This window comes from Perognathus longimembris, chromosome 12 (genome assembly GCF_023159225.1).
Source record: "Perognathus longimembris pacificus isolate PPM17 chromosome 12, ASM2315922v1, whole genome shotgun sequence".
In the NCBI taxonomy this organism is placed as follows: domain Eukaryota; kingdom Metazoa; phylum Chordata; class Mammalia; order Rodentia; family Heteromyidae; genus Perognathus; species Perognathus longimembris.
Genome location: NC_063172.1, coordinates 7,596,316 through 7,740,494, shown reverse-complemented (window position 1 = coordinate 7,740,494; position 144,179 = coordinate 7,596,316). Strand labels below are relative to the sequence as shown.

At 41.2% G+C, this 144,179-nt stretch overlaps 2 protein-coding genes across 3 annotated transcripts; one reads left to right on the top strand and one right to left on the bottom strand.

The window, feature by feature from the left end:
* The first annotated feature begins 45,675 nt into the window (after positions 1 to 45,675).
* Positions 45,676 to 121,683, top strand: Efr3a (EFR3 homolog A). 2 transcript variants are annotated; one of them, XM_048358355.1, is made up of 23 exons: positions 45,676 to 45,856; positions 76,923 to 76,999; positions 80,072 to 80,199; positions 81,274 to 81,424; positions 85,602 to 85,723; positions 89,633 to 89,782; positions 91,366 to 91,503; positions 93,190 to 93,268; positions 96,738 to 96,873; positions 99,121 to 99,282; positions 100,013 to 100,127; positions 101,534 to 101,585; positions 103,342 to 103,514; positions 103,933 to 104,008; positions 105,707 to 105,868; positions 106,555 to 106,686; positions 107,517 to 107,584; positions 108,570 to 108,697; positions 113,283 to 113,374; positions 117,099 to 117,147; positions 117,704 to 117,807; positions 118,212 to 118,261; positions 119,000 to 121,683. In XM_048358355.1, the coding sequence occupies exons 1-23, from the start codon at positions 45,847 to 45,849 to the stop codon at positions 119,103 to 119,105; spliced, it is 2,460 nt and encodes an 819-aa protein (XP_048214312.1). In that variant the 5' UTR covers positions 45,676 to 45,846; the 3' UTR covers positions 119,106 to 121,683. The 2 variants fall into 2 exon arrangements, with proteins under 2 accessions (XP_048214312.1, XP_048214313.1); XM_048358356.1 differs by having other exon boundaries at positions 76,923 to 77,067.
* A 1,276-nt stretch (positions 121,684 to 122,959) lies between these two features.
* Oc90 (otoconin 90) lies at positions 122,960 to 143,544 on the bottom strand. The gene is made up of 14 exons (XM_048358636.1): positions 143,499 to 143,544; positions 138,854 to 138,919; positions 137,584 to 137,640; positions 135,065 to 135,239; positions 132,835 to 132,947; positions 131,387 to 131,515; positions 131,192 to 131,233; positions 130,924 to 130,974; positions 129,668 to 129,715; positions 129,324 to 129,374; positions 128,130 to 128,243; positions 127,167 to 127,338; positions 124,845 to 124,951; positions 122,960 to 123,880 (listed from the first exon to the last, which is right to left on the bottom strand). The coding sequence occupies exons 1-14, from the start codon at positions 143,542 to 143,544 to the stop codon at positions 123,579 to 123,581; spliced, it is 1,473 nt and encodes a 490-aa protein (XP_048214593.1). The 3' UTR covers positions 122,960 to 123,578.
* Between the last annotated feature and the right edge of the window lie 635 nt (positions 143,545 to 144,179).

Genomic DNA, 144,179 nt, shown 5'->3' with positions numbered 1-144,179 from the left:
GCTTCTGAACCAAAATAACTTCTTCATTGCTACAAATTTACATTCTCATATCTTCTTGCCTACCCTCACCCCTGTGTAATTCACCTTTCAGTGCTAGATGAGGAGGCCAACTGGGAGCACTTTGGCTTTGAGGGTGTGCTTGTCTTGCACAAGGCATCCTAGGCTGCAGCAAGTGTTTACATTACTCAGGAAGTTCCTGATCCTTGAAATATACCCCTTCCCATTGGGCCCTGCAGAAGCTTGGCTAAATTTATATATATATATATATATATATATATATATATATATATATATATATATATATATATATTACACATACACACACATATTTCATTTTGTTTCTCTTAGACATAGCCTTGCCAACTTTTGGTTGTCTAACTTTCATGTAGCCAGTCTTTGTTAATGTGTATTTTTTCCTCTTCTGAGTTTACAAATATTATTCTACTAAAAACTCTAATTTAACATTCGTAAGTATGCTTCCTAGAATTAATCTTAATTCTGGTGAAATAATCTTTCATGCATTTCTTTAGTAACACAATGGAAGTGACATTTTACAACCTAATAGCTATATACACACAGACTATTTTAAGTACTATTAAAATCTCATGTATAATTTACCTAAAGACAGTTATTTTATGAGCCAGCAAGTATTCTTGGGTCTATGGTCACACACCCACTCAGTTGTGAAATTCAATACTTATCCTACAAACTTAAGAAATTTGAGGAATCCGGAAGATGGCGCCGCCACAGTAGGGAGGCACCCCAACTCGCTCCAACTGAATAGCAAGCTGGGAACTCCAGTACCCAACACCCCATCAAGAACCCAGCAAAACCAGCAGCCAGAAGCAGTGGAGAAACGCAGGAAAACAAAAAGGAGCAAAAAAGAAGAGCCAAAAACCTACACGGAGCCGGAGAATCTACAGGGCACCCTCCCCCCACCAGCCGACCCTGGCCGGAACAGGGCCAGGCTGGGAAAGGGGACCCGGCGATCGGCAGACAGACTTCCGGGAGCGCAGAGTCCAGACAGCGGAACTCCACGGACACCAGGGAGAGTGCGGACCAAGACACACGGCGACAGCGGCGACGGGAAGTTCAGGTCCACACCGGGAACGGACTTAAGCGGCTGGGGAACCCAGTGGTGCAGAAGGGGAGAGCCGGGACGCCACCACAACCTTTCACCACACCCGAAGGACCAACGGCCCTGCGGGACACACACACAATCCAGGACCAGTGAGTCCTCCATTGCCCCCTCCCCCAATGGGAGACCAGCTATCAGAGACCCAAACCCTACAAAGAAGCTAGGTCTCCCTCCCTCCCCCACCCCACCCCAAGGGAACAAAGAACCCCCAAATCAAGCGGGAAGGTCCCATCAGGCTCTGGGAAGTCACAGGAGTTTAGCAGGGGAGGGGCGGAGCAGCACCAAGGCCGCCCAGGAGCCGGAACCGAACCAGCCCTGCCTCCTTCCCAACAGGGGCCGGGGGCCAGCCGGCAGTGCAAGCCCCACCCGAGGCGGCTGGACCTCGCGGACTCTTATAACTAAAATCACAGGCACTGGTGGGCAATACCAGCACAGCAGGGACACCTGGGCCTGATCACGACCCCCCCCCCACCTCACAGCAGAGGCACAGTCTGAGGGCGCTAACCCGCACCTGGACAGTTTAACCCACTGGGCCCCACACATACCGCCCCCCACAGCGGACTCACGGTAGGGCACAAGCACAACCCAACAACCCGAGGGAGGTGGACAGGGCCACAGCGGCAGCGCCCATTGTAGTGGGTGCACAGCGCACAGGTGGGCAGAGCCCCCGGCGACAGCGCCCACTCTGGTAGGCGTACCCCGCTCAGGTGGGCGGGGCCACAGCAGCAGTGCCCGCTCTGGTAGGCGCGTCTACACAGGAGGGCAGAGCTCTCCATCGGCCCGTGCCCACTCAGTTTGGTGCATTTAGCCAACACCTCAACAACACCGGCCCCGGAGCAGTCCACACAGGAAGACAAACTGCCTGAGTGGTGAGCTCCTCTGACCAAGATACAGAGTGGAAAAAAGAACCAAAGAAAAGATAAGCCTCCACACCACGCTGAATCAGCGACCAGCAAACCCCCACCAGGGACACGCTAGGGTCAGCACAACACAGCGGCAGGACACTACCCCGCAGAGAAAGACACAGAACCTACCCACCCCCAAGTGCAGGGAGAGTGACCACCTCAGCAACAACCGAGAAGGTCATGCTCACCCATTGGGAAGCAAGGTTCAAAGCCAAACCCAAACCCAGAGCCAGGACACCAAGGCACAAGGCTACCACTGATGGACCAGCGGGAACCAGCACAAAACCAAACCAGGGAAGCCACCCACATATCTCCAGATGCGCAAATCACAAAGAAATATAACAGTTCATCAAAGGGCAAGCCAACTCGCCAGCTCCAAAAAGCAGCACAACTGAAGAGGAGATGGAGAATAAAAAAGCAAATGAGGCCATGTTAACAGAAATGATTGATAGCATCAGAAACGAAATCAGAAAACAATTCCAGGAGTTTAGAGTGGAAGTCTTAAAGGACATCCAGGAAGCCAGAAAGAAATGAAAGCAAAAATGGATACAATGCAAATCTCCGTTAAAGAAGACCTTAACATCCTGAGAAGTGAAATGCATGAAAAAATAGATTTAAAATACAACTCTTTAAAGGAAGAAATTTCCACGATCAGAGCTGATCTGACAACTATAAATAGCTCTCTGACATCCATAAACTCCGCAATTGAATCCACAGCACAAAGAATTGACCATATGGAATCCAGAATCTCTCTCTTGGACGATGAAGCAGCCAACAACAACCAGAAAATTACCACACTCCAAGAAACGGTGAAGCTTCAGGGCAGACTAATCCAAGAACTAATGGACAAAGACAAGAGATATAATCTGCACATAATTGGAATAGAAGAAGGAGCCGAGTACCAGAGCAGAGGGCTTCATCATATTTTCAATAAGGTTATTGCAGAAAACTTCCCCAATCTCATAAGGGACCCCAGGTAACCGAAGCCTATAGGACACCTGGCAGGCCAGACCCCAGAAAAGCCACCCCAAGGCGCATAATATTCAAGACTTCAGATCTCAAGAATAAAGAGCAAATTCTGAATGCAGCCAAAACAAAGAAAGAAATTTTCTACAATGGGAAGAGGATCCGAATAACAGCAGACCTCTCCACACAAACCTACCAAGTTCTACAGGCCAACAATACGCAACCTAGGATTAAATATCCAGCGAAATTGGAGTTCACATTCGAAGGGAAAACCAGATCTTTCCATAGCAAAGAGAATCTAAAGGAGTATGTGAATATAAAACCAGCCCTACAGCGAATTCTAAGAGGGGAATCCCACCCAACAGAGATCGTACAGGACACACAGACAGAAACAGAAATAGAAAGAGCAGCACACTAAAGACAAGGAAAAAAAAAAAGAGGAAAAAACAGCCCAACAAGAAAATGTAAGGAGAAAAAAGACTCTTATCCTTGATCTCTTTGAATACAAATGGTATAAACTCTCCAATAAAGAGGACCAGACTGGCAGAATGGATCCGCAAACAAAAAGTTGGCATATGTTGTCTACAAGAGACCCACCTTACAGCAAGGGACAAAAAAAAGGCTCCGAATGAAAGGATGGAGCAAGATCTTCCAAGCAAACGCACCTACCAAAACGGCAGGTGTAGCCAACCTGATCTCAGACATGCTGGACTTTTCATTAAAAGCAACTCAAAAAGACAAAGAAGGACACTACATTTTAATACAAGGAAAAATCCAGAATCAAGACATCACGGTGATAAATGTATACTCACCGAACAAAAGAGGCCCCACATATGTCAAGCAAATTCTCACAGAATTACAGAACAAGATAGACTCAAACACAATCATAGTGGGAGACTTTAATACCCCACTCTTTCCAAGAGACAGCTCCAACACCCAGAGGATCAGCAAGGGAGCTGAGGACCTAAGTAACACCATATCCCAAATGGATCTGACAGATCATACAGAATCTTCCACCCTACAGAGACCCAATACACCTTCTTCTCAGCAGCACATACTCCAAAATAGACCATGTCATAGCCCACACAAAGAACCTCAGCAAATACAAAAGTATTGACGTCCTCCGATGTATTATATCTGATCACAGTGGATTAAAGGTAACCCTCAATAACAACGGTTACTACAGAGGCTATACACATTCTTGGAGGCTAAACCCCACACTGTTATCCAACACATGGGCCACAGACCAAATTAAAGATGAAATCAACGAATTCATAAGCCACAATGACAATGAAAATACATCACAAAGAAACCTATGGGACACAAATAAGGCAGTACTGAGGGGCGAGATTATTGCCCTCAGCACTCACATTAAAAGAATGGAAGCAGAGCAGGTGAATAACCTCCCGATGAAACTAAAACAACTGGAGAAACAAGAAATGACTGAACCTAAAATGACTAGGAAGAGAGAGATCACAAAGATTTAAGAAGAGATAAATCTGATTGAAAATAGAAAGACCATTCAACAAATAAATAAGAATAAAAGCTGGTTCTTTGAGAAAATAAATAAAATTGACAGACCCCTCGCAAGACTTACAAAAAAATAAAGAGAAGAGACTCATATACGTAAAATCAGGGACTCCACCGGAAAAATTACAAGTACACACGATATTCAAACAATCATAAGGAGCTATTTCCAGAACCTCTATTCAGTAAAAAACAATAATTTTACAGAAATGGATCAATTCTTAGAGAAGTACAAACTGCCCAAACTGAACCAAGAAGAAATAAATAAACTAAATAAACCAACAACTTACAGTGAGATACAGGAGGTAATTGAGAACCTCCCAACAAAGAAAAGCCCACGCCCAGATGGATTCACCAACGAATTCTACAAAACCTTTAGTGAGGAGCTAATACCAATACTCCTCAAATTCTTCCGTGAAAGAGAAACAGAGGGAGAAATCCCAAACTCATTCTATGAAGCTAATATCATACTCATTCCCAAACCAGGCAAAGACCCAACAAAAAAAAGAGAACTATAGACCAATATCACTAATGAACACAGACGCAAAGCTCCTCAATAAAATATTAGCTAACAGGATCCAGAAACTGATCAAGAAAATTATACATCATGACCAAGTAGGCTTCATCCCCCAGTCACAAGGATGGTTCAACATCCGTAAATTAATCAACATAATTCACCACATAAAACTAAAATCAAGAATCACATTGTTATCTCAGTCAATGCCCAAAAAGCCTTTGACAAAATACAACATCCTCAAAACTATAAAAGGCATATACAACAGACCAACTGCTAACATCATATTAAATGGAGAGAAACTTAAATCATTCCCCCTAAACTCAGGAACAAGACAAGGATGCCCACTCTCCCCACTTCTTTTCAACATAGTGCTGGAATCCCTAGCCATAGCAATAAGGCAAGAGGAAGACATCAAAGGGATCCACATCGGCAAGGAAGAAATCAAGTTATCCCTATTCGCAGACGACATGATCTTATATCTGAAGGACCCAAAAACTCAGTCCCCAAACTCCTACACCTAATAAACCATTTTGGCAAAGTAGCAGGATACAAAATCAATCCACAAAAGTCAGCAGCTTTTCTGTACACCAGCAATAGACAAACAGAAAAGGAAATTATGGAAACAATTCCATTTACAGTAGCCAAAAAAAGAATAAAGTACCTAGGGATCAACTTAACCAAGGACGTGACGGACCTAGTTAATGAAAACTACAAAAATCTAATAAGGGAAATCAAAGAAGACACAAGGAGATGGAAAGACCTCCCATGCTCATGGGTAGGCAGAATCAATATACTGAAAATGGCCCTATTGCCCAAATTGTTATACAAATTCAATGCAATCCCTATCAAAATCCCAGTCACATTCTTCACTGAAACAGAGAAACCAATCCACAAATTCATATGGAACAGCAAAAGACCTAGAATAGCCAAAGCAATTCTAGGCAAAAAAAAAAAAAAAAAGCAGTGCAGGAGGTATCACAATAACAGACTTCAAGCTCTACTACAGGGCCATCATAACAAAAACAGCCTGGTATTGGTATAAAAACAGACCGGAAGACCAATGGATTAGAATTGAAGATCCAGAAATAAAACCGCACTCTTACAGTCAGCTGATATTTGACAAAGGAGCTAAAGACATACAATGGAATAAACATAGCCTCTTCAACTACTGGTGCTGGGAGAACTGGGCAGCCATATGCAGAAAACTCAAAGTAGACCCAAGCCTATCACCATGAACCAAGATCAACTCAAAATGGATCAAGGACCTCAATATCAGACCTGAATCCTTGAAACTACTGAAGGACAGAGTAGGAAAGACGCTAGAACTTATAGGCACAGGAAGGAACTTCCTGAATATAGTCCCAGGGGCACAACAAATAGGGGAGAGACTCGACAGATGGGACTACTACAAATTAAAAAGTTTCTGCACAGCTAAGGACATAGCCACCAAAACAGAAAGACAGCCAACCATATGGGAAAGGATCTTTACCAGCACAGCAACAGACAAAGGCCTAATATCTGTCATCTACAGAGAACTCAAAAAACTAAGCCCCTCCAAGCCCAATAAACCAATTAGGAAATGGGCAAAAGAGCTAAAGAGAGACTTCACAAGAGAAGAAATAAAAATGGCAAAGAAACATATGAGGAAATTTTCAACATCCCTGGTAGTAAAGGAAATGCAAATAAAAACAACCCTGAGATACCACCTCACCCCAGTTAGAATGGCCTATACTCTGAACTCAGGCAACAACAAATGCTGGAGGGGGTGCGGGGAAAAGAGGAACCCTTCTCCATTGTTGGTGGGAGTGCAAATTAGTACAACCACTTTGGAGAACAGTATGGAGGTTTCTCAAAAAGCTCAATATAGACCTACCCTATGACCCGGCCATACCACTCCTAGGCATCTATCCTAAACAACAGGTCTCAAGATATCAAAAAGACATTTGTACTTCCATGTTTATTGCTGCACAATTCACAATAGCCAAAATATGGAAACAACTCAGATGCCCCTCCACAGATGAATGGATCCAAAAAATATGGTACTTATACACAATGGAATACTACATAGCGATTAGGAATGGTGAAATATTGTTATTCGCAGGGAAATGGTCAGAACTCGAACAAATAATGTTGAGCAAGACAAGCCTAGAACACAGAAAACAAAGGGGCATGATCTCCCTGATATATGACTGTTAAGAAAGGGAGACAGAGAGACAGTAGAGACCAGGTTTGTGAAACCAAAAACTGCTTGTCAAATGGTATTTCCCACAGGATTGGGGCAGCGACCCAACATTATGTAACTAAAACCAAACAACTACTCAACATATAAAGGTCAAAAATCGACCTCTCAGTGGAATACAATAGCTCAAAAGCTATGTATGTACGTTCATATAAGACTACTGTCAACATATTGTCTAATATCGACATTACATTTAAAGCCCTAGGTGAATTTTCTTGGGCTTGGCCACATGGCTACTGTATATGTTCTTGATACATTGTATATTGTATCTATGTCTACCTGACCTAGAGAAGGGAAAGAAAAACAGGGCATAAGATATCACAAGAAATGTACACACTGCCCTACTATGTAACTGTACCCTTTTTGCACAACACCTTGCCAAAAAAATTTGTGTTCAATTAATAAATAAATTAAACTTAAAAAAAAAAAAGAAAATTGAGGAGAGAGGTAGGGTTGGGAGGGATGGGAGAGAATGATAAAAGGAGTGATATCAAGATGCCAATGTGTTCATAAACTAATCTGTTGAGTGGTAACTCCTTCGTACAAACATAAAGTATATAAACATAAAAGTATTATTTAAAAAGGGAAATAGAGAAAAGTGGAAAATATAATAAAATGATAATGGTAACTCATCATTTATTTTTTAAATAGCTTAAAAGATTTAAACTGAGTTTCTGTGTAGGAGTGTGCTGGTTGTATACTCTAAGAAGCAATCTTAGGACAAAGTTAAAGATGGCAGCAGTTGATTGAAAGTAGTACCTGAAACATATTAAAGCAATAAGAGACATAATTGACCAGGAAAAACCTAAAACTCATGGTGTAGATCTGATAGTCTGAGCCTATCCAATGGGACGGTTTAGAACAAAGATTGCCCTCTACTAGTGTCTCACGATAGGCAGGAAGGTGGTGGTACTAGTGCCTCCACTCCCTGCCTTGATCAGTCATTGGCTTGGGCCACTGAGAACAATATAGTGAGCTGTCTATCCTGATGGTGTAGGCAGTTGTAACATAAGAGAACACAGAAGTATGTATGTTTTACAAATACAGTCTGATTCCATACCTGCAGACAGAACCAGATTCAAAACAAATATACTCCCCAAAGAAAAGTTAATCCTGAACTATGCATGCCTTTTTTTTTAATCACGATTCCCTTAGCAATTCAGTATTATAACTGGAACCTGGGGCTTAGCAGGGAGAAGCTCTCCTGTGGTTTCTTAAGCACATACGCGGAGTCAAATCCCCAGGTACTGCTTTCTATCCAAATGAATTCTGGAAGCCAGAGAGAGGGAAATAAACTCCCCTTTCCATGCCTGGGGCATAAGAGTTCCTCTGCAAACAGAAGGCTGCGCAGACCTTAGTATCATGTTGACCACGCTGTAGTGCTTGAAGTGCAGGAAGGATCCACCAGTCTGCATTTGACGAATAGGCGACAGACCCCTAGAGTAAGAGGGACTGTGCCTTTCCTCCAAAACCACGGAAAAACAACCCCTTGGCAAGAACCACAGGAAAGCTTATCACTGTCGAAAATATTTTTCCTTTTCAAATGCTGAGTGAAAATTAAAAAAATAAGACCTTGCATTCCGTTGCCTGTTTTATGTGTGAGAACCAAAAAGTTCTGGGAAGATTCAATTTTTTAAAGCCCATAAAATTTCTGGAAGAATTAGTGCAATCTGAGGTTTCCCAGGAATGAGTCACAGTTTGAGGGGGACGGGTAGCACAGAAGGTTTGCAGAATTACTAATTAAATAAGTCAACTCAAGTAGGATGGTAGTTCCCTGAAGTACTCTAAATCATCAAGTCTAGGGGCTGGAGAAGGTGTCTGAAAGACCACATGTCATCTCCCAGTTCAAGCCCTCAACCAGAAAAAAATTCATATGGTTCCAAAAGCTTCCAGAAAAACAAAAGAATTTCCATAGACATTGCCTTGCTAGTAAATCCAGTCAGGGAATCAGTGAGTCGGTATTCATTGAGCATTTGTTTAGTATGCAGTTCGATATTAATTCAAGACAAAACAATGGTTGGCCTAACGTAGTACATCAGCCAAGAAGGTTCTCGGAGCTCAGTCTTTGTACCTTTCTTTTATTTTTATTTTCCATGTGGCCTTAGTCAGAATTTAGTCCTTAGCTTTTCCCTTTTGTTCACCATGTGAGGCTGTCAAATCTCTTAATGCTACTCAGATCCCTTTCTTCAATGGGGAAAATGAGAGACCAAAAAAATACCACAGTGAGCTTTTGGGGAAATCAGACTGAACGTACACAAGTCATTTATACAACAAATAAATAAGTGGCTGCTATTCTGAAACTGTCTCATGTTCTGTATAAGCTGTAGGAATTCCTTACTCGGTCAAAGTCTCTATTGGAATCCCATGTAAGTGGCATATTGAGCTGTGTATTGGTTAAGTTGGGTATAAGCATAAACGACCTTTATTGTTGTCTTGCTACTGAGTTTCCCTATATTCTTCTCCCTCCCCCATGAGGCTGCCTCTCACAACCTCTTAAGCATGGTGTCTTCCTGCATGGCTGCTCAAGCCTGGCCGGAATGTAGGACGCTCCCATAGTTTTGGAGGTCAGGCCACTCACGGAACCACTTACCCATTCCTTGGCTCCTTTTTCCTCCTCTTAACACCTGCCCAGGTAGGCTCAGACATTATCAGTAGATAGTGGTACTAAGAAAAATCAAACCAAGGCAACGTGGCATGGGGCGGTGACATTCACACCATCGTTGAAGCTGATGAGGATGCCAAGGATTCCTTCTTCTCGCTGTCTTCATGGAGTGGGAAGGCAATGGAGGTCACAAGAATGGTTGTGGGAGCATATCCAGGTGACCTACAACTTAGTAAGTCTGAGAAATCTGTCTGACCCAGTTTCCCTTGGCTCTGTAGTGTGTTCCATCTTTGTACTTTCCTTTGTCCTCATTTGGATCTTCGCTGACAATCTACTCCACATCCTGTGATATTCAACCCATGATTAATGCTCTCAAGAAGTGTTATATACGGTGTTGCATAGACTGCGGTCCTGCTGTGATATTCCACTTTGTAAATGGACCATGGAAGGATAGGGAGTGGAATTCATCTAAAGATTCTTATAATAACATACTGATTATGAGGCAGGAATTACAAAGCAGTTTTCTTTGCTTCCAGCCAGGTAATACATTCAGGGATAACATATATTTGGCCCTAAGCCCATTCAGATACTCCGTTATTATCTATTCTATCTTCGATCAGGTTTGATTTATGTTGAGAAACTAATTCTTGTTACCAGTGAATGTGCTACATGGTTTTTCAAATATTAGTTCACTTTCTCCTCACAACCACTCTGTGATGTAATCATTATAGTCCCATTCTTACGAGTGACAATGCAAAGCTTCTGGGAGATTCTGTAGAGCTTTTCTGATTCCGTTTTTTATGCTCCTTCCACTTCCTGATAAACGACTGCCTTACGTATGCATCTAGATTATTCTCAGAAGCTGCTTTCTTGAAACAACAAAGGACAGGGCAAACATCTAAGAACTGCCTCTGGGGGCGGGAAAATGTCCTGCAGCAAATATCGTCTGTACCACTCACCAACCAAGCCACAGGAAGCCATTGATCTGTCTGACTCTATTTCTTCAATTTAAAAAGAATCAGGATGATGCCTGGTTTGAAAGCTGTAAATATTAAATAACATACCACAGCTAAAAAGTGCTATGTGACCAGCAAAGCACTCTAAGGAAGGTCGCTACTGAATATCACCTCCCTGTGATATCTCGTTGGTTGTTCCTACTTGCTGTCTGCTCCACAGTGCCCCTCTTCTTTGAGCTTAGTTCCCATCCTGCTCATTAACTTCATGTCTGTCTGTTTTTCCTGTGAGCTATAATACCCTTGAAAGCAGAAGCCATGATTTCTTTTCCTTTCTACTCCCATAGGAGCCCCGGGATCATCACAGAGAATAAGCTTGCAACAAAGGTGTAACAAAGGAAGAAAGGAATGAGCCACTCATGTACTACTCTGGTGACTATAAATTGTACAGCCACGGGACAAGACAGTTTAACAATATCTGTTGAAATCAAATGTCATATATGTATATATATATATATATATATATATATATATAATAACAAAAATTCCATTTCTAAGCGTACATGCCACATAATTGTCTATGTGTGTTCAGCAAAAATGTGGTCTGGGAACAGATAGGCTATAAACTAGACATGAATCATATACAGCTACCTATAGTGTAATGAATAGGTAAACTACAGAATGTGTAGGTAAAGGAAGATCATACCACAGTGGGGAACAAATGAACTGTGGATATACACAACCATATAGAAAAGGAACCAGACACACAGGAGCACACAGTATACAATGCCACTTATGTGACGTTCATGAGCAGAGGTGAGAGCATTGCCATTTGGTCATGCTCTGTTTCTTTGTTGGGGTACCGTTTCCATGGGTCAATTCATCCTACAAACATTCACCCTTTTTTCACATGCATGCTTTTATTACCAAAAATAGCTAAGAAGAAATAGATAATGAATGAAAGAGAAAAATAATGCAAATAAGTTCTGATAGAGGAGTGTGTAAAGACCCCTGAACAAGCTGGGTGCTAGTGGCTCATGCCTCTATTCCTACCTACTCAGAGGGTGAAATCTGAGGATCATGATTCAAAGCCAGCCCAGGCAGGAAAGTCCATGAGAATCTAGTCTCCAATTAACCATCAGAAAACCAGGAGTGGTGCTGTGGCTCAAAGTGGTAGAGTACTAGTCTTGAGCAAAAGAGCTCAGGGACAGCTCCCAGGCCCTGAGTTCAAGCCCCATGACCACCACCAACAACAACAACAAAAGAGCCAGAACAATGTATATAAAGCCTTCTATAACCTGGTGTTTCCTCTTTTCTAGCCTCATTTCTGTCCTTCCCCCTTCACACAGATCCTAGCTATGCATAATTACTCGGGGAGAGTTGAACAGAATTATTCTTTTAGCATTTGGAAGTTTACTACAAATTCCTTGATCACCTTGCATTTCCTGACCCCTTAGCACATAGGGGTCCATCTACCCAACATAGTCTTGCTAAGGCATTAGGTCTAAATCTTAGTTTTAACCTATTTTTATCCTTTCAGACTATTTGGATTTACTTCTCTAATGAGTGAATCAATAAAACAGAAAAACACAACTAATACTCAGTCTAAAGAAGCTCCGTATTTAAACTAAAAAGCTACATATATACAACAAAAATACTACACACACAGCAGAGATAGATATATCCCCACTTGTCATGGGTATTGATGCCTTGACTACAGAACCATGCTCAGGGAATAACAGCTATTATTTTCATCATCTATTCCTCAAAATGCACTATGGGAAGGAAACATGGAGCCAAGCTGTGAGGGCAGGATGTTTTCTTTCGTGTTCTCTGCGGTCATCATCCCCAGCTAATATCTTCATCTACATTTTTTTTGCATTATTTCTACAAACAAGATGGGCGTCATACAAAGTTGCCCCTGGCCATTTGTGCCTTGATCCACCGACACATGTGATTACATTTCCTCTCACTTGCTAGCCAGTGAGGACAGTATCATTTATCAGACAGCAGGAAAGAAAAAGGGTTGTTTTGGCATCTACCCTCTACGGAGTTGACAGACTTGTTACGAGGGTTTGTAAGACTCTAATAGATAATGAAGTTGACGGAAATGTGTGTTTCTTTGTTTTGTCTTTTTCTAACTATCCACATTTCATTTTCTTGGGCTGAGAACTATAGCCAGGTGTCTAGATTTAAAAGCCAACTTACCAGGCCCTGGAAGAAAATGGCAACAATATCCAAGGAACTCCTGGCAGCTGTTACATGTTCTCCTATGAGTGGTAAATCCTAGAGACGCATGCTCTTCTCTTAACCCCCAAGTCTGCATCTCATGCTCTCTAATCAGACCCTCCAGCTATTACTGAAGCTTTTCATTATTTAAGGAGGCATTCTCTGGCCGCGTCAAAGACTTCTAGGAGCTTTAGATTCATTCTGCTTTGAAGCCTTAAAGATAATATTTGGAGGAAATTCTATTTGCTCTGATTTTTAGTTACCCACCCACGTGACTTCCCGTTCTCATGAGACTCTCCACAGATGGAGAATAGTATCACCATTTGCCTGTCTGCACACACACACACACACACACACACACACACACACACACACACGCGCGGATTTCCCAAACTATCTGGTGAATTATCCTCTTCCTCAAAGAGAAATTCTCATTGAGGAAAATCGTAATCCTTTGCAAAGTCAAAACCTACTTTGTGTTTCAATTTTTCTATCACTCTGCCACAGCAAACAAACAGACTGGGTTGATGCTATTGATTCTTCACAAAGCCCTGCTGTTTATCTCCACAAACCCTGTGCTCTCATGGCTGCTTAGACATTGATTTCTGGAGAGATATTTTGTTTGTTTTTGTTTGTTTGTTTCACAGTATGAGGCACTGAGGAATCTATGACGGGCCACTCTATCCTTTCTCTCTTAGATGAAAATGAACCTCAAATTGCTTCTTCCCTGCACTTGACCACCCCTCTAAGCATCATGAATTGTTCACAATCTCCACTCATGATTATAATATCCCAGTCTGCCTGAGTAAGTTCAACCATGGCAATTAAAAATGCATTCGGCTTGATTAAAATGCAACCAAGACTGCCTCAAGTTCCATTCACATAAGAGTTAAGAATAGAATTTTCTCACCTTCATAAAATAGTATATTCGTGAGTTCTCTTCATAATCTGTTACAAAATTTTCAACTAATTCCAATTCTTCCCCACAGAGAATTCTTGGATGGGTATGGGAAGTTGGTCAGTGAGTCGGACTCGGGAATCTACAACCAGACCCTCTGGGCACGCCAGTGTTTCTCCTCTCCCATCCTTTGCTTTGCTTTTTTTGTTTCATGAGCCCATTATGGCTATGTCTTTTTGTCCCTGTGGGTCTGCTAATAGCCATCACAGAGTTACATCTGCTACCTCTTTATCACTTGAGAGAGAAGCTCATGTCTCTGGTTCCCAGGTAGCTGCGAATTCTCAGCACCACATATGTAGAAAATGGCCAGAAGTGGCGCTGTGGCTCAAGTGGCAGAGTGCTAGCCTTGAGCAAAAAGAAGCCAGGGACAGTGCTCAGGCCCTGAGTCCAAGGCCCAGGACTGCCAAAAAAAAAAAAAATCCACTGGATATCACCTGTTCCCTCAGACAATCCCTCATTGGCTACTGTTGCAAGGGAATCAAATTAACTTTGGGGGAAAAATAAGTGTTCCTTTTCATTATACAGGAATAAATATTTACCTAATAATAAGGCCCATGTAACATTTACACATCGATCTAAAGCATTAGCATTTGGGAAGGAATGGGAAAGGTTATTTTTTACATGAGGTTCATGCAACGCTTCACAGACTTGTGAGCTAATTTACTTTCGGTTGAAATTTGAGGCCCTTTACCACAATGGTTAGCCATGAACTCACTAGCCAGCCTAGCCTGGCCTTGAACTCACGTGCCTCTTGCCTCATTTTTTTTGGATTGAAAGGATCATAGGTGCACTGATTTACATTTTTAGGTTTATCATTTCAGGTAGGTCCTGAGAGCTCTAATAATTAGAACCCGTCAAAATAATTAAACTCGGGGCTGGGAATGTGGCTTGGCAGTAGAGTGCTTGCCTAGCATGCATGAAGCCCTGGGTTCAATTCCTCAGCACCACATAAACAAGAAAAGCTGGAAGTGGCACTGTGGCTCAAGAGGTAGAGTGCTAATCTGGAACAAAAAGAAGCCAGATACAGTGCCCAGGCCCTGAGTCCAAGCCCCAGGATTGGCAAATAATAATAATAATAATAATAATAATAATAATACTCATTAGAAACATGCTTTCAATACATGTTTTACCACATTTTAAATATTCCAAGGGAATGTAAAGCAAGTAGCTTGCAGAAAAGCATTGTATCTCCCGAAATGCCTTTATAATCCTTGTCTGGAAGTGTTATTAAAACTCATCTTAACTATACTTGTGCTTTTATGCGGGAACTTTGAGGACTCAATGTTCTTTTACTTTCTAGGTTCCTCTTTTGAAATGATAGATCTTGATAGCCATTGATATCTGAATATTTATCATTTATAAATTGGATATTAATAGCCATTAGAGTTTTGACAATGAGGATAACTTGAATTATTTCCCTATATTGTTAGCATGGTTCTCAAAATATGACTACCATTGAAATAAAGAAATGTTGCAGTGTAGTTACCCCAGAGGCAATTCTCCTCTGATCTGAATGCAACCCTGAATGGCAGCGTCTTCCTCTGGGATAGCATTCAGCTATCTGTTAGGACTCTGATTAATACAGATTAGCTTAATGATGAACAGAATGTACTAGCTTTCAAAAGAAAGTCTGTGATAGTAGACTTCAAGGAAAGCTACATTGAGGTGCTCAAAATACTCTCTGTCTCTGTCTCTGTCTCTGTCTCTGTCTCTCTCTCTCTCCCCCAGTAGGAAAGAAAGACGACCAAGTCTCATCTTACGTCATCACATCTTCTAACTGTCCCAACAAGCGGTCCCTCTCCATCAGAGTTCCCCAGAAAGAACTTGTATTGGTCCTTCTGGATGCCTCACTGTGTCCTAGGGGAAGGTGAATATTTGATTACCCAGCCTTAGTCATAGTCCTATTCATCCCTGTGAGCTGGAGACCCCAGGCTGGCATTCCTAACAGAATTCCATAGCCCAACACAGGGACAGCTTTCTAAAGGAATGAGCAGGCAGGCTCTAAGCAGCATACCTGTACCTCTTACTAAACTTTCAACTGTGAGCTCTTGAGGAAAAGATATTACGACTTTGCATCTTAGTAATGAGCACGTTCTCTTTCAGGTAAGAAATATTAGTGAAATAAAATGATGCCTCATCTCATCCTTGACTAAACATTTTTAGTACTCTTAATCAGGAAGACAGTTTCCTAAACAGGAAATGTGTTGTCGGTATTCAATATTAGGTATTGAATCTGGATACTGATATGGTCTGAGAATAATTGCAGAATCTTCTAGTTACTTCAGTGGCGTAGAGAAAGTTAAGGGGGGAAAATGAGAAGTTTACAGTTTAGATTGGGAGACACAAAATCCTACTACATCCAGCAGCTCTGTTTAACTTCCAAATCTAGTGTGCAATGCTAGTGTGCAAATGACACCTCCAGGCCAAAGCCACTTGAGTTGGTCTGATTTGAGGAAGGACACAGAAAGAAAATTTAGGAAATCTCTCGTTAGATGGAAATGAGCAATTCTAAAGAAAGCTGAGGACAGAATGTATATAACAAAACTTACATTTTAGGAGTAAAATGAGAGTAGTAGAGAAACATAGGTAGACCATGAGATTGAGGTAGGTATAATTTAAAATAAAAAGAAATTAATGAGAACAAAATCCAGTAAGAGGAGAGACCCATGGCCATTTCATTCTTCATGTACTAATGGAGCAATTCTAAATGTCCAGCAGGAGAGAGGCATCATTTAGCACATGAGTAGACAGACACCTATGTTTCTCATATGCTTCTTGTCATAGCCTGTAACCAGCTTATATTAATAACGTTGTATGATTCATGGGTGATTTTATACATTTTAAATGGACTTCAGTATGGGAGTTATACCTCAATAAAGCTGTTGTATTAAATGTTTAAAAATAAAAGTGTCTTGTCATTTTTATTAGCTCAAATAAAATTGAAAAGCATCACCAAATTATAAAAGAAAATTATCTTTCTGATCCTGGCTCAGACAACATATTTTCCTTTTATTTATATTTGGTCAGATAGTTTAGTCAATACCCCAACCATCAGGGTTTGAAATATGAAGAAATCTCCAAATATCTTAGTGTGTGTGCCTCTTTTGTAAATGCTCATTAATCTGTCACTATGCTTTGTGTTCCACACTGCTTGGACAGGTCATTTTCTACTACTTGAGACTGGATGTGTGGACTCATTCTTCATTTCAAGGATAAGGTCTTACCGTGATGGCGTAATGTACTTTATGGCTCCCCAAATCACGAGCTGTGTCTCTGGTTTCTGCTGTTTGTGTTATTACGGTGTGCCCTACAAAGTCTTTATTATTCCAGAGCTATTTCTGCCAGGCGTATTATCACAAAAGAATAAAGAACCCAACTTCTAGGCTGGAGGCTTGCTTAGGAAAGCACTGATTCGCCCCTTGCTCTATAGATACTCCCTCTTACGACCGTGCTCTGAGAAGAACAGGTCACACCCCAGGGGCCCTGTGTAGGTGTCCAGCTGACAGGCCCGGCTGGACACAGCTGTTGAGTCACACTGGTATGAAGACACCTCCAGATGATTCATACCTTGGCTAACTGAGTCACTCCAGTCGAGGCCCCAGATGGAATGAAGAAACCATGTTCCCTGCCTAAATTTTTAACCACAGGTCGCCAGTGTGCGTAATCAAAAGGTTATCCTTCTCCCTCCCTGAGTCCCAGGTGGCGTGCGTTCATGGGGAAAGGCACGGGGGGACAGCCTCCATCCTCCAAGGTCACAGGAGCACCTGAGGAGTGGGATGTGTATGTGGTTGCATGAGTCAGTTCATGGCACACAGTAAGGACAACATACAGAAGGTGAAACTCCGATTTCCTGGAAGATCGACTCCTGGAAGAAAGCTAAGAAGCTGAAATGATCGAGAAGAATACAGGTCTTTTATGTTCTTCCCCAACAGTAGCATAGTTTGAACAACTGCTTACCTTCCCCAGAGCGATTCTGACTCTTCCAGCATCCCAGCAGTGGGTTGGGAGAAAATGCACAAGACACCAATCTCAGGTGTCTCCCAGGTTCTCTGGAGAAAAGGAAATAGGATAAGACAGGAGAGTTCTTCCACCGATGGAATCAAGATGACTGGAAAGGAAGTCATAATATCGTCATTAGCAGAGTACATGCTGCTCCTCCCTACCCTACCTTCTTGACACCACAGTGTAATATCGTATGTCCTTTTCGCTTCTGTTTACTACCTGCTGTCTCTCCCTCCTGTCACTAAAGTGTACTACAAGCCTCCCAGGACTCAGAATTTGATGAAAAATTGATGGTTCTTAAAAACGTGGCAAGAGCTCACTACACTTAGAACTCGTGAAAGTTATGCAGGTTCTTGACTTTGCAAGGCTAAGCCTAACAAGTGTTTTAGAAGAAGAAGGAAAGCCACAGAAGAAAAGAAAATAGCCTCTGTTTGTGCCACAAGGCCCAGTTGGACACCAACTGGTCCACCGGGCAGCATCTTCCCTCCGGGCCTCCAATTCCCTCCACACCTGGCTTGTCTCTATTGCTGCTCTTGGTACAGCTGGCCACTGGCATCCACGAGTGTGACTTGGAAAAAAAAAAAACAGACTGTAAGAATGATGGAAGATGAGAGACTCCTGGAAAACCAATGGGGCCACAAGATAGAGGTAGAAACACAGCATGGGGCATTTCCAAGGGTTCTCTGACAAAGGTAGGAGTCCTGGGGAAAGGGGGGAATGGAGATGTCAGTGAGGAGGAAAGAGTGATAAATGTGGCCCATACCTCATGAAATCAGAAAACTCTTATGAAATGGGGAGGTAGTGAAGACGGACAGCTAGCTCCAAGGATATCAGATCTTCCTGGAAAGGCTCACCCATGCATTGCATCCAGGCATTGGAGGGGGTACCCAGGTATCTGTGAACATCAGCAGACATGCCCGTTCACACAAGGGGAACAAATGGGTGAAGATGCTGGTGGAAGATCTCAGGATTGAGCCCAGGGCCTCAGGACCCACAGCTCAATGCCATCTCTAAAGGAACAGTGCCACCTAGTGGCTGGAACTTGCAGCTGTCCGACTTACAGCAGTTGGGGTGAAACTCAAGGACTTCTTTCTACCGAGCTATACTGTGGGAAGTACAATCAATTGGTTCATAGGCAAGCAAGAATGATGTGCTCATCCCTGTTATGCCTTTGGAGAGGGAGGATAGGCTAAGAAAGAAATAAAAGAGGATCGTGGGGAAATGCCGCTTATACATCAAGACACCACCCTCAAGTGAGGGCTTCTCATTCTGCAGAAAGCTGTCGCTCAACTGAAAAGGATAAACAGAAGGTATAGAGTAGACAATCCATTATGGTAAAGCATATGGATCTATGTAACCAACCACCGGAGAGGGGGACAAGGGGGTGTAGGTCAGGGTCTGTGCGATCAGTTGGACATATATATATAATAAAAAGTACAAGCAGTGGGACAACCAGCCTCCTACTCCCAGCTCCGCTATTTTCCCAGTGTGGTTCCCAAGGGAAACTACCCTCCATCTGCATTTGTCACTTAAACAACTGAAAAGGAAGGACTGATTTGGGCTCGCGGTCCCAAAGGTCTCTGTGCACAGTGTGCTGGGCCCAGTGTTCCTAACCACAAGGATGTAGACTTTGTGGTGGAAGGGCGTGGCAGAGCAAAACTGTTCATCTTATGGCATCCAAGGGGGCAGAGGGGAGGAGGAAAGGGTTTGGGGGATAATGTAGATCCTTCAAACACAAGCTCCTGGGGGCCCGCCTCCTCCAACCAGGTTTTTCCACTGATGGAGTCCATGATTCCCTCGTGAGCTGATCACTTCCACCTAGCACCACCAGCTGGGGCCAAGCCATCGGTGCTTGGTGATTTCTCTCTGGCTCTCTCGCTCTCTCTCTCTCTCTCTCTCTCTCTCTCTCTCTCTCTCTCTCTCTCTCTCTCTCTCTCTCTCCCCCTGCTTCTCAGTACTTAGTACTGAACGAGAGAAAGCACTGATGTTTAAACAGTACTTAGGTTTGAATTCAGGGCCTCAGGTTTGCACACCTCTGGGTCTGTTATTCACCTGTTATTTTGAGGCTAGGGTCATAACTTCCTGCCTGGGAAGACAGCTGAACTTCAATCGGCCAACTTCAGGCTTCCCAGAGTTGCTGCGAGGGATTGCGAGGGCGAGAGCATGGAGTGGAGAGGGGGCCTCCTGGACGTTTCTGCCCAAGCTGACCTGGAAGCATGATCCTTCCGGTCTTGGCCTTCCATGTGGTGTGGGATGGCAGGCTCACTGCGCTGCCCAGCTAGGGCTTGGGGTCTTACAAACTTTCCTAACCAGGCAGGCTTTGAACCACAATCTTCCTGATCTTAGCTTTCCAAGTAGCTAGGGTTACCTGGCTTTGGGAGGATGTGACATAGCCAACCCATGGTACTCTCTGAGCTTTAACTTCTTCCATGAAAATAGGAGGATGAAAGTGATTATACCATTGGGGGGGGCAGTGCAGAAGAAAGAACTTTATTCAGTCAAACTGCTGGCCTGCTGCTAACTCCAAGGTACATGTGGTAGGCTAGAGAGTAACTCCCCGGAGATGCCTTATTTAGGGCAGGGGGTGGGAGGTGTGTCCAGGTGGATTAGTGTGTGATCTCAGAGAAGGGGGGGGGCTAACGGCCTCCAGGTGTGCCAGTTACCTAGGTTACTGGACAGAGAGAATTAAACAGGTGGGGGCATCTGTGTGGAGCCCTCCCTGGGGTGGGACCTTACACTATCCTTGAGCAAAAGAAGCTCAGGGACAGTGCTCAGGCCCTGCATTCAAGCCCCAGGACTGGCAAAAAGCGGGGGGGGGGGGGGGGGGAGGTGGGGGGGAGGTTAAGCAACTTGCTCAAGCCCCACAGTTAATAAATGGTAGAGATGGTAGAGTTGGTATTTGAATCAGGACAGCCTATCTTCAGGTCTTATTTTCTTTTTGCCAGTCCTGGGACTTGAACTCAGGGCCTGAACACTGTCCCTGGGCCTCTTTTGCTCAAGGCTAGCACTCTACCACAAAAAAAGAAGAAGAAAAGAAAATGTTTATACCATAAATCACTTCCTATCTTATCCCTAAAGAGCCTAATCCAGGGCCTAGAGTCTGCAAAAATTCACTAGCTGTGGATTTCTGTTATCAACGACATTTCAGAGAACGTTTCATTGGGAGAGTGACTTTCGAGCTAAAGCACAAGACTTTCTGATTTCTATGAGGGTATAGTTCAGGATGTGACTGGACCAGAACAGACAGAGGCAGTTTCCCACGAAAGCACTCAGGTCAAACGGCACATTGACAGGGCTAGGGACTGATGGCCCGGTCCCTCAGACATCCCAAAGAACACCCAGGTGACTGACTACCTGTGAAGAAAAGATGGAGAAAGGTTTCCTATTCCCTAATGCCCTGCTCTGCAGAGCTGCGTTCAGGGACCAACGTCTCCATTCAGGGGCCATTTTGTGGTAGACTCATGAATTGTGCTTGAAAATAGCAGGTCTGGTAGATACCCGCGAATGGCAGCAAGAAGGGCGAATGTGGGTCACTTGTGAGGCTGATGTTACTGGAGAAGATGGGGCTTGTGCCCTTCGGCAAATACTGATTCTCACAAATGCCTGTTTGCTTAGCTGGTGAGCAACACACATTTAAATGTTTCTCGGGACTAACCCTGGAATTTGCAGGTTCTTTTAAGCCCTGATCAACAATCAATCACAGCACCACCTCAGAGAAGAGGAACCAAATACCTATGGGGAAGATGAAAAGGCATCTTTCCCTCCTTCCCACAGTGCTGAGGAAGGACATGCTTCTGCCATCTTTACACTTTGCCTGCAGCGCCACCTCGTGCTGATAAGCAGGCACTTCACTACGTGAACTAATTTCCCTTAAACCAACAGAAATAGAAAACAGCCCAGGAGAGGACATTAGAATATATAAAAAGATGCAGAAGGGCCCCATACGATCTAAGGTAGTTTCAATCCTACTAGAAGAGCAAGGAGAGACATCAGAGTATTGGAATACATTTGTGGCATGTCAAAATTAAAAGTAATTTAATACAAAAATAATTAAGCAAGGTGCTGGTGGCCCAAACCTATAATTCTCGCTACTCAGGAGGCTAAGATCCTGAGAATCACAGTCCAAAGCCAGTATGGGTAGAAAAGTCTAGTAGACCTGCAATAACTAGGGCTACAGGCATGGCTCAAGTAGTAGAGTACTAACCACAGAAACAAGCTCAGCAAGTATAAGGATCGGAGTTGAAACTCTAGTACTGACAAAAAAAAAAAAAAAAAAGAATAACTGAGCACCTACAATAAACTGAGAATTTCAAAGAGCTTGTGAAACTATAGTGTTGAAGAGGGGATAATTTTTGCCTTCAAAGAGCTCACTTCAAAACTAGAAATTAAAATGCAGAGAGGCTAAGTAGAGAAGCAAATTATAAGGAACATAAGACAGCTATGCCTTTGAGGGCCTGAGAATCAGGTCAAGGGACCTGAGGTGAGATGAGTCTTTAAAATGCCGGCCAAGCAGAGGACAGAAAGAGGAAAAGGCAGAATTGTCCCCATGTTGAGGTTCAGTAGATATAAAGCGCCGGAAACATCTGGGGTCATTCAGAAGCTTCCTATTGACTGGTCTCCAGTACCACTGCATTCTACCACATTCTACCAGTCCATCTGCACTGGCAGATTGGCCTCAGAGTCACGGCCTTACCCAGCCCGTGCTGGGAATTCACAGGTGAGTTCAGGCCATCTCTGCATGGGAAGGGACTTGTAAAACCCACCTTGGTGTAAGGCAGCCACAAAGGGCTGTGTGGATACAGACCTGGAGCGCTAATGTTTGCAGCAGGCAAAGGTCACACCCCAACCTTCATCACCTGCCCACCACATCTGTCCCCTGGACCCATGGCAGGTCTTCCTAGGAGGGGGGCCCCTGCTGTTGTCCTGTTCCTCTCAAACTCCCTTATAGACAGAAGTCAGGTGACTCCTTTCCAGCCCATTCAGATCTTGAAACATACAGAAGAGCCCTAACTCTTTGCAGGTCTAGTATAAGCCATATCTATCTATCTATCTATCTGTCTATCTATCTACCTATCTATCTATCTATACATATATCTTCATATCTTTACAAATATAGTTGTGTGCATGATGGTGGTTAAGGAAGAGTTGGACTGGTTTTTATTGTTGGGGTAAAGCTTTCTGTTTTGTTTTGTTTTGTTTTGCCAGTCCTGGGGCTTGAACTCAAGGCCTGAGCACTGTCCCTGGCTTCTTTTTGCTCAAGGCTAGCACTCTACCACTTGAGCTACAGCACCACTTTTGGCTTTTTCTATATAGGTGGTGCTGAGGATTTGAACCCAGGGCTTTGTGTATGTGAGGCAAGCACTGTACCTCGAGGCCATATTCCCAGCCCTAAAGTTTTCTTTATTGTTGTGAGGACATTTGTGTGTTTGTGTGTGTGTTCTTTCACTCTCATCCTGGGCTTATGTCTTCTCTTCGGTTTTATTTTTCTGTTCTCACACAAAATAAACCACATTAACCACCTGGAGTCCTTTCAGCCATGTTTTCCTTGAACCATCCCAATACAACTCTCCTAACCCCAGGAGACGGGCAGCTGTGGAGGAAAGGCCGGGCTTTAACCTGGCTGAAGCCTTCACAATGCAGGGGATTTGAAACCGTTCCCTGAACTCAGGTTGCCACTGAACTTAGACATAGACATTATTCAGGGCTAGGGTCAGAAAGAAAGAAGTGCAGATGCTGCCTTTGGTCTTTGAGATGACTGCATTCAAGCCTGCAGAGGACTCTAGAGACTTGCCAAGGTGGCTGGAGAAGTAAAATTGTGCAGCAGCTCTCGCGTCCCAGGAACCAGTGAGCCCAGCCAAAACCTGTTCTCCTTCATTTCTTTTCTGGCTGTCCTGGGGTTTGAACTCAGAACTTTGTACCTGCCAGGAAGACAGTCATCCCTGAGTTATGCCTCCAGCTTCTCATTTCCTCCTAAGTTCATTCCTCCTGCCCCATCCTCGTACTTCTGTGATAACCTAAGCACTAGGCAGCTAGCACAGTCTTAAGAACAGCTTGGGTGCATAAATTGCAATCCGTAAGCATTGCCTCATTTGACAGCAAAGTTACAGGCTCAAAGTTCTGTGTCCATATCCACCACTGGACTGATAAGAGCAAGGCAAGCAGTTCCTATGGACTTCCCCTTTCAAGAGTCAAGTTACTGAACCAGCTCTGCTTCTCTGTGCTCAAGGCCATCTACACCCATCAAGTCAAAGCTGGAATGGATAAGAGAGGGTCACACCCTGAGAGATGTAAACAGACGTGAACACCCTCACTGTAACCCACCAGATAGAAACAACTTTGCTGAGGCTGCCCTGCCCACAGTGTTTTATGCTACCCATCAGCAGACCACCTCTCCTGGCTCATCATCTAGCTGCCCTTCCCCAGTATGTTTTCATTTCCAGAGCCTCTGATTGTGTCTCTACCACTGGGAGTTAGATGAAATGTGCTAGAAATACCAAATCTTTACTGAAAAAAAATGGGGACTTTAAAAATTAATGAGAAGGGGTTAGTTTCCTGAGCTCCTTGTACATATATTGGATATTAGGCCTTTGTCTGATATATTTATTACTGGTAAAGATCTTTTCCCAGTTGGTTGATTGTCTTTCTGGTTTCGTAGTTATGTCCTTAGCTGTGCAGAAACATGTTCTCTCTGAAATGCAGAAGTTAGATCTAATACACACTGGAATATGAAATTATACAGGATTCTAGATATTCTGTGTATGTAAGACCCAAAGAAGATTCTCTTAGGAGAGACACACAAAGGCGCAATGCCTAAGTACCTCTTCATATTTATATAAGACAATATATATACTGAAATGAACTCCAAGATATGGAAACAAAAAAGCTTTTGTTCACTTTTCAGTTTTTTTTATAATTCTGCCTTTTTTATTTTATGTATGGTGTAGTCATGTGTATATCTTCGGGAGGGTGGGGGGAGGGCACAGAACTCGAGGGAAAAGGAGGTGAAAAGTGCAGCAGTGGAGCTCACTGGACACGGATGAAAGTGAACTGTACAACTCACAGGTAGAGATGGGAGGGAGGGACTGGGAGAGAGTGAGGGAACAGAAGACACTGTGTGAAAGGAAATGTACTCATCACCTGACTCACGTAAATGTCACCCCTCTATGTCACATCTATAATAACAATAAGGTAAAAAAAAAATTTAAATAATGGGAAGAAAATCTCAGAAGAATAAATACATATAGCTAAAAAAAAATACATGTGAAGAAATGTTCCAACAGTCTTAGATATAAAGAAAACCAGATCAAAATTATACATCAGGCACCAGTGGCTCATGTCTGGCATCCCAGATACCTAAGAGGCTAAGACCAGGAGCCTTGCAGCCCAAGACCAGCATGGGCAACCATGCTGTACGATGCCTTTTTACACCCATAGCTGGGCACCTGTCATAGCACGCACCTGTCATTCTAAGACACGTGGCAGACTGAGATTGGGAAGATCATTGTGCCAGACCAGCCTGGAGAAAACGCCACAAGACTTCATCTCCGCACATGGGAAGCTGGACGCCTGGTGCACTCCCATGACCCCAGTGAAGATGGGAAGCCTAGAGTAACTGGACTGTGGCTGAGGAACACACCAAGAAGGAATGGCGACCCGATCCTAAATCACCAGTAAGTCAGGGCTACCAGCGTGGCTCAGTTCCTGCTTTGGCCCGGTGTCCTGATTTCGACTTATTGCTCAAATAAGCTTTTAAACCCTATCAAACTAGCCAGTCATACAAGATTGTGACCCTAAGTTCTGACCAATCAGAACAAAGGGCAATGACGCATTCGAGATAATACCTGGGTGGAATCCTCATCCAGTATCTTTGTGTACTTGGCTTCCTGTCAGTAGCACACTCTTCAGCAGAAGTAGGCTTTGCCTTGCCTAGTCCCTCACGCTGGTGCCTTTTTATTTCTACACCTCAGTATCCCAAGATATTACAACAGGGGGGAGTCCTCACGTGCTGACACCCTTTGCTCAATCCTGACCACAAGTACCTAACAGACAACAGACATAGGATTTATCTGAACCCAGTCAACCAGAGAAGAGCGGGAGGCAGCAGCAAATGCTTCTAAGTCATAAAATCTGTGGGTGGTTTGAATATAGCAAATGATCAGCAACACAAATGATCTTTCTTCTGATATATATTACTTCTTCTCCCTTCAAGATGATAAGTGTTCTGGGACACCTAGATCCTTATAATTTTAGTACCACCAGCACTACCACCCCTTGCAACTGGTATTCATTATTATTATTATTATTATTATTAATTATTATTTTACACAGAGTGGTTTGTGTTTTCCTGCTTAAACTTCTTTTGGGACAGATTGGGATTTAAATAAAATAGCAATACATGTCAATTGAACTGAACTGAATGTTTGTATCTAGCACTGCTTTTCAAAATCGCATGCTTCTGTTTGTTTATCCTGTCTGTAATTTCCCTACAGGGTAAAGCCAACATATAATACTAGGTTTACAAAGTACCCAGGCTGTACCCCGGCTGCTGCTTGCTTTTCTAAGCTCTCTCGTTGGAGCACCTGGTACTTGGCTCTTATTGTACTTCGGATAACACCATTTGGGGTTTCTATGCCTACTTTCCCCGTTTAATGATATAGGTAAAAAGTCCATTGGTTAACTTTAAGAGCTTCTTTTCTTAGGCATCCACAGCACTTTGTAAAGACTGAAACAAATGATTAGGCACCCTAGAAATGCTTTCCAGAAGGATCGATTGTTCACTTCTCAGGAGCATCAGTCTGAGCACATAACCATGACTAGATTGTGTTTCTGCAGATGCAAACTGTCTGTTTCCCACAATTCGACTTTCCCATTTCCCTGACAGCTCACTGACTGGGAGATTTGAAAATGAAAGCCAGTCTGACCGGGTTCTAGTGCTTATTCCAACATCAATAAATGCCATTTAGTTGCAATTTTGACTTTGGAAACTTAAAGCTACTTCGCTACGTTGATCTGAATCCATGCTGATATGATTAGACCCCCAACAGAGACGCTCAGGAAACATCCCCTGACAGTACCAATTTCCTGCCCTTCTCCAGATCTACTTTCAAAAGCCTTTCAGGGTGGGAATCAGCAGCTTAGCCATCAACGGAGCCAGGATTGCTATAAAGGACAAGTGTCAGGAAAAAGAAATGTCAGAGTCTGATCTCAGCCCCCACCTCATTTGAGCCTTATGGAAATCTGACTTCCTAAGTATCCTGGGATAATGAACCCATCACCAGGAGTTAAAAAGTAGTGGAGCAACTTGAAGAAGTTGGGTGAAACTGAAGCTGGAGAAAACTCACGCACCATCACAACAGCCACATCTGAACACCTTAGCCTAAGAACGTTCCAGAAGATTGCTGGGGAGCCTCAAAGGGTAAGAAAGTAGGTAATCCCTGCAGCATTGTGTGTGACACCTGGTGAAGCGCTGAGTCGGTGTCACCAGTGAGTACTGCCATGTCTAGGACAACAATGGTATCACAGGCATTCTGTCTGTGACTCTATGCAGAAATACATCCAAGGGAGAAGCAGCAGCAAAAGGATGGAAAGGACAGACAAGGAAGTGCAAGAAAAGCAAGATCAGGAGAAAGCAGAGGACAGCTTGGGAAGGAAAAGAGTAAGAAGACTAGAATGAGGGAAGTCTTCAAATTAAAAATTGAATAAAATTACCTTTAGGAGCTGAAACGTCATGCCTAGGGTATATAATCCGGAGACCTACAAATGGAAATGCATCAGTGCGAAGGGAACAGCCAATTCTAGCAGCATTTATACATAGGATGCTTACCTCATGCCCTCTGTGCTATGAATCCAATGCCATCCTTGTCCTCACGGACTTTGGAGCAAAGCAGAGTAAATAGTGATTTAAAGTGCCTCTCTACAGGGCGCTGTAAGGCGGTGACAGTCACTTCCGGGGTGGCTCGCTCAGAACAGAGCCTCAAAGTGGCTTTTGGTTGCCTGGAAATGCTTCCATGTACTACTTCCTAAGGCTTTGGTAGGAGAAAATCACTTGAGCATTGTAAGTCTTAGATGTGCATCTGTCAAATGACAGTACCTGCCCCATGACAGTACCTGCCCCATAGGTGTGTTGGGAGAAAGCTAAACAACAATCTGTGTCCTGTGTCTGCCTTGTGGCAGAGCTCCACATTCTACATCTGCTTTCACTCACAAAAGGACACAAAATGGTATTCTGTTGAAAAGCATGTATCCTACATCTACAGCTCTAGTAAACAGAACAGTAGAAGAAATGAAGTTATAAGCAGGCAATTACGATTTAGACATACATAGTTATGAGAATATACATTTGCATATGATTATTAGGATGCAGAAGTCATACTGTTTTTTTTTTTTTCCAGTCCTGGGGATTGAACTCGGGGCCTGGGCACTGTCCCTGAGCTTCTTTTGATCAAGGCTAGCACTCTAGAATTTGAGCCACAGCACCACTTCTAGTTTTTTTCTGTGTGTATGGTACTAAGGAATCAAACCCAAGGCTTCATGCATGCTAGGCAAGCATTCTTCCACTAAGCCACATTCCCAGCCCCAGATTTCTTTTTTTGTTTTTAAACAGGCTGTAGGAGCAACTTTATTTTATGTACGAGTGAATAAATGTGCTATAGTATGATGTTACAACAACACGACATGGGCTTTGATTCTCTTTGGGGTACATAAAAGTTGTAAGAATAAAAAAGAATCTGTATGTCAGATGTTGTCAGATGACTTAAATCATGCCATGTTTTTATGTTAATTACTTTGCAACTAGTAATAGAGTAATTTTTTTTATCATTTTAACACTCTCCTATGTGTAAGGAAACTGTCACATGGTTCAGGCAGAGGAGTTTATTGAGGGGAGAGTAAACTGCCAGCCCACACAAGATGGAGGCATGGGGAGACAGAGGGGAAAGACGAAGAGAAGAAGAGAAAAAAAGAGAAAGAGACTCATGTTAAGCCAAATTATATAGGGAAAGGCGGGAGGTATGGCCAAGTGGATTCGATGTGACCTCAGAGAAGGAGGCGTTAACTGCCTCCAGGTGTGCCAGTTACCCAGGTAACACAGGTACTGGGTGCAGACTTAAACAGGTGGGGGCATCTGAATGGAGCCCTCCCTGAGGTGGACCTTACAATATGAAATTAATAGTTCTATTTAGGTGTTATTATTGTCTTACCACTTGAGCCATGCCTCCAGTCTGATTATTTGCTAATTATTTTAGAAATGAAGTCTCACAGACTTCTCTGCTCGTAACTATAATCTTCCAGATCTCAGACTCCTGAGTAGCTAGGATTATAGGCTATAAAATTTGTGACAGACACTTAATGAGAAAGCATGATATAAAGCTTAACTTGGAATGAATCTCCTTTTATTCCAAGTTGTCTAAAAACAGGTAGTAGTGACAATGATTTGAAAGAAGCTCCAGTTTTGATACTACTCAAGAAAAACTAAACATAGAAACCAATATAGGTAATACGTTAAAATACTGAAATGTATCTCATATTCTGTAAAATGCCACTTTTCAGTTCATCTGAAAATTGTCTTTTTTTCAGTAAAATTTGAAATATGGAAGTGTGAGCCTTAACAACTGTCATCTTTTTTTTTTTTTTTTCCTTTGGCCAGTCCTGGGCCTTGGACTCAGGGCCCGAGCACCGTCCCTGGCTTCTTCCCGCTCAAGGCTAGCACTCTGCCACTTGAGCCACAGCGCCGCTTCTGGCCGTTTTCTCTATATGTGGTGCTGGGGAATCGAACCTAGGGCCTCGTGTATCCGAGGCAGGCACTCTTGCCACTAGGCTATATCCCCAGCCCCAACAACTGTCATCTTTATCAAACTTGTTTTGGCTATTCTGGCTCACTGAATTTCAGCATTGGCAAAAGTTAGATTTCTACTCAATGAATAAATAGTGTGAGCCTCAAATGTAATTCCCATTACATGTATTATACTACCTGTACATGATGTACAATTGGGTCGGTAAATTCAATGACCTTGTGTTGGCTTCTTTATGAGAAGAGACTAAAATATTTTCAATTTTGTGAGCCATATTTACAATATATAAGGTAAGGTTTCTGTTAGTAGGCTGATACAGTGAAAAAGAGAGGAAAATGAAATTAATAGGTTGATGTTAAATAGTGTGCATTTGACCTGATTTTTGTCTTTCTAGCATCTAAACGCTCCTCTATAAAGAACTGTTAGAGTTTAAATGTTGAATGTCTCCCAAAGACTTAAAGGCTTAAAGGCTTAGGCCCTCTCTGTAGCTACTGAGAGATGTGATACAGTCTTTACAAAGTGGGGCCTCAGGTCAGGTCCTTAGGTCTTTGCCCTCAAAAGGCATTATGGAACCCTTCTCTCTTCTGTCTCTTTTTGGATTTTTTAGTGATGAGTGAGTGATCTTCTCTACCAAGTGTTCTTCACTATTGTCTTGAAATGGAAATCGCCTTTATTTTTTCATTTAGATCTATTTTTTTAAGTTCATAACTTAACTTCCTGTTAAGATTAAAACTTCCGAGGTAGACTGGCAGAAAGAATGAAAAGTGTACATTTATGAGGAGTGAGGTGAATTAAGCAAAATTGGTATTTTCTGATTTATACTATTCTGCATTCTCCAGGTTCTCCAAAATTGACGTGCCTGTCTTTTGAGGCTTATCTCTTCCAGTAGCCAGATTGTATTTTTCTCTAGCTGGAATCATTAGAGCCCTCAAAGACTGTCAGTTAATCCCATCACACACAGCTTCTTGCTGCCCAGCATCAACATAACAGCAGTCACAGAGTCCTTGATTTATGTGAGATGATTACTAAATTTACCAACAACATGTCTTAACATGAATTTGAAGATTGCTTTATTTTAAAGCCAATTGGACATCATTAAGAACAGTATTTTTGAATAGTAGAACAGATAAGCCATGAGGAAACATTTACTGAAAGATTGGCAGTTGAGTTAGAGGATTGTAATACTGACTTATTGACTATCTAAATGCTAGCACTTGCTAGTTCTCTAAAATTCTACTGCCTTGCCTCCATGGTTCACAAGCAATCCTAGCTGTAGAAATCCAGAATGCCTCTCTCTCTCCTCTTTCCACATGGCTCATTCTTCATGCTGGGTTTGTTTATCTGAGTCATCTAATGGCCCCTTATGTTCAGACCCCTGCAACCCACCAAGCCTGGCATTTGAAAGTGCAGTAGCTTTACTATAGCTCTGCACAGTTAGTTAAAAAAAATAAGTTGAAATAAAAATGGAGAATTTCATTTGCCAGCTTTTGTGAATTATTTGTGGCTTGCTCTGGACCACTAACCCTTTCTTTGGGAGATTAAATTCTTTTTTTATTTTGCTGCCAAACCTCTAACCCCAGAGGCTATTTTTTTTTTATCTCCTGACCTTGTTTCTTCTTCACTTATTTGTGAACTACTCTACTATGTAAAAAATTCTCTCTCGATTCTTACTAGTGATTATGAAACCACCAAATTCAGGTGATTTATTGGAGGCTCTTTCCTTATTGGAGGTCTCTATAAACTAGGAAGATGTCTATCTTCCTTAACAGAAGCAAATCCCTAAGCCTTTAAGGTTGACAGATGGATGGAAAAACTTCACATAAAAAGGGAAGCTGCACCTGGAAGCCTCCACTCCATGCTCCTCAGAAGTTTTCCTTCCTTTTATCAGAGTTGTGCTTGTTTCTCCTCGTCAAAAGCACTGTAAAGCTGGCAGGGTTGAGGACACAGTGAAAGAAGGAGAGATAGATCTTTTCTTTATCTTCCCATACTACTTCAGAGTCTTCATTTCTACTGTTGTAACTGGCTTATTTTCTTGCTGTATCTCCAGCTCACATTCTACATGGAGAATGGACTGGTGTAGGAGTTAGTCCAGTGTGTCTTTCTGGGTGGAGGTGCCCACAGGCAGACTTTCTCTAGATGTCCATCTCAGAGGTACCTAGTAGTCATCTGGAACAAATCATTTTAAAAGGGCTCTCCCCATAAGGTAAAATAAGTGATAATAGTACTAAAGCGTATCGACTTTTTTTAAGTTTTACTGCAGTCAATTTAAAAGTGATTTTTAGTAAAAAAAATACCTATATAAAGTATTTATTCCATGTGTGAACAAAACTTGCCCTTAGCAAATTATATCCTTCCCAGTTTGCAATACACAAAGTTTAAGCACAAATGAAAATGTCCACCATTCATAAAATATCCAAGTATTTCAGTTTTTTCTTACTCATAGAGATATTATTTCCTAGCCCATATTTGGTTATTAATTGCAAGGGTATGTTGTACTATGGGGTTGGAATGCAGAGATTGAGTCAGAATCAAGCTTCTAAGTCTGCACAGTTCTGAACTACTCTTACATGTGTCAAGGACCAACACTCTTCTCCTCTTCCCTTCTCTCATCTTCCTTCTCTCTCTCCCATTCCCTCCCAGATCAATTTCTTAACTCTGTCTCTCTTCATGATAGAATATTGCTATGTTGCCCAAATTGGCCTCAAAAGCCTGAGCTAAATAGAGCCTTCTGTCATCTGGGAGTTTTTTGAAGTTACTTCCATGTAGAATTTTATTGTTTATTAAAGGTTAAGTAATAAATATTAATTATTTATGATTTTTAGAGAACTCAGTACTGACCACAGAAATTGATTGGACCTAGACTGATGAGACTTTTTTTTAAAGAGCATTCTATTCCTGACATTGTTTACAGTAGTCAGCACATGGTAACAACAAAGGGCAGACATTAACTGGTTTTATTATCATTGTTAAACTCTCTATAAGGAATGTATGTTTGGATAGTCTTCATTGGAGATGGACCAGGCCCAGTGCCTAGGTGAATAAATCTATGTACTCAAATTTCTCTTTACCACACAGTGTGTTTCAAAGTACTCATTATTCATAAGTATTTACTTGCTCCTGTACTTAGCTACTGTCCTCATAACTCTACTTTAGGTGCAGTCATCATTTTGAGTTAGTGACAGTTATATTCCACCATCCAGCAGAACACCTACTAGCTAGCAAGCACTCAGTATAGTTTTATTATTTTTAATGAAAATCATGCTCAGTTATCAGTGGTTATGGGGATGAGATCACATGATAGCTGCTAGTAATTGTTGCAAAAACGGAGCCAAAAGTGTGCTTTGCTTTGGTATGCCCTGGCTAGCATATTCACAATAAATAAAACCATGAGAGGTAAAAATATAGGAAGAGATGTTGACGTGACAAGCACAATGTTAGGAAGGTCACGAGGTTGTATCTGAATATTCTTTCAGTAATATAAATGGGAAACAGGAACAGGGTAGCTTAGTGAACCCAAGACTTGGGCCAAGATAATTAAGTATGGTGCTTCAGATGTGTAACAGGGTAATGACTTATTTGGAAATACTCCCTAGTGGAATGAGAAAAGAAACAGGAACTTATCAGAGGGGTGCCGCATTTCATTAAGACAATACAAGAAAACTTTTATGCTTGGGGAGTTGTGGGCACTTGGAGAGTGGGACACATCTGAGCATTCCTTTCCATTTGTTTTTCTCCCTTTCCTTCTCTATGGACTGGACGAGTCCTTTAACCAAAATAGCTCAGTAAGTTCTTCCTTGGTGTGGACAGGAATAGAGTACTGGAAGGCGATCGAAAGGAGGAAGCTGCCAGAGCTGGCGATGAAGGAGGATAGGCTGAGCGCATTCTCAGGGTGCCACCCACTGCTCTGAAGCCTTGCCATCAAAAGGGAAGATCCACACCTCCATCCAGGCAGTGTGGTTCCGGCGAGGAGCACATAGCTGTGCTTATGGGCAACAGAATGTCCCGCATTCTTCACAAACCCAGGAAACTAACTACATTGTCATACCCAAGGGAGAATGTGTTCCCTCAGTTTAGCTGGTGTGCCCGCAGGAAAGTATATTGGTCAGCAATGACTAGCTCTCATGAGGAAAACGATTCCAAGTAATCTGATTTTATCATTCATAACATCATCCAATCAGCTATGCACTGTGTGGATGAATCCCCAAATCCTTCTATGGAACATGAGCTTGTTCTTAAAAAAAAAATAATGTTGAATGTTATCAATAAATTTCTAGGGTTGAATTACGGTATTTTGTCAAGGAAAACAGCTTAGTTGTAGTTCTAAGAGAACTGCACATAGTACTGTGATCATATGGCTGAACAAACAATATGAATGCAAAACCTATCTAAAACACAGACTGTAAAAAAATCTTAGATGAGGATGTAGTGTTTGATACATAGAGAAGCAGTAGGGAAATCTGTAAGTAGCTAACTTATTCTAATCCATGGTAAGATAAGAGATGTACTACTGTTACTTGGAAAGTATTGATCTATAAAAGTTTTTATTTTTATTTATGTATTTATTTATTTTTGGCCAGTCGTGGGCCTTGGACTCAGGGCCTGAACACTGTCCCTGGCTTCTTTTTGCTCAAGGCTGGCATTCTACCACTTAAGCCACAGTACCACCTCTAGCCATTTTCTATATATGTGGTGCTGGGGAATCGAACCCAGGGCTTCATGTATGCAAGGCAAGCACTCTTGCCACTAGGCCATATTCCCAGCCCTATAAAAGTTTTTAAAAACACTATAAAGGAGATTTTCATGGAGCAGATGCTCAGAACTTGCTAGCTGTCTGTTGCACCATGAGGATACAGTAAAACAGAGTCCCTATCTGAATTACCAATTGCCCAAAGATTTTTTAAACTTCTCTGGTAGAAGAAGATACTCAGAAATTAAGAGTCTTTCCCAAAGGGAAAAGAAGTCAGCAAAGGATGACTGATCAGAATGCTTGCAGTAGACGGAGTTAGAGGAAAACTTCACTACGCGAGAAGGCTGTTCATAGGCGTCAACTGCCTATTAGCTGTAACTGGGGGGAGATCAGAGTGAACAGTATGGAAATCAGCAGCTTTTTATCATCATGTAGAGTCAGCTAGGAGGAAATGGGAGGATTTTTCTACTTGTAAAAATAACGCAATCGATCAATCTGAAATAACTGCCCTCCTCCATTTAGGCTGATTATAACAAAATCCCAGGATCTGGGGTGATTTATAAAAGAATTGACTTCCTGCAGTTTCGGAGACTGAGGAGTCCGGGATAAAGGCACTGGTATCCATGGTATCCATGTCTGCGGAGAGCGGACCTGCTGAGGCCTCACCTGAGAAGGGAAGAAAGGGCAAAGGGCATAAACAGGGTGCTAGTGCAGTGGCAGTCCACATGGCTTCGGAAGTCAAAGTGAAAGAGGGCAGACTTCTGTGTGTGTGTGTGTGTGTGTGTGTGTGTGTGTGTGTGTGTGTGCGTGTGCGTGCCTACCTATCCTGGGGCTTGAACTTGGGGCCTGGATGCTATCCCTGTAGCCTTGTTCTCTCTCCCTCTCTGAGAGAATATGAAGAAATCAGATGACTTATTTTTCGCCATTGGGACTTAGTTTTCTAAGTCAAGGTTTAAAAAAAAAACAAAAAACGTGCATATTAGCAAGTGATTTTCTCCTTTAGATTCCTGTCACTGATAGGTGAATACCTCCGAGCTGACCTGGGGGGGCTGAGAGACCTAGGAATGAGATGCTGGTTCCTTCACAGGCTCTGATCGCACTACTCACCCCAAGCTGCAGACATAGCGGTGTGTCCCACCAAGTGCTGTGATGTCTGCTCCACATCATTAGAGACATCCAGGTGATCGACAACTCCTGAGGAACAATAAAAGGTTGTTGTTTGAAGCCGCTGGCTCTTTTTCAAATTATGTTTTTATTATCTTTAGTTGTACAGAAGAATTACCACTTAATTGTTTATGTATTTAATGGAACTTTATGTCAACACTTTCATTATTTCCCCCCATTCCTTGAAACGCAACTCCTCCCAACTCATTTTTTCTTAATTTCAATGGATATACATTGAATATTATGACCGCGTCCCCCCCTTTCTTTCTTCATTCATCTTTCCCTTCCCTTTTGAGCTCCCCCCCCAATTCAAGTACCAGTTTCCTGGTATTCATTGAGTACCATACTTCAGTTAATACATCAATGCACATTTGCACACAACCCTGCATGTGTTTACTTGTACACTTATAAATTAGTTTTAGCTTTTACCTATAAGACAAGACATGTGTCCTTTGTGTCGTAGGTATGACTTAGTTCCTTTAACATTATTTTTTCCAGGTCTATCCATTTCTTTGCAAATGATATAGTATTCTTTCTAATGGGTAAGTATAATCCTATTGTGTATATAGCCTACATTTTCTTAATCTTTCATCCACTGAGGGGCATCTGAGCTGTTTCCATATCTTAAGCCTCTGAGTTTTTAAGGTGTTTCTTATAGTATCATTGTTGCAGAAACGGATACGCCATCTGTTTAGTGGCTACAGTTCACTGAAACATGACAGATGCTTTACTCAGGAGATACCTATCACGCTCTCGAACTTTAGAGCTATGACTAACAGAGAAACGTTAAACCTAGGATGTTGTTTTGAATATAGTAGATAAGAAAAATTTGAGAGGTATCATAGGACCATCTTGGAGGCACAGAAAAAGATGCAAGTGAGAGGCACTGAAAAACATATTACCCTCAGGGTTCTCCATGAACTCCATTTTATAACACCAATCTTCCTGAGCTTTCTGAATTCCTACTCATAACCCTTGGGTCCTCAAAAAGGCATTCATTCTTTTGTGTGTGTGAGCTTTAACCAAACTCAAAATGAGTTCTGATCATTGTAAATGAAAGGTATCTTTAGATATACTTTTAATTAGCAGGTTATCTTGTTTTCATAGGTATTCAATAAGCAGTAGTTCTAAGATCTGCTAATTCCATCAATTAAGTAAATTTTCTTTCACCATATTTAGTTCAAGAAAACATTAGCCTTTTAGTATACATTACAAACATTATTTCATACATCATATGAATGATGCCACTAGTCAGAAACCAGAAACTAACTGATCAGAAACAAGAAACTCAGAAAATGTATCCTGTACTTTAAACACTAGTCAAAAAGAACACTTATTTTTCTATGAAACTACAGAGCACTTTTGTATAAATATCGTCATCTAAAATTTTTAGGCCTTTCTTCACATTTAGCATCTAACTATTCTTTATATTCACAAGTGTATATGAACATGGTGATGTACTACTTTATACAAATTTGGACTTGACTTCTATTGTAGCCTTTAATCTAGTGGTCAAATTGTGAATCCCATCAAAGCTGACCAGTTTTAACTACATATCAACTTAAATTCAGAGCCTCATTGGTGGTTTTAAGTTTTGCTTACTTGAGTTTCCTATCACCGAAAGTAAAATTGCTTATCCCAAAATCAGTTGGAAGCATTTGCAGCTACAACTCTGGGGGATGTTGACAGTTTCCTTCATGATTCAGTCATGTCACCACTCCTGGTTTTGAAGCTGGTTTATTTTCACTGTTTATTGCTTATCATTTAAATGGGCCTATTGTTTAGAAGAGTTTAGCATTTTAGAGCCTTTAGTTTCATGATTCACAGAGACACACACAGACACACAGACCTCCCCCCCACCCCACACACACAGAGTATTTTTCTTTGTTTTATTGATGCCCTGTATTGGGGTTTTTAGATACTGATTTAAGCAACAAGTAGGAATACAAATTTAGATTACAGTTTAACTACCTTTGGCCCTACAATGAAAATAACTGTTAGAACACTTGATTGGACCTGGGTTTGATTAAGGCTGAAAGTGACAACCATTTGTGTATGGAAACTCATCTATTTTCTTCCATAGTTGGAAAGTTTCAGCCGATATAAAATGCCAAGTACATCCTTATCCCACAACCATTTAAATGAGAAAAGAAAATTGCTTCTTAGAATTGAGGAAATGCTATCTTTTCTTTTCTTTTCTGAGATGGTAGTCCTACTGTGTTTTCTAGATTGGTCTTGAATTCCTGGGTTCAAGCTGTCCTCTGGTTCAGCCTCTCTAGTATAGGTATAGCTGTCTGCCACCCTACCAGCTAATTCTTGGGCTTTGAAGTATTGTATTTGGAAATATAAGATACAAGAGAATTATAGACAACTGAAAGTGCTATATATAATATCATCACCCCAGTTATCTAATGAAAACAGTATTATAAAACAATCAGTATTCCCTACCCTCATTTCAGCCATCTGCTTGTGAGATTTTTTCCCCCCATATTTCTGAATAGGTTTATGAGTCTTCTCTCCCCATTTATAGATGTAAGTAGGATTTGGTTGTAACTGAGTTTCTGCTTTAAAAGGAAAAAGTGCTCTAGATTGATTTCTAACTACTCAGCCACATTCAGGATTTGATGTATATGGTTAACAGTGATAATATCCAATGATAATTACCTTCTATCAGGCAAATTGAATAGGCAACCCCGTATCTTGCTAGCTACATTAAAAGCCAAAACAACTTAGTTCATGGGAAAATACTTCTTACGGAAACAATCATTACATATCTTACTGGATTCTATGTTTCAAAATCTATTCTTTCTTTGTGCTAGTAGTGGGCCCACTCTCCATCCTTTGGCATTTTTGCTCAAGGCTAGTTCTCCATCACTAGGTAACTGGCTTGTTTTTGTTTGTTTTGTTTTTGCCCATTGTGGGGATTGAACTCAGGGCCTGGGTGCTGTCCCTGACCTCTTGCCCTCCAGGCTAGTGCTCTATCACTTGAGCTTTTTTGGAATAATTTATTGGAGATAAAAGTCTTATGGACTTTTCTTTCAAGGCTGGCTTCGAACCACAATCTAGAGATCTCAGCCTCCTGAGTAGCTATGATTACAGGCATGAGCCAACAGCACCTGGCTAGCTTTTATTTTTCTGAGAAAGATGAACATAAATTTTAACAAAGTTTATTTCAACACAATAGTAAATGGGCACAACTTCTTTTTTCTAGCTTTTACCCAAGTGAAAGACTAGTAAGCAATTATATGGTGATTGGAATTCAGCTTCAAGCCTATGAAAGAAAGAATCAATACAAAGCCTACAGGGCATTCTTTAAGGAAGTAGAAACTGATGGAAAAAAAACATGCTTTTCCTCTGGAGGACTTGACAATTCTTTTCTGCAAAGAAACTGGAATAGAGACAATAACTCTGCTTTGCCCAATCCGAATTTGCATTTCCTGCTGGGCCCATAATTTGCTTTTCAGTTGAGTCTGCAAACTGTTTGTGTTTAATGAGTTTGGGGGCAGACAGACCTGAATTTGAATTGCAAAGGTATTACTTGTGTGACTTTCAGAGATGTATTTAATTTCTTCATCCTTCAGTTTCCTCACATGAAAGCACCAAGGTTATTCATTTCATCAGAACTTTTGTGAGGATTATGTCAGAAAATGTGTGTTAAGAAATAGCACAGTTGGTGTAGACAAATGAAAGGGAGGAGAGGGGGAGAATGAAATCAATAATTCATTGCATATACCATAAAATTAAGAAAAGTAAAGGAAGGTCCTTAAGAATGTTAAAGGGGGCTGGGGATATAGCCTAGCGGCAAGAGTGCCTGCCTCGGATACACGAGGCCCTAGGTTCGATTCCCCAGCACCACATATACAGAAAACGGCCAGAAGCGGTGCTGTGGCTCAAGTGGCAGAGTGCTAGCCTTGAGCTGGAAGAAGCCAGGGACAGTGCTCAAGCCCTGAGTCCAAGGCCCAGGACTGGCCAAAAAAAAAAAAGAATGTTAAAGGGGTGACACTCCTTTGTACACCCACTCAAACATAATAATAAAGAAATAGCCCAGTATATGTCACATGCAGAGACCTTGGTAGATTTTTACCTCTCGGCATTTTTTTATACCTTAATAATTACTTAGCTATAGTTAGTGGTAACTAGTTAATCATGATCAAGGAGTATATAACTAATTACTCCCCAACTCAAGTGACAATACAATCAATGTATGTAGCTCATGCTCTTGTGTGTGGACAGTTTGGGCTGATTTCAGCTGGATAAAACTTGTGCTGATCTGGGTTGTCTCATTTTTGAACCTTTGGTTTGCTGGTTGGATAACAGGGGCTGGCTAGTATATGGAGGCCTCCTCTGGGAGGTTGGGATGGCTAGGGCCCTTCTCCAACAGGGAGAACAAAGCCTCTTGACTCTTCCTAAAGCTCTGGCCTATTGGCTATAGCCAACCTAGACTCAGGGGTGCCGAAAGATTCTTCCAACGCATTCCTCTTTGTAAGCTTCAATATTCTCGTGAAAGACCAACTACAAGAGTGTGCAAACAAGTAGAGAAAGAGTCATTGGGACCATTTTCTCAGTTGATTATAAAGAGCTTCTTCTAGTTCCTTAATCAGCATCTCTGTGCTTCCTGTCTTTATGCCCTTTATGTTCATTTCTCCCCTCCTCTACTTCCTTCCTTCCTCTCTTCCTTATTCACTAAGCACTTATTATGCTCCATGATAATAAATAATATTTGACCCTCACCATTATAAATGCAAAGGCCCTCCTTGCCTTGCAAGTCAGTAAAGTTAAACAGAACGTGTTCTCTCCCCTTTCAAAGCTCCTCTCCACTCTGTGTTCAATGTTAAAGCAAGCTAGCATTTTAGTAAATAGCAATGAGAGATAATTCTTTCCTCTAATTGTTTCAAATGATAGTGTTTCTAAGGAAGGCTTTCCAGCTGTTTTGTCTGATTTAATCAAGAACTCTTAACCTTATTATCTCTGGATATTGTTCCTTATCCATTTGCAATTCTCTTTATATGCCTAGATGACTGAACTCTTAGGCCCAGGGGCTGATCAGGAATTTGTGCCTGTTACAGTGTCCTAGTTGGCACAGCAAAGCTTGTCTTTTGCATTTGCTTACACAAGTGTCTCCAGCTTACTTTGGCTAGCACAGGAGTGAGCAAATTGTTCTGGAATTCCGAGGTCTGTGGTCTCAATACGAAATGTAATCAGTAACAGAAATGGCCTTGCATGGTATAGGAGACTGAATTAGAACCTCTCCATGCTTCAATTCTTCTTGAAGGCAATCAGGTACACTCTTGGCTACAAGCTAGCAACAGAAACATCTGGTAAGATTTCAACCAGGCTCAGATCCAGGTCACAGTGCAGGCCAAATACAACCTGATAATCTCGAAGTGGAATCTTGGCATGAGTATTTGTGAATGTTCCCTCAGTGGTTCCAAAGTTCAGTCAAGCTTGAGAAAAGGCGCCTTGAGGAGACACACAGAACACTGCAACACAAAGGACTGTTTCTTCATACTGAAACTGAGAAGACTTAAGTCCAGAGAGATCAAAGGTGGTCAAAAGACAACTTGAAAATGGAAGGAAGGATTCTGATCCTCATTTTTGCAGCCTAAACAATGTTTTCTCTGCCTCCTACGAGTTGGATGGGTATGATTCACCACTGAAAAATGAGAAGAGCAAAATGGAATGTAATTCCAAATGAAGAAAGAAGGAAGAATATCACGGACATAGATATTTAGTGGTAGAAAAGAGAACTGTAGGCAATGACATCAAATTGCTTCATTATTACCTTTTGAGAACAAGCTTATGGAATAGGTGAACAGCCTAATAGTTATTTCCTGCTAACTTGGAATTTGCTTTTAATCGTCTTTGGAAGCATTAAGATGTGTGCTAATTAAAAATGAATCATCTCAGTGTAATATTTAGAACTTGGAACAAATACTGGTCTAAACTGGGCACAGGGCTATTTCAAGCTATCGGGGCTAAAAGCTAATACTCCAATAGGATGTTGACAATGACCTTTCTAATACTATTTTGATCTTTTAATTATTTTTGGAGAAGGAATAAAACACCAAGGGACAAAGGCTGCCTATTTTTAATGGCCTATATCCTGAAAATGTACCAGTAAACATTAAAAAATGTATTCTCCTATTTAACAGCTAACGGATGCTTTTCTTCAAGCCTTAGTTTCTCCAAACCTTAGTTTTTGAAAAGAATATATACAACGAATGATTACTACTGATTAGTATATAAGTCCATAAGGAATAAATGTTGGAGGCCTGACCAGAATAGAGTTTTAAATGAGGGCACACTGAGCCCAGGTTATGTAGCTTCTTAACCCCCTTTATTTGCAGAGCAACCATCACTTCCTAGAGTCTGTCCCAGTTACTTTCATGAGTCTCTGACACAGAGGCTTTTCAGTGATATACAGAGGTATGCAAATGTGTGCTGGCACCTCGAAAGAATTACTCTTGGGCACCAGGAGGTATCTTTGGAATTAATGATTCTTTGGAATTAATGATACTTGAAGATAGTTCCAGGTTTGATTACACTCCTCCTCACCGTGGACTATCATCCACTTGTGCAAAATCCTTTTTTCTTCTCCATTATTAGTGTTTACTTTTGTGTTATCACCCATATTTCTGTATCATTGCCACTGTAAACATCCATGCTGTTTGCTGTGTGTGTCACCTCTACAAGCAGTACTGTGCTATAAATAACAATGTTTCTTACTTATTTCACCGCAGTCTATGTTTTTAAGATCAAGTCACATTGTAGGGTTGGATACAGAGCTCATAAGTACCCGCCACATTTTACAAGTGACACACACTCAGAGTGGCAATTCTTCCCTATTATGAGTGATGTTCCAATAAACCACTATACTCATAGTCCTTATGGATTTTTTTTGTGAGAAATTTCCCATGGTTTATAATAGGAAGATGGTCACTAGGTTTAAGGCATTCTCAATTATAGTAAATACAGCAAAATATTTGTAAGGATGAACCAAAGTTTCTCAGAGTAAGGTGAGTAGGAGAAGTCACGATCAGTGGGAAAACAACATAGGCAAAATAACACACAAATACCATAGACCGGTGGCATCTTGGATTCTAAGTCACCAGAACAGAGGGGATGGGCAAGGAAGGAGTGGTCTAGGGAAGGGTAACTCTCTGCCCTTAGGTGAGATACTAAAAGAGCTGGTGTCAGAATATTGCTTCCTAGTGGTGAGAATTGAGGGGACCCACAGGTAGAAATGGAATCTGAGGGGGTTCAGAGGTTCAGCAGTGCTACCCAAATCCTACACATATTAACTCGGAGAATGATACCTAGAATCAAAAGATTACTGTGCTATTATTCATGACCTTGAGCTGTCTTTCCTTAAAAATCGTTTGTTGCTGATTTTATTTTTCTGGCAATAGGACAAAACCAAAAGACCAAGGTGATTTTTTTTTTTTAAAGCCACTCCAAACCAAACCAATCTTGGCCAGACTATTTCAAGGCTATTGGAATCTGCATCATTTCCAAGCAATGAAAGTGGAGATGTCTGCCACTGAGAACTGTGCCTGCTCGTGGCTCCTGGGGCGCTGTGCCCTCTGGGTCTCCTTTCTTTCTGACTGAATCTTTGCCTGGCTCCACAACTTCCCTCAGAGGGCTCTTTCTGACATCCAGTTTCAGCTTCACAAATCCCCCCCCTCCCCACCCCCCGAGATATCTAGCTTGGACGATGGCCCATCTTTAGCCTGATATACTTAGCTTCCTTCGGATCTGTTCTCTTGGATGTCTTCCTTGGATGACACCTCAAGCTCAATATGTCCAAGAGAAGCTCACATCCTTTCTTCATGCCCTTTCCCAAGTTGTCTTCTGCTCTCCTGGCACCACAGTTTCCTTGTTCCAACCTTGGAGTTACATAACTAGCAGATGCCTCTCTATTTCTTCCAAGCTAGCAGCCAACAAATGCCAGGGATTATTTTCCTGCATCAAGATCCAACTCCCTTTTCCACAGCTACTAATAAGACAGCCTGGAACCCTCTGTTCTGCATCACTATTGAAGCCTGCTTTAATTGGCTGCTTAACTTTGATGGGTTCTCTACCATGTGGTCTACACTGCAAATCTGTTTCTGATCATTAATATCACCCTAATAAAGAACAAAAATAGTCTGTCAAAGATGGATTCCAAGCTTGAGTGTAAGGTTCTTTAGTAACTACTATGCTACCTGTCTTGTTTTCACACCCTGGGAGCAAATCCAGTCATCCCTTGGCATCTGCCTGATACCAAGGTACCAGGATGCTCATCTAAGAGCAAAATCTTCAGATCAAGTCTTATATAGAAAATGACATTATATTTATGTATAACTATGCATATTCTCTCTTCTATTTTAAAGTCACCTACACTGCTAGTACAATGCAAACACAATAGAAATAGATGTATTGTTTGGGAAGTGATACCAAAATTATCTCTGCATGCTCAGAACAGATGAAATGTTTTCAACTCAAGGTTGGTTGTGTCCCAAAAATGTGGAATCTGCAGATACAGAGGTCCAACTGAGTGTACTTTACTTACAGAGTTATGGAAGATGTCTTCTAGGCTCCTACTACCTATCAAGAAAGAAAATATCATGGTACATACATGCATTTTTTTTATGGTTTTGACATTTGCTCTCCCTTCCTCCTCCCTCTCTTTCCTTCTTCCCTCCCTCCCTCCCTCCCTCCCTCCTTTTTAGTCCTGGGCTTGAACTCTAGGCCTGGGTGCTGTCCTTGAGCTTTTGTGCTCAAGACTAGCACTCTACCACTTGAGAGACAGCTCCACTCGTGGCTTGTTGCGGTTAATTGGAGATAAGAGCCTCACAGACTTTTCTGCCCAGGCTGGTTTTGAACCACAATCCTCAGATCTCAGCTTCCTGAGTAGTTAGTATTATAGGCATGAGCCATCAGTATCTGGCCTTTGGCATTATTTTTTTTTTAAAGCAGACAGTCCAGTGGTAGAATACAAGCACTTATGACAGTTTTGTTAGAATTTCAAGAGAAAAGACAAACCAGGATACGTTGAAAGTCTTAGGGAGAAAAGTAGAAGCAGGAGGAATTTGAAGATGATAGCCTATGTTGTAATCCATTGAAGCCTAAGGACCAGTGAGCCTAGTATGAGGTAGTTTTCCCTCTTTGTTAGCAGGAGATGATCTCATATCTATTGTCCACACTTTCCCGTCATCAGCTTCTATGATTCTCTCTAAATTCCCCTCTATCCCACCCACCTGCAATCCTACTGAGGAGGCTGAGGTCTAAGGAAAATCCTTAAGAGTCTTAACTCCAAGTAAACACCAAAAAAGCTGCAAGTTAAGAGACGTGGCTCCAAGTAGTGGGGCACTGGCCTTGTTCCAAAAAAAACAAAAAACCTGAAGAGATTGCTCCCAGGCCCTGAGTGCAAGGCCCAAGTGTCTGCACACCTTCCACCACCTTCTCCTCAGCCTCTTCCAGGGCTGCCTGGGTGTTTACTAATTCCACTCAAATCCTTTCATGTTCACCTACAAATAAAAGTTTCCCTCGCGCCCTTCCTGGTTCCTATCTTCATCTTCCCCCCCTCACCCCCCCACCCCCAGAACAGAGAGGAGATACGAATGTGAATTTATACACTCATCCTCCTGGCAAAGAGGGTCAATGGGGGTGTGAGCCTGGGGACCTAGGAGGCTGCCCTTGCGCAGGCTCCCCCAGGTCATTGGGCCTCCAGGGATCCCGGACCACCCTGTAAGTGTGTCAGCTCTCCGAGGCACGCCGCCGGGTTTCTCCTAGGAGTTGTGCTCAGCAAGGTGACCGCAGGCTCCCGTCTGCCGTCTGTCTGTTCAGCTCAGGGACAATCAAACCCATCAAGGCTCAAATGCTAGGAGGAGGGGGCGTGGCCGACGTGGGCGACGCGCTGACGTCACGGGCGTGGGTACGCCCCCCGCCGCGCGCGTGCGCGTGCGCGCGCGCTGTCCGGCTCCGAGCGAGGCGGGCTGTGGCGGCCGCGCGGCGCCGGCGGGCTTGCGTTGGCCCGCTCGCTCGGATCTTCCCCCAACACACACACACACCCCGCCTCCCGGCCTGGGCTGGGTGTCGGCGGGCGGCCGGACGCCGGCTGTCATGGTGCGAGCGGCGCGGCCCCGTTGAGCGTCGGCGTGGCGGCGGCGAGCCCGGCTCGGGGTCACCATGCCTACCCGTGAGTGCGCGGCGGGGGCCGGGCGGGCGGGCGGCCGAGGCGGGGGGGGGGGGGGGCGGCCCGCACGGCCGGGCCCGGCTCCGGGGTTCCGGGTCCCGCGCTCACCCCCGGCTCCGGGGCCGACGCTCGCCGCTCCCAGGCGGGGCCGCCGAGAGTCAGGAAGTGGCGCGGCCGGGCGACCGGCGGGTGCGGAGAACTTTCGTTTCGGCCCCGTCTTCTCCGGGGGGCGGCGGCGCGGGGTCCCGCACGCACCGGGGGGGGCGGGGGGCTGGGAAACCGAGGCTGCCGGAGTTGGCGGCCGCGTCTGGGAAGTTGAGGTTCTGCCCCCATCCAGCCCGCCGCGCGCAGGTCGGTGGGTCCTCGGGGTCCCCCGGTCCCGGCCCTCGCGCCGATCCCGGGACCTTCCCGTCGGTCCCGCCCGCCGCCCTCACCGACCCCCCCCTCCACACCCGGCGGCCCGGGAGGGCGAACTTGGGGCCTCGTCGGCAGCTGGTTACACCTGGGCGCCCCAGAGCGTGGCTTGGGGGATCACCTTGCTCCCGGTGATCATCGGGGCAGCGCATTCCGGGGTTAGGGGTTCCCCCCCTACTCCCCGCCTTGCAGAAGAGGTTCTGGAGCTTGACACCTCTCCTCTCCCCCCAATCTGCCCCTCTAATGAGCTTATCCACACACGGACCCCATGGTTCGAGGACATCAAATCCTGCAGATTCTGGGTATTTCGTAGTGCCACCCTTGACCCATTTTAAAGCGACCCAGATAATGGCAGTGTGACTTGAAACCCGCTAGGAACTGGAGTTGATCCTGATCTCGCCCCGGGGAGGAAGCCTGACAGTGATTGATTGAGATTCCCTCCGAGGAAGGCTCTTTTCAGTAAAACGTCCCAGGCCATTGGGGGAAAAACAAACACTTGTGAATGCACTTCTTAGCATTCTTAAATATTTCTAATCGTCCGTATTTCTGCACGTGTAGAGGGATACTCACTTCCCAGAGTAGGCTCCAGTGCAAGCTACAACTGAGGAGGAGAAATTGTTTCCTGGTAACTAGAACTGTTGATATAATATGGTGGCAGGTTGTTGTTTTTTTAATGTTAAATGTAAAGGTTACTTTTAACTCCTCAAACATAAAATGGGTTTTGTTTTTGTAGTATAGTAATTTGTGACCTTAACTCAATTTGTTTTAGACCTTGTATCCAGGGCACATGTCACTGTTTTTGGTTTACACATCTAAGCCGGAAGTATATCATTTAGCATGATCTTCATTATCATCCTTGTCAGTTTATTACGTCTAACTTCATGCTCACATCATTCAGGAAATATGAGATTAGGGTTGTGCCGGTCTTTGGCTTTCCGAGAAAAGCAAAAGAGGAGGGGATAAGCAACTGTTATTGAAAGTTAGAGCTTCAGCTGGAGTTGATTGGTAAAATGTCACTTGGCATACTATGAAATTAACAAGTTTTTAGTTATGTTCTAACTGAAATTAACGTGTTCTAACATGGTGTAGTTTCATTGAGAGGATATAGAAAAACTTGTGTCTTAAAAAAATGTTTGATTTAGTCTGTTAGCTAATGGTGGAGTTTGCCAAGTTAAAAATACAGATTTCACTCCCCAGCTGAAAGGCTGGAAGAAATGTCTGTTTTACCTATCATTGTTAATATTTGCTACAGTAAGCTTCTATGACTGAGTAAAAGTGTGCTAAAGATAGGGACACGGATGAGAGTGAGTAGTCCTTGCTTTTCTCTCCCCTGCTGATCAGAACTGTCATACTTGCTGGGATGCACTGAGCAAAGTGCTTCTTAGAAATTGTGTGTAGAATCAGCTTCCAAAAATGGGAAGTGTATAAGCAAGCTGAGACAGCAGAAGTGTCACTTTCTCTAGGAATACTTGTAAGAAGAAAATTCAGTTCCAATAGCAAAGTTGTTTTTTTCCCTTCCTTTTATTTTCTTTTTAACCTTGTTCTTTTTAATGTTGCATGGTGAAGAGTCTTATTTACCAGCTTGGCCAGTTAATCCTTAAGAGGTTTAGCTAGGTAAATGCAGTGCTATTCTGTAAAACTGAAGGGTTGGCGATGATGTTTTTGGTCTCTTGGACTCTAGAATTCTGAGTGTTCTTGTTCTAAATTGTTGAATAGTTGCTTCTATTGCTGGTTTGTTGTTTACTTGGAATATTGGTAGTCATTAAACTGGCATTGATTAGTATAATGTAGCTGGTATGCTATGTAATCAAGCAGTAACTTGGGAATGCATAGCTCAGGAATGTATAAACTCGCTTCATTGGAGTTGTTTTGCAGCAGATACGGATTCCTAACAAGAATTCTTTGGTCATATCATTTTATTTTCTTCCAGAAGATTGAAACCAACACCAGGCACAGATTTCAAGATTATACCACTGAATGACCTTTCAGATCTACAAATCTGTAATTTGACACATTTTTCTAAAGCCTTTATTTCATCCCCTGTTCGAAGAACTGTTAAGATTTTTTACTTTCAAACAGAATCATTGTTTGAAGAAAACTTGGGTTAATACATTTATTTATTTATTTTTGCAAATATGAGCACTGAGAGTCTGAATTTTGATGACTTCCTGAGGTCACACATCGAGTAGAATTGGCACTAACGCAGATCTGACCCTTATACTCAAGTGACCACATTGAACATATATGTTGAACCTTCGTAACATTTTTCCCTAGCACAAAGTTGATAATTAAGCTTTTTTTATTCTCTTGAGTTACATTGAGAGAAACGTAAACCTATTCAGAATTACATGAGAATTTCTTTGCATTTACAGAAAAGTTTAACATTTGCCTTGGTTCCCATCTTATAACAGGAATTTGTGGGAAGAAGGCTATGGATTTTACTGATGTGCTAAGTAGTTGCTTGATTATATAGGCCCAGACCAACTTTTTAGTAGGCTAAGGAAGAGACTCCTTAGTTCATAGATCACATACCTAGAAATAAATGTATTGGGCAGACTTTTCTGGTCAGGCTGGCTTCTCTAACTGCAGTATTTAGACTGGAGAAGCTAGGGTTGCAGGAGTTTTCTGTTAAACTATTCTTTCATTAATTATGTGTGGCTAATGTGTTGTTGTTGTTTTTTAATTTTGTGCCAGCCCTAGGGTTTGAACTCAGTGCTTGAGCACTGCCCCTAAGCTTTTCTAGTCAAGGCTAGTGCTCTACTACTTGGTACTTGAGCCCACAGTTCCACTTCTGGATTTTTTGGTAGTTAATTGGAGATGAGTCTCTTGGACTTTCCTCCTTGGGCTGGCTTTGAACTATGATCCTCATATCTCAGCCACCTCACTAGCTAGGATTACACGCACAAGCCACTGTTACTAAGTTAATGCTTTCTTTATTTCATTAGATTCTGGCATTGCCATCTGGATTGATTTGTTAGATGGTAGTAATTTGGTCACTCTTTCTCAGATGAGGTTAAGATATTTTCTGTCCATTCTTACAAAAGAAGAATATACAGAGTGAATTGTGAAGGACAGCTGCTATTTGGAAGTATTTTTTTAAGTACATTATATACTGTGTTACTTTCTTGTACTTATAACAAAATACATGAGAAAAATGACATGAAGGAAGGCTCTGTCTTGGATCATGGTTTAAGATGTTTGGGCCCATGAGTCCTCTGACTTCATTGTTTTCAGACCTGTAGCTAGGAGCAAATCTATTTGATTTCCTCAGGACAGAGAAGAAGGGTCCAGGGACAAGATATACCCTTTAAAGTCATGTCCTCAATGGCTTCCTCCGAATAGGCCTCACCTTCAACCAGTTCACTTAGCTATGAGTTCATGAGTAGCTTAATTATAGCCCTCATAATCCAGTCACATATCAAAAAGTGTCCATGATGATCCAACCAGACCATTGACATTTTTGCTTTTTACAGAGATGCTTCATATCTGCACCAGAACACATGCAAACTAATACTGGCTTTTGAGCCTTTTGTAAATGCACTTGTATCCATTCATTTTTCCTCCTTTCCTCCCCTACCCCCCTTTCTCTCCCTTCTTCTTTCTTTTCTTTGCTCTTCCTATCTTTCCCCCTTCTCCTTTATTTTTCCACCCAGGACATTTGTATCTTGCCTGAGTTGTAGCCTAAGATTTTTCTTTTTTCCACAGTGACTTTTGACTTGCTACTACTTGGTTACTACCAGTGACCTTATCTTTCAGTCTGTCCCAGAGACAGGGATGTGGGGGCTGCGTTGTAGGTATGTAGATAGTGAGATAAGATTGGAGGAGATGAGGAGAAGTGAATGGTTTCAGGTGCTATGCAAGAAGCAATTAACTTGACCTGAAAGTGCATTCAAACTGTCACAATCAAAGTTATGAGAGTGGCTGTCCTATGGGTACTAGAAATTTCCAGCTTATTGATTGCTTTATAAAGATACACTTTGCTCTTAGGGTTAGGCATTCAATTTTGAATGCTTCTCAGTACATGTTGTTCTTTACAGGAATTACCTTGTTTAGCTTTCCTCTTTGAGAGAAGCCTGATTCCACCTGCCCCAGAGATGGAGAGATTATAGGTTCAGGGAAGTTAAGTGGCAGAAAGTGGTAGATCTGGGATTGGAACTATCTTGTCTGACTGCTTCAGTTCTTTTCTCATACTCTGTTGCTCCAAGCCAAGGCAGAAGGTGACTCAGATTGTACCTACTTCTTGGACTCTGTGCTTGGTTACGTCATAAGGATTTACGAAATGTTGAATAAATGAATGATTGAATTCTTAGTGGAGTTAGAGAAGTTGTTCTTTGGATGCCTTACCAAATTGGAGATAACTTTATTCATAAAACAGTGTTGTAAAAGTTTTATAAGTTTATACAGGTAGGTTATTACCAGATCTCTCTGTAACATTTTTGAGGTCTTCAGATGAATACAAATGGAGGCCTGCATCATAGTCTCAAGGAGGGTTTTTGAACTTTGGACATCTTGGACCAGGTTTTACTGGGGTGGGAAGGAATTAATGCCGTGGAATTATAGGATGTTTATAATCTCCCCCATCACAACTGCCTCCAAAGTTTTGAGTATCAAAAATGTCCCTAGACACTAACTGATGTCCTTAGGGTACAGAATTGTACCTGCTTGAGAACTTTTGATCCAGTTGTTTAAATGTTACAGGTCCACCTGTGCCCAAGCCTGGCCTATTTCCTCACCTAGGTTCCTCAGCCCTCAGCCAGGTTGTCAGGAATACCATCACTCAGAGAGATCCAAGCAACCTATAGGCCTGATCTGGTAACTAGTGATCTTGTGAGCAACACAGGGTCTTTTCTGACCCTGAGATGTGATTTACTCTGTTAGGTTCCACTAATATCGTACCTTTTCATCTTAGGATTTCTGGAATGTTCTATGCATCTTTCCAAATTATGCCATCTGAGTAATTGGGAAGAGGACACCAGTTTACTGGGGAACTCAATATGCCTTGCCTCCCACTGTGGATAATTTGGAACTGGCAAATTTAAACAAAAACAGCTGTAGCCTTGTTTATCTGGTTTTCTAGGACAGTGACTTCCAGTATAAGTACTTTGCCCTTGCCCACCCACACATCCCATAAAAGCAAAGGGAATTCTTTGTGTTTGGAGAGGCAGAGTCCTTTTCTTTCAGAGAAATGAAGGTGCTGGTTTTTAGGATAAAGCCACATGGAACCATTGCTTAGTTTTTGTCTGCTGTGGAATGAGCCCAGTTGACATGCATGGTGCACCTGGAATGCCAACGTGGGCTGCAGTGGACAAAGCAGATTCTCTACAGGCCATTGTGTTTTTCACTTTCCTATTTGCTGCTTTCTCCTTTTAGGTGCTAGGTAGCATGATTCAGACTTATTAAAGACAGAAGCATTACTTAGGCATTCTCTTCAAATTTCAGAATCACACAGTGTTTCTGCCTGAACATCAGTTCCAACACAGGCTCCAGTTTTATATGGAGCCCAGTTTTACCTCCTGTGTGGTGGTAGAAAAGCTTCATGCCATTGTTGGAAAGGGATCTCAGACAGTTTCAGAAATGCGGAGGAGGACACAAAATATAACCCTAATTGCTTCCGGGAGTTACAGGTGAATGAGAGAAACTGAGCAGTTTAGACTAAACATCTTAAATATTTTTGCCAAGTGAGTCTTGTTCAGAATATGTCCAAAGCTATGATAATTATTCTCCGGGAACATGAAGAGTCTCACTCAGAGTTTACCATATACTTTGAAGTGATTTAAAGGCACATAGAGAATCCTCTGGTATTAATGATTTGTCTCCACATGAAATGTCTCCACAGGCTCTTATGTTAGAAACTTGGTCTCCAGCTGGTGGTACATTTCTTCAGCATTCTAGAAACTTCAAGAGGCAGGGCCTAACTGGAGGATATGTGTCACTGGGTGGAGGGCCCACTGAGTCCCTAGTCTCATTCTGGATCTTTGCACCCTGTCTGCCAACAGTTGAAAAAGTGTCACCATATACTTTGACCACGTTATTCTGACCAGTTACTCTCTTAGGCATTTTGCTCTTGGCTAGGCAAAAGTAACTAATACACCCAGAGAAACAAAGCCGAGCACCATGGTGGGAGTTAAGAATGTCACTGTTTGCCAAATATATCATGTTATTCAAAGTACTTCTCATTTTGTCATTTATTTATCTCCTAATTTTTTATATGCACATTAAATGTACCATTCCAGGGGGTCATAGTGTGGTACTGGAACCCAGGTTGTCTATTGCCTGGTATGCTCATTATTTCATATATCTTTGTGGGTGAGTGACGGGAGTATGCAAGAGAAGTATGATAAAAATCACAGCTAATGACTTGAAAGATTCAAAATACCAAATAGATAAATGTTACAGCATTATACAGTCTGAAGACAGAGCACCACCAGTATAACAACTAATAAATGGGTTGGGGAAAACATTACAGGTTCATTAATAAAGAGTGTTCATTGAAAACTAAATCACTTTTCTGTCAGATTACTGTTCTGTAATAATGCCATGCAAAGGCAGTAAGACTCAGTATACGACATGCATGTACATTGATCACTGGTTTTTGGGAAGCAGTTTGGTGTATGTACTCTGATTACCCATTAACCCCATTTTAAAGAAATGGGATTTTGGGCTGGGGATATAGCCTAGTGGCAAGAGTGCCTGCCTCGGATACACGAGGCCCTAGGTTCGATTCCCCAGCACCACATATACAGAAAACGGCCAGAAGTGGCGCTGTGGCTCAAGTGGCGGAGTGGTAGCCTTGAGCAAAAAGAAGCCAGGGACAGTGCTCAGGCCCTGAGTCCAAGCCCCAGGACTGGCCAAAAAAAAAAAAAAAAAAAAAAAGAAAGAAAGAAAGAAAGAAAAGAAATGGGATTTTAACTAAATGGTTCAAAACAGGGCATGAAGATTTCTGCATCTACATACCTGTTTATAGTACTACTTGCAAAATAGTGACTTCAGAAATTTATGTTCAGTAATGGAACATTTCTGCAAATTGATCATAGAACATCCTTACAACGAATTATTATGAACTAATTAACCATAGACTTCCAAAACCAAGCATGTTTGTACTTTCTTATAATTCTGGCACTTGGGAGCCTAAGGTGGGAAGATGGTGAATTTAAGGGCAGCCTGGGCTATGTAGTGACTTGAAGTTAGCTTCAGAATAGGTTGCTTTGCTGACTTAATTGCTATCATGGGCTCATGATTGTAAAATTGGGGGAGCGACCTGAGCAGTGATTGATGGGGAGTATAATGTGTCTCAATATTAAGCAAAACAATGGGATTTTTCCCTTACCATTTTGAATATTTTTTTTTTAAAGGAGGATATAATGTCTGTCATATTAAGTGGTGGTTTCAGTCAGGAAAACCTGAAAGGTTTAGATGAATCATTATGTGGGAGTTCAGTTTTGGGGAGTTTGTAGGTTTCATGTTACCATTTTTGGAGTGACTGTGTTGTGGAGTGAATACAATGCTAGTCAAGTATGATCACAGAATGAGTGTTGGCAATTTCTCCTGTGATTAATATGTCAAACCTGTCAAAATTCTGTCATTATGTGTGTCAGGTTCATTGAGTTCTTAAAGTGAGCCAGTGTTCAAGTATGTTCTCAAGAAGAAGCTAATACTAATTTTTTTCTCTTCTCATGAAGGATGTCGTAGTCTTCCTTCACATGTTTGTCCATTGCTCTATAACTAGATGTTACTAGATAGTGTACGTCTTATTTTTACTGAAGAGTCCCTACTCGGCATTTTTTCATTGTACCTCTGAATCAAATTTGCCTTGTTTAAAATTAGGCATTATACAATCTTAGAGAAACGAAAGGACCCTATGCCCTTTTCCTCACACAAGGTGTACACAGGTGCACATCTGAAAGAAGCTGGGAGGAGGGCAGAGAATGAATGGAAAACGCGGGGGTGGGGATACAGTAGAAAGGGCCCAACAGCTGCAATGGACACTGATGAGAACAAACCAAGCAGCTCAAGGGCAGCAGGAAGGGGAAAATTAGAGAAAAAGAGGGAGCAGATTACACTAAACAAAAGAAAAGAGACGTATATGTATATATCACTCTATCTGGAAGGAATTGTTTTACAGTTAACAATCAGAGGATATAAGCATTGTATACTAGAGCAACAATGTAGATTAAGGATAAGATTTTTTTGCTTGTTTTTGAAAAATAATGAAGAAAGCAAGGGAGGGGTAAGGTGAGGGGAGGGAAGGAGGGAGAAAAATGAGGAAGGGGATAACAGATATGACAAGAAATGTATGTGTATTCACTACCCTTAAGCATGTTACTGTAACCCCTACGTGCATCATCTTGACAATAAATAAAATAAAATTAGGCATTATAAACCTTTTAGCTCTACCATCTTCAAGTAGAGTTCTAGCTACCTGCTGTTAGTTTTAGTTGGCAAGTGGTTCAGCTGTACTTTTCATTTCATATTACCCAAACTCCAGGGTGTCTGTTGCAGTAGTTTCCTGAATAATGCTAAGCATTCCTCACACCCCTGCTACTTAATTGGCTTTTTTTTCCCCCTTGAACAGCAGCTGTCTTGGCAATGTGCTACCAAGTTCTCTGTGCTGTGGTTGCAGTTAACTTTAAATGGATCCCACTCCTGCTGAGCAGGCAAATGAAATACAAGCTGTCCAAGTTTGTTATGGTCACTTCCTGGGATCTTAGAAACTTTGCAGAAAGTACTGTGTCTGGCTGACTGGCCTGGAAGTTAAAGGGAGTGGCTCATTTATGGTATCTGACTTAAATCAATTTATTTTGGGGACTTAGTTAAAAGTATTCCTACTAAACTGGGCACTGGTGGCTTATGCTTGTAATCCTAGATACTCAGGAGGCTGAGATCTGAGGATGGCGATTTGAAGCTAGCCTGGGGCAAGAAAGTCTATAAGAAGACTCTTATCTCCAATAAACTACTCATAAAAGGCCGGAAGTGGTACTGTGGCTCAAAGTGGTTGAGTACTAGCCTTGAACACAAAGAGGCTCAGGGACAGAGTCCAGGCCCTGAGTTCAAGCCCAGGACTGGGGGCCGGGGTGGAGGAGTATTTCTACTAGCTATTTGACTCATTAAATGGATGAGAACATCTCCTAAAAATGTTTAGTTACAATGGGGATTTATGTATGTTATTATATTTTCAAAGTTGGAAATGCCATTAGAACATGTTATTAGCATGTGCATGTTGATAACAAAAGACCTTGTGGCCTCATCAACCCACCACTTGAAGCTGCTGTTTTCTAGAAGGGCATCTGCAGAGAAGGGTGTTCTGGGCAAATGCACGGTAGCCAGGTTCCAAGTCTCCGTCCTCTTGGTGTTTTCTTTCTAGCTGGGCTGGATTGTATGCATTTCAGAGGTCCAACAGTTCTCAGTCTGGGTTAGAAACCAATTTACTTGTCTACTTCTCACCACCTTTTCCCTAGGCTCTTTTGCATGGTTTTCAAAGCACCAGCTTTGTGAAAACGAACAGTTCTGAGATTCAGAAAGATGAGTCCTATTTATAGTATCTTTACAAAAGTTCCTTGTGGATTCTTGTGGCTTCTTGAGGATTCCATGCTGCTCTTAACCCAGCTTAGCAGATGGCTCCAGGGCAGCTGGTTTTTCTAAGTAAGTTTTCAGAATACCTTCCAGGGGTGTGCAATAAAGACTTGTGAAGAAAGATAGTGAAGAGACCCAGAAGGTGATTCCTGTCTACCTGCCCAGCTTCAGCTACAGCAGAGCTCAGTTTTGATTTTGTTTCTTTAGAAGAACATTTAGTTTCAATGGAGAAATACTTTTGACTGCTTTTAAAAAGTAGCTGGAAACTATGAGATGCTTTGGAATGAAGAACTCAGGATACCAGAGACAAAACTCAAAGCCATTTAGTTGATGGTGTCTTACCTGTCATGATTTCCAGGACTAAGGATTTTATCATCTTTCCTTGTCATAGGCAATGTGAATATGCTGTTCTCTTCCAACTTCTTAAATTTCCATGTTGAGTTTCTCTTAGGGACTCATTTATTGAGTAAGGGTTTTAGTGTGTACATTTGGAACATTTGCAAGACACTGCTAAGTGGAAGATACAGAGCTGAATAAAAGTAACCTCTAGCTTCAAAAAAATGTCCAGCTTATTGAAGAAGTACAGGCCGTTCTAACTTGGAAGAAAGTGGGAAGCACTTGGGAGTTGAGGGGAGAGATTGCAACACTAATTGAAAGAAAAGGAGAAGGGAAAGTGATTGCAAAGAAATTTGTTTCTCTCTCTCTCTCTCTTTTTTTTTTGCCAGTCCTGGGGCTTGAACTCAGTGGCTTGGGTGCTGTTACTGAGCCTGTTTGTGCTCCAGGCTAGCATTCTTACCACTTGAGCCATCTGGCATTTTCTGAGTAATTTACTGGAGATAAGTCTCAAAGACTTTCCTTCACCAGGTCAGCTTTGAACTGTGATCCTCAGATCTTAGCCTCGAGAGTAGAGTAGCTGGGATTACAGGTGTGAGCCACTGGTACCCAACTTGGAAGGCAATTTCAAAACCCTAAATGCCTTAAAAATATAACATAAACAGGGATCATAGAAGTGCTGGTTTAGGGAAGGTGTTTAAGGTGAATGAATCAGGTTTCAAATAACCAACAGCCACTTAGGCAAAACCTTAAAGGCTGTCGTTTGTATTAGTTACGTAGTTGTGCTTGTGTGTGCATATGCATATGAGAAGTTATTTGTTCACATTTTTGTGGTACAGTTTAATATGTGTCGATATTATGTTAGACACTGAGGATACAGTGATACCCTCACATTGGCCATATTTGCATCGTCATAGGTGTTGATTTTGCTCATGAAGCTCTGGTGAAGAGTAATTATACTGAGCTGATGGGTTGGGTAAGGGTTGGTAGCTGTTTATGCTTTGTGCATAGCTTTTGTTACACTGTGCCTTATGGTACACAGTCAGTGTATGTTTGAAGAAAGAAGACCAGGTGAGGTGGCTCATTTCTGTAATCCAACTACTCCAGATGCAGAAAATGGAGAAAATCATCCCAATAAACAAGTTTGGCACAGTGCTACATGCCTGTAATCCCAGCTGTGCTGGAGGCAGTAGGTAAGAGGATTGGTCAATCACAGTTTGAGGTCAGGCCTTGGAGAAAAGCATGAGACTTTAACCTGGAAACACCTACAGGGGAAAAGGTCTAGGAGCATGACCAAGTAGCAAAGCACCTGCCTAGCAAGCGTTAGGCCTGAGTTCAAACCTCAATACTACCAAAACAAACAAAAATGAATGTTAGTAAAAGTCCTGGGAACGCGGGGGCAAAATTGGAGGGGGAGGCAATTTGAGATTACAAAAGCATAGTAGACTGAGAGGTGGACTTTGTACTTGGAAGGTGGTAGTGGGCTGGATTGCACTGGAAAAATCTGAACACGGTAGAGGAAATAAACAAAGGGCTAATTGAAAAGACAGGATTCACTTTGGTTTCTAGTTTTATCATGTGGTAAATTTCTTTGCTCTCAGAAAGAGACTTTCTGGAGGAGGGGCAATTGGTGGACTCAAGATGGAAGATGAGTCCATTTTTGGATATGATGAGTGTGTGGTTTCTTAAGGATGTTCAGAGTACATTTGCAGGGATAACAGTGCATAAAATTACTAAAGGGTAGCTTGTAAAGAGAGAGGAGACTGACGGCAGGCAGATCTTCTGGGAACATTCTCATCTAAGGATGAAGTGAGGCTGAACAACCAAACGGAGCAGGTAAGGCATTTTCAAAGCAAATAGATGGCAATAGAAGTTTACATGACAAGAGAGTGCAAGACTCAAGTGGCAGCCCATTTATTTGTAGCATTTGAATATTCCAACATAGCAAGAAAAAGGCAGAAAAGGTCAGTCTCTTACAGTTTAAGCTGATACTCTAAAAACAGAAATTTATGAAATATTAGAGGAATATAGTTGTCCTATTTCAGCCATGGTGCGTGCTGTCCTGCAATTACGTCTTAGCTGTTTTATCACTTCTTGAAAGCTAAGAGATGAGATTTTCAGGTTATAATTTTCAAGTGCAGGATTTTCAAGTGGAGAAATTAGAGCAGTTGTGTATATGAAATCTAAGATAAACCACATAGAGCCAGACTGCAATTTCTTATTTCATTGTTGTCTTGTTTGGGTCTCATTTTGTGAAAGAACCAACTTGTTTGCTGGGAACCTAGTTACTAGAGACCTGCTTATTTCAAAGAAAGCACTGAGGGACTTGAATTATCAACTGAGAGTATCAGTCAGAATTTTTTGTTTACACTGCTAATCTGCTTCCTTTCATTATCCTGGTAATTCCTGCTCTTTTCTTCCATTCCTGCTCATTTTTCTTTTTGACACTTACTTGACATAACACAGGAAACAGGCTCTATTCTCTTTGAAGGCTTACAGAAATACCACTGCTCTGACTGTGGAGCCTACCCATCTAGGGTATAGCAACATACTGATTAAAAGTGATTCAGAGAGCCATTAGGGAGTTTTGCATTGTCAGCAAGTGTGGTTTAACTACAGTTCTTTTCCAAAATGGCAACCAATTCAACCATTCCTGATATTTCAGCCTTTTGGAATGATGACTTTCAGAAATCTGCATACAGATATTTTTGTTGATCCTTTACATTTTCAAGAGTAAACCAAGTTAATTTTTATAGGTGCAGGAATGTAGTGAATACCACAAAAATGTACCTTAGAAATTTTATTAAAATCACAGACATGTAAGAATTTAGTTTATGATATTGAAAGGTGAAAGATATTCACTTAGCATACTTTCTGATTAACATAAAAACCAATCCTTTTCATATACTATTAACAGAATGTGTTTTAGTTATAAGTTAAAAGAATCTGTTACAATTTTAATTTTCTATTCAGCTTTAATTTTCTATTATCCCAGATCTCATGAGTGGGTGAATATGAACTTTCTAGAGGGCAGAATGTGTGTGTGTGTGTGTGTGTGTGTGTGTGTGTGTGTGTATTCATCTCCAGTGTTTTAGTTAGAAGTTTAGGGGAAATACAGCAAGCACTGAGCCTTGAAGGTTTAAATTAGTAATTAATTGTTTTCATTAAACTTTTTTACTTTTGATAGAGAAATTACTTTAAAAATATTTGGATATATAATTAGTGTTCTACTTTTCTTTTTAGTTACTGTTTAAGCAGAAAGTTAGTCATCTCATATGCAATGAAGAGCTTTTACCATATGGCATAGATGCTGTGGGTGTTGTGGAATCTATAAGAGGAATCAGTGTTGTTGGTATATTAAATGTATTTCTTATAAAAATAATTTTGGAAGTTACAAACACTCCCACAGACTTAACACTTTTATCACTTTATGACTAATGAGGAAATAAAAATTTGTTAAAATTTAAGTAGGTGGGAATTTTTAAAATTTGCCCCCAAATATCTCATAGACTACTTGTGAAACAGAGGATGTTTAATTAGCAATAACTCTTCAACCTAGTTATATGAGAATAATGCTAGTTGTTGTGAAGGATTCTTTATGCTCATTATGATATCCTCTTTTAATTTATTAAATTGTGATCTTGGTATTACAAATGCATAGTAAAGTCACAAGGGATCACATTCTTGAGATACAGTTATTCAATTATTTGAGCAATTAGAAATTTCTAGATTTTCCACTTTTCCTTCTTCTGGATTTTGACTCAGTAGGACTTGTACATGTGCATACAGAACTTGAAAAAACAAAAAGACTCTAAACTTCCAGTGCTTTCAGATCTCTTAATTGCAAAAGACATCGTTTTATTTCTGGACTTAAAACATAGAATATTTTATAGAATATTTTTATTTATATAGAATATTTTTAAGCTTAAAAACCTGGAAGCATCCTGTATTAGGTTAATAGTATTACAAATAATTTTTGTACATTGAAGGGAAGAATTAAAAGTAATCTCTGCATCAAGTTATAACAAAGAGTATTCTCACCTTATTCTACAAAATAAAGGATAAATCTACTGCCATATTTTGTGTAGATTCATAAAAATTCTTCCATTATTTTCCATGTTAGTTTTGGGAAACTTTTACCATGATGTATTGTTGTGGTAAGCTGAAACTTGGTTTGCATTATGAATACTAGAGCTTAAGACATCCTAATGTCTAGATGGTAGTGGGCATTTGATGAGTCTGTAAAGTGATGGAATTCTGACCCATGTTTCCTAAGAGGTGTGTGTGGCAAGGATGGCCATGCACTTCTGCTGTGCTCTCTGTTATCTTATGCTGGGAGTTACCCAGTTCTTCTTGTGGAAGCTGTATAGCAGAACAAAGGCCTCTCGTTTGTATTTTCTTTTTTCATGATAGAGTCTCACTGTTTACCTCACGCTGATGTTGAACTCCTGATCCTCCTACCTCTCTCCTGAGTCATTTTTGTTGTTGTTCACACATGTTTTTACTTTCTCATGGACATTGAAGAGCTCTGAGTAACTGAAAGTAGGAAAATAAAATAGTTTCCAGAAGTGGTAACTTCAGTAATGTGACACGTTCTCTGGTGAGTTGTCGCTTTTCCGTTCCCTGACACCTGACCTTGTTTTGGACCTCTGGAGAATGATGGTAATAATTGTCTAACTTTTGCAGCTGCAAAGTATTTTCAGGATGGCGCTTTAGTTCCCAATTTGGATTTTTTCTTTTTTTTGTTGTTGTTGTTTAAAGCCATCTTTTGAAGGTAGCATAAAGTGTTAAGAGCAATGTGTGCGTGTACGCGCGTGTGTGTGTGTTTTACTGGGGTTTTCCAGTAAGAACTCTACTACTTGAGATACCTTGGGTTCTTTTTGCATTGTATTCTTCTTCAGATAGTCTAATTTGTTTTGCCTTGTCCAGTATCAAACCACAATCCCCATACTGTTGCCTGTAAACCCAGAGTACCACCATGCCCAGGTGTTTATTGCGATGGAGTCTCACTAACTTTTGGTCTGGACTGACTTCAAACTGCAATACTTAGGATCTCTGCTTCCTGTGTAGTTGGAATTATGATCATGAATCCACCAGGCACTGCTCTAAGAACACAGACTCCAGATCTATCATTTCTCCTGAGCTCTTGACTTAAAAATCTTTGCAAGTAAGCAAACACAATCAACTTTTAACACCTTTAGCCTTGTATTAAACTACTTTTACTTTTCAGATTCCTTGTTTGTCTAAGTGTTAATGTCAACACCTACCTTATAAGGTCATTTTGAGGTTTAAGTGAGATAAAAATCTAATATACAGGACCTACATTTGTTGATTGATTTTGAAAGTATGAAGTTCACAGATGAGGGGTAGATAGGGGCCGGATTCCTAGGATAGATTAGGCCTAGAGCAATTTAGTAAGTCTTGGTTTTCCATTTTGCACACCAACTGAGACCAGAGTCAGTTCCTGTTGGTAAACTTGAATGTATTATTTGATATATTTGTTTTCCAGGGATACTATGACAAAATACCACAAGTCTCATAGTTTAAACTGCATGTGTTTGTTGGCTAGAAGTATTTGGGGGCTAAACATCTAAAGGTGTGGCAGGTTTGGTGCTTTGTGGATTCTGAGAGAAAGAACTGTTCCAGGCTTTCCTTGGCTTGGGGATAAGCATATAATTGGAGTTTTTTCTGTATCTGTCTCTAAGTTTCCAATTTTCATAAGGATGAATATCATCTTTCATAACAATTGGATTAGAGACCTCCATAATGACTTAATCCCAACATACTTACATTTGTAAAGACCTTATAGGACATTGTAAGGCACAAGAGTTATTTCAACAAGGGAGCTTGGAGAGTGATATAATCCAGTGCATAACAGGTATATTTCAGACATAATATTGAAGCATTTTTAAAATTTACAATGTTCTCATTTTAATACCATGTTTATTCAACTTTGATGTGAATTGGTGGCATAGTCACTTTGCTAAGGATAAATATGTCTTACCTAAATGTACGTAAGTCTATCACTTGAAAAAAATGGCTTAATTGTGTAAAAACGCCTTATTTCCTTGCCTCAGTTACTTTGGATGCTACTATTGGCATGGGAAAGGAACGTTTGAGTATCAAGGAATGAAGTACCTTCCCTAGGGGCTGACATATGTCTTTTTTGGCACTTGACTTAGTTTCATGAATGGTCTGTGCCTATCAAGTGAAGAATTCAGTAGAGAATTTACTTGTCTGCACATTATATTAAATCCTATTTTTGTTAATTTCCTAAAGTGCTTCCATAGCAGAGACCACAAACTAAAGTGGCCTAAGATAGCTGAATGATTTGCTCTTCCACTTCTGGAGTAGGCAGGATCTTGTCCCGCCACCCAGCTCTTGTACCTTCTGCTGTTACTGGCAGTCCTCAGAGTTCCTTGGCTGGTTGTGGCGGCAGATCTCTTCCTTCATCTTCACATGGCCCTCCCTGGTGCCTCTCGACATCTTTGTCCTTGTAAGGATGCTGTCATTGAACCAAGGCCTACTCTAACCCAAGATTCCCTCATCCTAACTTCATTCCGTTTGTAAAACTCTATTTGCAAATAAATATCCCAACTTCAGGTAGTAAGCTCGGGCATTTTGAGACAACACTGCTGCTCTCTAATCTTACTTCAAATGAATGTACTTTACATTAGCAAGACAATTCATAGCTCTTTTATTTGTTCTGATTGTTAACCATTGTCTTAGTTCTCCAGGATCATACTTTCAAAATTTTAATTATTATTTGGTCTGTCTCAGTAGTTTGCTGAAAGCTATTATACTCATTTTAGTTCTTGCTTTTTTTACTCAGTTTTATAAGTGCTGTTGGAAGTTGTTGAAGTCTTTGTAAATTACATTAGACTTCACTTATAGAAGTTTTACAGTTGAAATTCATATTACCTCAGTATTGGTGCTTATCATCCTTGCAGCTTTTTATTAAGAAAATACTAATTCAGGATGTAGGTATGACTCAAGTGGTATAGTACCAGCCACACACGAACAAGGCCCTGAGTTTAAACCTAGGCACCATAATAAAGAAATTGTGAAGATGGTACACAGACAATAGTATGAGTATTGCATTGGAATGAGAATATTTGGAGCTAGGTTGAGAGTTGTAGTATTACTAGTTCTAGTGTGAAAAATACTGTTTTATTGGGAAGTAGGGTAGAAACAGTAGATTGAGTTCATCTCTAGGTTTGCCTGTCAGTGAAGCATGCTAAATAAGCTGTGATTATTTTTTTTAGAGTACAATTGACTGTACAGTTTAGAATTAGTATGTGTGTATGTAATGCTAAAATGAGCTATTAATCATGCATAAGGTAGTTCAAGTTTTATAAATATGCTCTGAGTTAAGTATCTACTAATTGGTCATGGGATGTATACTAATCTTTTCTATGTTTAATATTTCCATGACATATAATGTCATATATTCATCTTCCTTCAATGTGTTTATTTTGCCTTACATATACATCACATTTATTAATGTATATTGATTGTTCAAAACAATGAATGTCACTCAGTAACCAACAGACATCTATGATGAACAGAGAAAAAAGAAAAGAAAAACAACAAACAGTACTTGAATAAACCAGGAAAGAATAAAAACTAGCAAAATTATAGACCTCATCAAATATCTGTCATTAACAAGCCTAAATGTAACTGGTGATATAGCTCAGTATTGTTTACTCAGTATTTCAAATGCTCTGGGCTCAGTCCAAGCATGGAAAAGGAAGGAAGGAAGGAATGAGAAAACCCACTTATAAACGGCCTAAACTCTAATTGAAAGATAGAAGCTAGCCAACTGAATATAAAACAAGATTGAATTGTTTTTGTCTTCAGGAGACAAACTTCACTGACAAAGACACACACTGGCTGAAAGTAGAATGATAGAAAACACCATCATCATTATCATCATATTATTAATCATTAAGCAAGCAGGAGTAGTCACACTCCTATCACACAGAATAAACTTTAGGCCAGAATTAGACAAAGAAGTTCACTGAATTTCACTATAACATTTTCCTACATATGTACAGTATACTTCAGTCATACTCATCTGGCCTGTGTAATTTGTTTGAATATTTTGATTCTTTTCCTAATTCTCATTGTTTATCCTTTTGTGAAAGTTATTCATTTTTGAGCTCTCATGTTTGCGAGTGTCTCCTCTTGTATGTAGGGGTTTTTTATTTGTTTGTTTTTTGATCAATTGTGGGACTTGAACTCAGGGCCTGGGTGCTGTGTCTGAGCTCTTCAGCTCAAAGCACTACTTCCTGTGCTTTTTGGTAGAATTGTCTTAAACCAGGTTTTAATCAGATCTTTGTCCTTGATTCAGCATTGTGCCACCTACTTGAAAATTTGTATTGTTCTCGTTGCCTAGACTTAATAAGCACTTGGAAAGTTTGAGGAGAGATAAGTATATATTAGTAAATTCGTTCGTATGGTTACTGCCACTTTACCTTTTTTGGTTCATTTTTCTTCTAGGCTCTGAAATTAAAACTGTAGCTTTGGGGCTGGGGATATAGCCTAGTGGCAAGAGTGCCTGCCTCGGATACACGAGGCCCTAGGTTCGATTCCCCAGCACCACATATGCAGAAAACGGCCAGAAGCGGCGCTGTGGCTCAAGTGGCAGAGTGCTAGCCTTGAGCGGGAAGAAGCCAGGGACAGTGCTCAGGCCCTGAGTCCAAGGCCCAGGACTGGCCAAAAAAAAAAAAAAAGAAAAGAAAAAAAAACTGTAGCTTATTATTAGGCTAGTCATAGTAGTATTCCAGAACATTCCTTGTTTTTTTTCTTCAGCCTTTCTGGAATACCCTGTTCTTTCTGTTTCTGTTCTTTAAAACCTAAAAGCCCTGAGGTCTTTAAAGTGAGGAGGAACATTTCTTCTAATCAGTTCAGCTCATTAAAAACTCTTTCCAGATAAGAAAAAAAAAAAGGTCTCTTCATTTTGTGCTCATGTTTTGTACCTCTCACACTCCTTTGCATAATACTTTGCACAGAATCCCTATTTGTTGATGCTTGTTTGCATTCAGTTTCAGTCTTGTTAGCAACGGGTAGTTGATTTTGTTGGAGGGAGTGAGGAAGGTGTCACTAGTTGACTGTTTCTGTCCGTAATTAAAAATAAGTTATATGATACTGTTAAATATAGGTTAAGAATGCCTTATCTTAATGGACCAGATATTTCAGGTTTTAGAGTTTTTAGGTTTTGAAATGTTTGCATAAACTTTTCTAGTTGAGATTGCTAGATCTCATCATCTGAAATTGGAAATGGTCCTAAATCTGAATATATCATGTGGAACATTATATTGCTAGTCAGAAAGCGTCAGACTTTAAGTTTGAGACTTCAGATTGTTGGGTTATGTATGCTTAAACATTTATTATGTGAAACATTCTATCCCTGGCATTTTCTTAACTAAAAGAATGAAGAATTTTATGGCAATTATAAACTTGTTTAATAGCTTTGGAGTAAACAATCGGGAGTTCAAGGCCAGCTTTTTCATTTACAGCTGGTATTCTACCACTTGAGCCACATCTCTAGTCTGACATTTTGCTGGTAAGAGATTGTCTTTGAGCACATCTGTTTCAGACTGGCTATGAACCTCTGTCCTCAGATCTCAACCTTGTGAATAGCTACCATGAAAGGCTGCAACTGTTATCCTAAAATTGTCTTTTGGCAACAAAAAATGAAATTTGGCCACTAGAATTTTTAAATTTTTTCATTGTTTGACACTTCTTAAAGACACATGGTCTCCTTCCCCCCCCCCCCCCCTTACTCTCATCCTGGGGCTTGGACTCCAGGCCTTAGTGCTGTCTCTGAGCTTTTGTGCTCAAGGCTAGAGCTCTACCTCTTGAGCCACAGTTCCACTTAGGGCTTTTTGTGGTTGATTGGAGATAAGAGTCTCCTGGACTTTACTGCTGGGGCTGGCTTTGAATTGTGATCCTCAGATCTCAGCTTCCTGAGTAGCTAGGATTATAGTTGTGAGCCACCAGCGTACAGCTAGAACAGGTAAGTCTTATAATTTTGATATCTTGCATGTAGTGTTTCATAAATCTATTTTGAGTTATTGACGAGTCGTGAAATTGTGAAAAAGCTTCTTTGAATGTCTGTCTTTGAAGAACTTCTCCATGTGGAAATTCCACTACTCTATTTTGTCAGTTAGAATAAGACCAGTGCACAGTTTTGGTCTTGTTGGAAGAAATCTCTGCTTTTGTCATAGGTTTAGCATCAAAGCCAAATGAAGGATGAGGTTTCTGCAGACTTTGTAAGGTTTTTCCCCCCTTTAGAGTATGTATTTAGTGGGATTTTCTTTCTGCTATTCTCATTCCTTTGTTGTTTATATTACTAATTAATTACTTTATTCTTCAGCATTGACTCAAAATTATAACTAAATTTTGTATTTTAGGTAGAAGATGTTTATCTCACTAAAATCTGATTAAAGGAATAATATATTAGTAAGTTCTTACAAGGGATACACAATCATCCTTTTTAGTAAGAAGCTGTAATCCTATACTCTGTGTAGACTGTATAAGTCTCTTTTTTCTCCCATCAGCTGTAGTCTGTAGGACAGTGTTTTTCCAGTGCAGGTATTTTGAAGTTGCTACAGTTTTATTTTTAGCTAAAGTGTTTATTTCATCTTGACATTTAAAATTGTACTACTGTAAATCCAAATTGCCATGTTTCTTGAATTTTAAAATGCTCTTAAGTTCTTTTTCTGCTGTTTTTTTCATTCTTCGCACATTTTTAACGTCTGTATTTTTTTACCTATATAGACAGAGAAAAAGAACACACACACAACTCTTTCTGGCCTTTTATAATTTGTTTCTTCAGATGTATTTCTTTTACACTTCCTCCTCTACTGATCATCCTAGATGTCCACCCTCCCAGTAGTCTCTTAATTCTCTGCTACGCTTGTCCCAGAACAACCTGTTTGCAGAACTACTACCTCTGCATGTGATACCTCCCCACCACATTATGAGCTCCTAAAGGAGCCATAAAGTCAAGGTATTGTAGACTTCACTAAATGTTGGTTAAAAGAGTTAAAGATATTGGTTATAAGTGTTTTTCCCAATCATGTATATTCTGAGGCACATATATTTGTTGAGTTTTCAAGAGTGGCTTTTCTACTTTTGACCCTCTCTGAGTTTGAGCTGTAGAACCATAAATAGATACATATTATAAACTTAGTCATATATAAGCCAACATATCAGCTTTCTTGCTGGAGTGTAAATTTGTGCATTGCCTGGCTTTCTACTATGTTCCCTTCTACCCCAATCCAAACCTTTCACAGGTGTATTTAAGGGGTGTTCCAGTTAGCAACATAAACACCCAGAATTCTGCAAGGAAGCACATTGATCTAGACTTCCATGAACCCTACAGTGGTTACTTGCAGAGACAGGGGTCCAGACTCCTGTTACATTACACAGAAGCAGGAAGAGTGGAAAGGCAGCCACAAGTACCAGCACATTGTTTCTCCAAGGAAATAGTTTCTTACTATCACAGCATTTATCATTTCCATCACTCACTGGGTATCCTCTGCAGTGCTTTATGTAATTCATTTATTTTGCAGTATATAAGATGAGCTTATAGTTGTAGTCTATATCATAATTTTTAAATGGTTTTTTTGTTTACATAAATATAGCAACTCAAATACCTGAAGGATAACAGTCAGAAAATGTTCCATGCTGAATGCTGTCTCTCTGTGTCTCTCTCTGTCTCTGTCTCTTTGATGATAATTGGCCTTAAATTTAGGGCTTAAGGCATTCATTGATCCTTAGCCTTTTTGTGCAAGGTTGGTACTCTACTACTTAAACCACAACTCTACTTCCAGCCTTTTGCTGGTTAATTGGAGATGTGAGTTGCAGACTTTTCTGCCCTGGCTGGCTTCAAACCATGTTGCTAGCTTTTTTTCCATTTTTTTTCAAAATTGTTTCTTTATCTGCCCTGGCTGAATTGTTGTTTTCCCTTTTTAGCTGTGAGTAAACATTTTACTGCTTTATTAGATGAGTATAGAAACATGCCAATATTTCTAGCAAGACCTAGTCCTGAGTTTTTGCTTTGCCTGGGTGCCCTTGGCTCTAACATAATTATTAGCAACACTTTCAGTACCCCCCACAAATACTGTATGTAATGACTTTGAGATCTTGAAATCCAAGATTCCAAAAATCAGTAAATTTCCCTTCACTCTTTAATAGGGGCCCAGCTGTGCTTGTTGAATTAGTGTTAATGAGTTCCCATATTTTGAATTGGAAGTGAGCATTTTGTAGATGGTTACTTTTGAGTCTCCTTTAACAAGTTACACTACTAATATCTTCATTTTTGATGAGAATATTTGTTTTATATATGTGACTTTTTAGCGTCGTAATTTCGGAACTTTTGGTACTATCCAGAAACTTGTGCTTTCACAAGTGGTATTCAAATGAGTGAGAATTCCCAAACCATTAAGTCCTCTCCAGGCATCCATATTAAAAAATAAAAATAAAAATCTTAAAGCCTTGTCTTCTTCATGTTCCATTAAACTTTTCATAGGGATTTAATAGTCCCTACAGGAAGTACTTGTAATTAGTCTAACTAAAGGGAAAAGAGTTAAGTTCTGTTTGTATTCCTTCAAAAAAAAAAAAAAAGGTTACCAGTCTTTGTATATATTTTTTAATTTTAAAGTAAAAGTGGTTATATTTTTGGCTTTCTCTATTTTTTCGGTCTACTTATCAAGACTTAAGTTTGAGAAGTTAAAAGTGAACTTGAGTGGAAAGCTCGAAAGGTATTGATTGTATGAAATACACTCCAGAGATGGAAACTGTTTAGTGACCTTTTCAACTTAACCTGGCTGGACATTAAATTTCTTTAGGGACTTTGTTTTGTTTGCTTTGTTCTATTGGTAGTTAATATTTTTATACCCAAATACATTAATGTTTAGTTTCTTAGTTCCATTATAAAAATCAATGTAGCTATCTGCTGTTTCTCTATTTCCTATCCTTTAAAGGATGGTTCCTAACCTTTATCTCAGATTATCTACTTACCTAATTGCCTCCCTCCATCTGAAATATATTCTGCAAAGTATATGTCAGTACCATTATTTAAAGAGAAAAGACTTTGCTTACATAGTATATATATACATATATATTAAATAATACTTGCACATGAAGAAAATATTAATTCACCTTGTATGACAGCACTACTTCTGACATTGTCTTAAAGAACATTAGTATTTCATGTAGTAATAAGTTGGAATCCTATCCTATTTCAGTTTTCAGTTCTGCATCATCTTACTTACCTCTGGAGCTGGGGACGCTGGAATTGGTGTACTCCCCTTGCCATGGCTGCCCAAGCACAGTTAAAGATGGTCTGTGACATTCAGGTTCCCATGACAGTGTCTTGGAAATAGGGATGAGGTACATGCTGTTGCCCTTCGGCACAGATGTGGGAATGCGTTTCTTCCCTGGATGCAGCTCTAGTCTCTGTGTCACGCATCAGGTCACTTGTGCGGAGACTAAGTCAGTGTCAAATGAAATGAATAGGGATTATATTTTCTGATTTTAGTACTTGCATTAACTTTTTTCTAAATGATGATTTCAGTAGCTTTTCAAATGAAATTTTTGCAAGTGATATTTTCTGAAAGCTGTGATTATTATGTTTTGCTCTTGCTCTGGGAAACTCTGCTGAGTATTATTTATTTTTAGGTAGGTAGGTATGGTAGCATACTGTGAAGTTGTATCACAATTAAATCTGTAACTTCTTTTAAATAGAGTTGTAGCTAATATGCCTTGTTATTAAGAATTGCAAAAGTGGAGAATATCAGGTGTGGAATATATACCGATCACTAGTTGATTGGGGGTGTGGGGGGGAAGCTTCTTTCCTTTTTATATACAGGTAGTATCAGAATATACTTGGGAAAGTGTGTCAGGTTTACGGTTATGCCTGTTGTAGAGCAAAGAATTGCATTGCAAGAGAAAGACTACCTTCTTAGACACACTTGGCCCTTTAATTCACTTATGCTTTGTTGTCTCCTTTCTCATATTTAATTGCCTAGAATTAAAAAAGTAACTAGTGAAATTGAGAATGGAAGGAGAGATGGTATTTAATGACAAGTGGAAACAACCATGTAATAAAATACTCGTCTAATGGATTAAAATCTTTTTAAGAGGAATACTTTGCTGAAGATAAGGCTGTTTCTTTCCTCTTACTTTAACCCACATAGCTAATAGATCTCCGAAATTTTTCCATGCTTCCTTTACAACACTGCCCATGTTTTGTTGTTGTTGTTGTTTTGTTTTTGAAAGCCCTGGGCCTCTAGAATATTTGGGCTTTCCTCTGGCCATCCTTCCTGAGGTGCTCGCATTGTTCCATTTTGTTGTAGTGTGCAGCACGATCTACCTTTGTAGCCATGGAGTTCCCGGTGCAGTGCCCTAACCTCAGTGAAACCATCACCATTGAGCTGCAAGCGTTCTCTGCTCTGAGCTATTTGTGGCTGCTTCTGGGCCTCATTTGATATCTCTTGCACTCAAATGTCCGAATGTCGTGTCTTAAAACCTAACATTTAAACCTGTGTCTGTTACCTTTTTTAATTGCGGTAGTTTTTATTTGCAGTACAGTGTTATTCTTGGATATGTGTGCCCATTATGTCAAAATACAGGAATAATTTCCATTTAATAGTGTCTTTAATGCTACTGCATTTGAACATATGGAACAAACATACTAATTGACTTTCTTTTCACCTTAAAGGGAATGTGTATGAGGCACCACAGAGATGTAGCTCTGAAAGGGATGAAGTTTTTTTTTTAATCTTCTAACAGTGTCTCATTTTGCCTTTGCTAGGCCTAAAAATAAAATGTGAATAGTTAATAATGATTCAGTTGACCTTGTCACTGTTTGTTGGAGTAATCGTACTGTTCTGGTGTTTATGTCATACTTCATGGTGAATACTGTACTTTGTTATTATTTGATTTGACTTTTATAGAATATATGAGCAGATATTTTGTTCATTGATATATGTCACTGAACTTTGTGTCTTTACTCCTTTAGTGGGGAAATATTTTTGTCCATATCTGCTAAATGCCAGGCATTGGTAACAGTTCATCAGAATGCCTGTTCTGGTGATACATTCTTCATGTAAATAAGTTCAATAAGTTGTTGTAGGCACTATTATTGAAGTACTGATGAACCAAAACCTAGTAATCATAAACATTTCCATTAAAAGTATGGAATGTAGGGACAAAGTATTAAATGAGATAGTGACGTTGGTACATAGGCAGTGTAGCTGCTGTTTACTTTCTTCTTTTTTGGAGTTCATGAAGCAAATCTAGTTCAGGTTGTTAGAGCTTTCATATGGTAATATCCTGGGTTTTAGAAGATATCTTTATTCCAAGTTCCCAGTAGCATAGCGGAAAGTGAAAGGTACTTTTTTTTTTTTTTTAAAGTCTTTACAAGGGGCTGGGGATATGGCCTAGTTGCAAGAGTGCCTGCCTTATATACATGAGGCCCTGGGTTCGATTCCCCAGCACCACATATACAGAAAATGGCCAGAAGTGGCGCTGTGGCTCAAGTGGCAGAGTGCTAGCCTTGAGCGGGAAGAAGCCAGGGACAGTGCTCAGGCCCTGAGTCCAAGCCCCAGGACTGGCCAAAAAACAACAACAACAAAAAAAACAAAACAAAAAGAAAGTCTTTACAAAATGTCCTACTTCCCACACTTGCAGATTTGCATAGGAAAGCAAGTGTTTTCATGGATGCTTGTGTTTCCCAGCTGACCATCCCCTCAGAAGATTGATTGCTTCCTATTTTGCAGATTTCTCCTCACACCTCTGGGCCCATGTGCCTAATTGATCCTCTAGTTCATCCCTGAGAGTGTGCAGCTGCTCACATTCTCCTGCCTCTTGGATTCAGGAATAACTGTAAATTAATTGTAATGTCTAAGAAGGAGGAGGCTTCTTCTTCCAAGTTCATAGGTTTGTTCCTGGGTGAGGGGTTGGAGACATTGTCAGATCCACATGAGACATTGAGAAGAAATGGTGACTTTAGAAGTATGTGAAATTCACTGACTATGTTAAGTGTTTCTAACATTGACATTCCAGGCACATTTTCTACTATTGTTGTAGTATTGCTACCATGAGCGGTAGATCATAGGGTATTCCTATTCACTCACTGAGGCTCAGATTTCAGATTGTCCCCACCCTAACTTTGCTTTATATGGTACTGTTTGGGGTCATAATTTCCTCTCTCCAGATCTACCCAAGTTCTATTTCCCGTAGTGTAGTTGACTGCTTAAGCTTTCCTCTTTCTAGTTTCTCTTCCTCCTAGTGCATCAAATAGCTCGGTGGCTTACCTTCTCTTTTGGGGGCAAAAATTAAGTTTAAAAGAAGAATTCACATTGATTGATTATACTTCTCAGTTGCTTGAGGCTTTCTTTGGATATGCTTAGCTCCATTTTCCCAACAAAAATTTGGAAGGAAGTTGAAAATGCAATGGTTTTGGGGTTCAAATGAGTTTACTGCAAGGTGTCAGAAGCTAGAGTAAAAAGTGTAGGTCTTGCTCTAAGGGGAAATGTACAAGTAGCTTTGTTTTCTTATTTCAACTGTCTGAAAACCTACTGGTAAGACAAGTACTTTAATAGTCTCTTATTTAAGCTAATTGGCCTTGTAGCAGAATTTGATACTGTTATTATCAAGTTCTTGATAGTTTTATATTTGATGTCAACAAGTTAGATAAGCTGTAGTACTTCAGTGCCCTCTGCTAATTAATTAGAGGTAAAGTGAACTAGGTGCTTCTTGAACAGTAGGTAAAAGGATCTAGAAGCAAGAAGATCTACTTGAAAATAGTCTCACACAACATGAAGGACTACGTGCAGGTACCTGCAGCTGACCTCGAAAAGCCTTATGAATATACTTCACCGAGAGAATCCACCCCATTGCTGTGTCTGAGTAGGTCCAGTGTTTCTGTATGTTCTTGTGATGCTTATAATAAGTATGGTAGTATCTGACTTAAAAGTGCCATTTCTTTTACAATACTGCCACAGACATTTTAACCTTATATTGTCTCTGATACAATCTGTAGAAATGTGAGTAACTGATAGCTTTAACTTCATGTCATATATCTTCTTTATAGTGAGTAGCTTTTCTAAGTGGTGAAGAATGTTTTCATTCTGTTTGGAGTCTTCCTGAGAAATCCAGTGTGATCATTTTCCTATATGGAAGTCCATTCTGTATTTATTTGGTGCACACATTTCTCAAATCAGATTTATTGGTCATGATTTGTAGAAAGCTAAAGAATTTAATTTACAAACTAGTGCTTGGATTGGATTTAGTGTGGCCATTGCTTTGAAGCCATCAGATCTGGGTTGGGATTGTGGTTCCTTGCCAGCTCTGTGGTATGGTACAAATTGGCTTCTTTAGGCCTATTTCCACGGGACTTGCCTAGGAGTGAAGGAGACATGTAGTGATGATGTGTGCATAGCTCTTTCTGAAAATGGTGGTTACCCCTCCTGGTACTGTTCTTGGAAGATATTGTGAACCATAAACGTAATTTGCTTGGCATTTTGTATCATTTTAATTGCCTGATGTTCGGATTACTTATGAAGTTTTAAATGATTATAAACACATCCACACTCAAGAATACTATCATTGATAGTAAAACTAATTTTTACTTCGTTACTAATAGTTGCCAAGTTTTTGAAACTTAATATACAATTTTATCCTTTTCAATAATAAAGAAGTAGTCATTATTACATTGATACGAAGACTTTGATATAATTAGACAAAGAAGGCTGCCAGCCTGGCTGGATGGTATGGCATCTTGGAGATTTGCCTTCCCCTGTCTGACTCCAGGGCTCGTGCTTTGTAGCTCTGCAGCCTGTGGGGCCTTTTGTCTTTTGCTCATCTGCCTCCTCCAGGGGAGGCCTAGGTTTCCTAGAATTGGGAATTGAGGTTATCACTTTCGATATTTATGGTTATTATTTTATTGGCATGTTACTTGTACAGAGGGGTTCTACTGTGATATTTCTATCCAGTTATTATAACATTCTTTGACCAAGTTCATCCCTCCTATTACTATTTCTTAATCCCTCTTCCTCATGGTTTTTTGTTTCTGTTTCTTGCTATTTTGTTACGCTATGTATGATGTATTTTGTATTTGCCCTATCACACTGTTTTCCCCCTTTCCAGTCTTTCTTCTCAAACAACCCCTCTTTTGCCACCAAGGTTCACATTTACTCTTCAGGATCCTTTAAACTGAAAGCAACACATAACAACAAAGTGACAGTGTATGTCAAACTTAGTAGCTTACTATTAAGAATTTCCTCACTGTAAATGCTAAAACTAACAGGAAATATGAAACATTGGGACTTGCTTTTTAGCCCCATTGCCAGCCTTTTTGCTATGACAACTTGAATTTGCTATATTTGGCCTTTCATTAGTGCTAGCAATCTTGATCCACCTGTCAGATTATAAGCATGGCATCATTGCAGGGCCTCAGTATTTGCATGATAACTACTCACTTCAGAAATATTTTTGTGTTGGGTTTTGTAGACACAATATGATTTTTGCTCATTTGTCTTAATTTAGCTGTGGACTCCCTACTTCTTGAAGTAAGTGTCCCTTCACTTTCCTTTTTTTTTTTTTTTTGCCAGTTCATAGGGCTTCAGTTCAGAGCTTGAGCACTGTCTCTGAGCTTCTTTTGTTTGAGGCTAGTACTTTACTACTCAAACCACAGCTCTATTTCTGGCATTTTAGTAGTTTACTGGAGATAAGAGTCTAATGGATGTTCCTGCCTAGGCTGCTTCAAACCATGATCCTCAGATCTCATCCTCCTGAATAGCTAGGATTGCAGGCGTGAGCCCCTGGCGTCCATCTGTGCTTTGCTTTTTTCTTTTTTTTTTGCCAGTCCTGGGGCTTGGACTCAGGGCCTGAGCACTGTCCCTGGCTTCTTTTTGCTCAAGGCTAGCACTCTGCCACTTGAGCCACAGCGCCACTTCTGGCCATTTTCTGTATATGTGGTGCTGGGGAATCGAACCCAGGGCCTCATGTATATGAGGCAGGCACTCTTGCCACTAGGCCATATCCCCAGCCCTGCTTTGCTTTTTTGAGTGTAAAATTCATTCAGGAATTTTAGTGTTGACCTGACGCATAATTAAAACATATGGATTCTTTGTATTTTTTAATTAAAAAACAGAATTTTTTATTACTAGCATATAATTTTTATTACTGGTATATATTCTTGAATGATGAACTATTTCATAACATTTTTAAGCTGAAGCAAAGACATTATTCTTTTATACCATGTTGTAGAAAGACACTGGGGGCTGGAGGTCTGGCTCATTGATAGGTCACCTGCCTCTCAAGCCTGGAGGCCTAGAGTTCAAACCTCAGTACTACAAAAAACAAAAACAAAACTCCCAGCGACTTTGAACTTTAGACACCTATTCTTATCCAGTCATTACTGTTGAGTATGGTACATGATTGATTTTGCTGAAATTGCCATTTGCTTAAGTATTGGTGATAATAAACTTTTGGTTGTTGCACATGGTATAATCTGTCTGCAGTACTTTTCGGTCAGGAAAGGTGATATATAGATCTTATTAACTCTGAACTAGATTATAAAAGTAGAAAGATGACCAGCACCTGTGGCTCATGCCTATAATCTTAACTGTGACCAGCACCTGTGGCTCATGCCTGTCATCCTAACTACTCAAGAGACTGAGATCTGAAGATCATGTTTGAAGCCAGCCCAGGCAGGAAAATGTGTGAGACTCTTTTATCTGCAGTAAATTACTCAGAAAAAGCTGGAAGTGGCTCTGCGGCTCAAGCAGTAGAGCGCTAACCTAGAGCACAAAGAAGCTCAACAGATGCACCCAGGCCCTCAGTTCAAGCCCCGACTGGCCAAAAAACAAAAACAAAAACCAAACAAAAACCCAACCAAAAAACCCAGTAAGGAAAAACAATAGTGAAGGCAAGTCATTGTTGATTAAACACAAATAGGTTCGTTCGTACATGCACACAATCATTCAGCAGATACTTGGGTTAAATACTGTTCCAGGTGTTTCCACAATTACTTAATATTCATCAGTGAACTAAACATCATCTCTTGTCATCTGAGCTTGTGTCCTTCTGAGGGGAGGCCTGGGCTAGTCAATAAACACTTTAATATGCAGAATGATATGATTAGGGAAGGGTAGGGATGGTGATGCTTAAGAATGAAGGAGATGATAGTCATTGAACTGCACTCCAATATCATGAATCATGGGAGCCATTTTATCATGTCTCAAGGCCAGTATTCCTATTAACTTGCTGTTTTGTGGTGCAGAAAGACTGGTTCCTCTCAGTCTTGGGCTTGTTTTAGGCAGGTAAGAGTTGGAGAATACCTTACTGTTAGCATTAGCTAGGAGACCATATGACTAGGGTGAGTTGGCCTGGGATAATGCAGATTAGATTGGAGTTTGTTGGGAAAGTTGGTGAGGAAAGAGGAAATAAATGCAGGTAGGTCCATTTGCTTAATAGAACAACTGTAGTATTGGATATATATTTATGTGTTGATGTAAAATCTTAGCTGATGGTGGTCTTTGGGGAGAAATGAAATTTAACTATCCTGTCTTAATCATTTATTGCATTTACATGCCTTTTCTGTTTATAGAAGTTTGAATATTTTCTATGCAAATACCTTATTAATATTCAAAAACTTGAACTGCTATGCTGGTTTATGATATTAATCTCTATCCTTTCTGTTTTTGTTTTTTTTCTCTTTCTCTTGAAACAGGAGTATGTTGCTGCTGCTCTGCTTTGCGTCCTCGCTACAAACGCCTGGTGGACAACATATTCCCTGAAGATCCAAAAGTAATTTGATCTACATCTACTGACCCTTCTCTTTGCTGACCCATTCTGCCCCTGCTGACCTCCCTAAGGTTTCCCTAATTTCATTTCTCTACTTTTATCCCCATGTCTCCTCATGTACATCTACTTTTATACTTACGTAATTTTTAAGTGACCCTTGCTTGCTTGTCTAGTTGTGAGATCTTTCTACATGTTCAGCACAAATCTGGAATGAAAGATACAGTATGTTCTTCTTCAGGCTATATAGTACTTAGTTTAAGTAACACTCATCAAAAACTTAAGAGTTAGTACTAGATAATTTACACTATGTATGTGCTCAGGGTACGATTATGAGCATGAATATACACACACACACACACATATATATATACATAGTTTTCTACTCTCACATTTGCAACCACAGTATTGTTGTGCTAGATATATGAAGTACAAGATGCTGCTTGAGTTTCTACATTCCTGTAGTCTTTCATTAAATGAATATGAACACAAACTGGTAAGTAAGTTTGACTCCCAGAAATTTCTGTATTTTAAAATGCATCCAACTATAGAGAAACCTTTTAGTTATATTAACATTAACTTAATATTGATATCAAATCTGTTCAAACACTCATCTTTATATAAGAAGTTAGTCATAGATACTATTGAGATTGTCAGTATCCGGGATAAATTGTGGCATATAAAAACTGTAAGATACGGTGCCTGCCTTGAGGGAACCTTTCATTCACTGACTGATATAAAACAAAAGCTTATTGAATACTAAGGCACAATGAATAAGATCAATAAGTAAAATACTAAATGAATCAGGTGGTAAAACATATATCTCTAAAGCAAGGCAGTATCCCTGTGGTTTAGCAATCTAGGAAACATTCTCAGAGGAGTTAAATTATGTATGCCATCTGGAGAGGTGGAGAACAGTAGTCACTTTTTTGCAAAGAGGGGAAAGGAAAGGAAGAAACACATTCAAGGTTAGGAGCAAGTTGATCTATTAACACTCCACGTGAATGTCCCTGGAGCCTAATGGTAAACTGTGTTTAGTGGTAATAATATTGACTATGATTTCTGATTTGAAATTTCAGATGTGTCAGTTAAAAGACTGAAGAATATTCAAGTCATTGTTTTCCATAGAAGTCTAGAGGTAGAGGACAGAATATGGAGAACTAGCAAGGCATTATCTTCACCCACTTCACTTTTACTCATAGGTGTGAGAGCCAATAAATAAACTAGAAATGGTTACCAAATGGTTATCTTGTCAAGGGCTGAGCTAATGTTTATTTCGATAGCTATCTGTAAAACAAGCTAAAAGAAATTGTCAACTTTGCATACATGCTGTAGTTATTACTCAGTTACTATATTTCACATTTTTCATTAGCATACACACATCTACAAATCTGGCAGTGTATTCAAAATGTGTCAGACACTAAGTGCTAGCTGCAGAGGCCTCCCTTCAAAGAGCATTCTGCTTTCTCATCCGGTAACGGAAATAATAAATGGGCTGTCCCCATAAAGCTCTCATAAGGATTCAGCTGATAACAATTCTTTGCCAGCTCTTGCTTCTGTAGTGTCTTCTGCAGTGCCTGGCATTTAATTGGTACTTGATTAATATTTATTTAGTGAAGGAAGAGACAGTATTATAAAATAGAACAGTGAGCTGGGTCATGGTAACCCTCACCTGTAATCCCAGCTACTCAGGAAGCTGAGATCTGAGGATCCCAGACCCAGGCAGGAAAGTCAGCGAGACTATCTCCAATTAACTGCCAGAAAAGTGGAAGTGCTAGCCTTGAGCAAAAGAGCCCCCGAGACAGTGCCCATCCTTGAGTTCAAGCCCCACCACCAACAAACAGTACAATGTAGCAGTGAAGGTAAGCACTGCTACCTGAAAGAACATCCAGTACCAACCGCTCCAGAGGCTTGGAGGGGGTTAATGCATGTGACTGGGAGCAATCGGAGATTTGCAGCTCACTAGTAGGAATTACTAGGCAAAGCAGGAAAGGGTTTCCAGGGCACATAGGTAGGCTGAGTCAAAGAGGTTACACACAAATTTGTTGCAGTCTTTCTGACTTCATTGTGAAGTAGCAACTTTAAGGAAAATGTCATAGGTGAAAATATCAGAGTGTGATTCCACTCTAGAAACAGAAAACCAGAGAATGTCAAGAAGTCAATTGAGGTTGAAAACACTAGTTCATGAAATTTTAATTTTGTAACATAATTTTCTAAGCCCCTTTCCCACCGTCAATAATCCTGAACAGCATTTAGTTACATAGCTCTAAAGGAATTTAGGGTTATGATTATGTGATTATGATTACATGGTTATGTGAGTTTGGGGAAAATCATTAGACATATATTGCATCTTTAAAGGATGGAGATAGCAAACAGTTTTATAACTCCATATTAATAGCTGATCTCGATATAACTTAAAAATAGATTAATACTTTTGGATACTTTTCATTCATTAATTAGAACAAAACTTTATAGTGATATTGAGTTCTGAATCATTAAGTAGCAGCAGTAGCATGTTGTATATTTAAAAGGTTCATTGTGGTATATGTAAAGGAGTATAGATTTTCAATTTAAAGTTTTTAAGATTTTAAGTTAAAAAAATTTAAATTGAAGCAAGCTTTGCCTGAAATCTTTTCACTGAAATGCATTTCATTTTCTCTATAGTACTGTAAATTGAGCTATTTCTCTAGAAAGGAGTGTTAGAATCCATTCATTCTTTATGAAGAGCCATTTCAGTGGTTTCCTTGCTGAGATAATTAACTTTTTGAAAGTTATGTATAATCTAGAATGGTAAGGAGGTTATACTTAGAAAGATTCATTTAAAAAATGGATTAATCACCAAACCAAAAGGAGAACTGTAAAGCATGAAATAAGCCCTCTGAGGCAGGCAGCGCTTAAAGACCCGCAATCAAACAGTCCTAGAAGTCTGCTGCCTGGATCATGAGTTCCAAACGTGGGCTCCATTGCAAGACCCTGTCTCACAACAGCACACCTAACCCAAAACAGTAAGGAAAGCAAAGGATAACCAAATAATTGAAGCATAGAAATATAACCTTTTTATGTTGTCATTATTTTTAGGATGGCCTTGTTAAAGCTGATATGGAGAAATTGACCTTTTATGCCGTATCTGCTCCAGAGAAGCTGGATCGCATAGGCGCCTATCTAGCCGACAGGTTGAGCAGGGATGTTGTCAGACATCGTTCTGGGTAAGGAAACTAAGTGCTACTCGTATTGTATCTTCCTAGGATCAGTCATCTTATGCTAAATTACTGTGCCCCCTAGTCAGATAAAGACCATATGTAGGATAAACATTACGACAGTATACAAAGAAATGTGTAAAATAGATTTTAAAGCTCATGTTTCCTGCTACTTTTTAAGATTTTATGTATATACTCAAGTTATCAGAGTTAGCTTTAGCCTTAGCATCCATTAAGTTGTAGAACTCCTCTAATGATAATTCATTGAGAATTGACACCCTTAGTCTATGCATGTAATACTGTAAATTACAAATCAGTGTATACATTGACACAAACAGAACTGTTCTATTAACTAAGTGATTCTTTTTTTTTTTTTTTTTTTTTGGCCAGTCCTGGGCCTTGGACTCAGGGCCTGAGCACTGTCCCTGGCTTCTTCCCGCTCAAGGCTAGCACTCTGCCACCTGAGCCACAGTGCCCCTTCTGGCCATTTTCCATATATGTGGTGCTGGGGAATCGAACCGAGAGCTTCATGTGTAGGAGGCAAGCACTCTTGCCACTAGGCCATATTCCCATACCGTAAGTGATTCTTGACACAGCTTCAGTTTGACCTCTCAGAGGAGTAAAAAATAACTTTGGCTTTGATATCAAGGTCCAGTCAACCTAAGCACAATAATTTGGAACTATACTGAATATATTTTTGCCTTTAAATAGAGACCTAACCAGCCTAATACATCCTCAGTGCTTGGACAAGAGTTACTTTGCCACTCAAATTGTAACTATTTTCTATGTTGTCTTTTGCTAGTTTCTTGGGGTAGTCCATTCTTCAGGTGATGCATTGGCTTCTCTTCTTCTATATCGTTCTATACCATTTAGAACATGTTGGTAGGTCCTGGCACAGGTGGCTTTACAAGTGGTTATTATAAAGAAAGTTGTCTAAAGACTGAATTTTAATTTAAAGACTGAAGACTTGTTGAATTATAAAGTTTATCAAGTATTTCCTTATAATATTCCAATTTTTAAAAAATCACTTAGAGAATTAAGAGATTTAGAAACGAATTGACACTGCTTTTGTCTTACATTTAGGTATGTTCTAATTGCTATGGAGGCTTTGGACCAACTTCTTATGGCCTGCCACTCTCAAAGCATCAAGCCATTTGTAGAAAGCTTTCTTCATATGGTAGCAAAGCTACTGGAATCAGGGGAACCAAAGCTTCAAGTTCTTGGAACAAACTCTGTGAGAAAAACTGTTCTCTCCTTATTTCAAGTTTAATTAGCATATCTAGTATTAATTTCGGGATAATTTTTATCTGGTAAAGGCTTATTCTCTCACCAGGACATTGAGACAACTGACAGATGAAGAGTTCGAACACTTTCAACTTTGCTGTTTTCTAGGAAAATCTGTGATATGCCAATTATAAGGGAATACCTGCCTGTAAATCTGTACCCTCCATTTTTCATTTTTTCTTTCTGGGTTATCTACTACAATATTAACTTTGTATCCAGCCCTTCCTTTGAGTTTCAATATAGTTCATTTACCATAAAGTTTTTCCTTATGAAATATGTAGTTCAGTGTGCTTTTTTTTTTTTTTTTTTTGGCCAGTCCTGGGCCTTGGACTCAGGGCCTGAGCACTGTCCCTGGCTTCTTCCCGCTCAAGGCTAGCACTCTGCCACTTGAGCCACAGTGCCACTTCTGGCCGTTTTCTGTATATGTGGTGCTGGGGAATCGAACCTAGGGCCTCGTGTATCCGAGGCAGGCACTCTTGCCACTAGGCTATATCCCCAGCCCCTCAATGTGCTTTTAAAATATTTTTAAAGTTGCTATCACCCTCTCATTCCTTGCTTCCCTTAGTTCTGAAAAATACTACTTTCTGTCTCTTATGGGTTTTCCGATTTTGCATATTTTAAATAAATGGAAATATCCATTATGTAAACTTTGGTGTGTGAGTTTTCCAAATTCTCCACATCCTTAACAGTACACCAAAGTCATTTGCTTATTTTTTAATTGAATTATCTTTTTATTGTTAAGTTGAGGAAGTTTATTCTTGATAATAAAACTTTCATCAGCTATATGATTACAGGTATTCTCTCTAATTATGTAGTTTTTGCTTTCTTGATGGTATCTTTGAGTCACTAAAGTTTTCAGTTTTGATGAAAGCCAGTTGATCCTTTTTTTTTTTTTTTTTCTGGTTGTGGAGCCTGAATTCAGGGCCTGGGCACTGTCTCTGAGTTCTTTTGCTCAAGGCTGCCACTTTCAGTACAGTTCCAGTTCTGGTTTTTGAGTAGCTGCCTGACTGGTTTTGAACCATAATCCTCTGATCTCAACTTCCTGAGTAGCTAGGACAGGTTTGAGCTACAGTATCCATTTTTGTTCATTCTTTTTCCTTTGTACTTGTGGTATAATTGTAATAAATAAACCATTGTCCAATCCAAGATTCACATATTACCCCTATGGTTTTTTTCTAAGAGTTTTATAGCTTAAGCGTGTCAGCCAGTTTGAGTTATTTTGAATGTGATGTCAACTGGGGGTTCAACTTGTATAATTTGTATGTGGATATCCAGCTCTTCAGTTCTCTTTGTTGATAATCCTGTTTTTCTCTCTAGCAGTTGGCCATACAATGTAAGCGTTTTGTCTTTTGAGCTGTTTGTACTTACCACATTCTTTTTCTTTTATTTTGAGTCACACTTAGCTTTTTAAAAGTGAAAGGAAAGGAAAATATAATGAAAAAGAAAAGAAAATACAGTATTAATATTTATCCTATTGCCTTTATATACATAAACTGAAAAGGAAGATAAGATATAGTGATACTGTTTGAAGTCTTGTCTTTGGTTTTATTGTAGAACTCCCTTTCCTTCTGAGAAAACTTTAAGGCATCCTCTCTACATGAATACTGTGGGCTGCATCCATACTTTTAGCACATATCACTTGTTATTATTTGTGGGGAAAAGAACTATTGGTCATCATACGAATTCAAGCATACCTGCCTTGGTTTGACTTAAGCTAGCACCTCTGGTTTTTGTAGTTTGGGCAGTTCTTAACCTTTTGTTTCAATTTTCCATCTGTAAGAGGAAGATAATAATAGTGCCAATCTTAGGACAACCTTATAGCCATCTTATTACAACAGTCTTTCTATAAAATCCTTAAAATGTGACATGTGTTAGTATGTATGATGCTCTTAGAACATGGAATTTTTAGTTGCCATTACCAATAGATGTAGTGTGTTAGAAAAAGTATATAAATAAAATCATCATACAAAACCTGTATCTGATTTCATTCCTTTATTTTGGAGGAAAATACTGGGTATTTCCAGATGTAGTAGATGATGTGATACACTTTGTTTACTGATAGTTCCTTATGACTTCTCTTATTTCTTCTACAATTAGGTCAGGAAAGTTTAGGGGAAATATTTGCATAGCCGGAAGGCATGGGGTTGTGTGTGTTCCCAGAAGTTTCTTTACTTCCAGCCAAAGGGGCCATTAGGCTTACTTTAATGAATCATTTGGGCAAAAGACCCAAATCACCAGTTGTCTATTTAGTGAATGTGTCTTTGAACCAACATAATTTATCTGTCTCTAGAAGTCTAATTTTCATTTCTTTTTAGTGCTCAGTAGTTCATATTGTCAAACATGATAGTATTTTATACTTATTAAAGGACTTTGTATATTTGTTGAAATGGCCTCTTTTTGTTGATGCCAACCCAGGATGACTTAATAGATATAATTATTTACATTCTCCTGTTCAAGATATTTGGCTAGGTATTTTCTTGTTTTTTATTTTTATCTTTGTAAACTGTTTTAAATATAAAAAAAGAATAAAGGATGATCGAGTATATATATTTATGTATACATTGAGCCAAGCAAGAACAATGTTAAGCAACATTACTATTGATAAATAATAACATGTACTAATTGAGTATCCTAATCTCTAATTATAAATGCTTCACATTTTTGAGCCCTGTGGATCAGATTTTCGATTATAGATACTCGATTAGCAAAGTGAAGAAAATATTCTATGTAAATAAAGCCCAACTAAGTGAAATCTGAACTACTTTTAGTTCCAAGCTTTTTAATAAAATTCAACTTGAAGTAATTTTTGTTATAAAAATAATCCATAATGGTTACAAATATTAATTTTATAGAACTTTGGCCCAAGGTCTTTAGAAAAATAATACAGTATGCAATAGGCTCTACATATATTCTGTAACTTAATTCTCATAAAACTTTTTAAACCCAGAATTGAAATCACTCCTGTCTAACAGCCAGTTTGGAATCTCTGCATAATACTGTTATGTTCTCAATGTCTTCTGTACCCCTGTATATGATAAATCTGTAATGATAATACCTTTATTATACCAATGTATTTTACCATAGACCTTCTAGAGTTAGAATTTAGTGCTAAAGAGCCTCCAGGTTAGGGGAGTCAGAAAACAACCCATAAACTGGGAAGGAAGATGAGCTCCATCCATTTCTCCTAGAGAACAGCCAGCCACATTTGATCTGTCTCTTTATGCCCATGTGCAGTTAGTAGGAACTACTTCTATTAATAATTACCAGAATTTGCTAGTTCTGTGATTTTCAGTAAATGACAAGAACAGTTTTTTTTCCTTTTAAAAATTCTCCACAACATCAAACTTTTTGGCTTTATTTCTAATATTTTTTTCTGGTTTAAAACTAATAAGCTTTTACAGCAAATTTGAAAAATGCTAAAAATTGCCAGAATAAACTGAATACAAAGTCACTTACAATTCCAAAATTCAGAAGTAGTTCTTCAGTGCTTATCTTAGATGTCGTCAAGAATGGAACATACTGTGTATACAGAGCAGATGTGTTTTAGCAACCCCTTTCCCGTTGTGCAGTTTTCTAGTCATGTAGTTTGTGTATAATGTGGCAGTCAAGTCCCTACGCTGTCATGACAGTTCAACATTCACTATGTAGGACAATTAAAAAAAAAATGACTCAACACCTGACCTACAGTGTTCCTATCTATAGAGTGAATGGAATTCTGTATAGCTGTTGGAACACTTAGAGAAACCAATGTATAGATGTGCTCAGATGAAACCAATGTGCTTAGATGTAAGCCTAAACTTGGCAGTTTGTCCAGGTGCTCACCTGGGCTGAGTAAGTTCAGTTAGCACAGAGTATCTAAAAAACTAAAAGCAATAGGACTGAGGGTATGTGACGAATAGAAGGCTCTCAGTTCAATCCCTAGCACTACCCCCCAAAAAAGGGAAAAAAAATCCTTTGTGTATATGCAGTATTTTTTTTTTTTTGGCATTTGACATTTTATGCATTTTATTTGCTTCTTGCTTGGTTGTTGCTTAATACACCAGATAATGGAGCTAAATGAGGTGTTGTGTTTTTTTTGTATTTTCAGAAAGGTAAATTTTCTCCATACTGTTATTCTTATTTTTCAGTTTGTCAAATTTGCAAATATCGAAGAAGATACACCATCCTATCACAGGCGATATGACTTCTTTGTATCTCGATTCAGTGCCATGTGTCATTCCTGTCACAGTGATCCTGAGATACGAACAGAGTATGTATTATCCTACCTCGTGATTTAAATGATGCAGTTTACAGATGAATACTGTGTGCACATATTACGTCATGATTTTCAAAGGAATGAGAATATGAGTGAAGTGGCTTTTTGCTGTTAGAAGGTAGGACAACCACTGTAGCTGCACAGTGGTTTCCCAGGTTCCTCACTGAAGTGCAGCCTGGGCTGTAGCCTAGAATGTGTTCTCTGCCTGTCCTGGACTCCCTTCTGTCATATCCTCCTGCTCTCCAACCCAGCCAACTGAACATGTGGGTATCCTTCTCTTGAGGGTCTTTGAGCACCTTGATTTCTCTGCATATCACAATTTCCAGGCCGTCCTCATGGCTTATTTTTCCTCAAATGTCACTTTACCTAGAGATTTCTCCCTTAATCTTTATTAAACATTAACCCTCCTCTCCCACCCTTAGTTCTCCTCGTATCTGTCTCTTCCTCACTCTTTTGCAGTGTAAACTCCAGTGAGACAAAGGCTATGTTTTGAGGACTGCTGTTGTAAGCCCTCTGCATTGTGCCTTGCTAAGAGTAAGCTCAAAATTAGTACTTTTTTAAATAAATAAATTGAATGAACGAAAGAATATATATACTGCTGAATGAATCATTGTTAAGTCTATGATTGTCATGAAAACTGACTTTGCATCTTAAGACATATCTTCTGGACAAGTCCTAGTAAAAATCTGGTGTTTATATGAAAACAAAATACAGGTTAATATCTATGTATAAATGAGAAGCATTGAATTTAAATAAGGCCAACAAATACCTTTAGTAAATATAGAAAGTAGTTTAAGCATTACTGTGTGCTATACATCTAAAAAAATCAATCTGAATTTAGTTATTTGGTAAACAAGATTTAACTTGCTTTATAATATTTTAGTTTTCCTTTAAAATAAAGTAGTACTCAGAGACTTAACTAGCTTAGAATTTGCAAGTTGTGGTGTTGATTTACCTAAATGTACCCCACCTGAAAGTAATTGTAATTTGAAAAAAGGGAGAGATATCAGGCATTTTCAGATATGACTTTTTTCTATTAGTATAATTTTTCCTCAGTATAACAATAGGCCTTTTACAGTCCTGTTTTTTCAATTGATCATACTGGTGTTTGAACTGTAGTTGTGGAGCTTGCTAGCCGTGTCCCAGCCTGTTAATTCTTTATTCCAGGATGTGCTCCCTTAGTAGTTGGCAAGCAGTAGTTTCTTGCCCATCCCACTCACCATTAAGATCCTTTTGTTCTTCCTAAAGGATATTTTTTAAATGTTTTATAAAGCTTTCATGTTTGTAGTCATAGTATTTCTGAACGGATGCACTTAATAAATATTAAGTAAAATCACAAATGTGTTGCATAAGGTTACCTTGTTTCTAGGAACTTATCGCCCCCTAGTGATATATCCTGCCTTTTGAACAAATTTTTACCTTTTTCATTAGTGATGACAAAATGAATTTGAAATGTTCTATATACAGAAAAGGGTTTACATAAAGTTCTTTTTCTTAATCATAGATTTTTCCAAATATTTAATATTTAAACTTCCGAAATGCAAAGATTTAATTTGTATCCTTAGGCCAATGAGTAAAATAAAATGCTTCAGGACAGAGGATTTTATTGGTTTAACTTGAATTTTAAAAACTCATTTAGTTTTTCTCACATGCATTTATAGTCCCTTTCTGATTCTAACTTAGACACCTGTTTTCATCAGAACCCTGTCATTTAGAAGTCCAGGGGAGTGACAGTAGGGGCTGAGGCTGGTAGCTAGTAAGGTTTTCTTAAAACATTTCCATGTTGAAATGGTTCTCACTAGTAAACTTGGGTCACAAGCTTAAGCTCTGAGCTCCTGAAGACCTTCCTGCTGACGGGGTCATCCGCACAGTGGCTGGGCCTGGTGTGAATTGACTCAGGGAAGTCTTGAGAGCATTCCTATGCTATAGGCAGTGAAGAGCAACCACCATTCCTCTGGGGACCGTGGCTAGGTCACATTTCAGTCAGTCTGGATTGGATGCTGGTATGCAGTTAAAATACAGCTCTTGGAAGTTACCGCTAGCGCACTGCTCCTCAACGGGCCCCCCCCATCTGCTGCTGTTCCACTAGTCTTCTCTGTGTTGGGTTCCCTGCCACCTCCTTCTTGGCCTTCTTGTCACCAGTAGAAGCAGCAGGTTTGTAAAGCAGGCAGCTTCGGTAGTCATGTTAGCCCTGGCTACTCATGGTAGAGTTTTCCAAAGCTGCTTTTGTAACCAGAGCTTTGGATTGAGCAGCGTTTGCCCATGCTTCCAACTTGATTTTTTCATGTCAATTGTGTAGCATGGCCATTTCTCCCTTTCTGTTCCTATGAAGTGCCAGCACCCTTTTTCTGTGCTTTGTAAAGCACTGCTGCTTCCCTCTCTAGATTACCTGTTTACAGTATCTGAAAGACAATGTAGGTAAGCTGAGTACACCTCTAATGGTGAGTATTTTAGGTAGTAGAAAATAGTAGGAAAAGAATGGAAGCAATTTGGCCATGAGGAATATATTTAAAAGAGTCTCCATTTGCCTTGCCCTTTACAGCTTTTAAAAGTTGCATTTAGGGGGCTGGGAATATGGCCTAGTGGTAAAGTGCTTGCCTCGTATACATGAAGCCCTGGGTTCCATTCCTCAGCACCACATATAAAGAAAAAGCCGGAAGTAGCTCTGTGGCTCAAGTGGTAGAGTGCTAGACTTGAGCAAAAAGAAGCCAGGGAAAGTGCTCAGGCCCTGAGTTTAAGCCCCAGGACTGGCAAAAAAAACCAAAAGTTGCATTTAGTCAATTTTCTCATTCTTGAAGCTTTGGAGTTTTCTTCCCCTACCCCCTGCCACCCCCAGGCCACTTCACCAATGAAAGTAAGGAAAGAGCCAGGTGCCAGTGGCTCATGCCTATAATTTTAGCTACTCAGGAGGCTGAGATCTGAGGATTGTGGTTCGAAGCCAGCCTGGGGAAAAAAGTCCCTGAGACTCTTATCTCCAATAAACTACTCCAAAAACCTGGGAGTGGCACTGTGGCTCATAAGATAGCTAGCCTTGAGCACAAAGAGGCTCAGGGACTGGCAAGAAAAAAAAGGAGGGGGGGATTAGGAAAGACCTAAGGAAACTGGAAACTATGAACTAGGATGGGAACAAGGGACAGCAGATTGTAAGTCACATGTACACGTGATCACTAAATCGATAATGTGCCTTTATTAAAAGCAGCATCTCAACTCATAAAGACATGTTGAATTGTAACGCCTTTGTACAACTACTTAAAAGATGATAAAAATATAATTAAAAAAGTAGTTGGGCTGGGAATATGGCCTAGTGGCAAGAGTGCTTGCCTCTTATACATGAAGCCCTGGGTTCGATTCCCCAGCACCACATATACAGAAAACAGGCAGAAGTGGCGCTGTGGCTCAAGTGGCAGAGTGCTAGCCTTGAGCAAAAAAAAGCCAGGGACAGTGCTCAGGCCCTGAGTTCAAGCCCCAGGACTGGCAAAAAAAAAAAAAAAATGTCATCTCAGAAGTTAGGGCCCTTGAGGAGGAACAGCCAGCAAGAAGTTTGGAGAAACTGCTCAGAAACCATGAAATCCACTTCCAGTCAGCTTTAAGACTTGTAGACAAGAAATGCAGGGAATCTCCTTCACATTAGTTTGAATTATCATGCTCATCTTAAGAAAGTGTGTGTGTGCCCGCGCACGCGCGCGCGTGTGTGTGTGTGTGTGTGTGTGTGTTTACTGGTCCTGGGAGCTGTCATAGATACTCTTTGTGGTCTACCACTTGAGCTATAGGGATACTTCTGGCTTTTTCTGTTTATGTGGTGGTGAGGAATCTAACCCAGGGTTTCATGCATGCTAGGCAAGCAGTCTACCGCTAAGCCACATTCCCAGCCCCTCATGGCTCAGTTTTCACTTTCCATCACAGAATCCGGATTGCTGGAATAAGAGGGATTCAAGGTGTGGTTCGCAAAACAGTTAACGATGAACTTCGCGCTACCATTTGGGAACCTCAGCATATGGACAAGATTGTTCCATCCCTCCTGTTTAACATGCAGAAGACTGAAGAAGTTGACAGGTATGGAGTAAAGACAATGGAGATGAGTTATGTTGCTTTTCAGTATATGTTCTTGTGCTTGCTGGGATAAAAATGTTTTGTCTTACGTATTATGTAACAGAGTTAAGTGGATTTAATATATGGTTTCCAGTAAAAACTACTGCAGTAATGACTAGCCACTGATTTTTATTCGCACACTAAAGCCTTATTTTCTTATAGAATGTTTATACTTACTGTACGACATCTAATTTTCAGTTTTAATTAATACTTTTTAAAAAATAGATGAATCTGAGAAATCAGAATTGTAGCTAAACTTATATTATTCCTTTGAGACCTAGTATGCTCTTTCTTAGGGAGTTAAAACTAACAATGTAGTAAGAATAATAACAGTAATAATAGGAAATACTATAATAGCAATAATAATGAGTGTATAGATTTTATTTTTCAACAAAACGTTAAGGCACTATTCCTTTTTTTTCTAAGATGTTTTGGAGTAGTTTACTGATTTTGGATATATGCTGGTTTCATTTTTCCTCCATAGCGTTCACATATTTATCTCCTCTCTTCAAGTGCCAGAAACGTACATTTCCCCACATTGTGTGATTCAGCTTCAAAGATAAGGTTTTCTAATTTGCTTACAATCCTGATCTGAAATTTAAAGAGGAAAATCTGGAGCAGACTTAATTCTGTAGTTAATTAAAAAAAATAATTATCACAGTGATATATACAGCAGCAAATAAAAGTAGTTTAGAATTGAGGTCTATTTCATTTCAGTTTATTCGAACTACAAAAAGGATTTATTCTAATTCTCTAGATGTGATGATTTCCAGCTTTAGAACCTTTCCTAGAAGTGTGAAATTTGATACTTTTTTTCACCTTCTGCTTTTTCTAGCTGTAGCTGTTTTCTTATCTAAAATATTTACAATGTAAAAGGTTGATAGTGAGTTGGGAGCCCATTTTCCATACTTATAGCTCTTAAAGTCCAGTTTTAGCAAAATGTAAGACCCAAGAAACAAACTACTGATTGTAAAATCTGAAGAAATTGTGTTTTCTCATGTGTACAGTGTCAGAGATAATGCTTGTTGTTATTGCATGTTTTGTTTAAACTAATGTTTTAAGACATGAACAAAAGAAATTCTGTGTACTGAAGATATCTATGTATACAGGCATTCTAACTAGCTTTTAAATTTTGTCATTTAATCAAAGGCACTATTGCTGCTTTTCTGTGCATCTTTTGTCTCATTGCAATTAAGGTGTGGAATGCTGTCTTTGTGGTCCTTGGACACTTTTCTTACTAAGACTTTGCTGTAATATAGAGATGGAAGTACAAGAGTAGCAAGCTGCCGAATTTTACTTAGGAAAAGACATTCTGTTGGAAATGTTACCAGCTGAGTTTAGTCCCCCCCCCTCCCACCCCCTATTGAAAGATTATGTGATTAGCTTTGGTATTAGTACATTCATGAGGTCAGAATAAAGCTTTAAAGTTATGTAGTGATAAAAGAAAATGTCTTTGTAACATTTCTGGGAAATGAAGTCTATTCTGTTTCACTGTTAGAACTAATTTTAGACCTCTTGTTTGGGTCTGTATTTTTCTCTTTTTTCAGTCGCCTAGGCCCTCCTTCTTCTCCTTCTGCAGCTGATAAAGAGGAGAACCCCGCTGTGTTGGCTGAGAACTGCTTTAGAGAACTGCTGGGCCGAGCAACTTTTGGGAATATGAATAATGCAGTTAGACCAGTTTTTGCGTAAGGACTTAGTGTTTTCCTGGTTGTCTGTGACTTGGCTATATTGTATGTTAGGCAAAGGACAAATACCTTTTTATTGGTATGGCTGAGCTTTTATTGGAAACAGTGAAACGTTGTGGAAGTAATCTAGGAGTTAGTCTGAATACATACGTATTAAGTCAGTATATAGACATATACATACATTCAGTCTGAATGAATGTTTTAAGTACTCCTTCAATTACTGAACTAGTGTTTCCCTTGTAAATACAAACTGTACTAACATGCTTAATATCATATACATCATATACCTTGAATTAATCTACTTACAGACCTTGACAATATTTAAATCCGAAAGTTCTTTACTAACCCCTATATCGTTGGTTCCTCCTATTCCTTTAGCCTTCTTTTTACTAAGTGTGGGCTCCTTTAGGTCTTACTCACTTCTCAAGTGAGATTCATCTTTAACCATAGACTTAGAGCAAGAATGCTAAGTGTCTCCTTCTTCCTTACATCTTATACTCCAGGCAAAGTACAGTTTTGAGCTTGAATTTGTCCACATAAACATTCTCTCAAACCTTTAGTTTCTAACTGAACCATCAAATGAAAATATTCTAGTTGTTGGACGGTTTCACTAATCTTCATTTGTTAAAGGGAATTTACCATATGCTTTTCCTCATCAAACCATAATAATGTCATTAGCATATAAAAATATTCTGAATGTAGCATTTGGAATTCTTTATTTAGGACATAGGTTTTGTCATAGGGGTCAAAATTGACCTTTAAGCTATAAGAATCTATAAACTGTGGAATTATCTTCAAAATCAGATAATCATAATTTTTTGAAAATTTCTGTGGTCTTCCATCTGTTAGATCAACTGTCTAAAAGCTGTGGGGTTATGGAAATGCTACTAAAGATACCAGAATTCGGTTAAATAAAGGAAGGGCTTTTTTAAATGTCTATATACTGACTTAATGTTAGAATTCAAGATAACTAGGTTAGAAGCAAGATTATCAAATTAACTTTACTTGAGAAGTTTGAATTAGCTACATTCTTTTCTAAAAATCCTAACATAAATCCTGATTGTATGTTAATCAAGTTAAATGTTAATTAAATAGTCTGTAGTTATTTGTTAGCTATTTAATTAATTAAATATGAAAGGCCATGCACAAATAAGGTACCAAATATTTGGGGAATATATAATGAACATATTGGTGCATGATTAACATACATGATAAAGATAAAACATGGACTGAAAAAAACTAAAAGGTGATCGAGCATTTCGCGACAAAGAATTTGTGCCTAGTTTGAGAATTCCAGAGATGATAAGTTACTGTGGAAATTTTATTTTACCAAATGTTTTTGTTTAACATTGAAGTAGGATTTTCAAATTTGCCTTGTTACTGGTTCTATGGGAAAAAATGAATGATCCAGCCAGAATTGAGTATCCCATTTTCAATCAACAGTGAACACAAGACTCTGATACCATGGACTGGAGTGCTCAGTAAGTTAAGTGCTAGTGTGAGATAGGAAAGTGTCGGCTACACTGCGGAGACCATAATATTCTGTATAAATATCTGTGAGTAATTACTGGATGGCTGTAGCTGAAAATTGTGAGATGGTCAGAATATTTTCTTTGAAATGTTAGTGAGGCAATGCAGGAAAGATTTTAACCAGGGAATCAAGTAATTTTTAATTGTTATTTACAGGCATTTAGATCATCACAAGTTGTGGGATCCTAATGAATTTGCAGTTCACTGCTTTAAAATCATAATGTATTCTATTCAGGTAAGATTTGGTTAACTATTCTTTATTATAAGCAATTTGGGTAGATAAGCACATCAGTGAGCAGCTGTTGAAAACTATAGCATAGACAGGTTTTTAACTTAGCAATTTGTCTCATTTTTCTGTCTCATTCTTATTTGCTAAGATGAAAATATCTATAAAAAAGAACTAAAATGTTTATGGTGGCACTCTTTATTTTTCCTAACCTTAACACACAAATTAGGTATTTATATTAACTGGTGAACTGGTATTTTAATTCTATTACATCGGCATTTATTTTAGCTGCTGTAACAACATTCATTTACTGATTACCATGAAGAAGTACTTCTATTAACTAGTCTTTATAGAACCTTATGATTAAATACCTAACTGCAAAGGACAAACTTATTTTGGTCTTTTGGTTGTTTGTTTTTTCCCCTCAAACTGTGAAAAGAACTGGTTAGCTTTTAATTCAAGCAGGATTTGAGGTCTTTTAGACACCATTTACTTTTTTGTTGGGGTAATTCAGGGCCTCATGTGTGCTTGGGTAAGTGTTTTACAAACACTGAGCTCCATCCCTTAGTATATATAGTATATAGCCCGTGGTAGATTTCTGACACCTTAAAAAGTAATTACTACCTTAAAGGAGATAAAGTTTTCAGAAGCAGCACAGAGCTGGGTTCTTTTTTTTTTTTTTTTTTTCCCCAAGCAGGAGAGAAAAGTTTATTCCTGAACAGCTGACCTGTGGCCGAGGTGATGTGTGGCCCAGCCCTGGCTTATCTAGGGCAGGGGGAGGGGAGGGGGCGGGGACAGTGGCCAGGTGGACTAGGATGTTGACCTCAGGGAAGGGGGAGGTAACTGCCTCCAGGTCTGCTGGTTGGAGACTTAACCAGGTGGGGGCATCAGCATGGAGCCCTCTGGGGGCTGACCTTACATTCCAGCCTTTTAAAAGGACAAAGACTCTCTCTGGCTGCTTCCTGCTGGCAACGGGCATTGACATTAGGGGTAAAGGCAGAAATGTGGCCCCACCAGGAGAAGGTGAGCAGGGTCCGGTGGTGGTAGAGACCAGTCCTTGAATGAAACCTGGAAGAAGTCTCCTGAGGCAGGGGCTAGACAATTAAAAAAAAAAATTAAGGCAAAAGGAAGGATGTAGGGCAGAAAATTGAAAATTGAATGACTTGGCTAGTTCAGCTAGTTTATACTCAGGTATGGACATTAGATGGACAAGCTACTATCTCTTGATCCCCCGGCTCTGATTAATTTATAAGGGCGAATTGAAGTGACTCCATTTAGGATTTAACATCATTCTCTTCTCTCCATGATCCTTATTCCCTGAGCTGGCTGAGTCCAGGTGCTTGTTGCTGGGATGGCTTGCCCCAGTTGGCATTCACAGGAGTTTGAACTCAAGGCCTGGGCTCTGTCCCTGAGCACTTCTGCTTGAGGCTACCACTTGAGCCACAGTACCACGTCCAGCGTTTGTTTGGCTGGTTAAGTAGAGATATGTCTCTTGAGCCATGCTTCCAGCCTGGCTCTTGGCTTGTTAGTTGAGAGATGGGAGTTTTAGAGGGATTTTTTTTCTGCCCGGGCTGGCTTTGAACTGCAATCAAAGGAGTCTTTGCCACAAAAGCCCTTTTTTATTCCCAATTAAAGCAACCAGGAGACCAAGAGGACTAGAGCTTACCTGCACCTTGTCAAGAATTGACCAGCATGGGCTGGGGTGTAGCTTAGTAGTGGCAAAGTGCTTGCCTAGCAAGTGCAACATCCTGGGTTCGATCCCCAGTACCAAAAAAGACAAAAAAAAAAAAAAAAATTGACCAGCAAATACTTGTCAGAATTTTTGCAATGATAAAACTCAGTAGATGTGATGAGTTTTAGCACAGATTTATAGCTAGATGGACATATAAAGAATGGCATGCTGGTTTTACATCAGTGTTTAAATCACAGCTAACTTAATTACATACCAATTTAATAAGCTTTATCTTGTAAGAATTTAAGAAATACTCATACTGTCTTCTCCCTACCCTTTGTCTCTTCAATTCCCCTTTCCAAGACTTTCTTCACTAACAAATGATGTTTACACAGACAGACATACACACATGTAACATACACATATACATTGTGCACATAGGTTTTACAGCGCACAAAAGTGAATTTTGGCCTAAACCCTTTTGGAATTCCAGCAGTAAATGACATTTTGCCCAGTATTTTAGAACCACGTGGTGAGTTTGAAAAACAAAAACTTCACTAGCAAACAAAAAATTTCAGATTGTAAAATGGAGACACCATACTTTGATAAACCAATTCAGCTCAAGTGGGATGCCACGGTGACCGGAGGGGGCGGGGCCAGGACACAAACACGGCAACAGAGAACACATGGCATGGCATAATGGTGCCATGACAGTGCCTGTTACACCCAATAGAGAAAATAGGCAACTTAGATATCTTTGCTGACAAAGCACACTGGTGGTCGAGCCTCAGTTTCGAAGGCCTGAGCAGACTTCTTTGTAAGTAGGATGGGCGGTGTAGCCTCCTGCAAAGCCCACTTGGGTTGAATACATGCCTTTCAAGGTCCAGAACTTCCTTTTTGCTCCCCAGAAGCAGCCCATTCCAAAACTAGGTTCTGTAAAGTTCGTCAGAAAGGAAACTCGCCACATGGTTCAGGCAGAAAGGAGTTTATTTTGGGTGTGGGGGGGTGGGGAGGAAGCAAACTGCCAGCCCACATGAGATGGAAGCATAGGGAGACAGAAAAGAAGGAAGAAGAGAAAAACAGCAAGAGAGTGAGAGAGAAAAGGAAAGAGAGAGAAAGGGAGTGAGAGGGAGTAAGAGAGAAAAGGAAAGAGCAAGAGAGAGAAAAGGGAGCTCGGTTCTTACTCATACTTTGGTCAGACTAGAATTTACTTGTAGATTCTGAGTTTGGCTGGAACCTTGGGCAAGTTACTATTTGCCCTAAATTGCACAGAATAATTGAGTTGAACTTTTCTCATAGTGCTGTTTGTGCATGAAATAAAATACATATGAAGTATTTACAAAGTGACATCTGGTTACTTTTGAAAAAAAATGTATTTTTGTCCCCACTTTTGTTAAATGTTCAATGCTACAGGAATGTATTAGCCCCCAAGTCACCAATTGAAGCTTAATGATATATAATAGTCAGTGCTCTCACTGACTCGGAATATCCTGGTTGAGCAATAAATCAAATGGCTACTTTCATAAGATGGTATACTCTAATTGTATGAGGTTCCCATGTCAGATGATGCGGCTTTCTAGGCAGGGTCAGCGTAAGTGTGTGTGTGTGTGTGTGTGTGTGTGTGTGAGAGAGAGAGAGAGAGAAACATTGTTCAATTTTAGTAGCTTTAAGTAAAGCAAAGTAGATGTGAAAAACCCAAACTTATTTTTTCCTTCAGATTGTTATGAAAGTATGTATGTTACTAAAGAAAAGTCAGAAATGCCTTGCTGTGAATTGATGATGTTTTCTTGGTGTCAACTCCTTTAGGCTCAGTATTCTCACCATGTCATCCAGGAGATTCTTGGCCACCTTGATGCTCGTAAAAAAGACTCTCCCAGGGTTCGTGCAGGTATTATTCAGGTTCTGTTAGAAGCTGTGGCCATTGCTGCTAAAGGCTCCATAGGTGAGTGCCTATAAGAACAACAAAATCAAAAAGGGCATTACTGTGTTTCTGGGTGTGTTTCTTCAGCAGGCGTAGCAGAGTGCGAAGCACTCCTCCAATTATACATACATAGCTTTGTGGGTGCTATGCTCTCTCTTGAGATTTTGGGTTTGTGTCATTATTCTCAGGGTTATTTAATGCATAGTTTAAGCATTTTTCTTGAAATCAGGCCCTCTTCTCCTTCTGTCTGTTTGGACAGGGTTTTTTAAATATAATTTGTGTACTGAGCATTGGCAGAATATAGAGCTAAAAGTAGTACTGATTAAACATTTCTAATCCAAAAAATCTGTAGTCTGAAATGCACCAGACCCTGAAACTTGTTTTAGGGTTGACATGATGCCACAAGGGTAAAATTCTGCAACTTAAATCACATGATATATTAGTCAAAATATAGGAGCATTTGTAATCTAATGTAAATTTCTCTTCAGCCTACGTGTAACATGTATGTGTGGAGGACAAAAGAGTTCTGTGTTTAGACTAAGGACAGATCCCTAAGGTATCTCATATGGATTATATGAGTGTATCTGTGTGCATTCACATGGGGACACATACACACACACACACACACACACACACGTATAAGCATCCCCACCTACAGTCACATATTCTGAAATCTAGAACACTTCTGGTGAATGTTTACTGAAGCTGTAGTTTACTCCACCTAGTATAATGCAGACTTGGTCACATATCAGAAGAAAACCTGGACTCAGAGAAGGGAGTTAAAATGGGTAGCATGAAAATCTCATAGGGCCCATTTCTAGATTGGATAGTGTTGGAAAGAAATCAGAAAAGTAGTATGAAGTTAAGTTGCAAACTTATTTTGGACCACGTCCTATAATTATTGACCATTTTAAAGACTTACTCTAGTCTTCTCAGAAATACATTATAGCTGATGCCAGTGGCTCACACCTGTAATCTTTGCTACTTAGGAGACTAAGACCTGAGGATCACAGTTTGAAACCAGCCCAGGCCAGGAAAGTCCATGAGACTCTTTTTTCCATGTAACCACCAAAAAAACTGGAAGTGGTGCTGTGGTTCAAGTTCTGGAGTAACCTTGAGCAAAAATGCTTAGGGACAATATCTGTGTCCTGAGTTCAAGCCCCAGGACAAGCATCAAAAAGATAGAGGAAAGGGGAGGAGGGAGGGAAGGAGAGAGGGAGGGAGGGAGGGAAGAGGCAGGGAGGGAAGAAGAGAAGAAAGAAGGAGAGAGAGAGAGAAGAGAGTTATGTTGTAACTCCACTGTCAGCACAAGGGAAAGACCTTGTGCTCAGTTAGTAGGACTTGAAAACCATATAGTCAGGAATTAAAGAGAGCATGTCCAGAGACAAGATGTTTCATCTGCATGTTATTTCTTTAGAAAGGTCTGTAATAGCAATATTGAAGGTATTTTTTGTTCAAGATCAAAATGAAAAGAGATATTCTGATTGTCTTTCAATGTTAAATAATGGATGGGCACTTGTTTACAGACTTTTCATTATCATAATTTATCTTTAAAAATAAAAACAAGCTATTGATTGGCAAGTTACTTAATTTGAAGTATGAAGCAATAATATTCCTAATCACTATAATGTCTGTTGTGTTATGTGTTGTGTGCTAGGCTCTATATATTTAAAAATGTACTTAACCATGGTTCCCTTTCTTGGGAAGCCTATAATTGAGAATAAAGGCCGGAAATGAAACCCCTAATGAAAAGATACTGTGATAGATGCAGTAATAGAAACGTGACAATCACTTACAGTCAAAAGGCAGAAAATAATCAGTTGATGTGCAGTGATTTAGTTTGTCTTATAACTAAGAGAATTCTTCCACATTTAATTTAATAAGTTACACAGTATTTTTTCTGTGCAATAGTGAGATATTGTAGTCTTTGTGGATTCTGATCCATCAGTCAAATTAAGTATCATCTCAGTACTCATTATTGTTTTTATTTCTAAAGATTAGGTAAAATGTGCACATACACATTTTTATATGGTTTATAGCATAGTCAGATGGGGAATTGCTCTTAGATACCTAATTTTTGTTGCTATAACTAGAGGACCTTGTTAATTGAATACTTCACATTACAAAATAAATAAATGATAATTTCATTAGATTACTACAGTTTTGATTATTTAGAAAATAACCAAGTAATCTGTTGAGAAATAGAATTGCTTTCACGTATACTCGTTATTGGGAAAGCGTATCTGCTCACACAGCCATCCTTGACAGGGCCTACAGTGCTGGAAGTCTTCAATACCCTACTGAAACACCTGCGTCTTAGTGTGGAGTTTGAAGCCGGTGATTCGCACAGGGGATCGGTAGGCAGTGTCACCTTAAGTTCCAAAGACAGTGATGAGAAGATTGTGCAGAACGCTATCATCCAAACGATAGGTAAGTATTTCACCATTTACACTCATCATATTCAACAGTGATTAAAAAATTCTCACCTAAGAAACTTATAAAGTGCCATTGCCAAACAAAGCTTGGACCTGGCAAATAACATCTACTTGGGGGGAAAAAAGCATGAGAATGAGACAAAGAATGCTCTGTTCTTTATGTAGTTTAATCTGTCATTAGCATCTTATGCAATTGCTTTTTTATTTGCTCTTCTCCTCTATCTCCAGTTCTTCTCCTTGCACACACCTGTGTGCATGAATATTTGTTTGTGCATATAGGAACAATGTGTGTGTATAGTACTTGTGCTGTATTTTTAGCAACCTTCTATATTTCCATTTTGCAAGCTGATTCAGTATATGGTGAACCTGCTTCTGTGGTGACTTGAATTTACTTAATTTTATGTGGATTTTCTATCATATTTTAGATATCAAATCAGCTAATATTATTTTCCCAGAATTAATTTAAATTGCTTCAGTGACTTCTAATTTATTACAGTTTCACTCTAAAACATTTATTGTTTAAATATTTTACTATAGAATGTGTGTGTAGATAGATAGATAGCAGACTCAAGTAATATTTCTGTAATGTAACACATTCAGAGTAACATAAGAATTAAAACACAAAAGCAAATAAATGCAGTAAGATTTTACCAAGCAAGGTTTCATTTTTTTTTTTTTTTTTTTTAGTGATACTGCTATTTATAAGACTTATCTTCCTTCCCTAGGATTTTTTGGAAGTAACCTACCAGATTACCAGCGGTCAGAAATCATGATGTTCATTATGGGGAAAGTACCTGTTTTTGGAACATCTACTCATACTTTAGATATCAGCCAACTAGGGTATGTTTCTAGATATAAATTTGAATTTACTCTTAGATTAAATTTAATACGAAATTTGTTAAATGTTGAGTTTTATTTAATCTTACAAAAGCCTAGTGAAAATCAGTAATATTTATATGGTACTAACTATATTGCTAAACAAAAAAAAGTTGTGAATCAACATTTGCATGCTTTTAGAAACATAAATTCTCAAAAGTTTTATGCTTTTATCAGTCAAGTAAAAATTTGTTCAGCCTGGACATTATGTGTGTGCATACATAAAGGGATAAGCTTCAAGTTTCCATAAAATTTTTAGAAATTAATGCCAAAATAAATTCCAGAAACAAAGGTAATTATGTAGATCACGTGTTCTTTCCCCTGTATCTTACAGATTTGATTTGGTATGCCATGCTTAGGATTAGTTTATGGTCTCTGTTTTGCTAATTTATTTTAAAAAATTTACAATTAGAGTACTCATCAGATTTTTTAAAAAATTTGAGATGGAAATGCTAACTACCTTAATTTGATGTTCATACATTGTATACATATATTGAATTTTTACACAGTGCCAAATATGTACAATTAAAGTAATAATTTTAGGTGGAAAAGTTTAAATTGGACAAAATATTTACTATAAACTTAGTAGATGAATATTTCTTCAGCACGTGTCAATAAATGAGGAAGAGCGGATGATTAAAAGAATGGGAGTTATTAGTGGTAAAAAGAATAAATAAAACAAGGAAATCTAATTTTGGTTTAAAATTATGTAATTTTAATTATGAAGTGCAATGTGATCATGCATTTCCTGTGTTTGGTATGCAACGGTCAGCCCAAGTATTTAACATTTTCATCTCCTTGAATTTTTAAATAACATTTTGGTTAACACTAAATAGATATACATACTTTTGAGGTATGTAGTTTAATACTTCAGTACAAATTCCAGTTGCTTAATTTTATACACATATATTTTAATGTTCATGTCATCATTACCTATATTAAGTTTATTTGCTTTAAGAGACGATAGCTTTAATTTTTTAAAAAAATTTTTTGCCAGTCCTGGGGCTTGTTCTCAGGGCCTGAGCATTGTCCCTGGCTTGAGCCACAGTGCCACTTCTGGCTTTTTCTGTTTATGTGGTGCTGAGGAATCAAACCCAGGGCTGCATGCATGCAAGGCAAGCACTCTACCACTAAATCATATTCCCAGCCTGCTAACTTAATTTTTTAATTTGGATTTGTTTATTTTACATTTAGCTTTTTAAAGTTGTATCGATTTTACCGTAGTTTTTAAAGTAAGCCATGACTTCATCTATTACAAAAATGAAATCTATTTAGCCAGTAATAAACTCTCAAAGTCAGAGAAAATATTATAAGTAAATGAAGTTGTATAATGTTAATTACTATTAATAGTACTATTTTGTGCATTTTAGAGATTTGGGAACTAGGAGGATCCAGATAATGTTGCTGAGATCTTTGCTCATGGTAAGGACTTGAACGCAAGTGAAGCAGACAAGAAATGCAAATACCTGGAAACAATTTAAGGGAATAACTTGACATTGTCAGCTTTCTTTTTTATTACTCAATAAGAAACTGTAGCTAGTTGTTTTTCCAGTGTGTATACTTAAATGGTATGCCTTTTTTTTTGTTATGGTGTATGTTTTCCTATTTGCTCCTTACTTCACCTACATGTTTACACTTCATTATGATGAAATGTTCAGAAAAGAGAAATTCCATTATAGAATTGGAAATACTAGGGCTCAGAAGTTTAAGTAAAGCGGTATTAAGGAGGTTCTCTAGGGTCACTGAGCTAAAGAATAGAACTCAGACTAATTTTTTTAGGCACGCCCTTTAAATACTCTTCAAATAATGCCTTGTTGGGAAAATATTTCATAAAAATGAAAATTTACCACTGTAATTTTGGCTATAAAAAGCTAGAAAGGAAAGAAAGACATACCCAAACTGAAAGGAAAGGCGTATAGAACCTCTGGTTGGTTCATGGTAGTTATGTTCATTTTCAATTTACCTACTCCTGGTATAATGTCAAAGAAAAATAAGGGTAAATTATGTGAAATATGTGCCCTTTCAAAATTAATAGCTTTCAGTTTTATTCTAAAGGTCTTTATTGTACTAGATCTCATTTTTTTATGAAACTATCTCATACTTGAGTTTAAGTACAGAGAAATAGTCTTTGTGATTTCATGTCTAAATGCTTCTGCCGCTCATCATGTAGTTTTGACCCTAATACACATAATTTGTAACACCTTTCCCATTTATTAGGTCCCTTTTCATTTGTGTCGTGTTTATGAACTCATTACCTTCTCTAAGAATATAAGCATCATTCTTTACATTGCCTTTACAGTTCTTTGAAGAATTAGACTTTTCCACATTTAGAGCTTCAGTTTGAAGTTATTTCTGTATGTAGTGTGAGGCATGAATATATTTTTGTTTTTCCCAGGTGACAGTTGTTCTACCCATTTTCCTGCTTAAAAAAACAAAAATCACAAGTACCTCACAGGTGTCCAAATGTGCTTTACAATCCTAAAATAAGTTGAAATTACTCACCCAAAATGTCATTTGGTTCTAAGTCTTACTTACATTAAACACATTCCATGTGACTAATGCCTTGCATCCTAATTAGATTACAATAATGATACCTGTGATTTTAAAATAATAACATTTAAGTTTATTTTCCTTAAAAGCTTTAAATTTAGATGATACTGTTGTAGTCATGATACCAAATCAAGTAACTTATAAACTGCAGTTTTCCAAAATGAAAATATCTTCCTGTTAAACTACTACATACCTAAAAATGATCATTTTCAAATGAAATTTATCATTTGCAAGACCAACCATTATCTTTTGCCTCATAATCTCTTTATGCTTTCTACTGGCTGCTTATCACATGAATTCTTAACCTATTTGCCTGTTTGTTTATAAAATGAGAGTAACTAGTGACTTCCTCACAGGGCTGTGGTGACAACTGAGTCGATCCTTAGCACTTAGAATTGTGTGTAGCTCACAATAAATGTGAACTATTATCATTCTTGGATTTTTGGGGTTTTTTGAAAATTAAATATATCATCATCCTACAAATTTCCTTTGTATTTTTCCTCTGGCTTGTGTCTGTTCTTTTCTTCTGACTTAAATGTGTGGATTTATAAAAACAATGTGAGGATTTTTCCGAAGAGTTGGTGCAGCGGTTTTTCATATTTTTTAAAATTTTCATCCCTCTATCCAGGTAACCTCTGGATACAAAGCCAAGACAATTGTGACTGCACTGCCTGGGTCTTTTCTGGACCCTCTGTTATCCCCATCTCTCATGGAAGATTATGAGCTGCGGCAGTTGGTCTTGGAAGTAATGCACAACCTCATAGACCGCCATGACAACAGGGCAAAGCTTCGCGGGATCAGGTAGCGAGCGTGTCCTCGTGAAATGGGCTTCACGAGAACCGTCTTAGCTTTTTAAGTTTGTGTGTTTATGTTTGTGTGTAAGGTTATCCGTCTGGGGTTTTTAGGTTTTATTTATTTGATAGTGAAACAATATATTTAAAATAACAAATATGGGAATAGCACTTAGTATATTCTTCAGAGAGTCTGTCTACACTATAATAATTAGTTATGTAAATTTTTATTTTATTTTAGTTTTGCTTTAAACTTTAGAAGGGCCCTGGGAGTCAAGATTATGTAGTTTTTAATTAAAGGTGACAATTCAATAGTTCATAGAAGCACATTAGGAATGTTCACAAAAATAAGAGAGAAGCAATTATAAAAGGCAAGATATTGAGTAAAATGTGCTATTCATTAAAAATGATATATTTATTGTCTCTAGAATAATACCAGATGTAGCTGACCTGAAAATTAAAAGAGAAAAAATTTGTAGACAAGACACGAGTTTCATGAAAAAGGTAAGAGCCCTTTCTAAGAAATAAATGGATGACGTAGGTGATAGCCACTTGAGTTGTTAGTTGTTATGCCGATGTGTGATCTTAAAGTGAATCCACGGGACTTAGTTTATTTTTTTTTGTTTTTGTTACCAGTCCTGGGGCTTGGACTCAGGGCCTGAGCACTATCCTTGGCTTGTTTTTGCTCAAGCCTAGTACTCTACCTCTTGAGCCACAGCGCCACTTCTGGCTTTTTTCTATATATGTGGTGCTAAGGAATCGAACCCAGAAATCTCCCCTACCTTAACCCCAGTGGTCCTGACAGGGGCTTTAGCCCGTGTTTAACTTGGATCCTAGGCTGCTGCAGTAGCTCTGAATTTCTTCTTTTAAGTGAGATGTTTTTCTACAATGGTGTTTGTGCTGTTGGTAGGCCACCAATTACCCTTCTCCTGTAGACACATATTTGCACTGTTTCCTGAACATGGTGGCATGTCTAGTATGCTGTTATAATTCCATCCCTCTGAGTCTATATAAAAGTAATTTCAAGTAATAGATGGTAAGTTCTTTAAATTCACTACTTCATGAAGTCATTACACATACTCCATTGTTATAGCACATATTGCCAAATTGTGTTTTTACCTTGTAGGGTGGTGGGTGAATTACTTAGGGGACCTGAACTCTAAACTCACTTCTTCATAAACATTGTTTTAGTGTTTCTTAATGATATTCAGTAACCCAAAGGCCTTCTTAGGCTTAAGAGGACCTGAAACATAAGGCCTTTCTTTCCCACCAAAGTATAGAAGTATTTGAATGACAAACTCGATTCAGAAAGGTAGATACTTGTATACCAAATTTGGAAATGAAGTACTGTAATAGAAGAGCATACCTTCATATCTGGAGCCAAAACAACAACAACAAAAAGAACCAAATGTTCGCTACATACTGTCAGAATTACCAGGAGAGTGTAATTGTAGCTTATAGTCAGCTACTGAGCCTCAGCTGGAGGTCATTACTACACAGTGACTCAAGTTGGCACTCACACTCTCATTTCTGTTAGCTTTTATTTGGAATGCTTTGATTAGGAAAGGTTTTTGCATCCATTACTGATTAATATTAGGTAATACTTGATTACATAGCATAGCATGCATATAGGCCTGTTGAAGGTCAAGCCTTCTTACAATCCATATGGGAGTAGAGGGATCGATAACCTTCCACCTTCAATAAGCTTGAGACCCGCCTTTGGGACTCTGGAAGTGTTGCAGCACCTGCACATGCTCCTTCTGGCACCGTCCCGAATGGCAGTGTGGGATTGTTCCCAGACAAGAAGCCACATGTCCCCAGCGGAAAGCATTCTTCGTTATTGCCAGCACTGTTTCACAACTGTCTCTCAGAATTCTACCGTCCATTTCATTTTTTTTTTCCCTCAGACCAATCCACAGTCTGGTTTTGTTTTCTCAAATTATTAGAAAACATTTTTCTATTTGCATTGGAAGAATTTTGTATACACTGTTTTTCTTTGTTTTATCTCTTTTTAAACTCTGCGTTAGTTTGTATGCAAGCCCATTTGTTGATGTTAATAATGATATACAGTTTGACCATCTGATTGTTATCTTAAATTTCTCTCTCATGATATGTTATGGAGTACAATAGCTACTTCTTAGAAAGTTGTGAAATATGCCCTTACTACGTTTTAAGCAGAATTGATGCTTTTTGTCTTTTCAGAATGGCCAACAGCTATATCGGCACATATATTTGGGCTGTAAAGAAGAAGACAATGTTCAGAAAAACTATGAACTACTCTATACATCTCTTGCTCTTATAACTATTGAATTAGCCAATGAAGAGGTAGTGACTGATCTTATCCGATTGGCCATTGCTTTACAGGTAGGCTTTTATAATCTTTTTTTTCTTTTCTTTTAACAAGGCAGACATACTGTCTAAGGAATTGTTGCATTTATTTAAGGACAAGAATTTCGGTTTGAGAAGATCTAGTTGCACTCAAGATGCTGGTCACGTTTGTGTTGATAGTGGACATTGTGTATTAAGTATCATTCAGGGCCTTGAGATATGGTAGAAAGACTGTCTTTATACCTGTACTTCTCATCTAGTGGAGAAAATAGTTATTTAATAATAATTACAGGTCTAAAAAGTATGCCATAAGTGAAAGAGTGCCTGCCTGACGAGCCCAAGGCCAAGTTTGAAGCCCAGTACTAGAAAAAGAAAAAAAAAAAAAAAAGGAAAGAAAAGGGGAAAAAATTACATATGTCACTTTGTTAATTGATATTGCATGTTATAGAATAAAAAGAGAACATTCAGTGGCGTTTTCTATCTCTAGCAATGTCTCTGTTTCGTGTTGTGTTTTTGTGTATGAGAGACAGCGAACAGGCTTTCCTAAGGAAGAGTCATTTAAGGTCTATAATTCATCCGTTGTTGATGAGCATTTATTCTTCTAAAAAATAACTTCTGAAAAGGTGACATTTTTGTTACCATTCCAAACCACGTGCAGTTTTTCAGTTAAGTAGAGAAGAAGTATGTGTCTATTGGGTGTGTGTTTTCCTTTTTTCTTAAAGGACAGTGCGATTATCAATGAGGATAATTTGCCCATGTTCCATCGGTGTGGGATTATGGCACTGGTTGCAGCTTATCTCAACTTTGCAAGTCAGATGATAGCTGTTCCTGCATTTTGCCAGCACATTAGCAAGGTAATGCGTTTCAAAAAAGCCTTAGAATTTGTATACTTTTTCTCCAGTAATGATTATTTTTAATTTTGATGAATATATATCCAATTATTAACCCAGTTCCATAACAGTATAAGGTGACTAAATTGAAACTGCAGCCCAACAGTATACTGTTAGTATCTTAAAGATCACTAGGATATGTTGTTTTCTTATGTAGTATGTAATTTCTTCTTTACTTTTTTCCATTGAGCCGTCGTGAATCTTATCTAAATTTTCATAAGTTATACTGTTTTCTGTTTTTTTTTATTTTATACTAGTCTATCTGAGGTATATCTCAAAAATTGGATTAATGTGTCTCTTAGAATATTGGCATTTTTTAATTCAGTTTTTTTTTCAGCAATAGCTCAGCCACTTGCATGATTTCATATACATTTCAGAATACCTAACTTACCTGGCAGCAAAAGGCCAATATTAAACACATTTGTCAAAAAAAAATATGAAAGTAGAAGCACATATTCAGTCCTTATTAAAATACAGAGTCTTAAGTAGATTCTGGGAAATAGAACTTATTCATCAAAAAGAAGCAGTGCCTGTAGTTAGAGACACAAATATGAATGCAGAGTGCATCTGTTAAAAAATTTTTTTTTATGCATCTGCTTTTAAAACTTGAAGTTTTAAAATAACATGAAAACAAATGAACTATCTATCTGGGCACTTAACTTGAATCCTAAAGTAAACTGATGGTATTTCATATATATGTTTAAGGTTTGTTTTTTGGTTTGTTCACTTGATTTCCAATTTTATTGCAGGGTCCTAATAGGTGAAGTTTTTTTGTGTGTTTGCATTCTTTTCAGGTCATTGAAATTCGAACGATGGAAGCCCCTTATTTCCTTCCAGAGCATATTTTCAGAGATAAGTGCATGTACGTTAATTCTTTACATTTTAAGGAAGGCTATGTAGACAAATCAGTCAGCAATGGATCTAGAGAAATAAATTATTGTTGTATGTATACATACATGTAGTGATGCTTTGTCTTAATCTTTTTCTTATTTTTCTGTCATTCTTCTTTTTCCCTTAATAAAGAAAGGAAATGTATAACATTTTGAATATTATAAATACACATGGAGGCAGTATCAAAAACAAATGAAAAAAATCACATTTTTAAAATATAGATATCTCTAGTTTTTTTTTTAATCTGTTCTCAATGAGCACTTCTTTACGAAAATAAAATATCCTGTTAAAGACTTTCAGTAGTAGATGGTAATACTCATAAAAGTGAGGGACAAAGATTAATGAAAGAAAATTGTTATATTATACCTTATATTCTTCCTTGCTTCCCCAAAAGTAACTGTATGAATAATAGTATTCCCATATTTAACTCAAAACTTTTGACTCCAGAAGCAATGCACTGCTGAGCCCCGCAACATAGGATAATACCAGCATTACAAAGGAGAGGCCAGCCCTCTGCAGCTCAGCACGTGCTCGGATGCTGGCTGGCCCATGTCATTTTCATGAACAGTCAGTGAGCTGCAGTTTTGCTTTTTTCCTCTCAGTAGATTTTTACTTAGCACAAAACTTAAAACTCCAATTTAATGTTGTTCCTCCTTTAATGTTTATGTATCAGAAGAGTGATCCAATGTTGAATTCACTAGTCAAGTGTTGCTGGGAGAAGAGTCATAGCATTGTTAATACAAAGGACAATCACCATATATGTTTTGTAAAAAACTCAGATTCCTACCTTAAAATACACTGATTTTTTTACATTAACTACAGTTTTTGTTTGTATTTAGGATATCGAGGTCCTGGTACTAGAATTTTTTGCTGGCTTACTTGTTTTTGCTTAGGAATTAATACTAGATGACGTTTTTTTGTTGTGTGTTTTTTTTTTTTTTTTATCAACCCAACAGGCTTCCAAAGTCTTTAGAAAAGCATGACAAAAATTTGTACTTTCTGACCAACAAGATTGCAGAGTCACTAGGTGGAAGTGGATATAGTGTTGAGAAACTCACAGTACCCTATGTACCACAGGTAACAGGTAAGAGGAAAAGTTACAACTCTGATATTAGTGACTGATTTAGATTTGGTTGCAAATTCAGTATCTTACATGGTTACATGGTAGTGAAAATCCTGAGTATGTGTCATTACTATAGCAAAGCCTTTCTAAACTGTTGTGAATAATTTCAGTTCTTAAGTTTTGCTTTTGAAAACCTTTAGTAAGTTTCTAAGTTATAAATATAAGCAAAAAAGTTTTTAGAGGTTTTTATTCTTAGTATTTCAGTCATGTTATTATGCCTATTACTGTCTTTTAAACAAAGAAGGAAAATTCCTTTTTCATTAAACCACAATACTCTTATAAAAGATCTTTACTAAGTAATATGTTGAAATTGTTTAATGAATGACTTGTGATGATTGAGTGTAAATTAGGAAATTTTTCTCATTTGAAAGAGTATAGGCTGATATATAAAGCAACTTCATGAAAAACGGATATTTTCATGATAGGAATGCCTTTTTTTTCTTCTGCAAACTGTGTTCTTACCATTCTTACCATTAACCAAAATAGTTCTGTTGAGTTAGAAGGTAGCCACTACATGGTATCTTACATTGGGTTCTTTGTATTGTCAGCTCATGATTATATGAAACATGGCAGAACTAGTTTTTCCTCTGGGGTACTTCTGTGCTGTAAAGGAATTACTGGATTCCAGTTAGGTAATCTTCTAGACTGCTCACAGAAGTAGCACACGCTTTGCAGGTAGCTGTCGTTTTATGACATAGATCTAAAATGTATACATATCTTAGTTGTCTGCATAATAGAGTCTATCAGATATTAACAGATACCATCGTATTTCCCCTAAAATCTTATAACAGATCCTGGTCTCACAAATTCCTTCAGAATCAGAATAGAAATGAGTAGGCCCGGCCGGCTAGCCAGGGGTGGGGATCCACGTCCGTAATCTATCTAAGCAGGAGAAACCCAAGTTTAGGGCCAGCCTGAACTACGCAGCAAGTCTGAGCTCACCCTGAGCTAGCTCCAACTGCGACCCTCTATCAGAAACTTAAAACATAAAATAAAATTCGTATCCCTTCTTAATTTAAGGTTGTTTTTGTTCTTAAGATTTCACATTTTCTTATATTTTTGGATTTAGCTCTTTTTCCTTCAGGCAAAAAGCCTCATAAGCGCAGGCGCAAGTACAAAGGTAAAGTGAGTCAGTGTGGCTGACCTTTTCCCTTGCCTGTCCTCTAGGAAAATGCTTCAGTAAATGTGCTTTTTAGAAAATGGAGTCAGTGGCCTGTTTATTTTATATAGTTTTAAATTTAGCATAGTTATTAATTGGCTGTTCCTTCCTTTTAGCTGTATTTCTTTCCTTTTTCTTTGTTGCTTTAGTTCCTCATTCGTAGTGAATGTTCTGATACATTTTTTTAAACACATAGTTTCAACTTCCTCAGTTCTTCCCATTCTAGAAAAGACATTATTCTTCATGCTTCTGTATGTTTATTATTACCTAGAAAGATCCTGGATATTTTAGTTGTTTCTGTGATTATGTAAACAAATCCCTAAGTATGAATAAAATTCTTGTAATTTATAAAGAATTTGTTGGGCTAGAACTAGTCTGTGGCACTGATATTCTACTTTAATGAGTCAGAAGAAACTATGATATTGTGCAAGATAATAAGTTATTGTACTTTTTTTTACTATATAACAACTATCGAGTATTCATTGTAAAAAATAAAGTGAGTTAGAACAATATGACAAAAGAAGAAGGAAAATACATTTTCTATATTGAGTATCATGCCACACTCGTGGTCATTGCAATAGGAGTTGCTAGTTATCCTGCTGTACCTGGCACTGTGAAGACCACTGTGTGTTTATACTCTTGTTTAATCTTTATAATAGCTTGCCATAGAAAGTAGCATTTGTTTACACACAAGGATAGCTAAATCCTCACCTGTACCCCAATTTAACCTTCTCTTCAGTAAGTTTTTGGTTTTGCTCACTACTTTTCATGAGCTCAGAGATTATTCATGCACCTAGAATGATCTAGATTAATTCTTTTTTTCATTTATTTCTTAGACCTTAGCTAAATATCTACTGTAGTAGATAAGGCACTTTGGGGAAGAGGATAGGGAAGGAGGGGTAGTAAAAAGTTATGTGATCCCTGTCGCGAATTAAAATGTAGTGGGAAAGCCACATGAATGAATGGTTCTGTGATAACTGGTTCTAGAGAAGAAACAATGATCTGCCTTAAGTTTGTTGAACTACTAATAGGTGACCTGTAATATGTGGTTAATAAATGTTAGCTGATTGTTTTATATTTGTGTCTCAGCTTCAGTCAGGCTAGAATTTTTGAAGAGTGGTAAGTAAAATACCTACTAGGAAGGTAGAGTAATAACCTCCTGGCAGGATCATTTACAAGTACAAACAGCTACACATAAACTTACTACCTAGGTATCGAAGTATTTAGGTGAGTATCTTCAGGGTGGCAGTTACTATGAAAACCTAAGTGGGAATAAGGAAAACAAGGTAGTGGTTCCCACTTTCAGCAAGCCACGGAAGGCCATATCTTGTCCAAACAGTTTGTCTGAACCAGAAACTGCACAAGATGAGTTAGATGCCTTTTTCTCCATTGTTACCAAAATAATTCTTTACAAACATTATTCTAGTTGCAAAGAAAATAAGTTCTTTTCATTATACAATTAGGGAGAAATTAGTAATATTCCTTAAAGGGTATGACCAGGAAGTTAGAAACAGTCAGAGTGTGTACTAAATGGAATTAGAAAGGTCTGAAGGGTTGTCAGTCTGACATGACTCTCTGCTCACTCACCAGGACTCTAGACCAGAGCTTCCTGATTATTACTGGCATGTTACTGGTGTATTGTTCTTACCTGGTCAAGCATCTGGGCAAGCCTGGGGCAGTGAGAGCCTGCAGTGTGAACAGCTTTGCCTATCTGTCTTTGTGTGTGTACACTGCATTAGTCAGTGGGCTGTATTTGTTTAGAAAATATAATTAAAGCTAAAAATGATTTATTTTAGAAAAAAAGTCAATAGTATAAATGGGGGAGACATATTTAGGAACAAAAGATAGAAAATTACCCTAAGCTTAAGGTTATGGTTGAGAAAAGGTCAAGATTTTGAATAACAGCACTCTTCAAAAGAAAGGTAAAATGTGGAAATAAAGATGGTTTATTAGAAATGTTAGAATTGGTGTTAGGATATGCCAAAAAGATTGATGAATTGAAATCAGAAAGAGAAAAGGAAGTACTGGTCAGTCTCCCAGTATCTCTCACTTGCATCCAAGGTGCCAGCTGCAACTCTGAGACCAAAGCTGTGATTTAGGCAACTTTAGATTTCTCTTAGAGATGAGGTTTGGCAGAACTGAGATTTAAACTCAGGGCTTGTGTCTGCTAGGCAGGCCGACAGACCACTTCCAGCCTCCTTTTAGGGATTAAGGAGGAAACCTGAGCTCTGCAGTTCTGAGAGGGCAATGGAAAGCGCGGTGAAAGTAGAAGAGGAGGTGTTATTATTATCCTTCAGAAACTGGTGTTAGCATCTGAATGAACAGAAGCCTGACTTGAAGCTTCCTAGAGATGCTTCTTGAGAAGTAGCTATTTCTAAATATTAATAGACATTTGAAAATGTCACTCCGCCTATAATCTACTGCATTGGAACATACTTGATAGCTTTCTTTCTGATGTAATTGTGGTTATTAGGTGGTCTCTTAGCATCTCTTCTCTATCATACTTCCCATTTGTATAATTTTGTCTTCTTGCTATACTAAGCTGTATGAAGTTGTGGACCTGGTATTCCCTAGTTGCTCATGTCAGTAACACCTAACATAGTCTCTAATCATTTAATGTGGGTCTGTTGAATATGACATGCTGAAATAAAAAAGGAATAGAAAAGAAAGTATGCAGAGATTTTAGAGGAGCAAATCAAATTTCTGTGGAGTGGTTAAGCAGAAAGTGGGCTAGGAATGCTATGGAATTGAGTAATTTGATTCAGAAGAGAGAAGAGTAGTTGTCGGTGGGATTATCTCCTTAAAGGAGATAGTAGTGAAATCTCAGAGCCATTAGTTCAGACTAGGCCAACAAGTTTGTAAAAAAAATAGAGCACTGAGGTTAAGAAAGATTTTTCTGTTCAAGTGGTCAAATACAAAGCAAAAAAAAGAAAAAGAAAAACCCATTGGAGATAAATGACCTAAATGGTAGAGAATAAGCTATTGACCAAACCAGCAGATTCTTTTAATTCACAGATCCACTATAAACACTGTACACATTGGTTCTCAAACTACCATCCTACAACATCTACTGTTTTGTAAAAGAAATAAAATCTATATGTAAACCAGTATGGTGAATTTTAGATTAAGCTAAGCATAGTTTTTTGATTATGTATCCTTTTTATGTGTTATGTTGTCATGAACCAAAACATTATTCTGTATATCTGTCTTATCTATCTAGATATAGAGAGATGTATATATATAGATATTCATTACCTTTTCCCAAGTCTGAAAACACAGTGCTTGGTATTACTGAAATTATTTCAGTGTCTGAAATAAGAGTTTATAAATAAAAATCAGTGCCACCACTTAACCAACAAATAATGGGGAAAAAATCTTTTATTTTAGATGAAGATCGTCTTTCTAGAAGGAAAAGTATTGTGGACACCGTATCCATTCAAGTGGATATTTTATCTAACAGCATTCCTTCTGATGATGTGGTAAGTATTGGAAGTTTAGGCTGCACTACTATCCTAAGATTGACATCCCTTGAAGGAAATGTTTGCTCTCCATACTAACAACCAGGGACAGTTACAGCTCTACATTTTTTTAATCCCTAAATCAACTACATTGTTAGAAGAAACTAAATCTGATATAACTAGGTATAATTTTTATGGAACTCATTGCAGCTGTCTGGAAAGATACATAAATTTAATAATGCATATTATTAGATTTTTACATTTTAATTCAATGTAATAAAAGTTTTTTGTAAGTAATGTCATACAAGGCCTGTTAATAAACTACTAAGCTCTCTAGAGCCCTTATTTTTTTAATTCAAGAGGCATAAATTACAGGAGTATGGAGCTCTACATCTTGTGTGGGATCAAATGTTCACTCTAGAAAGTATCAGACTTTCCTTTTCATTAATTGAATTGATAGATAAGAATCGCGGGTGATAACAGGCAGGTTTATCATCTTGAGACGTGGATGTGGCGGATGTTTCTCAGGCTATGCTAGAGTCCTGTGTACTTAAAGAGCTCTAATTGTCTGCAACACACTAGTCGCTTAGTACTGTCCTATGTAGTAGTAGAGCACCAGAGTTAATTTTCAAAGTTACAGGAGAGAAAAGCAAAAGGCAGTCTTAGGTTTTTACCCCCACAGAAATCACCATTGCATTTTTGATAGTCAAATGAAAGTCCTGAAATGGCAGTCTGTAAGTTGGCCTCCTCCTGTGGATTATCTATTGTTTGCCTTCCTACATACTTCATTATTTCTCTTTGGTACAGTGTAAATCATTAAAGGAAAGAACTACACAAGAATAAGGAAAGGAAGGTGGCTGAACTCATGTTCTCTCAGCCTTCTTTCATTCCACCCCTCCCAATCCCTATCATCAGTTCTTTCATTTTCAAAAATTAAAGTTATTCATTGGTCAGGAAACAACCAACTAACTTCTATCTTCTATACCATTCAACTTCCCACTAATAATTTCTGTTAGGATTATTCGAGCATTGGGAATAGTTGTGTATTCGCTAGTTTAACCAGAAGATTAACATTAAGTAGTTAAAAATTCACTAAAAAAAATTCGGACATTAAGTCTGGTTAAAGTTTCTTAAGCTTTAATTCACCTCTTTCTTCAAAGCCCCTTTAATTTCAGATCTTGCTAACAAAGAGGTCATCTGCTAGTTTGATCACAAAATGATTAAGAAGTTATTACCTTTTTTTTTTTTTTGGCCAGTCCTGGGCCTTGGACTCAGGGCCTGAGCACTGTCCCTGGCTTCTTCCCGCTCAAGGCTAGCACTCCGCCACTTGAGCCACAGCGCCGCTTCTGGCCGTTTTCTGTATATGTGGTGCTGGGGAATCGAACCTAGGGCCTCGTGTATCCGAGGCAGGCACTCTTGCCACTAGGCTATGTCCCCAGCCCCAAAGAAGTTTTTACCTTTTGAATGAAGAAATTCATTTAAAGCTTCAGTTTATAGATTTTTTTTCAAGAGTACAGTGTTTTATTACCCTGGTATTTTTCCATGTCCCTTTTGCTATTTTTATACCTTCCAAAAATATGTATTTATTACTTGAGTCCATTGCAAGAATCAGTGTATTTTGATTAAATGAATAAAAAAGGATATATGTGTATATATGTATATGTGTATATACATATATATGTGTGTGTATATATATATATACACATACACACATATATATGACGTAATGTAAGGGGAAGATTTTTTATTTAAATTTGTTTCGTGAGACATGAATTTCTTATTAAAACCCATTAGAGATACATTTATTAGCTCCAAAGATTTTCTTTCCCATTTTCTATCATTCTTAACTAAAATATGTGTCACACTGAGCATCTGAAAAATACAATATGTTGTCACATTTATTCAAGCATGTCTGATTTTCAAACTCATTAGCTATTGTTAAATCTGCTTTTTTATATTAGATATCATTGTTCAAATTCAAAACAATAGAACAAAATTACTGTCTAGGTGAAAACTAATTTTATTGCGTGGCCAGGAGCAATTTACATCAGGTAGTTATTGGCCAGTTACTAGTAAGTAAAGTTAATATAATAAGAGTGTGGCTTCCTAACTTTTCCCATATTCTTTCTCCTTTACTATAGTTGGTTTGTAAAAGTCCAAAGCTATTAGTCAAGTCTGAGAACAAGTTTTCTCATTAAAGTGTTAGATTGCTTCTAGGTACAATAAGTAACCAACCAGAACCTAATCTTATATGTCTGCTCCAAATATCTAGAACAAAGCAACTGAAGATTCCCAAGTTTAATCTGACTTCAACTAGAATGTGAAACTTCAGTAGAAAAACTGAGGTAGTGGAACTCTTGCTGCTTGATTTCCAGCTATAAAGCCTTTGTATTACAGAGAAGCTAAGGTGCAGAGCATGAAGTCTTTTGCTTTCATAGTCTTGCTGCCTTAGACTTAGCAAAAGAAGCTCATGAGCTAAAATTAGGGATGACCAAATTCCCAGGCAAGTACTCATGTATTGTTTCTGTAGTGACTGGATATACTATTTTTTTCTAAAAAATGTTCTGATGGCACAGAAAATATTACTGTCTTTTTATCACAAAAAAGTATCATTACCTGTCATAAAATAATAAAGCAGCTGATTTTATACTTTTTACATACCTTTTATCTTAAGGTAAGAGGTATTTGAACCAGGTGCTGTTGGCTCACACTTGTAATCCTAGCTCCTTGAGAGGCTGAGATTGTTGAGAGTCACTTTGGCAATGAAGAGCTGGACACAGCGGCGCGTACCTCTTATCCTAACCAAAGCAGGAAGCGTAGCATAGGTTCCAGAATGGCAGGCAGCAAGACCTAATCTCAAAAATAGCACAGAAAATCATGTTGAAGTTACTGCTCAGCAGTTAGAATGCTTGTGTAGCAAGCATGAGAACCAAAGTTCAAAGCACAGTATCAGGACAGGGGGAGGGGGTAGACATAAAAAGATATTTGAGAAAACAGAAAATAAAAATTAACCTCAGAAGATGGAATGTGCTTATTTTACAATGGACACTTCTGATTTCCTACTTGGAAGCCTTTCAAAATCTTAGATCTTTTGTGTTTCATTTGTAAGCTAAATGTTTAATGGGAATTATACAGGCTGTAGAATATTAGCTATTTTTCACATACCTAAATTGTTATTTCTGTTTTGTTTTGCTTTTTGCCAGTCCTGGGGCTTGGACTCAGGGCCTGAGGCACTGTCCTTGGCTTCTTTTTGCTCAAGGCTAGCACTCTACCTCTTGAGCCACAGCGCCACTTCCAGCCTTTTCTGTTTAGAGGGTACTGAGGAATCGAACCCAGGGCTTCATGCATGCTAGGCAAGCACTCTACCACTAGGCCACATTCCTGGCCCCCACATACCTAAATTGTATTATGCATTAATATCAGCCTTCACTATTTCAAAGCATTGTTCACTTAGTACTGTTCAGTGAGTGGGCTTCAAATCTCATTGCTTGTAGCTGTACTGTAGTGTGTTCTGTCACTAAAAGTGAGTTGAGTTGTGCGGCCATGCTGATTCTGCTACTTTAAGGATCATCTGTCCATGCACTTGTTTGGGGAACATTGCAGTAGGCCACAGTTGACAGCCGTGTAGAGAATATCTGCTGTTTGGTGTATAATCACGAAGAAGATGAACATTTGTAGATGTCTTGTAACTAGGTAAAGGTATTGACATTTCTTAGTTACCTTGCCTAAAATTATCTTTCTCTAGGTTAGTAACACAGAAGAAATCACCTTTGAGGCATTGAAGAAAGCGATTGGTAAGGCACACTTCCTCCTCTTTCTCCTAAAGTGTAACTCTTCCTTACTGAGTACTTGGTTAGAAGCCAGAAGAGGCATAGAGAGGCATATATAGAAAACCATATATCATTTATTTAAATTCATTTGTTCTATTAAAGTTGTCTTGTTTCATCATAGCTGTGTTCTTAAGGGAGTCTAGCAGAATTACACCTCTTAAGCAGAATTGTATTAAAGATATAGTTGTAATTTTAACTGGTTTCACAGATTTTCTCAGAGCATTCATTATCTTAAGACTCCCCTCCAAAAAAAAAAAAAATCGGTCTTAAAGTTGTAGTAGGGGCTGGACAGTATGGATCCATTTTATGAATGTCTTTTCTTTTGCTTTTTGTCCATATAAAAGTAGACCTTTAAATTTTATTTTATAAAATGTTTTATTTTATAAAATCAACATATATTTATTTTAAATGTATATATATTTTATAAGACCTTTAATGTTTATATAACATTAACTCTTATGGTCACTGTTTTATAAAATTTTGTATTCCTTTTAACAAGTCTTTGTAAATACTTATGTAGACACCAATGGCATGGAAGAACAGGAAAAAGAAAAGAGACGACTTGTAATAGAAAAGTTCCAGAAAGCACCTTTTGAAGAAATAGCAGCACAGTGCGAATCCAAAGTGAGTGAGCAGCCGGAGCGGAGGCGGAAGGAGGGGGCTGGGTTCCGTGGGACTCCTCCTCGGGCAGTTAGGGGCCTGGGGGGCTCCGGGAAGCGGGGCAGACCAGGGCTGCACACAGAAGGCACAGGAAGGAAGCCAAGATAATTCTTGATGTGGCAAGGCTGATGGGAATGTCACATTGAAGATTAGATATTTATAACAGTTGTGGCTTTCATACTTTTTTCCAGTGGATTTCAGTAGTGAGATCAGAAAAAGAAGGAAAAGTGGAATCTTACATTAAATTACAATAGAGGCAGATGAAGCCAAAACATTAAATGTCCAATAAAACTAGTTAAGTTGTATGTGTATATTAGATATTTTGAAAATAACAAAAGATTTCTTAACTTTTTTTTTCAACTTTACAGGCAAATTTGCTTCATGATAGACTTGCTCAGATATTGGAACTCACCATACGGTAAGGATTTTGTTACTGTAACAGTAAGACCACTTAAATGTTTACTTTATATAAGAAAACACAGTAGATGTTTATCTGTAGTAGCAACCCAAAGGTTGAAAATAAAAATATGAATGAAATTCCTTTTTGCCTGCCAGATGGGCAAAGGTATGACAATAAATGCAAAGGTTCACTATACTCAATGTCTAAAATAGTCTCGGAGAATAAATACACTCCACTGCTGGACTTAGAATTGCCAGCATTCCAGCAGTGTCTTATCAGGGCCAAAATTGTGAATCCACTTTGACCCAGAAGTTCTGCTTGAAGACAAGCGGGTAAAATAATGTACACAAAGGGTAAACTTGTGAACATTATTTATAATGTGAAAATGATCTTGCATTTTATGTGGATTCAACAAATGATGCGTCTCTGTTGAAATACCATACTATCCTCAATAAGAATAATATACATGTATATAAAATACTTATTTGGTACACAGAGTAATAATCTCATTATAAAAATTATATATATGTACGTATGTATAAGCACGCACATACACACATGTACACACATAGGAAAGTGTTTTAAGTGTACATCACTCCCTATGTAACGTCCTAGCTGACCAAGACCCGCATGGTCTTCATCTGTGCAGTCAGGGAGGCTCACTTGGCTGTTTGCAGGCACGACCTTTGAATAGTGTAAAATGAAATGACGGCTCTTAAATCCACCTGGTGACCAGGCTGTGTTCTTCCTTTACAGTCCTCCTCCCAGCCCATCAGGAACACTGACCATTACTTCCGGGCATGCCCAGTACCAATCTGTCCCAGTCTATGAGATGAAGTTTCCAGACCTCTGTGTGTACTGAACGAAGACCTATGCATAGGATTGTAAAGCCTAAAACTGAAGGCCCAGCTGAATTTTCAGGGTTTACTTAACGCTTGTAATCATACTTGTGGAAAATGACGGTGGAATTTATTTGTTACCAAACGTTTGGCACGCTATAGTAGAAGTTTGGGAACCATATATTATTTAGAGTAGCTTTAAAGATAGATTCACACCATGTAAATTTGTGTTGAGGTTCCTGTTAGCTTCTAAAGCTGGACATGTATTGGTCTCACATAATTCCACTGTTAAACAGCATATTTTCAACTTTTCACAAACATGTATTTTTTTAAAAAAAAATTGAAGATGTATAACCTGTCTATTATTTCTTAAACAGCTGCACCACTGCTTAGAAGTAAGATTGCCTTTGTTTCTGGTTATGTGCAAAAGTAAATGTAGTCCTCCCTCTCCAGAGGGTGCAGCTTCCTGTCCTGCTCTCGAGAGCCTGGCATAGGCAGGCCTGCAGCCGCCCGCCATAGCCACCTGCAAGAGGCCATCAGCAGCTGTGTGGTGGTAAAACATCTCTCGGATACTAGTGCTAGGTCACGACCCTGAAAATCGCCATACTTCACATTGTCTGGTTCTTCGACCTCTTAGAGCTTAGAGCTTATTACTTCTGGAGTACCGAACTGTGCAATATTTTTTACATCATAAGATGTATAGTTTACAAACTGTTTTGAACCTATAGTCATATTTTGCCTTGGCTTTATTAATTGAGTGAAATATATATACATATATATATATATTTAGAATAGAAAAGAAAGACACTTAAGACAGCTACTAGTTCACCTGTGAGGAGTCTGTGCATTTCAGTTTCTACTAAGAATACATACTTTGCATTTTCATATTGTGTATTCCTTTCACTCTTGCTAGTAAAAAATTTTAATTTGGGAGATTTGAGCAAAAACTTGTGTACATCTCTGTCTAGGGTTAATTGCATTATTTCCTGACAGTACCTCTGTCTTAGCACTCAGATGCTAAGGTTTGTCAGTGAGAACTGCTTTCAGTGTCAGCTTCCAAACCCAAGGCCAGGCTGCATTCTTACGTTTCAGTGCATTCCATCACAGGGTGAAAATGAACAGCTTTCTTTGTCATTCTCAGAAAGTTCTCTTAGGATGTTTTTATAATATCGCCTTAGTTTTACCTTCTCAGGTTCAATTTTTTTTAAATTTTTTTTTGACGTATCCAGAGCTGTCATTCAAAAAATTTGGTTTTGTCTTTTGTTTTTGTTTGAAAAATTGCAGTGAAGAATGAGATGTTTTTAACTTTGTGTTGATGGTTCTTTGGGCTCTGTTAGTGAAACAGAAATAAATAAGGAAATGATAATAAATATCCTCAGATTTTTTTAAAATATTGAAACTGAAGCGTAACGTCTTGAAAGAGTCTAGTGGTTTAAAGACGTAAAATAGATACTGACATGTCTGGAGCTGCTGGTTATGTGCAGAAAAACCAGACCCTACTTTCCAAGACAAGGCAGTCACTCCCGGAGGACCACATGGCCTTGCCGCAGATGTCACGTGACTTCCCCTCCTAACAGGTAAAACGTCTCATCACTCACTAAGTGAAATCTTATGTTGTTGTTTTTTTTTTATTTCTCTCTCCTTATGCATTTGTAAGTTAGCATATTAATTTCTGACTGAATTGAACATATACGCAGGGGGACATGCAAAAACAATCACCATCCACTTGGATGTCATTTTATAAATTAACACTGTGTGGTTTTGTATGGAAGAAATAAATATATATATATATATATAATTTAATAGGGTAAGAAAAATATATATTCATTTGCACTCATGTGAAACCAAACTGCCCTACAGAATTTTATGTTTCTCAGTGGTATTAAAAATGCATGTGTTGCATGTAAAGGAAAACCATCACAATTATTGTTGACCATAGTTCTCTCTTGGTTTTTTGTAAACTGTTGCTCTGCGTTTTGTTGGGGAGGTTTAATTGCAGTTCTTTTTAAATCATGGTAGACTTCTATATAGTCCAGATCTAGTAGACTGAACTGGCCCTTGTTGACACGGATTCTCAAGGAGTAGCCATTTTCTCTGGCCACCCCCACCCCCACCCCCCAATGCCGGCAGGGGGTCTCTGCAGAGAGAGCTGAGCAAGCCACCAGGGAGCGGGTTCAGACACTGGAACTTCGGGATTCTTCAAGTCCCTTGTATAGCTGCACTTTGGTAGATGTAAAGAACTGGAAGCAAATTGTTATTCATTCTCTCTCCGCTTTATACAGTCACTTATTCTTTAGCATGACCTTGAACCACTCACATTTAAATGTTCTTACTGGGCTTGTGTCTGTAAGCTGCTCAGAGTTTAATTGTATTTTACACGAACACATTCATACTTCCTTCATATTTCTTAACTTGTAGAGTACCAGCAAATAACTTCCCACTCCCCAAAATGTTTCTTTTCCTCCTCCTCGAAAATATTACTGATTTGTCTGATTCATGCTGATATACGTGTTAATGTAATGTAGTAAGTTTTTTTAATGTAAAACTTCACTGTGCAATCATATGTAAGCAATAAAATGAAATTGAGTTACTTGTATGTAAGTACAACTTAAAATAGCCAGTATATTTGTTCAATGAAGCTTATTCTGTTTTTGTTTTCGTTGAAAAACGGAGTGCTTTGGTAAAAATCACGTTGCTGGGTGGATTTACCCACACATAACGTTGGTGGGAGATGGAGAAATGAACCCATTAGAACAGTAACTGCCAGTCACAGCAAGGGAGAGCCAGTGCGCGTACTGTTGCCATCGCTGCAGTAGTCTATTAAAGAACTTTGAAACCCAGCTCCTCTGTAAACTACAGGAAGCATTCTGTAAAAGGTAGCTCTGCGGTACCCTATGCCACCGGGCATCGAGTCTGCTGTATTTCAAAGGCCCGCTGTCCTGAGTGGCGTACTGCAGAAGTGAGAGCTTGGGCTCTGGCTTAGATCCAGCTGCATGACCTCCTATGGGAGGGTCTGAGTAGAAGTTCACTGTACTGGGTCTACATGACGCAGTAAGGTCAAGTTCAGTAAATACTCACCACACTCTCTGAGTTCACAAGACGGGAGCCGAGGAGGCTGGATCTGTCTCAGCTCTGTACGACACCGATTGTACTTTCCTGAACCTGTTTCTGTAGCCCTCTAGAGAGCTGTCTCGCAGGCTTGCTTTCTCTCACGTGCTGTGATTCTGTCACCTGTTCTTCCATTTGACGATTGGTGACCTCCGGGGCCATGGGTGAATTAATGAGAAGAGTAGACCCAAGGTAGAGATCAAACTCAGCCTCATGACTTTTTCAGCTTTTTCGACTCATGCTTAAGACAGGCAGACTAAGATTCCCTAGAGAGGAGCTAAGGGAAGAGTTTTTTTGTGTACATAGTATGTTTGGAAGTAATCCCAAGAAACCATCTCTGCCTAAAGATCCCACCTGTGAAACGCGCTGCGGAGCTTCAGGAAGGGACCTCAGTCCTGCCCACCCTCAGCGTGAAGTAGGGGAAGTCCTCACCCCCTGATCTTGGTCCATGGCCAGTGGTGGCTCCATGTGGCCATTAATCAACCCACATTACATCCTAAGTATTGGGCTTATCAAAAGATGCGTCTCAGCTTGATGTCTTGGCACCAAGACTTTTTGATGAGACTTGAGCACCAAAGGCATGATGTGACAGGATGTATGTCCCCATTGGATACTAATGGGAGTTCTGGTAGACTTTGTGCTTGGTGTACAGTAAAGACTTTGACTATTGCATGTGTGAGTGGGTATATTAATGGATGGGTAGATGGGTGGGTGGGTGGATGGATGGATGGATAAATGCAATTTCAGACCTGAAAAATCACCAGAATACTAAACTGTCCTAATGGGCCTTTGCATCCCATCAAACTTGGCCACAGGGTTAATCCTATGTAAGAAAAAAAAAAAAAGTAAGACCTAGGGCCCAGTGTTGAGCGATTCCTCATGGCGGTGACTGGCACCAAGGTCTACTCTCAATAATGAGGCTGGGAAATATATTTGTGGTCCTTCCCAGAAGAGCCATCCTCTGAGTCCTTGGTGTACATCCCGCTAGGCTACTAATGACCCTTAAATATTTGATTAAATATTTTCTTCAATAGTTTAGCTTAAAGAAACACCTTCTGTTTTTCCTCCACCATCTCTGTCATCTCACCTTTACAGTTCACTCACGCAGTAGTGTCTGCAACTACATTGGTGAAAACAAACCACGTGGGTTGGAGTATTTATTGAGCTTCAGTCATGCGCTACAGGGAATACAGAAGTGCTGGTCCCTTGCCCACTCCCAGAGCACATTTGTGAACTGACATGTCAGAAGGCTCAGGGACACAGGTATGTTTTGCTCTGTTCCCTTTGAACCTCCACTGAGGCTCCAATGAACGGAGGGGACTGGAGGCCAGAGAGCTAAGGCAGAAGCAGGAGTAGAACTACAATGTGCTTGCCATGCGGCCTGGAATCTATCTCCCATGGTGTGGGCTGGGTTCCGGGGAGCCAAGAGCCTTCCCCAGGAATCTTCTGCTTCTTCTAAGGCTCCTTGCATGGGGCGGAGCCTCTTCACTGTTCTCCTCAGAGCTGGAGCCCGCAGACGAAGCCGAGTGCCCTCCAAGTGTCATTCCATCCTCGCAGGCCACCTGTGCGCCCTGGCACTCCTGTCTGCCTGGTGACTTAAGGCTTTGGTTGAAAGAGGCTGAGGCCATGCACTCGGCGGCTGTCTGGTCACAGGCACAAAGCAGCTTCTCACAGAGGCTGTGTCCCACACCTTGACCGGTAAGAGCAGAGCGCAGTGTGAGAGAGGACAGGACAAACATAGAGGTTCGTGTGTCACTTGCCTGTTTATCCCTTTCCCATCTCTCGTTTGCTTTCTCATTCATGTGTGCATGTGTGTGTGTCTGTCTGTCTCCCTTTCTGTGCCTCCCATTAGGAGGCAAGCTGCTTGGCTCTACTATGTCCCGTGTGTTCCGAGGTTCTGCCTGTTGCAAAACCCTACCAATGGAGCCGAGTGACCATGAACTGCAGTCTGAATCCAGGAGCCAAGATGAACTCTTCCTATAAACTCGCTCTCTCAGGTGTTTGGGTACATTGAGAAAACACTAATACCATTACTTTGTTCTGTTGATGCTGCTGCTGCTAGTTTTTTGGATAAGTGGATAATATTGTGACGGAGTGGATTATTGAATGCATAAATGAATAAGAGATGGTGAATGAAGTGAGTGGGTGAATGAACGGGAGAGTGAGTGACAGGTGAGCACATAGTCATAAATGACCGTGCATGGCGAGATACATTGTTCCACGTGCCATACTGGAAGTGTAATGGCAGGAGGGGAGATGAAGCGCATGACCAGCCTTCCTCAGACAAAACGTGAGGACGAGAGCAACCCTTCCCAGGGTTCTCGTGAAAGTCTGGACATTTCCTTTTAAGCTGCAAAGCACAAGGGAGATGTATCATGGCCGTGTGTGCGGAAGTTGAGCAAAAATGTGCACGTACAGATGCAGCTAGCTACAACGAATCTCCTGGTACCGTAAGGGTCGATGTTTACAGGGCCGGCAGTTTGCAGACTGCACCTGCTGGAGGCCTGTGAACAGCCACATACGCCCTGTTTCCCTTCAGCAGAAGCTTCCCTCCCTCCCTGTTGTACATGTCAGAATAGCTCATTGGCAACAAGGGCTCCTTAGAAGACTGACTGGAAGGACAAGGAACTCCCTCTGCAGGAGACAGCACTCACACTTGGGTCTGTGGTCCACACACATCATTTCCAACCCAGGATGCCTCTCGCGTAGGCAGCCCAGCCTCCTCATCTGCTCCAGGCAGCAGCGATGGGACAAACAGCACCTGAAAATCAAAGACCCGTTACTGCTCAGAGCTTCCCACTGGCCCAGGGCCCTGCTGGAGGCTGCCTTTGTCTCTACGTCTTGTGAGATGAGAGAAGCCGGTACTTCCTTCCCTGATTCGCACAGCCAGAGGCCTGTTCAGGTGTTACTTCGTGATGAGGCCACTCTCAGAATAGCATCAGCCCCATTGTACACAGCTTGGCATTATGTTTTTCTTTCTTTTATTATAACTTGGTTGGTGGCAGGTATTGGGTGATTTAGATATTCATTATAGCAGTTTTCCAGCAGATGGAAAGACAGAGTCTGCGGTCACCATTTTTCACTTAGACAAAGGTTGACGATGGGTAGCAGTGACTCACTCCAAAAGCTTCACATGTACTCAAGTTTAAGTATATCCATAGGGGACACGCCTCCTCCCATTCTCAGCCTAAAAGCACAGAAGCCATCAGGAAATGCTTCTAGAACAGGGTCCAGCATCAAGCAGAACTTCAGTCAACACTCAGGGATGAATCCATGTCTTCCTTTTACCCTGCCCATCTGCCCACACAGCCTTGGTGTCCCCATTGTCCCCTCACACCCATCCACTAGTCATCCTGAAGATACTTGTGACGACTTCAAACAAAAGGAAACTGTAATAGCTCCCCAGATCTTCCCTTCCTCAACTGTCCCCTGCCCTTCCGTGGCCGTCATTACTTCTTAGAAACCACAGCCCAGGCAAGAGTGAGTCACAGCCTTGAAGCTCTTGCTGGACCCTGTGCTCATCCATGTGTCAGCATTACAGACAGAGGAAACACCCCAGCTCAGATGCCCACGTTACCCCGGGGCTGCAATTCAGTGCCTGTACCATTGGGTTGTTTCTATCTGATACGTGCTTTTGACAAAGTGGAAAGTTAATGTAACCGCCATAATCTAAAGTCAGCGGGTGGACCAGAAGTCACAGGCTCTTGGACATCACTCATCTTGCCCCCAGTGAATAGAATACATGGTATTGAAAAGACATCATGAAAGAACTCGTTTAACTGCATCATATGCTTTCACTTACAGCATTCAGGTTTGCAGTCTTCCTTTATATGTCAAGAAGCCATACCAGTTTACCTTCTGACTACTCACATTTCATACTTGGGTGAATGATGGTCAGTTACCAAATTCTGTCCATAGATTTTGACAACACAGGGACTGCTGGTGGCCCCCATTATTTATTCATTTTTTTTTTTAGCACATTGAGTGTTATGAACCCAGAAACCTGACACTAAATGTTCTCTGTCTTGTAGAATGGAAGGCATGCCGGGGAATCTCATAGTGTATGAGTCTAGAATATGTACATGTATGTATGTATACATATATATGTGTGTGTATATGTATATATATACATATATGTGTGCATATATATGTATATATATACAGCATTTGCTATAACAACCACACACCCAAAAAGGATTTCTGAATCTGGAATGCAGATTTCTCCACTGGCCATGAACTGGGAGAACCCCCAAATGAAATTAGTCTATATGCCTTACCATCTCTACTTTCAAAATAATCCTGAAACGCGGCTTGAATTTTCCATAGTGTGTAGTTTCTTTTTACTACATATATTTCATGTACTTTTTGCTTCATTGTGCAGCTCCCTCTCTATGCAAGTTTCTATTGTGAGCTCCTGCTTTGTTTAAAAGCTACAATTTTTGTACCCTCACCACCTAGCATAGTGCCAGGCACACAGGAAACCTCAAGAAACATGGGACAAATGCGTGTATAAATGAAGAAAGAATGAATGTATGGGATCACAATGATAGATTAAGAGAATTGAGCAAGTACACTTGAAATGGATGAGAAGCTAATCCCCGTGTAGCCTTCTCGGGATGAACCGTGGAAACCCCAATTCTCCGTGTTGAACCATGGAAATGCGGTCACTGGCATTGTCTGGAGCGTGTGGGCAGATCAACGCCCCTGGGAAGCTGGGGAACCCTGGTGGTGGTGCTTGAAGGTCCCTGGATTTGGCTTCGTGGGCTTGGCCCTTTCCCAGCCGAGTGACCTCAGACAAGTCGGCCTCTGAGCCTCAGATTCTCACGGGGAAATAAGCTCATCACCCCAGTGAGCGGCCCCGAGTTGAGAGCGAGGGCACTGAGCAAGCTCCGGGAAGCCTAACGTGATGGCTCTTACCTCCCGCATACCGGCAGCACCCACCCCACCCCCGTGTCACCCTCTGCCCACCATCGCACCTGTCCAGGGCGTCCCTCGGCTCTCCTCTTCCTTCTTGCCCACAGTAACAGCCATAGGACTCGAATTCCTCTGGGCAGCGGGACGTCAGACAGAAGAGCATCTCTCCCAGCTGCTGCATGGCCTCCCCGCTCTCCTCGCCCCCCGGGCGCAGGAAGGTCAATCTGTCACAGGCTGGTTAGAAACGGGGACTCTCAAGGAAGGGCAGTGTTCCAGGTTGTACAATCACACCTCTGGGTACACGAGGGAACCCCGAGTGCTTTGTCTCTCCTCTTCCCATTCTTCTGTGGGAGCTGGCTGGGGGGTCAGCCCTCTCTTTGGGACGCATGCTATCTGAGGGACTCTGCGAGACTGTATCACCCCTCTAAGGACGGGGACTTGCAGCAACAAAGATGCTATTGAGGCCACCACAATGATGAGCACCCGGAATTTGTGCTTTCACCATCTTATTTTGTGTTTCCGGGTCTCATGAGGTCAACACACGGGGTAGGTTTACCTTTCAGGCCCCTTGGTTTACTTTGGCTGCTTCTATCTCCCCTGCTGTCCACCCCCCCCCCCCCCCCCCCACCATCTCGTTCTGTCCTCTCCCTCTCCCTCTGCCTGTAGCTTTCAAAGCCAACTCTCTCCATCACATCGAATGACGTGGAGGGCTCACCTGGATATTCACAAAGTCTTCCTCCAGGTCTAGCTATATGTGACTTCTCTCAGATGCATCAGAGGGAGGAGAAACCACAGTGTGGTGTGGTGCAAGCTCCTCCTGCCAAAAGGAGCAGCTGCCGGGCACAGGGCAAGTCACGTGGCCTTAAGTGTTAGTGTGCGCGTGTAGTAAGGGGGTCGATGCTTTCTAGCCACAGTAACGAGAGAGGGCTACCATCAGATAAGGTGGCCCGCGGTGCTTTGCTAATGACCGACTAAGGGACCCGGAGAGCAGTGAGGACGCACGGCTCCCGCTGGTTCCCGCTTACCTTTTCTGGTTGTCTCGGGGCTGCTGTCAGTGGATGACATCACCAACCCTGACGATTTTAGGCCAGTAGGGACCAGGGTGATACCTTTTGCCGTAGCGATAATCTCTGCAGAACCTGAAAATGGAAAACATGATGGTTCAGGCTCCAAGAGGGCTCAAGGCGAGCTGTGCACATGACATGTGCTCAAGGTCAAGGGAAGACAGTTCTCTTAGAACTGGAAGCATCGGGAAAGTGATGTCTGCTGACATGGTGGTAAGTGCTCAGAGATCCACCAACTTTGTAAAGATAGCCAACCTTTCGAGGACAGCCTTACCCCCGCTGGGACGGCTCACCAATGAGAACCATGGCGGCAGCTCGGGCCTGTGGCCTTGTGGTGGACATGCCTGCACCCTGCCCCACGAAGGCCCTTGAGATGTGCTAAGCACCGGGGGAAGAGCGGACAGACTGAAGCCTCAGGCCTCACAATTACACAGGCAAGCAAAAGTCCTCCTTAGCCTATTTTCCCGAGCAAATGTGCCAGCTTCTTGGGCTGTTCCGAGTTAAAAGCAAGGTCCTTCCCACAGTCTGCAAGGGTCCCAGTTATGCCCTTTGTCCAGTAGTTTTATCCTAAAAGCTTAGTCAGAAATACAGCAGATTAAAGAAAGCACGTCTCTACCATGTATAATGAAATGTTAGAAATTGTTCTACAGCTACCACAACTCGTGTTACCAATAATAGTAATGATGGTGATAATAATGATAATAAGTTCAGGGACATAGCATTGCATTGTACTCATGACTCAGTTCATATTGCAAAACTGGAGTCATCTTGTGATCTTAAGTTCCTTTCACTTATGTTCATAGCTAAGCTTGGAGGGAGAACATCACAAAAAGGAGCCTCAAATCTTCAAAAAAAAAAAGTGTTTGTACTTATGGAATGACAACTTATTGAAATAGGAAACTAAATACAATTCTCTGTATTTTGCCAAGTGCATCTCTTTACCAGACAACTTTCCATTTCTTCCGGCTAATGGGTCTATCTCTTGGTGCCATTTGTGCACTTTTTATGGAGGGGCAATGTGATAAGTAAATAGGCTTCGATGATCTCCTCTATTCCAGGTTTGGCCCATAGGCCCGTAGGCTCATTTGGAATGCACTGATTTCATATGGGGGGATGGTGATGTACAGAAAGGCAGGAGGAGGAGAGGACCCTTACCTGATGGGAGCGTGGGCCTAGCCGTGTCGCCACCCAGATCTTCGCCTGATTCTGCCCCCCGAGAGAAGGGAGACAAGATTAAGTGCCAGCGCCAGCCCTGAGCATCCTGGCCCCCGGGCTTCCCCCTTGCACTGGGCACAGAAGGCCATGTGCTTATTCCCACCGCCCAGTGCACACCCCATGCCATCTTCACTTAGAACGTTACGCTCCCTGAGCCCCTGCGTGCTCTGGGAGATGGGTATGATATTGTTGCCTTGGGTCTTGTGCAGAAGTGGCCGCTAGGGGCGGACACAGTGTTTGGATGGCTCGTGTTCTCCAATGGGTCTGAAGTCCTTGCTGCTTACTTGTCTCGGGGAGCGTGGTCCGTCTGTCAGCTCTGGTGTCACCAGTGACTGTGAAAATAAACCACCCAGCTTCATTGCAAACCTGCCGGGCGCCAAGTCTCACCGCACCAGGCAAGGCATATGAGGGAGGCACCTGGCCCTCGTTAGGCAAAACCACCAACAAGCAACACCTTTGTGAGCACGGGCCGTCACGTTCCCTAGTGGGACGGACGGACCCTGCGGGATACCAGCTGTGGCAGGCGCTGGGTCAGAAGCAAGGAGGAAGCATGAGGGGTCCCGCAGCCCCGGCAGCCCCTCAGCTGTGGGTCATAGTTGGTCTCTGCCATCTCAAGTTTCTGTCTTCAAATACAGGCAATAGTAATTACGTGTAGGGCTGTAGGAACACTAGTGAGATTCTGTATTCTAAGCAAGGTGTCTAGTGTTCAGTGATATTTGTGGCAAGTATTATTATTATTATTATTATCATTATTACAGTCATTCCAGACTTCCTGGAAGATGCTAGCCCCCGCTTTCCTGGGCTTTTGTTAAATCCTCATTCAACCTGAAGCTCTCACTCCTGATGGCACCCTAAAGGGTGGCCTCATCGTGACTTTTCAGGGATGAGTGAACGAACAGCCCTGACACGCACGTGTACGTGGAGCTTTCCTGGCTCGCAGCCCTGCCCATTCCCTTGCTGTGGCCGGTGGCTCCGCGTGTGCCGCAGCGGCCGATAACACCAGGCAGAGACTGCCCGGCCCGCCAGGCCGCTTGCTCCTCGGCTCTCCCAGGAGAAGGTGGCCGCTCCGTGGTTTATAAAGATGGCGAAACTGAAGTTTACAGAGGTCAAGTCGCTTCCAAAGTCACACAGCAGAAACATGGGAAAGCCAAGGCCGAACCCCCAATCTGGCTGATGGTTCCAGAATGTAACCGTGCCCTTGCATGGGGATACCCACCAAGAGGAACTGGGTGTCTTCTTCTCACAAACCCTTCCCAGCCTGCACCCATGGGATTGTTTTGTGACCCCGCAAGTCAAGCGTCCTCTTGCTGACGCTGGGTCCTTGGTGTACAGCCCAGGTCACGGGAGTGACTGGTTCTTGCCGTGAGGATGATTGATGGCGTGCACCTGCCTGCTGTCCAGCTGGGCTCCTGCACGTTCCTGGAGGAAGCTGATTTCCTTTGCAGTCCCAAGCCACCTTCCCTTCCAGGAAGATAGAATTCTAAAGGCCCTGAGGTCCCATTCCTGGACCTGCAGTCGACATAAGGAACCTTCTGCTCACCTTCTCTTGAAAGCGCTGCCAGGCTGATGTCCGTGGGCTTTGCGGGAACCTCTGGAGAAAGAGAGCCCCGCCTAGCAAGGGTGTCCAACACAACGGATGGCGTCAAAACCAGGGCTGGGAACTGCCGAGCTGCGGGCGGGGGGGGGGCGTCGCCAGGGAAACCTGCCCGTCCCATCTGAGGATGTCCTGCCTCCCTCCCTCCTGGGGCATGGGCTGCTCGGCAAGGCCCTTGTGGGCCCCGTAAGAGGCAGCCTTCCTGGGGCCTTACCTGCAGGCAGTGGCGTGGTCATCCCTTCCCTGCTGGTCGCCTCTGAAAAGGAGAACACGTTGGGAAGCGGTAGCACGGGGGAGGACATTTGAAGGGACAGCGCTTGAGGTGTGAAGACGCCCAGCCACGGTGGGTCCCACACCCGATCCTGCCAAGATCAGCATCCCCAGGGGATACAGGCCCAGCTCTCCCTACCTGAAGTCTGGACCAGGCATGAGGCGGCGTCCAGAAGATTGAGGGAAGAGTTGATGCCAGACCGAGCCAAGCACTCGATCGCTACCTTGTCACAGGCACACAGCCGGTGCTCACAGGGGTCCTCGGATTCTGCACAGAGAAGGGCAACACGGGGCACGGTGCTCATTTGAAAAACCAGGGGCGCACGCGGGCGGCAGGGCGGAACTCCCGGCCTGCTCCACGGGCCTTTTCCCTCTCATCCACGTCACAGTTCTCTTTCCTGCCGGGTGGGCCCAGCCTGGGGACCCAGCTGCTCCGTGTGTCATCCTCACACCCAACCCACCCTGGATGGGCTCCTGGCTCCAGTTTCAACTGCGTTAGGCGGGAACCACCTCTCTGCACCCCACGCTACCACTCCAGGGGGAGGAGCCACATTGACTCCTGCCTGGTTGTATTAGTGGATCTCCAATGGAGCTGAGCCTCCGGAGTAGCTAGGATTACAGGCGTGAGCCTCAGGCACCGGCTTCAAAGCCTGTCTTCACTTATCCAGAGTCATTCAGTAACGTTTCGGTGTAGCCTCGAGAATGTCACACAGTCACCCCCCTCTCAGTGCCCTTGCTCTTTCTGCGGTTGCAGCTTCATGGTAGACCACGAGAGGTTGCTCTCTGTGCTCACTGGGCACCTCCCATGCTAGCGCTCTTCTCTGTCCTTCCCGGCCGCTGAAGCCATGCTGCTCCCTTAACCAAGGACGTGACTGGCTCTAAATGGCCCTGCCACTCTGCAGAGATACGCAACTCATTGACCTTCCCTTCCCTTGTCTGAAAACAATGGGCCCTGTGGAGCAGAGTTGTTAGGAAGGAAGCTCAGAGTTGTTAGGTATGAAGACCGTGGAGTAAACTAGGCATGCATTAGAGACTGGCTCCAACCCATCACTCCCAACATGCCATGTTCCCTCTTCCCTCGGTGCCTTCTCCCATGCAGCGTCTTCTGCCAAGCTTGCCCAGACACACAAAGCAAACTTCCTGGCCACGCAGTACGCAAGCAGAGAGCTATGGTTTAGGCCTTATGGGTCTGACTTTTACGGTCACCATAAGCCGCAGTCACCTTTTGCTGTTTCTACCGCCGGGGTCCTGAGTCACTGGGGGAACCATTGCACAAGCCCTGCTTGCTTCCCGTAGCAGCTCTCTCCAGTTGGTTTCCTCTTCCCTATTTTGAGGCTCAGATCCGTGTGTAACCATGTCCCCACGGTAACACAGCTAGTGTATAAGTAGCACACGTCTGGCCCTTCACAAATGCCCAGCCTTGCTACAGTATATGTAGCAGACTGACTCACAATGGATCAACCATTGCTTAAAAAAAAAATACTTCCTGAACATGTACACCCCAAGAACCTTCAGCTGACCCACGACCGAGTCTCTGAACGGCGTCCTTGGGCCCAGCCCCGCAGTGGCCAGGCAGCTGGTGCTCACCACATGTGATCTTCTTGTGGATGCAGTCAACGCCTGCGCTGAGCTTGGCGGGGTCCTGGAGACAGCCCATCTCCGCAGCCTCGTCGTAGCACCTGCGGTGCTGGAAGCAGCAGCTGGGTGGGGGGAGAGGGAGGGAGGGGTAGGAGAGATCAGGCCAGAGCCGGAGAATCAGGCTGTCCAGCATCACCCGGACCACTGGGTGGCGCCACCATCGGCCACAACGGCTTGAATCAAGTGAGACAGTGACACCGAGAAGACAGTGAGGGAGAGTTCTAGATCGGGTGGGTCTTCACAGTACAGACAGGAGGACAGTGGAGAATGTGGCAAAGAAGTGGTAAGGTACAGACAAGTGTGGACATTTGAGAAGCTACTACATTTTTTTTTCATATTGCCTACCTAACAAGCATTCCTTAGAGATTTCTAGAAGCACAGCTCTCTGAATCTTATACCATATGGTAGGCACTCAACAAATAGTAGAGCAACCGAGGGGGCAGGCTCATGGTGGAAATAACCTATCCTCCATAGTTCCAGAAATCTCTGCCATCAACTGAACTGTGGAAAGTTCCGGGGCTTAGGTGTGGCCCGCCATTCTATCACTTTGAAGTCACTGGCATTTTGATCACCCTTTCTGTGTAGGATACAGTGAGGAATTGCTGCTTCACTTCTTTGACAAGGGCTAGATCTACACAGTATTAAATAGTTGAAGTGTTAAGGGAAGGCCTTCAGAAATCACCCTGGCTCCATATCTCCTGCAGAAAGCACCTGCCCATTCCCTTCCCAGTGCTGGTCATCTAGACAAGGCCTGGGGTCTGCTTCTGCTCCTTCACATGGAAGGTTGTCATGTGGCTCCCTTGGGAACATATACACTGTCCTGTAAGTTTGGAGACCGGACAGACTTGTGGTTTGATTCTTTTCGTATTCCTTGCCAACCAAGCATATTGTTAGTCTCTATGAAGCAATTGAAAATGACCATCTAGTTCACCAGCTTGATTATTGAGCTGCCACTCTGTGCCAGGTACTGAAGTCAGAGCTGGGCATATAGATCCAAGAACAAGGTGCAGGCCTTTCCTTAGAGGACATTGCATGGCTCAGGGGACAGACCCCCCCGCACGCACTCATCTGTGAAGTAGGTGCAAGAAAGAGAGGTTGAGAGGTTCAGGTTGCATGGGACTGTCATTGGTGCCGAGGAATGGAGACAGACAGACAGAGCATCCATGAGGAGAAGAGCTCTCACAGGGAAAGTGTGCATTCTGTCACACTGGATCTGGGGCCAGGGTTAATAACGCCAGTGTGATCCAGTTCCACTTCCCATTTCCGCATGCTCTCTGTTATTTCTGTTACCATGGTTACAGTGGTGGTTGTTATGACCTGTACTTTACTTAGTATGACTACTCTGGGGTTGTTGCTGCTCCTATTACTACTAGTACTATAGTGTTCATACTGTAGCTACAACCTCATTTCTGTGGTTACCATAGCTACCAATCTCTAATACATTCGCCGGTGTAGCTCAGAAGGTAGATATTACCATCCCCTCTGCTTTGAAGATAAAGAAAGTGGAACACAAGTAAATTAAAGTAACTTGAGATCACCAGGCCAATGAGAGTTAGAAAATGGGAAATACTGGGCCTCGGGTAATACGCCTTAACATGTTAGCAGACAGCACCTGCTGTTCCAAACCGGCCACTATCCCAATGGACCCTTCTCCTCCCTGGCCCTGGGTGGCCACGCCTTGTCTGACACCCGATGCTTTTAGGCTTTGAATTTCTCTGTGAGCTTTGCCATCCCATTCGGGCCTGTGCCTTGCCTGTGCGTCGAGCTGGCGTGCATCTTCCCTGGCCCTTGTGCTTCCCTGGTCCTGGTGTGCCCCCCTCTCGTAACTCGCCTCTTTAAAGCTAGGGCGGCAGTCTCTGTCTCTCTTCAGCCCAGGACTCCCATGTATTCTATCGTTGCCTTCACCCTGGCAGCCAGAACTGCTCCACATAATCATTCAAAAGCTTTATCATGCGCAAGAGTTCTGCGGGCTCTGGACTCCACCGAAGCGCATCCTGAGTCACACGGAAGAACCCAGGGGATCCTGAGGCAGGCGTCCCCAGGCGTGGAGAAAGACCACACCGCCATGCAGAGGGGCGGAAGCGAGGCACCCTGCCAGGAGCCGAGGGAAGGAGACCTCTCCCAGATCTCTGGTCCAGGGCGGGCACTTGCCGGATTTGTGCACCGTGAGTTCACTCACCTGTCTGACTCATCGAGCGGCATCCCTTCCATCTCAAACCGGCAGGCACAGCCGTAGTCCTCCAAGTCTCGAGGACAGAGGCCCGCCACACACTGCAGCCCATTCACGAACTGCAGCAGCAGAGGGAAGTTGGTGAACACAGCCTGCAGCCAGGTGAAGTGGGAGCCCAGGCAGTCTGCAGGCAGAGGGCAGGGAAGCAGAATGGAGGACAGAACCCCACGCTCTGCACTTCGTACCCCTTGGCTGGATGGTGTGTCATTCCTGTTGTAAGAACCTACTGTGTATTTGAGACACCTGAAGAGAGTCAAGTTTCTAAGCCAGGGTCACTGCTGACCTTCCTGGAGAATGTTTGCTTCTACTTCCTTACTACAATGCTGGTTGTGGGTAGGGGGAAGGGGCACCTTCCCCTTCATTCCTGGGGATGCTTTATGGTCATTCTCGCTGGTCATGGCAATCCTTGGGTTCCGGTGACCGACCCCGACGGAGCCAAGGAAAGACCTGAGAGGATGTCTGCGGAAGGCTCCTGAGCTGGGTAACCATAGCAGCGCCGGCCTGTAATCCTAGCTACTCAGAAAGTTGAGCTCGGGACGCCCAAGGTTTGAAGACAGCCTGGGCTTGAACGTTTTCAAAACTTCATCTCAACAGAGAGGGCTGGGTGAGGCGGTGCGTGTCCATTATCCTAGTATAATCGGAAGCCTAACAGGCAGATCACACCCAAGTGTGCACCCAGCCCGGAAGGGTGAGATGCTAGCTCGAAAATTCCCAGCAGAAAGGACGGAGGTGTGGCTCAGTGGCAAGAACATCTGCTCAGCAAAGCTCAGCGTTCAAGCTCCAGAACATTCTCTCTCTCTCTCTCTCTCTCTCTCTCTCTCTCAGACACACAGAAAGAAAGGAAGAAAGGAAGAAAGAAAGAAAGGAAGGAAGGAAGGAAGAAAGAAAGAAAGAGAAAGAAAGAAAGAAAGAAAGAAAGAAAGAAAGAAAGAAAGAAAGGAATTAGAAAAAGTAAAAACATTCTGGGAAATACTTGTTTTGTAATACAGGATAAAGGACACATAGAAGCTACTTTTGATCTTGACCTTCCTTCCTTCCTTGACTATAGTTACGGATGTGCTGGCTAGGACTGCAGCAACCACAGTGTAACCATGAAGCCCCAAACCTGAAGTTAAAGATCCAGTGTATTCAGGGTATGGAGGAGCAGAAAGAAAACCTGCTGTGTCTCTGATATCCATGCCAAGCTATTGCACAAATCCTAGAGCCTGCAGACCATGTATTATGTGCGATAGCAAAATGACTATGATTTGAAGCACTGTGAGTTTTTCCCGAGTGGCATGGCTGACTATAAAATTATCAGTCAGTGTGGGAAGGAGAGGGAAATAGACAGAATTTTTGAGACTTACTGTGCTGAAACTGCCCTGAGTAGTTTTAAAACCACAATTGATGAGGTCTATAGAAGGCATAATGCATTGGGTAATTACTTTTCTACGAATCCTGCCTCTTTGGTTGCCCCCATTACACTGGTAAAGGCATCAAAGGTAAGGGATCTAAAGTACACAACAAAATGGTTGAGGAAATAATACTGACTTTCTGACGACACCGAACGCTCCCCTTCCCCTCTCTGTCAGCTTTCTGATCTGAGGACCCCCTAAGTGCCCTGTGCCCCCGTTTCCCACCGGTACTGACCAAGAATGTGCTGGGCCACAAGAGGGATCTCAGGTGGATTGAAAAGTAGCCTGCGAGGCAGGCCCAGATCGGCCGGAGGATCTAGATTGCTTCCTGACCTGTTCTGTCTTGCTCTCCTATGCTTTCCCCCAAGCCTTGTTTCCCCCAAGCCTTTCCAGAAAATGCCAGAAATGATGCAATGGTTGCTGGAAAAATCCCTGTCCAGAGTTTGCTTGGCTATGCTGATGTGAACCTTCACTCAAAGCCTTGGAGGGCGCCTGCGCTTACAAGCAGAAAACCAGCAGCCTCGTGCCTGCTCCAAACCAACAGCAGCTCCCAGGACTCCTTGTCCCAGCTGATCACAGTGTAACCATAGTTGGGGCTACGGCTGTAATCCATGAGGAGAGCCATTGTGGTCCCCAAGAGTTGCACACAAAATATGGAACTGACTAGTGGAGTGTTTGACCACTTTTGACATTCTCAAGCTTTCTCTGTATTTACTAGCTGGGGAAAGAAAATGACATTCCTGGGCTGTCTTTGAGTCGGTTCTGGACTCTTCTAGCTGTGTGGCCTGGGGAAAAATCACTTAACTCCCTTAGACTTAGTTTTCTCACCCATAAAATGGGGATAGCATTCCCTTCTTGACAAGTTTATAGTCAGAACAGTGAGATTTCAATAAAAAGAAAGAAAGAAAAACAAAGACTATGAAAGCCTGTGGTGACTCGTCTGAAACAAATAGCAGGGGATCCAATTATACTGTTGGCAGCCGGCTTTGGAGGCCAGGGGCAAAGATCCCAGCTTCCCCCACACATTCCATCTTCAACACTTGGGGAATGAAAGTAATTTCACATTTAACTTACCAAAAATTTCGGCCACGCTTTCCACATTTTTTAACACTCCATTGAAGATTGTATTATCTACAGGGAAGGAAGTAAAAAGAAAGAAAGAAAGAAGGAATATACAGCTGAAAGTCTTGATTTCCCTCCCTTTCCCTCTTCTTGTCCAAGGAGGGCACACCTTTTCTCCTTTTCTAGGGATAAATCTGACCTTAGGCTAACTTTCCAGGCACGTGAGTCACCATGGCAACGCGAGAAAGATGAAATGGAGACTGAATTACGAGGCAGCGCTGCCCAGGGGGTAAAATGACTTCCTGGATGGCAAAGTCTAGGAAGGGACTATTCACCACGAATGCACAGACAGAAGCTGTCATCTTGGGTTCCTGTCATTCCTTTCTAGATATCCTACATACTGTACCGAGAGATCACTATTCGAGATACTGACTCGGATGGAGGATGAGGCTTCTGAGCCAACTGGTGCATGGCTCCTCTGTGTGACTCCCATTGCCTTGTCTTGGAGCAGCCACCCACAGTCTCCTGGACTGTTAGGTGCTATGGAGATCGGGTGAGGGCCCTTCCTGCTGAAAAGAAATGGCTGACGGGGCCAGAGGGCAAGTCCTTCCCATTCTTTGTCCTGATAAGCTCTAGAGCCATCCTTGAATCTCAAAAAAACGTACTTTAAGAAGACTCAGGTGGAGTCTATACTTGCCACGAGTGTTACACCCTCTGGAGAGGGGCCATTGGCCAGTTGGGTCTCAGTGGGCCCCTTACATTGTGTTGGCTTATGGCCAAATTGTTTGTGTCTCCTCCCCTCTCTGAAAGGATGGGTGTGAGCTCTCTGTTCAGGGCTGACCTCCACCCTTGGCTGGCTTCTGGGCCTCGTGTCATTCAGTGACATCCACCTAAGAACCTGAAAGATCTTTATAATCCAGCGAGGCACAAGTATGGAGCCTCCTTTCCCATAAGCAAAGCGTCAAGTGCGTCAGCCACCTCCCGCTCCAGCCTACTGGGAAGCTCAGGTGCATTTGAAGCTGCAACACCTTCATCACGTCACCCTCACAAGCAGCACCTTTCCTTCTTTGCTGGTTTTCCTTTCAGCTGACCTCTGTCTCAACGAGAAATGACTGGCGGGTCAGCCACAGGAAGGCTGCACCGAGATTGCAGCTGGCTGGGGTCCTTTCCCCCCGTCACCGCCGTAGCAATGACATTCTCCACCGAGAACGGGTCATCTCCTCTGCCAGCGTGCTAGACAGCTCTCCACCCCGCTTCCGAGGAAACTTCCACGCATCCTTACTGATATTTTTGGAGAGTCCTGGAGGCAAAGGCACTGGAAGTTGTGGGGTATCCAGAACATGGCCCCCTACAAAACGGAAGGGAGAGCAGGGTTAGCACAGACACTGCTACCATCCATCCCCGCACCAGGGCTCAAAAGACAGCAAAGATGTCCTCCAAAGCAAGCCAGGTCCATTTCTTTTGTAGCACCTGAACCATGCTGGATCTCAGCATGGTGGGCTCAGAAAGTAAAGGGGGGAGCTGGGGTCTCCCCAGTGTCTTCTGGTGGCTGGCCTTGGTAGAGGCCTCCGCTGGCGTTGCGTATGAAGGGGACAGTCTTGCCAGCGCTCTGTGTTTGTTTTGTGGTTTCTTGAGTCAAGAGTCCTGGTCGTAAACGGGGAGGGCGTGGACAGGAGCTCTGTGCCAAGGAGTTTATAGTGAGGATGGCCTCGCCCATTCTTGGACACAAGCTCAGGAAACATTCTGATCCCTGAATGAGTATTCAGGTCCAATGAAGCCTGTCTAGATCAGTAACTGCCATTTTTAATTTTTTGTGTGTGTGGTATTGTGGTGGGAACTTGGAATTTTGTGCTGGGTTTGTTTGTCTTTTTGCCAGTCTTGGGCTTGGACTCAGGGCCTGAGCACTGTCCCTGGCTTCTTTTTGCTCAAGGCTAGCACTCTGCCACTTGAGCCACAGCGCCCCTTCTGGCTTTTTTTTTATGTATGTGGTGCTGAGGAATCGAACCCAGGGCTTCATGTATGCGAGGCGAGCACTCTACCACTAGGCCATATTCCCAGCCCTCAGAGTTTTGTGCTTTTGAGGCAAGCATTCTACTGCCACACCATGCCCCTAACCCTTTTTTTTTGGGGGGGGCTGGTTATTTTGAGATTGTCTTTTTGGCTGAGGTACCCATTTGGTCTGCCATCCACTTGGTTCGCACTTCCCTTCATAGCTCAGGTGACAGGCACACGCTACCACACCCAACTTCTTCCATCAAGGAGGAGTCTTGTGGACTTTTCTGCTTCCACCGGCCTGGAACCTCAGTCCTCCAAGTTCCACCCTCTCCAGCAGCCGTGATTAGAGATATAAGCCACAGTGCCCCAAGCATTAGAAATAAGCAGTTTCAATGGACATCTGTGAAGCTGATACTTTGGAAACCTTCCTCATATAATGCTACTGTGGGGGGTCCTATGTTCACATTTCAAATACATTCACCTTTCAGCCAGTACTTCATCACGGCGGGACATTCGGCTGACATCTGTGGGGTCTGCATGGATGGGAGCCAGCCGTCTCCCATGTGACCATTTGGCCACCCACACATTCACTAGTGGGTGGTGCTCATGTATCCCACAGTGTTACAAAGCGGTCGGGTCATCTGGAACGGTCACCAGAGTTTTGTCCATCCTCATCAAGTTGACAGGGAAGCAGTCAGGCCTGCCAGTTTGTCACTGTTCGGGAACCTCATCAATGTGGAAGCCACAAGAACCTGACCTCACGGATGCGTGCACAGGGCCATCTGTTCCGGGAGAAGCCCCGAGGTGAGGTCCAGCTTGGCCCTGCTTCGCTGCTCAGCCTCACACGATTGACAGCGGGGCTTGGAAGGTGTCCTGCTTGGAGGAATTGTTTTGTGCATTGGAAGCTAGCACCCCCTGTCTCTCTATCCACTAGATGCCAGCAGCACCCGGAGCCAGAAGTGCTGCATGAAGGTGTATATGTGTGCCCGTGTGTGCATGTGTTTCCACGCATGTGGACGTGTCTGTGTAAGCATGCATGTGTGTGTGGGAGGGACCCGCCAGCTCGAGGCAAACGATCTGTGAAGGATGAAGGCTCCTGATAGACACAGCCACCGGCCACCTGTCTGGACATCCTCCTTCCCCCTCCCTCCCACATGCTAGCCAACGACTCTACCGCTGCCCAGCACCATGCCCAGCCCTTTCCGTCTTGCTGTTCTCGTTCTGCTAACTTTCCCAGCATCCAGCCTCCCGAGTCACTCAAATTACAGACGCGAGCCCCCCCCCCCCCCGATGGGGCCTCATCTCTTGCTGTCACTTCCACTCATCCTCAGAAACAGCCACGCTCGTGGCCTTCTGATGGCATCTGCTCCTTGCGGAGTTTCCTATAAATCTGGACCCTGGAAGATTCTAGGCCAGCCCGCTGTCCTCTGGCCTTCCAGTCTCCTCCTCTAGAGACCTTAGCCACAGCATTCCTGCTGGGTCTCAGGGTCTCCCGTGCACCTGCCGCTCCCATAGTGCACAGCGCCAAGGCCTGGTGCTCACTTGCATGCCTAGCAACGTCATACGTGTGTTTCCTGAGTGAATGAAAAGAAACCTGGACGAGGCAGGGCGAGGAGTGGGATGAAAGACGCAGAACCCAGTCCTTCTTGAGCGGGTGCACCCGTGATCGTGAACCCGCATTTCCTCGGAGGTCAGATAGATGGTGTGCATGAGAGAAAGGCGCCCAGCGCTGGAGAGCCATAGGAAGAAGGGGGGGGAGGGGGAGCGGGGCCGGTGTGACGCGGCCCCCGGGGCTCGGGGGAAAAGGACGGCCACCGCGGGAACTTTCCCTCATGTCGTTGGCAACCTGGACTCTTCCAGCTTTCATCTCCTGGATCACATTTGAAAATAAAACATCATTTAGAATAAAGCCCCCGGGGACGGTGGGTGGGGTGCCTTCGGTGTGAGGGTGACAGGAGGGTGTTTGGCGTGGGGTGGGGGTCAGTGCTCCCGGGACCAGAGGGACGGGACCGCGAGCAGATTCTCGCACCGGCATGTCTGTGTTCTCTTTCCCCCCCATCTTAGAAGGACTGCAGGGAGTGGGGACGCCTGCCCAGGACTTGGAGGGGGGGGGGTGGGGGGACCCGGATTTCAGGCTGGATGGGACCCTCGCTCTAATCCTTGTCCCAGAGTCTGTGCAACTGCTCAGCCCCGTGTCACGCCAGCCCTAACGGCCTGTGGAGCCGCCTCACACGCCTAACCGATACCCGCCACCCACAGAGGCGCCTGGCCCTGGGAGTGGCTCCTCTCACGCCCCGGGGTGCAAGCGGGAACTGTCGCCTTTCCGGAGCGTGGGAGCCGGGGGCTCCTTCTGATCACACGCCTTAATCCACTCTCCAGCGCCTCCACCCTCTGTCTGCCTTCGTCCTGTCCACACACCTCCATGGGTGACGGCAAAGCCAGCTGCGATTTTAAATGGCCTGTCTCAGAGGACTGACTTAGAGCCCGCACACAGTTGAGCCAGGGGTACAGATGGGGAGGGAGGCCCCAGACGGATTAGGCAATGAGAGGACAAAATAGGGGGGTGGGGGGGACCCTAGAGCCGCGTGAGAGCTATGACCGGGTTCAGGAAGTACGATTGAATGATAAGTGTGGAGACAGCTTGCTGCTGCCAGCTGAAAACTGCTGGCTCGTCTGCTTTGTCCTGTGTCAGAACCAAGACACCGGATCCCCAGCGTTTGGCATTACGTGGTCGTATTTTGACCCCATTGCCTCTTCTCCTCGCTTCCTCAGGCTGCCAGGCACGGACTGTCCTCACTGTTTTATAGACAATAAAACACGCAGTCCTCTGAGGAACCCATCAGACTTTCCCCGTTTGGTTCCAGCAGTCTCTGTCCCACTCTGCCTGACCTTGAACTTGACACCTGGCTGTGCTGAGTGGCTTCTTCAGGCCTTCTAGACACCACGCACTTGCACCTGCCTTTGCGTGTGTTATAAACCCTGTGCCTGCTGTCCTGGTTGAGAAAGGTAAGGGGGGGCGTTAGGAAACCCAAGGGGTGGGCATGATGGTTTAAATGCTGACAAAATACATCACATCCTGGTCAACGGATGTGAACAGAATGACCTCACATGTAGCCCCTGCAGCCCTGCAGAAAATAGCAGCCCCGGTTTGGCCATAAAATGGAAAGCTGAAGAAATCTAATATGCAATATTTCACATTTTTTGTCAGGAATGATGGTTGGAATTTGTACCAGGATCATGATGAGAATGTGTCAATCAGAAGAGAAGTAGAAGGGAAGGAGGGAAGAAGGGAGGGAGGGAGGGAGGGAGGGAAGGAGGGAGGGAGGGAGGGAGGGAGGGAGGGAGGGAGGGAGGGAGGGAGGGAGGGAGGGAGGGAGGGAGGGAGGGGAGGAGAAGGGGCAGAAAAGGTTCTCAGGCAAGCCTTCAAAGGAAGCTAACGTTATCACCCAGGCTGCCAAGGAGCTTGGGCACCTCAGGTCTGGGTGGTGTAGGATTCACTTTCTCAGGAGAATGCGTGTGTTTGCTCTTGACATTGCACACGCGTTCCAAGAAGACAAGGTGCCGCTGTTTGATGGGAAGACTAATGGGATCCAGGGAAATCAGCAAATCAGCAGATGCAAAACGGGGGAAACTACACTAAAGAGGAAGGGAGGTTTGTAACCATCTACCCGGCCTCTCTCCCACTCTGACTCCCATTATCCCCCCACCCGGCTTCCTGTACAGCACAGGGCACTCCCCAGTGAATAGCTGAATTCACTCTATAGCTTCTCATAGAGTTAGTCAGGTTTCCACCTCTCATTGGGCAGAGGCACGAAGCGGGACTGATCAGCAACTCTGATGAAATTGGACCCTACCTCTTAACAGGCAAATGCTGTGATTTGGTCTGTAATTATATGCCAGGCAAGAAGCACAATGTCACAGAAGTTACTCACCGACACAGTGGAACACCAGCACGGGCACGAGGAGGAGCACAATCATAGCTGGGGAGCAGAGAGCCGGATCCGCCGGGAAGCCTCCTGGGAGAGAAGCCAGTCACGTGACCAGGGTGCTCCCAGGGAGCCCAGGAGAGAACCGGCCAGGGCTCCACACCTCCTGTGTGCCACCGGCTGTGTGGCAAGAGGAAGAGGCCCCGAGAAGACTTATGCCCCAGCTTAGCCCCCACCTGGCAGCCTGACATTGAGGAGAACACATTCCTGCTTTGAGACTCAGTCTGTCCACGCGTGAACACGCGTGAAATGTGTTCTTAAGCCTGCGCTTCTTGAGGCCACAGCTGAGGTCTCGCTTATCCGCTCCTTTATCTTGTGGTCACTTCTTTGTGGGTTCACCATGGTGAGGTGGCAGGAGTTCAGAACCAGGGTGAGGAAAATCCAACTCCACACCGTGGGCTGGCTGGCTTTGAACCTTCCTAGCAACAGCACGCCACGTAGCAATAAATCCGACAACCACATGGTGGCGCTGCCTGCCAGCAAACCATTTCTCTGGGGCTCCGTCTTTCCCTCCTTTCCTGGCAATCCTGGGGATTCAATAGATGAACCTCAAAATCTGCTTTGGGGGGGACAAGGGGAGGGTATGGACAGAACCCAGGGACCCTGTAGCATTTCATCTGTAGCTTC

Excerpts from the sequence above, each read along its gene's own strand:
- Efr3a (XM_048358355.1), top strand. Across the intron at positions 100,128-101,533 it reads TTAGATATCAGCCAACTAGG|AGATTTGGGAACTAGGAGGA; the intron begins GTATGTTTCTAG and ends TGTGCATTTTAG. Across the intron at positions 108,698-113,282 it reads CTATGTACCACAGGTAACAG|ATGAAGATCGTCTTTCTAGA; the intron begins GTAAGAGGAAAA and ends CTTTTATTTTAG.
- Oc90 (XM_048358636.1), bottom strand. The coding sequence starts at position 143,544 with ATGATTGTGCTCCTCCTCGTGCCCGTGCTGGTGTTCCACTGTGTCG. Across the intron at positions 131,234-131,386 it reads ATGCCTGGTCCAGACTTCAG|AGGCGACCAGCAGGGAAGGG; the intron begins GTAGGGAGAGCT and ends TCTCCTTTTCAG. Across the intron at positions 123,881-124,844 it reads TGTGGACCACAGACCCAAGT|GTGTGGGACACAGCCTCTGT; the intron begins GTGAGTGCTGTC and ends TTACCGGTCAAG.